Below are 144179 nucleotides of genomic sequence, written 5' to 3'. Positions count from 1 at the left end.
TGGGGGTGACTTTGAGGTTTCATGACTTCTATTTTCCACTGGAATGGACAAAGGCCAGATTGATACTCAGGCCTTGCAGGGAACTGCTCCCCTCCCTCCAGGTCCAGTGTTGGGGTAGGTGGCATGACACATGGATGGCTTCAGGTTTGAGACGGCCACTCCTACTCTTCATCTAAAGAAGGGAATCTGTACGGAGTTCAGAAACAGGCAGTCCTGGCAGCCTGGGCAGCTGATCTCCATGATCTGGAAGCAGACGCTGTGGAATGAGACACCAGGGCTTGGCTCCTCTTTCTCATCTGCCACTGACATCCAGTCACAGACACATGGCTTCCATCAGAACAGAGCTGGTGGTTTGTCATAAGCCTTGGCGTTAGGAGCTTAGTCACTTGGGCAGCTGGTAGCTCATTTGGCACAAGCACCTCTGAAGGAGCCAACACAAACCGCACGAGGGTGGCACTGGGCAGAAAGACAAGAGAAGAATCCAAGACTGAGGAAAATCTCCTTGCTTCTTGTGATTCCTGCCTTTATTTAGACTCTAAACAATGGTTCTCAGCCTTCCTAATGCTGCGACCCTTTAATACAGTTCCTCAAGCTATGATGACCCCAACCACAAAATTATTCTTCTGCGTCTTCATAACTGTAATTTTGCTACTGCTATGAACCATAATGTAAGTATCTGATATGCAGGGCATCTGCTATGTGACCCTTAAAGGGGTGGAGCCCACAGGTTTAGACCCCACTGATTTTGCGTCTTGTGAACTCATGGTTTGTATGTTTTCCCTCCAATTCAGGAGCTGATCTACTGGAAATGTGCTTGTAGACACCCAGGAAAAGGGGTGAAATCTGTTATATACCAGGCTAGACCAATATGGCCCCTGAGTCAGGAACGAGAAAGCCAAGTGTTAAGTTCCCATCTGAATTTCTGTACCCCCACCCCTTAGTTTCCCCAGAAACAAACATCAAACTCAGCTGTCTGCACACTTCTGCAGGAAACAGGAATCTGCTTCCCATGGCTGGTCTTACCTGCTCTGTTGTGATCTCATGCCACTGGGTGGTAGAAGATAAGATTTGTATACACTTCTATGTGCTCAGAAGCCTAAAATAATAATAAAGGACTCAATATGTGGTTGAGCATGTAGAGCTTACATTTCTCTGCATTCATTAGACCTTGTGCCTCGGGTTCTTGATACATGTCAAGGCAGGTCTGTGTGCACTCCCCCTTGAGCTTGTGTCTGAGTGTGTGCACTGAGGACAGGGTGCCTGGTCCTAGAGTGTGTTGGTTAGTCCTGGCACTAATTGAACTATCCTTGTTTCTAGCATCTCTTCAGTTCCCTGACCATTTTGCTCATTGCTTCAATTTTCTTGTCTCAGCCAAGAGGCCTCATCAAATATGGCTCCTTGTCCTCCTATACTGGGGGTTGGTGAGGGTATGGAGCAATGACTTAGCCATTTCCATGTGTAACTCTTAAACTCATGGATTCTGAGACCCAGGGACTTGAATGACAGTCATTTCCACTCTACCCTTGGCTCACTCTGCTTTTCATCAACAAACAGGCTTCCCTCTCCCGGCCATCGCTGTCCTTCTGCTGCAGCTCATCAGGGCCCATTACATCATCCCGCCTGAGAACCAGGGGCTAGGGAATGGGCAGGATGAATCTGTGGCTTCTCTCTCTTTTTCTGCAATCCCCCCTTTTCCTCTCAGACTATGGAATCCAGTATGTTGCAAGGTAACCCAGCTGTTCATCTTGTTCTTATTCCCATGTTTATAAAAGTATTTACTAAGCCTCATATGCCCCGAAAGCTATAAGGCTTAAAGTATACAAATCTTCTATTCCTACTAGCCTTGCTCAAATCAAGACTTCAAACCCATTTTTAAGGGTGGGCATAGCTATGGACATCTTAGTATAGCATTCTGGAAACCAAGGCAGAAAGCTTGCCATAATTTTGAGGTCAGCCTGGGCTTCACAATGAGTGCCAGGCCAGGCGGGACTGCATAGAAAAACTTTGCTTTAAAAAAAAAATAAAGGAAAATTCAATTTTGATGCAAAGCTGACACAATTATTCTTCTCTGAGCGTGGCTGTTAAAATGGTTTCCTGTCCTAAGCTATGAGAGTAGAATGTTCTGCCTGCTCGGGTCAAGGGAAGCATAAAAAGAGCAAAAAGAAAAGTGAGGGGGAAATCTTTGGCTTGTGTTTCAAAGTCCTTCCGAGGGTTATTCTGCTCACCTGGTGCATTCGGTCAGCTGCAGGCAACAAATTTCCCACATCTGCCGACTGTCCTGAGACTATACTCCAATAAGGTCTTGGGAACATCTGGGGAGGCATCTTGACTTGTATTAGTTGTTGTCAGATAGTAAAGAGGGCCTGAAATACCAGGATCTTGCCAAAGGCTTTGATTAGAAAACAGACAGGCTCTTCATTCCCCTGCTCCCCCACACAGAACATCCCAAGAGCACACTGTTTCCAGGAATGTCCACAAAAGCTCTCCTTGCTATGTGGCTTCTAGAAGCTGGATAGAAGCCAATCTACACCCTAGGGACATCTTCCAATGTCCCAGATGGCATGGGTTTCAAGATATCAGAGAGGGATTGGAAATGAGGCTACTGGTGCCAGACTTGCCTTTGTCTCAGAACTTGGGAGTGGGTAAGCAGAAAATCATACTATCTGCCCTTATTTCAAGCCCCTTGCGTACCCTGACTTAGTATGACTACTTTTTCTTATAAGGACTTCTATCAAGTGTATGATGGCCAGCCAAAGGATTTAGAGTCTAACCCAGTGCCTGGTTTTGTCTCAGGTGTGTCCTCCAGATACGAACTGTGTTCTAGAACAGCTAAGGTGAGAGATGTGTATATGTGTGTGGGGTGTATGCGGCAGGTTGATATCAGGAATGCCACTGTTTCTGACCCTCCCAGAGTGTCTCCAACTCTACTTGATGCTCATCATCAGAAAGTCTCAGTTAAAATTAAATAATTGATTAGCAAATGTCTTTAAAAAATACAGTTCAGAAAAAAACGTAGAGACCATAAACTCATCAATATCATTATAAGAATTGATTTTAGGAAAATACCTTCAATTATTATAAACTCATCAACATGAGAGATGATGCTGAAGTCACAGAACTACTTCCATGCAGTCTCCAACTAGTTAAGGCACCGTCTGACTTCCACGGAAATTGCTTTTCCATTATGAATTTAATCAATTTTCCAGCACAGGGCTATCAGGCCCAACGTAGGAGAGTGTTCCTGGTTCAGTAAATGCTTTCATCTTTAATTGCATGTGTGTGTGCGTGCACATATGTCCCCACAAGTGTGCATGCATGCCACCGCGCTGCTGTGGATATGGGAGGTCAACTTTGTGGCCTCTGTGCTCAGTTCTCTCTGGCTACCTTGAACTGGCTTCTGAGGATTGAACCCAGGTCCCCAGGCTTGCACAGCAAATGCCTTTACCTACCAAGCCACCTTGCTGGCCTGACACAAACGTTTTGACAGAGATTTTTACACGAGGAGTAAGAACAAGCTTGCATGTTGAGAACTTCCATTTATACATGCTTTGGTCAGCTTGAGGCCACAAGATCCTAGGTTCCTGGAGGAATACGCAAAGAGGGGGGATGGGCAGATAAAGTGTTCCCTGTGAGGACAGCACAGCAGTTCTGTGTGAGGTAATATGAGATGAGAAGGATGATCAGGTGAAAGCCAAAGACGGAGTCACAGGAAGTGACGCTTTCTCACAAACTCTACATTAGTGTTTGTTGTGTCCTTGAGAGGATTTCCCTGCCGGGTGAGGAGCCAGGCCCAGCCTCCTTAAAGATGAAGTACCAGCACCCACTCTGCAGCGTGGACCTAGGGCACAGTGGGAGCCTTAAGTCTGCCAATTGAATGGGATCTGTCTAGCCTTTTTCTAATCTGTCACCCAAAATGAAGAGGAGAAAACAAACAATGCTGCTGGGTGTGGGCAGGGGCAGACTAGGGTGGTGGGCAGGACCTAGTGTCAAGAATGGGAGACGGACAGGAGAAAAGCAGAGTGTACAGTCCGGGGTCTCCCGCAAGGGAACATTAGATGGGAAGTGGGAGAGCTTAGCTGAGGGGGATGGCTGCTTATCTTTTAATAAAGGGCAGATGGAACAAGAGAATGTGAGACTCCTTAGAACAGGGGGAAGGAAGATGTGGTGGAAAGAACCTCAGAATGCAGGGCAATTAGAGAAATCTGTCTCTCCAGAGGGAGGATGGCTGCTCCCAGAGCCTCACCTGGGCCAAAACAGCCTGGATTTCATCCCTCCCATTGTCTCAGTCATCAACAGGAAGCTGTCTGAAAGAGCATAGTCTTGGGGAAAAATGCCTTAACAGTTGCTTTCATGAGGTTCTCCCAGTGGCAAACTGGGCCATATACATGCTGGCCTTGCCAACATCAATGGAGGAGCCCAAGCAAGGTTGCTGGGTGGGGAATCAGAGTGCTTGTTCTTTGCTAGCTGATCGTCAAATCCCTCTAACTGTGCTGGGTTTGTGTTTCTTGCTGACAGCAGCCTTAAATAAGAGAGAATTTTGCATTCTCTTCAACAAGAAAGTCTTCAACACTCAGCTCTATGTGGGGGAAATTCCTGGTTCATAAGCAACTCTTCGTTTATTAGCAGTCTGAGCACTGTGGAAAAGGCCCACTGTGCCCATGCCAGCACCAAGGGCATTGCCATTGCAACTGCTTATGTTCTCCACATGGACCACAGAAACCACTACACCAATACCCGATCGCATGGTGATGATATATGAAGCCAGAGCTAGTAAGAATAAAAGTCAGAATTTACAGACTGTGATGGCCATTTGAGAAATGGTATCAATCCAGTTGCGCCCTCATTAGACGCAAGATGAGTCAGAGATGCCAGCGATATTTGCTCCTAAAATATAATAAATGAGCTAGTAATGTAATAATTCTATTCGTGGAAAAGGAATGAACAACGTCCTGTTATCCATCTGTCATGGTGCCCAGGCATTTATCTACAGGGCGACAGAGGGTTCAGATGAAAATGTTATAATACAGTCAAATCTTTTATCAAATGTGCAGGTTACTATAACCCTGCACGTTACAGGACCGGGCCTCCACCACATTCAAAAAGAAAATTACACGTTTTAAAGTAATAAGAACAGACATGCCCTCATGCACACAAAAAGCTTTGCTGCGAGCACAGAGTTCTGAATCAATAATGGATGATTCTCTCAGCAGAACAAGCAATGGATTTTTTTTTTGCATCATAAATAAATGAGCATCCTTTTATTTATCCAGTGAGCTGTCCCTTAACACAGCCGGGACACCATTCTTATATCTTTGTGTTCATTTAAGGGCTAAGCAGCTGTTTGCTCTGCAGACAGGGAGGATGGACCCTGATAGAGCAAAGTGCAGAGAGCTGTCGGTCACAGGCACAGCCAGGGCTTCGTTTATGATAGTTTCTGATAGTTCCCCCCAAATCTCACCTAAACAGAAACAAAGCATTGGTTTCCAGAAGATGGGTTTTATAGATTTGTATTGAGAGTGGCGACATTTTGTGGCAATGCAACGTTATTATAAAAATCTCTCTTCCTCTACGGTGCCAAGAGACTGGAACGCTTGCTGGACCTCACAGCTGGAGTTAATAACACACCTTGAGGTCACTTAAGACTGCTATTTTACTGTGTAACCAGCCTTTTTGTTCAACCTATCTTTAAGAGAACAAAGTAACCACCAATCTTACTTGCCTGGGATTTCCCATGTAATCAGCCTTTACAACTGAAGGTAATACATAGCTGTAATTTTAAGTTATGTACTCTTCCAGGCCCTGCACCCTGAATAATAAGGGTGTATCATTTGCTGAAAACATCCAATACGGAGGTGGAAAGCAATCTTCTAAAATGAATATCAACCATGTTGAACATGTTTGTGGATAGTGTTGAACACATTTGGTTATTGCTTGATAAACAGTGATGTTTATAATATTGTTTGTTATCTGGGTCCTTTGGGGTCCATTGGAGCCAGTGATATAATCTTTTGTAAAGAATTTTCTTTCTTCCCCAGATGATGTTTTCTGTGCTATTGAATAAAAGAAAGAGGGAGGGAGAGAAAACAAGATGCTTAGCCCTCAACAACACAAGCTCTCACTTCCAGCCATTGAGGTGATGGCTGGGCTTTCTAGGCTGCTGAACTACGGAGCTTTCAGAGATTATAATCTGATTGCTGTACATCCAAAGGTTTTGTGTACCTTGCCAGTCAGCATCAGATAGTAGGAATACAAATTAACTGCCATAGTACAAAGAGTTATAAACATAGGCCCACCTATCAATTTATTTAGCTTAATTGTGATTCTTTTGTTTTGTTTTGGTTTGGTTTTTGGTTTTTTTTCAATATAGGGTTTCTCTGCCCTAGAACTAGCTCTGTTGATGAGGCTGGCCTTGAACTCACAGAGATCTGCCTGCTTCTGCCTCTGGAGTTCTGGGATTAAAGACATGCACCACCACTGTCTGACTTGTGGTTCTTAGCACCAGCTTTTGTTCATGATCCCTAGATCTGGAGGAATGAACCAGGTCTTCAACTGGAGTCGCAGAGGGCCAGCACCTGCTGGGATTATAGTAACACCCTTTCTTTTTCAACAATTTAAGACTGTAGAATATATATATATATATATATATATATATATATATATATATATTCTTCAATCCAAGCAAGATAGCTCCTCCATTTGCCTTCCTGATTTCAGTCCTTCCTACTCCATGGGAGACAGAGCTGCAACCCTTCTCCACAGATTGTTGTCCTGTTTTCAGGAGTTTGGCTAGTAAGTGTATTATGTACTAGGTTGATTCAATTATTTAAATTAGACAGGATAGTCAACTGTATATCATGGCTAAGTGAGATATATATTGAAGCAATATATCTTCAATATAAGAAAGCCAACTGACATAAAATACCACATGGAGGGTAGAAAAGAACTCAATGACAGTCCCAATTGAGACATTTTTAAAAAGCAGTTGATAAAACCTATCTTCTGCTCAGGCTGAAAACAAAACAAAACAAAAAAGCACACTTAAAGGAACAGAAGAACATTTCTATCTAATAAAGAATGCTGAGAAGAAAAAAAACTACCACCCAATTAGCCATGAGGGGCTAGAAGCTTTGTGACAGGAACAAGAGAGGGACACCTACTCTCAACATTACTATTCAAGATTCTGAGAATTCACCGAGGGAAATTCGGCATGAAAATGAAGATAAAGGCATTCACCTTGGAAAGAAAACAGTACAACCATCTCTGTTCACAAAATGGCACGTTCTTGTAATCAGAAAACTCTGAGGCAATCTGTTTGAAATGCAGTTAGAATTAGTGAGAGCATCCGAACAGTGTTAAGATATTGTGAACACACAAAAGCCAGCTGTGTTTCCATACACAGACAGTGGGCATCCCAGAAGGACATGGGGAGCCTTGCAGCTGGGATAGTGGAACAATAAATCCGGTCTATATTAAAGTTAGGGTAAAGGTTACAGACTAATAAGAAAGATGGCATAAACTATTGGACACAACCTCCCCTTGTCTAGGCTGTGATGCTCATCATTGTTCAGATGCAAATACAGCTTGAAGAATTCTACAGACTCCATGGAATTCCTACAAAAATCCCATTGGCATTTTTTTTTCAGAAATTAAAAGCAGAATGATACCAAATTCATATGGACTTTCAAAGAATTCTGAAAATCCAAAAACAGTCCTGGAGAAAATAAAACAGGAATACTCATATTCTTTGTTTATAAGCTTACTCAATGCTACAGTCATTAAAACAACATGGCATGGAAGGAAGGAAGGGCTATGGTTGGGGAGCAGGGATGAAGTCTCTGCAGCTTGTTGTCAAAGCAGAGTGGAGTCTCATGGCAGAGAAGAGCAGTGTAGTGAACACACGGGTAACCAACCACACAAAGAGCGAAGCTGGAGCCCGACGGCACCGCACACAACAGGTAAGGGTACTTGACAGTGGCCCACAGCTCCAGATGCAAGAGCTGAAACCACAAAACCACCAGAAAACCCCAGTGTAAAATGTCATGACCTCGGATTTAGCAATGATTCTTATAGTAGCCACCACCTGCATAGCAACAAAACAAAAACAAATGAGGAGAATTTCATCAGAATTTGAGGCTTTGTGAATCAGCCGGCACTACTAAAATATTCCACAATACACCTCAGATAAGAGTCTATTATATAGAGCACATGGAGTTCCTGGAAGCCACACGAAACCAAAATCTATAAAAAGGGCCAATGACTTGGAAAGATACTTCCCCAATGACAGTACATGAACTAGCAATATGGGTACTAAAAGGTGTTCCATGTCATTTGTTTTTCCAAAAAACAATGACTCTTCAAGCCCACTAGGGCAGCTTTATGCCTTTTAAGAAATCAAGAAGACGTGACTATACTAAACATTGGTTTAAAAAGTGGGGAGATGAGAAAAGTATTTGCATGGCTGCTGGGAATGTGAATGCTTCTGCTGTGTGAAAGCTGGGGAATGCCTAAAAAAAAAAATAGCACTATATGATTTGCCAATTTCACCCATTTACCCTCCAAAGAATTGAAAGCAGATGTTTTTATAGATGCTGTGTATGAATGATTGCAATACTGCTCACGAGAGTCCAAAGGTGGCAATGAGCCAAAGGGCCAGTAAGAGATGGGTGACCTCATAACAGAATAAAATGTGTCCCTAAAATGGAATATTATGCAGGCCTGAAAATCTGTCAATATAGTCAATATGTACTGCCATGTTTAAGTGGCCCATACAGTATTAGGTGAAAGAAATGAGACACAAAGGCTTGAGCATCATATGGTTGCAATTATATAAAATGTTCTTGGATTGTATAGGACATGAGGATGACTGCTTACAGGATATTGAGTCTCCTTTGAGTGATGAAAGTTACTTGGCAGTAGGAAGAAGCAACAGCTGTACCAGATTGCAAACTCACCGAATACCCCTCCCTGGATTGCTTGCTTTAGAAGGGGTAATTGTGCTACGCGATTTTCACCTGAACTGAAAAGTTGAGTCTTAGCAATAAGAATGTCCGTATTAACAAGCTTCCACAGAGGTTAGAGTTAGAAACTCTCTTTACTGATGTTGATTGCTGCTGAGGAGTCAGTTTGCGTCTCAGAAACCAACAAATGGAGATGAAATGGCCCTCTAAGATCCACATATATGTACTCGCTCATAAGTGGCTTTTAGACATAAAGCAAAGAAAAACCAGCCTGCAATCCACAACCCCGAGAACCTAGGCAACAAAGAGGACCCTAACAAAGACATACAGGGATCTAAATAGGAAGGAGAAAAAGACAAGATCTCCTGAGGAAATTGGGAGTGTACGGGTCACAGGAAAGGGTATGAGAGGAGAGGGGAGGAAAAGAGAGGAGCAGAGAAAAAATGTATACCGCAATAAAAACAATTAAAAAAATCCACGTACTTACTATTTTCTAACGATCTGAATGTTTTCTTCCATTCCTCTGTTGTCACCAGAGTTTTAGGGGGGAAGCCTCAGCTCCAGGGTCCCAACAAGCTGGGCCCAGTCACTTATCCCAACACAGCAGTTAAGCGTGAAAAGCTAAGAAAGGACATTTAATCAGAATGTTGGAAAGAGAAATAACGCAGGGGATCCGGTGACCCCAGGATTACCTGCAGGCTACAGATACGGATTTGGGCTTGAACGTGAGGTGAACTGGGCAGAGGCAGTAAACATGCACACCCAAGCAGTGCTGTGCAAGGTGTGGTCAGCCTCATGTTTGTCTCAACTGGGGTTCTCCAAGGCAGTCTGATCAGCGTTATCAGTTCACCGCTTCCCTCACCCGGAGGGCATCAGTCGGGTTTCCAGAAGACAGTCTGTTTCCGGTGCAGTCACTCCAGCACAGACTCTCTCTTTATCCCTTGGCTGATCTGCCTGAAGATTTGCCGCTCCTGGAATCCAAGGGGACTGCATGTTTTGGAAAGGACTTACCATAGAGGAGTAGATGTGTTAAGCCAAGGAGACAGACACAGGGGCCGGAAGAACACAGCTTTGCCCCATGTCAGTTTCCTCGTGGGACTTCAAGGGATGGAAGAGAGAACAATGCTTCAAGCAAAAGCAGCTTCTACAAGGCTGTCACGCTGCAGCTAGATCAGTTTCGCTGTTTTGAAACAATAAACTGCTCTCTCACGTGGAGTTATACAGAACATCTTGAAACTGGAGCTAAGCGGAACACTGTGTGTTCGCCTGTGTGATCCGCGATTCATTCATTCCCCGTCATTCATACACTGGTGAGCTGGCTTGATCATCTCACCTGTGCGTTCATTTTCACAATGCAAAGGTTAGAGCTTCTCTTGCACATAGTTTGCAAGGCTCCTATGTGGCATCCTGAGGCCGGTTCTGCTGGTCTCACATTCCTTCCCTATCAATACCCTGTTCTGCTCTGGATTTTGCAGCCCACTCTGCCTTTCCAGCTGTAGACATTGGCGGGCAGAGGAAATAACTGTGCTCCTTCCATTCTTGGGGTGTGTCCCACTGCCCGAGTCATACATCACCACCCTGGGCCCCACTCAGGGCAGCCCGTCTCCATTGCCCCGGCTGCTCAATTGTTTCATCCCTGAAGGTTTTCACATCCATGATTCCAGCTCCTGCACCACAGCCTGGGTTTCTGAGTGTCAACAATCCCACCTCTCCTCTGTCCCAGCTACAGGGATGTGCTACTCTCCTCTCTCTGGGTCCCAAGCCACAGAGTGGCACTTCTTTGCCCTGCCCTTATGTCTCTATATACAAAGGTGGTGCTTGTCTTCTCTCTGCCTGTGTCCCCAGCCACAGAGTGAGGTATTTGTTTCCCCCTCCCCAGCCACGGTGATGTGACTCTGCCCAGCAATTGCTAAACCATAGGATTCCTTCGATACATTTCCTCCTGTCTCTTTCAACATTGCTCACATTTCTGTGGGATCCTGTAACCTCCCTGAGCTTCTCTGGGGCACTTAGACAACGTTTAACATCTTCTCGCAAATTCCTGGAGTCTAAACTATGTTTCCATTCATTTCTAGCTTTTACTACCTTACTACTGGACTTCCCGCAGTTACAAGTCTTGGAATATTTGAGGCTAAAATATTCTGGCTTTCCTATATTACACAATTGAGTCTGCTGTAATCACTCAGTGTTAATATCTGTTTTTAACTTTGCTTTTGGGGTAGACAGATTAAAAACACCTTCCTGGCTTTCTTTTTTTTCCCTGAAACAGATCTCCAGCATTTGCCTGGCTAGGAAGGCTGGAACTGTCAAACATGGTTTTCTGGTCCCTTGCCACACCCATTTACTGTCCTTGTCCTCTGGGTCTGTTTTTGGTTTCAGCCAAGTGCTACCATTCAGCCAGCATCTTGTGTTACTCTGTGCTCAAGTGAGCAAGCAGATTCTGGCCCTGTCCTTCACACTGGCAGCTCTCCATTAAGCAGATAAGTACACGTGTTCCCTGATATAACGATTTGGCTCCAAGGGAAATGACCTGCCTCCTTTGGCCAAATGCTTGAGATGGTGAGAATGAGAGCGATCTTAGCAAAAAATATTCCATGTGAACCTTGTCGGTAGGGTGGCCAACTTATCCAATAATCATGGAGCCTTCTTAAAACTCTTGTTCTCAGAGTTCTGGAATGGGAATATTTATGTAATCTATTATTTATACCTGGTGTAATATAACCCAGACTGACTTCAAAGGCCATATGCAGCAGAAGCTAGCCCCAAACTCACACTCTTGGTGCCTCTACCTCCCAAGTGCATCACCATGCCTGCCCTAAGGACTATACAGCCTGATTTAGGTTTCTGACTGGCTGTATTAAATCTTGACTGTTATGTATTCTTTAGTTTTGTGATTTCAACAAACCCAGCAACAAGGGCTGTAGCCCCTGCTCTGGTGTTTCCACAGAAGCCCTAGGCTCCTGCTTGGCATACAGCAGGGCCTCGTTCTTACCTGAATGAGCTAACGTGGGATATTTGATTGCACTGGGAAACTCTGAGACTGTGTTAATAAAATTAACCTTAGATCAGGAGATGGAGCCAGTGACTAGTTAGAATTAACCATAGAGTACAGAGGACCCAGGGAGACAGAGAGAGACAGCACACAGAAAGGAGATGGTCTTTTTGGTCTTGGATGTGTGGAGAGAGATGTACTTGCTGGGTCTTCTATAAGAAAAGGGAAGGTCAGCTGGTCACTTCTCTTCTGCCTCTTTGATATATTGGGTTCTCATGCCAATACCCGACTCCATGGGCAATGGAACAGCTAAGATAAAAACAACCAGTTACCGAGTGATCTGATCACAGAGCTCTGCTCCTCACTGCCCTATCTATGGACTTGAGAGCCAGCACAATTCTGGGCCCAGAGATTAAACTCCAGGAAATCAGGACAACTCAGAACATAAACCTTTCTCTCCAAGCTGAACGCTTTGCAGTACATTTTGGACATTGCTTTTATTCAAATGACTATTCTTTAAACAAATACTGTTTTAACTCTTAGTCTGAAGAATTTCATTTCTGAAATGCTTTTCCGGGTGAAGGTTTTTCAAGCCTTCTCACACCCACATTCTCGTTAGCTTCCTGCTCACCCCCACTAGGATGGCTCAGTCTGCACTTTATCTCTGGTGGCTTCTGGAAGGCTGAGGCCCTGGAGAGGATGGAGTGATGCCTATGAACCGGCAAACTGCAAGGAGAGAATGGACATCTGCCTGGTCCACTCTTGGCTCCTCCCCCAGGACCTCATGGGCCTGCTCAGGCACAGATCCATCCCAGCTAGCTTACACACTTGGAACTAGCGCCTTTGGTGAGATATCTATACTCCCTGGTCCTCCAACGGTCCCCTGGCCATTTACTTCCATTCCTGCCACACCCTTATCTTTACAATTTAGCTTGACCCTTTCCCCTTTCAGAATCCCACTTGGGTTTTGTCTTTAAAAGGCCTTGGGAGGCCTTTGCTGATGATCTCAAACTTTGCTACGGGTCTTTCAAATTCATTAACTGCATTTTAGGAGTGTAAATTACCATAGAATATACCTTCATAACCTTCATTTGCCTGGCTTTGTGAAATTCAGGACCTGTCTCTGTAAAGAATTGTTAGACGTTCATCGCATTTTTATTCTTCAACCAGAGAGTGGAGGTTGAGAATCTCGGAGTCCCCAAAAAGCCAGGGTGGCATCTGTTTGGAGCTGATAGCAGTATATATGCAGGCTTGGTTGGTCTTTTCACATGTTTTGGTTTTTGTTAGCCCACTGTATCTGCATTATTTTCTGAATTCTCCTCTTTGTAGCAAGAAGCCTTCAGTGTGCATAAATGCACTGGTCTTCATGGCCTGCCACACAGTTGGGTCTGGCAAGTGGGGTGAGAGGCAAGGAAGAGAGACTGTCATTTCCAATGTCCCCCAAACTTTCAGGACTTCCAATAGGCTACTAGGGTCATAAACGTCAATCTAGTATCCAACCACACACTAGTTCCCAAGCACCAACCATGTACCACTAAATACTGGATATGAGCAATAACTTTACTGCATTCAAGAGAGACTCGTGGCATATCCCAAATGAAAATCCAAGAATATTATTGGATACTTCTCATGAAGCCAGATCTCTTCCATTCATGTGATTTCAAGTCTCTGAAGAGGAAGGACTCAAAGTTGACTTAGAAGTACCAAGACCTACGATGAACTACTAAGACAGAAGAACAGGTCATAGACAAGAATACACTTTCTGATTTTGATACAGAAGTGCCAAGAAAGCAGTTATCAAGCTTTTCTTGCAAAAGAACCACTTGAGAAATTTGTTTAAAATATAGGTTTCATAGACATAATTGAGAGAAAAAAAGCAACCATAGGACAATATAATGTGATCATTTGTTATGTGTGTGAATATGTGTGTGGTATGTATGTGTGTACATATATATGTATGTGTATATGTGAACCAGTAAATTGTGTGTATATTTTTGCCAGTGCATATATGTGTGTACATGTGTATATGAATATATTGTATACACTTGCACATGTGTGTTTGCACATACACATATACACATGTATATGTTTGTACATGCCTGAATATGTGTCCATGTTTGTGATGTTACATGTGTCTGCATGTACATATGTGTATGGCTATGTATGCATCTGTGTGTATGTGTTTGTGTACATATGTCTAACGTTATGTGTGACTGTGTGAATACATGATTTGTATTCATATGTGAATATTTGTGTTTGTATATGGGTGAACTTTAAGGTTCCTTATAAAAGTATAAAATCTTTGAAAGATTATGTAAAAGCAAATAAAGCAATGCCTGTGTTCTGTGGCTGCATCATTGGGGAAAACCTGGGACACTGGTACAGTTGGTGGAAAGACTCATACATTCTTGAATGTCTAGCTATACATTCTGACTGTTATCCCCATGGGTGTATGCAGCATCTAGTGTATGAATTTGCAGTTTTTCAAGAAGGAAAATGCAGATAACCATGTGATATACGCTTCGGGGACCTTCCTTCATGTTTGGATCCTCCCGGTGCTTGTGTGGTGGCAGCAGGGGTGGTGAGGTCACACATTTGAGTACAGACAAATGTGATGCTGGCATGACACAAATGCTTTGAAGAACACATGTGGGAAGTGTGTTGGTGTACTCGCCATTTTCTCGCTGTGGGAGTGGGGAGGTCAAGTACCAAATACGGGGTCTTATTGGGGGCTGTTCTAGTTGACTTTCTGTGGCTGCAATGAACACATGACTGAAAGGAACATAGAGAGGAAAGAGCTTAGTTCAGCTTGCAGGTCACCAACCCCCATTGACAGAAGCTGGAGCAGGAGCTCAAGGCGGGAGCTCGAAGTAGAAACTATGGAGGAACGCTGGTTCTGCACCTGCTCCTGGGCTCATGTTCCGCTACCATTTTTATACAGCCCTGGCCCACCTGCCCAGGGATAGCACTGCCACACTGAGTTTGACCCTCCTGCTTCAACTGCTGATGAAGAAATCGCCCCACAGCCATTCCCACAGACCAATCTGATGGAAGAAAGTCTTTAACTGATGCTCTCTCTTGCCAGGTGTATCAAGTTGACAACCAAGATTAGCCGTGATATGGGAGAGGGAATTCCTTTGGCTCACAGTTCAGGGAGCTAGATTCTATCACTGGCAGAATCACGGAAAAGAGTTTAGTCTGTAGTGGCAGGAGCATGCCTTAGCCTGTAGCTTTCCAAACCACCATCCCTGGAGAAGAGATCTTGGGTAAGAAGTGCACCAAGGCCTGTATCTTAGTGACCATCTTCATTCAGCTAGTCCCCACTCCCTGAAGGTTCCACAACTTTCTAAGATAGTACCATAAGCTTGGGACCAATGACTCAAACACAGAGGCTGCCTGTGAGAACATTTCACACCCAAACCCTATCCAAGGCCCTATCATGCGTTTTACCTAATGTAAAATATATTCATCTAATGTGAAGAATGCCCATGGTCATCCCAGTCCCTTCATTGCTCAGCAGTCCAAAGTACAAAGGCTCTTTCCTGAGATGCAAGGCTGTTGTTTAACTGTGATTCCCTATAAGACAAAGAATTTAAAAGCAGGTTACTTACTTACTTTGCACAGCAGTACAAATGAGGCTTTAGCAAGTTAACAAAGAAGAGCTGAACCAAAGAATGGCCAAAATCCAGGAGCTCAAAACATCAGATTCTGCAGAGGGGTGCTCTTTACTGGTTTGCTCACCATGGCTTGCTCTGCATGCTTTCTTGTAGAACCACCCAGGAGTGACCCCCACCTCAATGGGTTTGGTCCTCTCCCATCAATCACTGATTAAGAAAATTTCCTTACAGGCTTGCCTACAGCCAGATATTATGGAGGTATTTTCTCAATCGAGGCTCCCTCCTCTCAGAAGGCAACAGCTTGTTTCAAGTTGACATAAAACTAGCCAGCACAACCACACAGTGTGGAGACTGGACACACCTAGGTACAACAAAGGCTATACGTAGTGAGCCACACCGAGGAAGACAATGGTGAGTGGGGAAAGCTGAAAGTGTCACCCTTAAGGTCTGGGATCATCCAGACGTGACTGCTATTAGTACTTTTAGTCAGTGCTGTAGTGGAAGACCTCGCCAGAGAAATTAGGGAAGAGAAAGAAAGCGCAAACTAAAAAGGCCAGCATCTGTAGCTGACGTGATCTGAATACAAAGAACTCCAGAGAACCAACCAAACCCTTCTGACTCTATGAAACAAATTCAGTGGCTGTGGTACACAAAATCAATATACAATTTTTTTTTTTTAAAAAAAAAACTCTGAATAGCCAAATTCATCTTGAACAAATGAACAAAACATGAGGCATTGGATTATCTGGCTTTGAAATATATTGAAAGTCATGATAGGTAAATCAGTATGGTTCTGGCATGACTACAGAGACACAGACCACTTACATGGAAGGTGAATCTTAGAAGTGAGCTCACACATCTGCAGCCAACTGAATCTTTTTTCCCATACTTCTTCTACTATAGTTTTTTAATTAATCAGTTTACATGCCAGTCCCTGTTCTCCCCCACCCTTTCCTTTCTATTCCCTCCTTCCTCCACATCATCCCCGGATCTGCTCCTCAGAGAGGGTAAGGCCTCCCCTGGGAACTCAAAGAATGAAGTCATTATAAAGAGGTTGAATCCCCAACAGGAAACTGATCACCAACGTGAAATAACAGGACAGAAGTCAGATAAATGAGAATTAGAAACGACGAGAAGCATACAATTCAGATGATGGAAGTGTTCATGGCATCATGAATCCACAGCTTGAAGGTGACCTCTGGACATCAAATATCCATCACCCGTCATGGGTTTTTAGGTTGGTCACTCCTTACCTAAATGACTTAGAAAACAGTCATCTTTCAAGTCAGTTGCAAGGTCCAGGAAAGATGGCTCAGTGGTTAAGAGCACTGGCTACTCTTTTAAAGGACCTGGGTTCAATTCCTGGATGACTCACAAATGTCTAATACTCCAGTATTAGACAGAAACTCCCATGTAGGCAAAATACCCATATATATATATATATATTTATATATATTTATATATATACATATATACATATAAAATATTGTGTTTTTAAAAATCAGTTTCAAAAATTTGAAGAAACACTGTGTTGGATAGTTTCACGGCAACTTGAGAAAGCTAAAGCCATCTGAGAAGAGGGAACCTCAATTAAGAAAATGCCTCCACTTCCAAATTTATTTTATGAGGCCACAGTCATCCTGATACCCCAAACACATAAAGACTCAACAAAGAAAGAGAATTACCAACCAATTTCCCTCATGAATATTGATAGAAAAAATGTTCAAGAAAATACCCACAAATCAAATCCAAGAACACATCAAAAAATACCCCCCCCACACAATCAAGTGGGCTTCATTCCAGAGATGCAGGGATGGTTCAACATATGAAAATCTGTCAATGTAATCCACCATATAAACAAACTAAAAGAAAAAAATCACATGATCACTTCATTAGATGCTGAAAAAGCTTTGACAAAATCCATCACCTCTTCATGATAAAAGTCTTGGAGAGATCAAAGACAAAGGACATACACAAACATAATAAAAGCAATATACAACAATACCAAATTAAATGGAGATAAACTCAAAGCAATTTCACTAAAATCAGGAACAAGGCAAAGCTGTCCTCTCTTCATATCTACCTAGAAGCAATAAGACTACTACCAAAGGAGAACAAGGTGATACAAATTAGAAAGGAAGAAGTCAAAGTACCTTCATTCACAGATAATATGATAGTATACATAAGCAGTCCCAAAATTCTACCAGGGAACTCCTGAAGCTGATAAATACCTTTAGTGAAGTGGCTGGATACAAGATTAACTAAAAACAAACAAACAAACAAACAAACAAACAAAGAACAGCAATGCTCCTCTGTACAAATGATAAATAGTTGAGAAAGAAATCAGGAAAACAATACTCTTCACAATAATATAAAATACCTTGGTGTAACTCTAACCAAGCAAGTGAGAGAGTGAAAGATCTCTATGACAAGAACTTCAAGTCATTGAAGAAAGAAACTGGAGAAGATATCAGAAGATAGAAAGATCTCCCACACTCATGGATTGGTAGGATTAACATAGTAAAAATGGCAATCATACCAAAAGCAATCTACAGATTACCAAAAATGCAATCCCCATTAAAATCCCAACACAATTTTTATAGACTTTGAAAGGACAATACTTAACTTCATATGATTAGAAAAAAACAGGATAGCTAAAACAATCCTGTACAATAAAAGAACTTCCAGAGGTATCTCCATCACTGATTTCAAATTCTACTACAGAGCTATAGTAGTAAAAACCACATGGTATTGGCATAAAAACAGACAGGTGAATCAATGGAATCACACCAAAGATGCAGATGCAAATCTATACAACCATGGATACCTGATTTGCAACAAAGAAGCTAAAATTATATAACGGAAAAAGGAAAGCATCTTCAACAAATGGTGCTGGTCTAACTAAATGTTGGTATGTAGAAGATTGCAAATAGATCCATATCTAACACCCTGCACAAAACTCAAGTCGAAGTGGATCAAAAATCTCAATATTCATCCAGACACATTGAACTTGATAGAAGATAAAGTGAAGAATAGTCTTGAATGAAATGTCATGGACAAGAGCTTCCTGAATAGAACACTGATAGCACAGACTTTAAGATGGACAGTTAACAAATGGGACCTCACAAAACTGAAAACCTTCTGTAAGGCAAAGGACACCATTAACAGGACAAAATGCTGCCTATAGAATGGAAAAAGAGCTTCACCATCCCCACATCTGACAGAGGGTTGATTTCCAAAATATATAAAGAACTCAATAAACTAGACATCAAAAAACCCCAAATAATCTAATTAAAAATGGGGTACAGATATAAAAAGAGAATTATCAATGGAAGAATCTCAAATGGCTAAGAAACACTTAAGGAAATGTTCAACATCCTTGATCATCAAGGAAATGCAAGTCAAAACTAATTTAGAGTCTACCTTAAACCTGTCATAATGACTAAGATTAAAAAAAAATACAAGTAACAGTTCATGCTGGAGAGGATGTGGAGCAAAGGAACCACTCCTCCATTGATGGTAGGGATGCTAAATTGTACAGCCACTTTGGAAATCAATATGGGGGGTTCTCAGATGATTGGAAATAGATTTACCTCAAAACCCAGTGATACCACTCTTGGGCATATACTCAAATGATGTTCAATTATTCTACAAGGATACTTGTTCAACTATGTTCATAGCAACTCTATTTTTAATAGCCAGAACCTGGAAACAACCTCAATATCTCTCAGCTGAGGAACAGATAAAGAAAAGTGGTGCATTTACACAATGGAGTATTACTCAGCTGTGGAAAAATAAAATCATGAGAACTGGAGGCAAATGGATGGACTAGAAAAAAAATCATCCTGAGTGAGGTAACCTAGACCCAGAAAGACAAACATGGCATGTACTCACTAATAAGTGGACATTAGCTATAAAGTAAAAGATAACTATGTTATAATTCACAGACCCAGAGAGACTGGGTAACAAGGACAGCTCAGAGCAAACACTCGGGTCTCTCTGGGAAGGGAAAATAGAAGACAATTCATGGGTGGACTGAGGGATGGTGGGGATGGGAACATGAGAGATCTGGTGTAGGTGGGGTGGGGGAAAGTCCTGAAAGAGCTGACTGTAAACAGGTCATTTCAGGGTCAGATAGAAACCTGGTGCGAGGGATACTCCCAGGAATTTGTAAGGATGAACCCAGCTAAGACTTCTAGCTAAAGGGGACACATAGCCTGAACTGGCTACCTCCTGTGACCAGGCATGACTACTAGAGGAGGGACTGGGACACAAACCCAACCACGTAGCCTTTGTTACACAGTTTGTCTGGCCTATGGGATGTGCTGGGGTGAGGGTGACACAGAGATTGTAGGAGTGATTTGTTGTGAGGAGGGGGCCTCTTGTTGGTTCCTGGCCACTTAGCCTTAAAATAATCATACAGAAACTGTATTAATTAATCACCCATTAGCTCCAGCTTCTTATTGGCTCTTACATCTTAATTTAACCCATTTCTATTGATTGTTGTATCGCCACGTGGTTGTGGCTGACTGGCTAAAGTTCCATCTGTCTCTGACATGACTGCATGGCTTCTCTCTGACTCCACCTCCTTTCTCACAGCATTCAGCTTAGTTTTCCCAGCCTAGCTCTGTTCCTGCATGGCTCTGCTATAGGCCCAAAGCAGTTCCTTTATTTATCAGTGGTAATTACAGCACACAGAGGGAAATCTCACATCAGTGATCAATCATTCACTAACTGGTCCAGCCTGAGACCTATGCCCTGAGAGGAAGCCCAACCCTGATACTTCCTGAAGCACCAGGATGCAGAGGTTGAGGTTGGATGGCCTGGAGACCTAGGATAGAGAGAGAGAAAAAAGTAAATGTCATGATGTCTTAATGAAATTCTGCTATATTCATAGATTGGTACCCAGATCAATAGTTATCAGAGAGACTTCATACAGTTAACTGGTGGAAACAGATACAGAGATTCACAGTCAAACATTAGGCTGAGCTCACAGAATCCTGCTGAAGAGAGGGAGAAAGGATTGTAGGAGCCAAAAGAGTTAAGGACACCACAAGAAAACCCACAGAATCAACTAACCTGGGCTCATAGGAACACTGAGAAATGAAACCCAAAACTAGGGATCTCTAATGGAACTGACATAGGCCCTCTCCATAAATGTTATAGTTGTGTAGCTTGGTCTTCATGTGGGACACCTAACAATGGGAGCATGGGCTATCTCTGGCCCTTGGGACTCTATTCCTCATACTAGGTTGCTTAAATACAAGGAAAGTGCTTAGTCTTTTTGTTTGTTTTGTTTTCTGAGACAGGGTTTCTCTGTAGCTTTGGAGCCTGTCCTGGAACTAGCTCTTATAAATCAGGCTGGCTTCCAACTCACAGAGATCCACCTGCCTCTGCCTCACGAGTGCTGGGATTAAAAGGCATCTGCCACCACCTCCTGGTAGTGATTAGTCTTACTACAACTTGATACACCGTGTTTTGTCAATATCCATGAGAAGCCTGCCCTTTTCTGAGTAGAGAGGGAGAAGGAATGGATGCAGGGGTTTGGGGGGTGGGGAGCCACAGGGGAGGTGAAGGGGAGGACCTGGAAGAGAGGAGGGAGGGGAAACTACTGTTGGGATGTAAAAATCAATAAACATAACACACACACATACACATACACACACACACATACACACACACATACAGACACATACACACACATACACACATATACATATACACACAGACATATACACATACACATACACACACACACACACACACACACACACACACACCACTTCCATAAAATTGAGGCTTGTAGGCAAACCTGTGATAGATGGGGAGGGCTCGGCGCATTGGGGGTGGTGTACCATTCTTGGCCTGTGGTCTTGGGTTCAAAAAGAAAGCTGGTTGAACAATCGTGAAGAAAATGTCAATCAGTGGCAGCCCTCCTTGGACTCTGCAGCAGCTCCTGCCGCCATAGTCCTGTCCTGTTGGAATTCCTGTCCTGAATTCCTTGGTTCATCAACTGTGATAGACAAGTGTAAACTAAACAAACCTTTTCCTCCCCAAGTTGTTTTGGTTGTAGGGCTTTGTCACTGCAGTAGTGACCTTTACTAAGACAAACACATAACCCTTAAAATGCCGTGAGTGTCTTAGTCTGTTTGGTTGTTGTAACAAAGTGTCAGAAAGCGATGACATAGAAGCAAAGGACCTAGGGTTCACTCTTCTGGAGCCTGGAAGTCCAGATCAAGGAACTGACAGATGTGGGTCCACAGCTGTGTCCACAGCTGGCTCACAGAAGCCCGTTTCCTCACTTTGTCCTCAGGAGGTGGAAAGGTGCTGAGAAAAGTCCCCTGGCCTTTTAAACCAGACACCAACCCCACAATGAGGTCCCTGCTGCTAAGAACTAGTCATTTTGCAGGTGAGGTTTTAAGCATGGGGATTTTGTGATTATAAACCTTCAGAGCAGAGTCCCCCTGCTTCTCTGCTGCTGTGGTCAGACACTGACCAACCGTGACTTGGGGTCAAGGAGGCTGTATTTGACTTTCAGGTTACAGTCCGTCACTGAAGGGAGTCGGGGTGGCATATCAAGGAAGGAATGGAAAAGGAGACCACAGAGGAATGCTGTTCACTGGCTTGGGCCCTCTGCCTTGTTCAGTCATTTATCTTACACAACCCAGGCCCACCTCACTAGGAAGGGTGCTGCCTACAGTGGACGTGGACCTCCTACATCATTAATAATTAAGAAAATGCCCCTCAGACATGGCCAGAAGCCAATCTGGTGGAGGTACTTCCTACTCTAATCAAGTTGGCTAAAAGTAACCAGCATGTGCAGGTTATGAATGAAAAAGTTTTAGGTTATTTGTGTTGAACAGAGATAGGTCTTATATTAAGGGTACTTGCTCCCCATAACATTTGTATCATAAAGTGAATTTCTCAAATTCCTGAGTCCTCATTAGAGTGAAGGTCAGAATAGAATGTCCTTCAGCTGTATTTATCAATGTTTGAACACACGTAACTGAAATTAGACACTCACATCAGACTTCCTATGTAAGTCTGATTTGGGATTTGAGTTCCTTTCTGGAACTCCAGGTGCCTGGTAGCAATGGTGTCTGCAAGCCCCGGGGGTGGCTGCAGACAGGAGTTGTGTGTGAGTTCTCCAGGGTCCTCGATTACCCAGCCCTTGCTCCAGGCTTGCCACTCTCCCACTTCCTCACGGTTGTTTAGTTGAGGTCCCTGTCACAGGTTCCTTTTTCTTCCTCTCTTTCTGATGTAACACACGCATGGGTTGTCTCAAATCTCTGCATCTCCTGGGTCTCCTGCCAACATTCCAGTCCCCGGGTATGGGGCTTGCCTGTATGTTTGTCTTTCCTTAGTGAAAACATGCCCCAGCTCCCTACTCATTCCCACAAAACTTGCATGCGCCAAATGTAAAGACTCTTTGTGTCGTGGTTCCTGATACCAGCTCATAAGGCTTGATTGAGACATTTCAACTGCTGATTTGGTAACAAGCGGTTTGAACACAGAGAGGATGGAAGTGCCCACGAACTGACTCGGAAAGTGAGTTAGTGCATCTCTGAGTTACGGTCCTCCTATGCTGGTTCCATATGTTGCCTTGAAATGAGAGCAGAGATAATCACAGTCGTGGGGGTTAATGTGCTGTTTGCCTGGAGAGATGGGGCCAGAGGAAGGAGTGATTTAAAGAGCAGCGCTTTTGTGGGATCGTTCTCGAATGTGTAGCATTTCTGAAGGCCATTATCACTAGTGCAGCTTTGTCGTCTTTTCGATGAGTCTCACATAAAACAATAACTTTTTCACTCCCAAATGCAATACCATAAAAATATATCTTGCAAACGTATCATGTTACATATTAAATTGATGACAAGAGCCAAGCAAAAATCATTCCACGATTGTGACACCTAATGCCTTTTAAATGTGGTTATGGAAGCAGATGGAAAACACCCAGCTTCTGCTCAGCACAGGCTTTCAAATCTCATCCAATAATCATAATTTTACATTCCCAGGCTCCCTTCCTGATTTATCAAAGGCCCCACAGAATTTAAATCTTAGAGTCAGTCATGTTGGTAAATCTGACTGAGAGGGTGCATTCTGCCTGCAACCCTCTGGTGATGTCAGCCCAGCAAACCCTCAGGGTCCAGATTCAACATCCAACTGATAATTTGTCCCCTAAACACCAGACATCTGGGCATGGCAAGTACCACCAAAGAATCCATAATTAAATATTGAAGGGATTCCAGAAACCAGGCTACCATGCCAGGCAGAAGCGGCCACACTTGAAACGGTCAATTCTCAGAAACAGAATGGCTGGCCAAGCACTCCAGGGTGTGTGCATCTAGCCTGGTCCATCAGTTCTGCAAGTGTTGTCAGAGTTTGGATGGGCAACCAGATGGGTGGGAAGAGATGTTCTGGTGCAATTCTACAAGTCGTGCATTGAACAAAGTCGCCATGGTATTATGATACCCGTAGTTACAGTGCCCTTTAAATGGTGGCTCCTACTACAGAATGCAACAGAAACCACGGGGCCTGAGTTGTAAGAGGGGATTTACTGTTCATTAATACATCTGTTCCTACACGTATGTCAGAGAGATGGTAGAGAAATAGGGCAGTTCCATGCTCAAAGAATGAGACTGCTCTTTGTCATGCCAAGGAGGTATGGGAGCACTGCTGGCAGGGGATGAAGATGGGGGCCCTTTGGGTACCAGTACCTTGGCCACATCAGTGACATCTCAGACTCAGGAAGATGTGTCAGTGTTCGCAGCTCAGGAAGAGATCCAGAATGTGCATTGCCTTGCAACCCTGGAGTCAGCTCATCTTATAGTAAGAGTCATTTCCCTTTACCTGCAGGGGCTGATCCAAGAAACCCCCTAGATAAGGGATGGTAGCCGCCATAGATGGTACGAAACTAGATGGATATCATGGATCTTCCTGGTAAGCACATGAAGAGAGCAACAACAGTAACAATGCCCAGTGATAAAATTCATACGACTGGTCTTCCTCAAAATATCTTCCTGTCCTTGAGCTTCAGGTAATGAGGTGAGACGACATAATGAGTTAAGGTGAGGTGGTTCCAGCATTGGGCAAAGCAGGAAGCTACCGAAAACCGTAGGACAAAGGGTCAGAAATGAAGTCACCACATCGTAACCTTGGGAACCGTTAAAAGTAAAAATATGACTGAAGAATGTCTGGTGAGTCCTCTGTGTACTTGTTCCCATGAGCCACGGTGGTAGATTTCTGCGGAGTCACCAGCCAGGGGTGCTTTTTCCGCCTTACGTCACTCTCCCTTAGGGAGATCTGTCTCATCTTTCTTGATCCTCACTGACTCTTCTGGACCAGGCTATGAGCTGGGTGACAGCACTCAGTCTTTGTCCCCATACTCCCACCCCGTCTCCCATTACAATGTGGATTTGCTCGGAAGTCTAGAACTAGTTAGGCCGATCAAGTGCTCCAACCTTCTCTCTGATGCTGTCACTCAGTTCACAGACTCTTTCTTCTTGGCTGTCCCTGAGTGTTTAACTGGGACTCGCCTCAAAGGTAAGCAAGACCAATTTGGTTGACCTGATCTAAACATTGTAATAAGTGATTCTTGAGGCAGCTCAATCCCCTGAGTTTCTATTCCTCAGAGCCATTCACACCTCTTCCCATTTATTCCTACGAGGCAGATACCACTCTTGGACCTAAAGAGTATGTGGAACATGGTTGTCTGCTGCATTTTTAGATTATGAGGAAAAATATTCTTACTGTAAAGGAAAAAAATGTAAAAACAGGAGCTTACATTTTTTTTTTCTGTTCCATGTTTCCTTTTAGTTGCTCAGTAGAAAGCATCTATCCTTGTTTAGCTCTGTGCCTCAGAGGACAAAAATCCCAGCTTGCCTTTCTTTCCCTTTGCAGTAAGAATACCAGCAATAGAAATCCACAGAAAGATTTGTTTGGCAAACTTTGGTGGGCCTTAATAAAGATACTGTCTTTGACTATGTGAAGATTTCTTTTCAATGAGGTGTTGACCTTGGGTTTTAGTAGTCACCCTTGCCCAGTTCAGTCTCAGCATGGATCTTAAGACATCCCCCCTCTCTCCCTCTCTCCTTCTCTCCCTCTCTCTTGCTCTGTCTGTCTCCTTTCTCACTGTCTGCCTGTCTGTTTCTCTCTCTCTCTCTCTCTCTCTCTCTCTCTCTCTCTCTCTCTCTTTCTCTCTCTCTCTCTCTCTCCCTCCCCCCTCTCTCTCACACACACAGTGATGAAATCACAATCCCTAGGCTACTGTCATCATTTTAACCAGAGTCCCCTTCCCCAGAGATTTTGATATCTAACCTGCAAACTTGCAGCCTGGCTATCAATTCTTATTTTTATTTTAATTTCTTACAGTTTCTGATTGTGCGTGCGTGTGTGTGTGTGTGTGTGTGTGTGTCTGTGTGTCTGTGTGTGTGTGTATGTGTGTAGGGAGATTCTAAAATTCAGGGATGGAGAAGCCTCAGCAGGCAAAAGTGGAGTTGTTTAATTAAGAGTCACTGCAGCCATTTTGCCTCAGAAAAATTAAAGAAAAATTAATCCCTGTCCCAAAAGAGCTCCAGCCGCTAAATGAATGGTCAGGTAAAGTCGAGATGGTGGCAAGCTAGGTCTTAGTTTAGGTTGCACTCGCGAGATTTAAGGACCTTACAGAACCTTCACACTTATACTTGTGGATACTTCTTACCAGGGTTGGGGGCGGTCCCCATCTTCTGTACCAAGATTAATTTTCCGGCTCAGGCTGGAGGGAAAGTGACTGGGGAGAGGCCCCATCTACCCAGAGTTTACTTTGGCAAATTACCCACAAAGGATGGAAAATGGCCAGGGGCCTTGGTGCTGGAGAGCATGCGTGACTGTTTCAGCCATGACCTTTGCACTCTGGAAGGCTCCCCAAGGAAATCAGGTTTCAGGTCAGCTCAATTGCTTTTTTGAGCCTTTCCAGTATAAGTGATTGCTCCTATTTGCTCGTCGCAAATAACAGATGAAACAGAAAGGTAAAGAAATCCTTCAACTGTTCCCTATAGATGGCTGTGTTTGTAATGTCTCTTTCTAGAATTTGAGAACAGGAATACATAGAGTTCCACGAAGCCATCCAGGGCAAGGCCCCTAAGGGGTCTGTTTTCTTTTCATTGTCTTTTACAAAGCTCACCTTGATGCCCTCACCAAACAGGCTGATGGATCACTAGTAACATACAACCCAGCAAAGCACGGAGGCACTGGGAAGATGGTAAAGTTTACCGTGAAAGCCACAGAGTCTGCATTTGGCTTTAGGATGCCAGTGGGAACGAGAAGCACATCAGTGCTCTGTCAGATGAGGCTGCCAGCAAGTCTTATGTCCCAGGCTTGGAAAAGCAGAGATATTCTTAACTTGGACCAAAGGAACATGTACTGCTGTGACCAGTGCCACAGAAAGAAATATAAGCTATGGATTTGACAGAATCTCTTTTCCAGAGGGCAAGGGATTATTTTTCACTAGATTAAGACAATGTTCGAGCTCTTACTCATCTATTTTGATTAACATGTTTTCCCCCTTAATTTTAATAGCATGATTTTTAGTGATATAAGTTTGTCCTCAACCTTATACATACACACACACTCATATATATATATATATATATATATATATATATATATATATATATATATATGTTCCTAGAAAATGTGACTATGTTCAGTAGACATATGCTGAATATTTGGGAGGGAACTGTTAAGTTGTTTGTTGCTTATTCTCCTATAAGCTCAGATAGAACTCTTAAACAAACGCACCTTGATTCACACTGGGGTTATGTCCTAATGCGCTCAGAAGAAGTTGTATTATAGATCAAAATGCATCAGCTACCTCTAATCTAAGATTAGAACATAAGACCATCTGCTCTACTTTAAGAATGCTCAGAACACTTAGGCAAACCAACAGTTGAGGAAATTCAACTAATGACAACCTTTTGAAAAAAATACAGTATTTAATATCTTGGAATTTACGGAATTCTGTCCTCAAAGTAAAATCCAGGAAAGTATTGCAGTCACCTATTGTAACTGAGCATGCTGGCCTTGAAGCACAGAGCTAAATTCATCCCTGGATGCTGTAGGTGCTATAGCAACAGATCCATCAACTAGTGAACAGGACCTGTGTCTCAGGATCACTCTCCAACACTGAGAGAATGTCATGCCAGATCTCAAAACCAGCCTTGCAAAGAGTCACATTTCCAGAGGAAGGCTGCTGCTGAACACAGACGGCGCTAGCACAGTTGTGAGGGGAATGCACATTCATACATAAAGAATTAATCCAGGAGAAGCCAGCAATTTCCTTTCTAGAATGAAAATATCTGTGGAAGATGAAGAGAAAGCTCAATAAAATAAGTAATAATATTAAAGTAACAAAAAGACAGAAGTGACTTCTTTGTTTATCTTATATTCAAATGAGCACAAAAGACAATTGGCTTGAGAAAGTGATTCTTAAGATTTTGTTTTCACTTTGTCTTTGTTCATATTGTTTTTCTCTTGGGCCAGTAGTAACAATCCTTAACAACAAAATTGCAATGGACCTGGGAGATCTCAGCTTCAGGCAAATGGACTCAAAAGGGAGTCTTGGGGGAAGTTCCTCTCTGCTGTGTAGTACAACAGAGGACTAGTCAGAGAGAGTTGATAGAGAGTGGGCAGAGCCTTCCTGAGGACGGATGGATAGACAGAGAGACAGACAGACAGGCAGGCAGGCAGGCAGGCAGGCAGGCAGACAGACAGACAGACAGACAGATAAATAGATAGATAGATAGATAGATAGATAGATAGATAGATAGATAGATAGATAGATAGATAGAGGTAGATATAGATAGATGTAGATAGAGATAGAGATAGATGGATAGATAGATAGATGATAGATAGATAGATAGATAGATAGATAGATAGATAGATAGACGATAGATAGATTTCCGTTGTTACCTTTCAAAAGCCTGTGCATTTGTCTATACTCAACCATCCAAAGAGATATGTTTTTGTACATGGGTTCAGTCGACCACAGGTAAGAAATATTCAGAAGACAATTGTTTATATTATATATATATATATGTCATTTGGCAGGTGCAAAGTGTGTGAAGGTCAGAAGTCAACTTCTAAGTCATTTCCAGGTGCCATCTGCTGTATCTCTCACTGACCTCAGACTATCTAGTTAGGCTGTCCAGCAATTTCAAGGGACTTGCCTGCCTCCCTGTCATAGCAATAGGATTACAAACATACACCATCATGATAAGCTTTAATGTGGCTTCCAGGGATCAAGGTCAGGTCTTTATGTCTGGGCCTTACTGACTGAACCATAATCTTGGTCCCCAAATTCCCTTTCTTATCATTCTTATTATTTCATAAACCACACAGTTAACAACTATTCACACAGCGTTTACATTGTCTGGGTGTCAGACGTTGTCTAGAGATGATCAGAACATGTGGATTGCAGACGCTGTGTAGACGCCGAGCCACTTTATATAGGGAATGTGAACACCTGCTACTCTTGGGATGTCTGGAAGACCGGGAACCAATTCAAAGGACACTGAGGGGGGCTGCATGTGTTGTAAGTTCAGGTGGAACCATGAGACAGCGAGTCACGTTTTTGCTGTGTGCTGAGCATGTTCTCATTTGCTTATTCTATCCTTCACATAACCATACCAGGTAGGTTGGTGCCTCCATCTGTGAGGGAGGAGTCTGCTTTGCTGTTTCTCTCTACCTCGCTCGCATCAGATTCTCTGTCCTTCTAGAGGAGACAGCACACTTATCTAGTAAGTGGCAGCATCATAAGGAAGAGATGACCATAGGCTTCTCTCTTCTTCCTTTAGGTCCTGAGATATTCCCAGCTGTTCTTTAAACTAGAGGTACCAGGGCTCTACAGTAACACTTGCTGGTTTCCCAGTACATATCCCTGTTTTCCTACCATAATGACCAAATATGGGAGTCACAGCAGACTACAAGGTCTATAGACTAAATACGTATTCTCTGGCCCCACGAAGAAAAGTTTATAGACATTATCAATATGCTTCAAAGTAAAGAAAGACTCTGGCAATTGTAGACTGAAAAAAAGAAAGAAAGAAAGAAAGAAAGAAAGAAAGAAAGAAAGAAAGAAAGAAAGAAAGAAAGAAAGGAAGGAAGGAGGAAAGGAAGAAAGAAAAAAGAAAGACCAACACATTTTAAATACATATAACTGATAACTTTAGTGACCATTTTTAGCATAGCTAAAAATCAAACTTAAATGAAGAATTATTATCTGTGAGCAGCAGAATAATAATAGATTGGCTGGTCAGAAGGAAATTTATATACTATTTAATGGTCGGGGCACAGTCTGAGGAATGTGTCATTAGGTGCTTTCATCACTGTACCAACATAATAGAGCATGCTTTAATAAATTAAAATGGGTGTGATATCATAGTTAACGTCCATATTCTGAGGAGATATGTAACAAATATATTGGAACAGACCAGGGCCTGCTGTTACACCAGTAGCTTAAGTTATTACCTTAAGCAGCAACCATTCTCTTCTCTCCAACTCCCATGAGTAGGATCCCACAGGCTGAGATCCAAATCTTCTGGGAGAAAACACAGAAAATTAAAGATCAGCATCATCTGCAAGCGTACATGAAAATTCTGAGCAAAACAAATCCAGCCATGTGGAAAATGCATAGGAGATCATGGTTAGTGAATTGAACCTCACACTAGAAGGTTGGTCTAATATTAAAATATCTACCAATTTAATTACTGCATCATTGCACTATAAGGCAAAATAAAAAGTCATCATCTTAATAGAAGAGACGACCTCTTGAGAACTGTGGGACTGACTGGTTGAAAGCTGTTAGGAAAAGGGGAACTGGTCAACATCCCTGGAAAAACTCCAGCAAACGCCAGGCTTATTGTGAGAATGGAATGTTCTCCTGTAAACTCAGGAGGGAGACAAGGATTACTACTCTCATCCTTTCTGTTCAGGATTTTCCAGGGGGCTCCAACAGGATCAAGAAGCAGAGACATCCAGAGAAAACTCTACTTTTAGGTCACATCACTTTACAAATTGAGGAAAAGCCTGCTAAACCCAGTAAGTAAGGCTTTGGCATACGAAAATTACTTGCAATTCTCCAGATTGCAATATTTGTAATATTTATTGACAAGCCTAAGAGAAGCTGTGAAGGACCGATATATTGAAAACTCCAGAATAAATTAAGTAGAGATGAAATAGATCTCCATAATTGAAAAGCATCCCTTGCTTATGGTCAAAGGATGCACTATTGTTTAGATGTCGATGTCGTGCACACAGGCAGGTAAGTCAGTGGGATTCAAAGAAAAATATCAACAGAACCCAAGTTATAAAATTGTTCTAATGTATACATAAAATAGCAAAGGGCCTAGAGTATCCAGAATGAACTGGAAGGACTAGCAGTGCTTATTTTCAAGACGTTAATGCCACTGATACAGTACTGTCATCAAGACAAACCAACAAGTCGGAGGTCCTAAGGGGCACTCCTCAGGACACAAAGAAACAAGAAGTCATTCCAAGTGTATATTAATAACGAAGTTTTTGATGTTGGTGTAAAGCAATTCGATGTAGAAATGATAGTACTTTAGAAACAATGCTCTATCAAGTGGACTCCCTATAAAAACAAAGGAACTCAAACTAAACCATGCCATGCATCAGAAAGAGAAGTTAGACAAAAGGAGGCTAGATGCCTAAATACTAATGCAAAATTACAAAATTCCTAAAATCAAATAAAAGACAAAACTTTTGTGATATTTGTTTATGAGACGATAGTCTAAAGTGATAGAGTAAAATCGTGGGCTGCGAAAGGAAGATGAGTTGAACCTGACAGAACCACAGCCTGTTCTCCTTTGGAAGACACCATAAGAAATGAATGAAAAACTAATCTAGAGACTTACCGAAAATATTTAATATTTGAGACTCCCACAACACTTACTAAAGACTTGTATTCAGGCTCTTAAACCTGATAGTGAGACAAAAGCCGCTTCAGGAGAAACTAGACACCAGACAAAGGGTAGCATCAGCACACTAAAAGAACGGCTAATCAGCAAAATGCACCTGCACACCTGATGAGATAAGCAAGTGGTAGAAGGGATGGAATTAAAGAGATGCACCCCGAGTGTTAGGACCAACATGCAGGAACTGATCAATCTCCACATCGCAGCTGGCAATGTGAGACTCTACACATGTTGGAAACCAGTTCGAAGTTTCTTTTGAGGCAAGCATGCGAGAGAAAAAGAAAACATGGAGCCAAGAATTTTAACAACATCTACAATAGGAAAAACAGCTTAAATACCCATTGAGAGTTTAATACGCCTTAACATAAGCATACGCCAAACAAGGCCCCAAATGAAGAGGCTTTGGAGAGGAAATACATTCTGAATGATTCCCTAAATATGAAATTCTGAAAATGCAGACTGACCTTTAGAAACTTTAGAAGTGGGTGGACTGTGGGGAGAGCGAGACGTATACAGATACGGTATGATCTTAATTGTAGAGATGGATGTGATGTCATAATTGTAGTGATGATTCATGGGACACACAAATATCGAAAGTTAAAGGTATCAATGTCTACACTTTAGAGATTTTCGGTCTAATACATGGCAATCGGGTTTGTTAAACATTACAAAGAAAGAAGCCAAACCCAGAAGATGAAAATAGGAGAAATTTCACAGTATATTATGATAGACTGGAGACTACATTTTGTTTCTGATTTTCAAAGGTCTTAGACATATATAATATTTCAAAGACGTTCTGTGATCATTAAAAGAAAGCAGAGGTCTCACACAAAATGTTGATGATATCCTTATTTGTAACTAAACACAAGTGACATACCATCTTTTCCCAATTAATCTGATAAAAGTTTGACATTTCAATGCAGTTCGGGGCTAGCTGGGCCCTAGGAGAAAGCACCTTCTTGCGTGCGGCGTGAGGGAGGTTATTGGTAAAGCACCACGGGAAGGAAAGAATGTTGTATCTATGAAAAGAAAAATGCAGCAGTCGCAAGCCCACACTGTCTGTTGGAACCCTCTCTGTGCATGCAACAACATACATGGAGTTCAGAATGCTTACTGTAGAAAGCAATCAGCTGGATCATTAAGTAAAACCAGCCCGTATGCTCACCAGTGGCGTGGTGGTCTGTGTATCACACAGCTTTCAAAGGAAAGATGCCGGTGCACGTATGTTGGTGTAAAAATACTCTGGAAAGTGTGTCGCTCATTAAAAAGGAGTGATGTGTAGAATACTGCATATGCCAGTAATCTAATTTGTGGACATTTCATTTTCACACACGTGTATAAAGCGCACACACACACACACACACACACACACACACACACACAGCCTTATGAATCAGAATCTTCTGGAGGACTTAGATTTGTTACTTTTCTGGCTGCTGTAATTAAATACTCACACAAAAACTGAAGGAAAGAGGTTGGTTTCCTTTGGCTTACCATTTCAGGACACCATCCACCATGGTGAAGGAGTCAAGATCACGTGGTATATACAGCAGGAGAGCTGAGAAGGCTGATGCTCAGCTCACTTTCTCCCTTTTATGCAGTCCAGGACACCATCCTAGGGAATGCTGCCACCAGCAGGGTCAGCCTTCCTATCTCTAGTAACCTGATCAAGGTAATCACCCATGGGCATGCCAGTTACCCACAGGCACGCCAATCACCCACAAGCACACCAATCACCCACAGGCACACCAATCACCCACAGGCACGCCAATCACCCACAGGCACGCCAATCACCCACAGGCAAGTCAATCACCCACAGGCACACCAATCACCCACAGGCACACCAATCACCCACAGGCACGCCAATCACCCACAGGCAAGTCAATCACCCACAGGCACACCAATCACCCACAGGCACGTCAATCACCCACAGGCATGCCAATCACCCACAGGCATGCCAATCACCCACAGGTATGCCAATCACCCACAGACACATCAATCACCCACAGGCACGCCAATCACCCACAGGCATGCCAGACCCCACCTCCCTGATAACCCTAGACCCCGTGGAATTTCATCACCACAGGAACTAAATGGCCAAAAGTTGCTTGGTTTTGGGCAAGGTTAGTTATAGGAGCCTCTCATGGTTTGATTTATTCTATTGAAAAAAATAACAGTTGCCACACTTGTAAAATGAACGAAAACAGTGCTGAATTGAGTTTTAAGACTGCCTGAAAGGTGAGCACTATATTTGATAAAGTCAACCACATAAGGAGAGCCAGTCTTTTACATCTTTGGACAAGTAGATGGACACTGAGAATGACTTGTTCAGTCTGACAGGGCCTGCTGCAATTTCCTGTATTAAAGCTGTTTAAAACTCCCCCCTTGTTGCCAATGAAGTTGTAAGTAAAGACCGGTCAATAAGATCCAAATACAAAAAGGAAGGAGAAGGGCAAGGGGAAGGAGGGATAGGGCGGGGAAGGAGGAGGAGGGGAGGTAGAGTAGGAGGGAGGATTATTAGGAGTCGTTAGTCTTAGTCGTCTCATCCTCCCCTAGCTACCCATCCGAAGAAGAAGAAAGAGAAGAAAAAAAGAAAAGAAGAAGAAAGAAGAGAAGAGAGAAGATTTTTCCAAGCAGTTGGTGGCAAAACCATCATTTCTTGGTCCCTGTGATATGGAACAAACATATGCGAGCACTACCAGAGTTGCTTCCTAGTTCTGGTGGCTTTGCCATGAGGTGCCAGCCTTCAATGATCAGCTTAGGCATGTGTGCTTCTGAGCTACTTCTCCAGAATGATAAAGAAATGTTTTACAAGTTTGTTGTTCTTTTCTTTAGCATAAACCCCAGCCTTACCCACAGAGGCCATTGTGACCTAAGGCAAATTATTTTCTCTGAGCCACAGTTATTTCTACTGTAAGATGAGACCAATACTCTTTTTTTCCACAGAAGTATGCTAAGATTAGAAGAAGGAAGGATAGGGCCAACATTCTGAAATTGTATGACCAGTTCTTCATCTTTTTTCCTCCAAAGACCCTAAAGTTGGGAATTGGTAGACTCTGGATACCGTATATGAAGTCTTCATTCACAGACAGGATACCCACTGCTGATTCAAAGGGCAGTGAGACTATCAATCAAAGTTGCTCATTCGGGACATCAGATGAGAGATATCCCTATTTGGGTGGGTCACTTGGGATGATGACCTCAGACAAACTTTACTTGTTTTAAGTTCTCTGAGCTGTCCTTTGGAAGAGTACATATTTGATGAGTGTTTGTGCTTTTGCCTTTTTCCAGGTAAATATTGTTTTTTTTTTTCTTCCTGAATCACCAATCTCGTCACTGCAAGGCATCCGTTCCACAAGTGACCACTTGTAAGGCTGTGGCTACTAACCACAGTCATAAATACCATATGAAAAACACCTTATGTGTGCTTGGGCTTGAGGGATGGAGTAGCTGGTGACCCTATGGTGCGGCAAAGGAATGGGGATAGAATTACAGAATCTGAAAGTAGGATTAGATGCTTTCTACCAAGTCTCCAAGAAAGGAATGCTGGTGACCCATTTTCAAGTGTGTCACTCATTTGTCACCCTTCAGCATGTCACCTAGTATTTGTACTTGGAGAGACCTGCATAAGCAGTGCCCCGCTACATGGAAAAAAAAACATTATTGCCATGCGTTTTTCTCCAGGCATCTAGTATTTGATTTTTTTCTTCTTCAAGCCACAATAGACTGGAGGCTGCCTTTGCCCAGGATCACTGGGAAAAAGGAGAGTCCGAGGAGGGGGCTTTTCTGCGTCCTGAACTTGGGGAGGATTTCATTCAAAACTTAGAAATTTTACACAGGCAGCTGACCTCTTGAATCTGCAAGGAGGAAATTCCCATATTTTGAGAACAAAGAAAACTAAGTGGAGGCTACAAATCCAGAACAAATCAAAAACTATATCCCAAGGAGAAATCCCTTGGGAGTGACTAGGATCAAGATATGTCACCCACCAGGCAGAAAATCTGAGCAGGCCCCTGATAAGAGACCCTGAGATCGCCACAGAGGTTAATCCATTCCTGCTGTGGCTCTGTGGAAAAGGAGCCGCTTATCCGATGTGTCATGCTCAAAGGCACAACTCCTGGGAGCCGGCCACTCACCTCACAGCCCTAGCAGGCAGGCAAGAGGCCCCTGTTGCAATCCCAGCTCTTTCTCATCAAGCGTACAATTTCCCCTGGGCTCACTGGACCTGTCCTAATTCTTGCTAACTGATGGTAATTTTGACCTGTGAGTTAACGGGAACGGCCCTTTGCGTTTCTTTTGGCCTTGGTGCAATCTATTAAGGCACTTGAGCTTCTGCTTTCTACATAAAACACTCCTATTCTTAAAAACAAACTTTTAAGTCAAAAATGACAGGGTTAATTATTCTGAAATATGCTGTTTATAGCCCAAACTCCATAAAACAGAATACATGATTTAATACGCATCCAAGACAGCGCTGGTTTTCATTTCTGCACAATCAGGGACTAAATCTATGTCACTCACTCCCCGATGTGCGCTGGAAATGGTTTCACGTTCCATCTTTACTCTAAATTACACCCATTGAGATCATAATGGGACGCAGTCTACATTGTTGCCAAAACCTGCTAGGTTAGATCATCTATTAAAGTCTATTTATTTTTTATGACAAACAAGAAAAATGACGAAGCAGCTACCGAATGCTCGCTAATGAACACCAAATGCCTCCCGAGGTCCCTTTCATATTGCGCTCATTTGTTCGGGAGTCCAGCTAACTTCCTCTTCGGGGCTCCGCTCCCCCACAACCCTCCCCAGAAGCTGGTTCGCATAAACTGCGGGGACCAAGCTGCTTGCCATCTGCCCTTGTGCTCTGGTTGCTAGAGTCAGGTCAAAGTTTGGTTCGGGGTTTGACAATACACCCGGAAAGAAAAATATCCTGCACACCGCTGAAGTCACTTGAGGGCCAAATTAAAAAACAAAACAAACAAAACAAACAAACCCGGCATAGCAGCAGTTAATTATGGATGGCACCATGTTTATACCAAGAAGGATTTCTAGAAAGGGTCACAGGGGAAAACTCCCGGGCCAAAGATGCTGCATCTGGAGTCAATTCAATCAACAGTTGTCATTTTGATGATGTTCCCGAGTTTCACACGGTGGCTGTTTTTGTCGGTTTATTTGAAAGTCTTCCCTGGTTTCATTGGCAACCACAGTTGACCTTTTGTGCTCTGGTGAAGATACCAGCTCACCTGCAAATCCCAGCATGCTCCAGCAGCACGCTCTCACCCGAGGTACTTTGTGCCCAGGGACCTTCTGGGACTGAGTTCCTGGATAGAGAAAAGAGCCCGTGGGCCCTGAGGTAAAAGAACAGAGAGCTCTGCCTTCTGGCACGGGGCAGAGGACTAGCTGCCCGAACCTGCCATCCCGCACCTAACCCAGCCGCAGTCTGCAGGTCACACCGATTTTATTCTATCAGGTTCTACGGCTGCCATGATGCACAGCCTGAGATGTTGTTAGTGGCACCTTTACCTATGGGCCGCGTCCCTACAAACCACTGTATTTGTTTCCTTGCTTTAGGTTTTAGGGCATGGTAAATGCTTTTGCCTTTGTTGTTTGTTTTCTCCCCTCCTATCTTCCACCCTCCCACCCCCATGTCTTCATTAATTCCTTAAATAACTGGTGTAAGCAGCAGCCATTCCAGTTTGAAGCAGAAGTTTGAGGTGATTCTTTAACAGTGCCACGTTGATGTCACTGGAAAAAAAAAAAACCCAACCTGTTATGCTGTTAATAAATAGGTCTGAGGATGCTATGTGAGGAGAAATTCGCCTTGTAAAGGGGCCAAGTGAAACAGGGACATAAACAAAAGGAAACAAAAACTCATAGTTCTAACAAAGATGGGTTGTATAGAAACTTTCTAATATTACCTGAAAACACAGAAATAAATCCTTTTCACACACTTTGTGTATGTAGCACGTATGCGTGCGCGTGCGCGTGTGCGCGTGTGCGTGCGTGCGTGTGCGTGTGTGCGTGTGCGTGTGTGTGTGTGTGTGTGTGTGTGTGTGGTGTTGCTTGTAGTGCAGGAGAGCATGGGGAAAATAAAGTGCTCCCATAGGCTCGGCATATTTCGGCTTTTAGTTAATACTCAGGAAACAGCCTTTTCCATCTGCTTTATGTATGGAGCCCGCGTCTGCTAAAGTCATTGCTGGGCTGAAATCGTTCATGCGTTGCTGACCATGGCCACCGTTCTTCCCAGCCACTTCTCAGGGAAGGTGTGTGAGGTGCTGACAGGCGAGCAAGCACAGAGGGAGCCTGTGGTCCTAGCTTGCTCTGCTGGGCTCCACATGGAAGACAGCTCCATCGAGCCGGACCCGGCCTCAATTTGAATTCGCTACAAGCAGGACCGTGAGGGACTTTGTTTCTATCCTAAGTCTTTGGCAGACAGGCAGGCTTGCTGGATAAATTACAGAATACCGAAGCAAATCTGAACTTAAAAAAAAAAACCCAATGAATATTCTTTTAGAATAAATATGTCCCAAATATAGCATGAGACATATTTATGGCCAAATAATTATCTACTGTTTATCTGAAATTAAAATTTAATTAGGTCGTCTGAGTTTTGTTCTTAATATTCTGCGTTTGATCATTCAGCCGGCAGGGTCCTCATTTGTAAGCCACTTGAAAACGACACTAAAAGAAACCAGAGAACTGGGCCTGTTTGCTCGAACTTCTCTGAACTTGGCCAAAAACTTTGCATATTATTTTGGGGGGGTAAGAAAAAAATAGCTAGGACAGAACAGTAAACACGAGCTTCTCTTTTGGGAGGTCAATGATGAATCCTCAATGAACTGATAACATGAGCTTTGGACAGTCCACATTCTCATCATAAACTACAGCGAAAGACTTTAGGTTACATTTTTTTTTTCTTAGCCACATATCAGTTTCCTAAAGTTGAGGACATATTGGAACTCAAATTTGTCTTTCTTTAACCTCATAAGCTTGGGCAAACCATACAAGCTCTAATAAAAGGCTAGCTGTTTGATAGTCTTCCAGAGAAGTTGCTGAGGTCATTCCCGTCAGTGGCCATCGCGGCCCATGAGAAGCCAGAATCTAGACAATCCTGAGACATCTGTACTGACAGGAAGACCGGTGCCCTTGCTCTTAACTGTTACAGTGCTCCTAAGCCAACACACTGAATTAGACCCTAGTTACAAGATGATTGTCCCTAATCTTAAAATCTCAAAGGCTCTAAAACCTGAAAAGGTTTGTACTCTGAGGTGAAAATTTCACATCTAGCTTCATGTGATAGGCAGCTCTCAGAACTTGTTAAACGATCTTGTGAAGATGAAGTTCTCTTCAAGCAATGGGTATGTGAAACAAATGCATTTCATGTTTAGATTTGAGTCACATCCCCAAAGTGTCCATTGCACAGATATTCCAAGCTTCCCCACATGGTAATAAAACCTCTAAGATTAAAAAAAAAATACTTTACATCTCAAGCATTTAACTTGTATTTGCAATCGTCTGCCTGATGGCAGGTACACAATGATACTTCAACATATTCCCCCTGGTTCTATTTTCACATTCGTGTTTCCATGTGATCCCAAACTGACCAGAGTTCAAGATGGTACTTGCGGATTTATCTACTTCCTTCAGGAGGGAAAAATAAGTGCATCCGAGTTATCTCTGTTCAAATATAAAACTAAAATGGCTATTTAGCCAAGAGAAATCCATTTCTTTCTGGGCAGTGGTCTCCCACTAGCTGGAAGCACTATGACAGGGCAGGCTAAGAGCCCACAGACTGAGCCATCCAGACAACTCTCCATTCTGGTCTTGTCTTCCCATGGCTAAGTGTATGCACATGTTTGGACAAGAACAGCTAGGCAAGAATGTAGAGCATGGACCAAACTGTCCTTAAATTTGGAGGAATCTGTGACATTTGCAGCCAGAGGCACCAAATCTCTTTCCAACAGAAATGTTTACTTAAGAGCCTAAAGCTCCTCTGGTAAGGCCTTGACCGTGTCTTCTCCTCTTCCATGACATTGAGCACATATGGTTCAGTGGTGTGGCTGTTTCCAGTCAAGAGTCAAGGAGAGCACAATAAAGGCATTCCATGGCAGGTCATGCTAAAATCAAAGTCACAGACGTAATAAATAATAATAATAATAATAATAATAATAATAATAATAATAATATAAAAGAGTAATCATCGGTTGCACTGAGTCGTCCCTCTTCAGCCTTCACTCTCGGTCCCTGTCCCCTATGTTTTGCTTTTCCAGCTCTCTAAACCGTGGTTACTGACTCTAAAGCCTTGAAAATATAAACCTTGACCCAGATGTAAGTGGTATAATGTTGCAGCAAAAGACAGGGCTGCTGGACTGCCAGCTCCAGCCCTTGGCTCTGCACTGTTCACGGCTGTTCTTCATCCCAAAGCTCACACATTTTGAATTAGGCAAGTTGGAGAATGCAGCACAAAATATGAAAATCTCACTTAATGCCAAGATAAAGCACATAAGTCTCATATTTTTTTAAAAAAATTGCTAAGAATTGCAAAATATTAAGCCTAACTGTCATGCTCAATAGTAAGATTTTATGATTTGCCATAACACAGTGTAACTTCAGCTGTAATAACATCCAATGCACACACAACAGGCACACACACACACATAGATACACTCAGAGCAACACACACCTACTGGCACTCATATGACACACACACAGAGGCATCTATACAGAGGTAAACACACACTTAGATACACAAAGTACCCATACAGACATACACACAGGATGACATGCACTAGAGCACAGAGAGACTCTCAGACATGCATAGAGACACTAAGACCACACACTCTATCTGTGGCAGAATCCTAAGAAGTGTTTTATAAGAAATGCCTATGGGCACTTCTGAAAAAATCCTGTCCATCTTTCTTAATCTGTACTACTATTATAAGTCGATCTTTATCAAACATGGTCATGAACCCAGCAAAACAGAAAACAGGACCACTTATTCTCTGTATTGCAGTGTCCGGCCACTGATGAGAAAAGCTCCTGGGAACCGTTTCTTATAGAAAGATCAGAAGAGGTGGCATACTCTAGGGGAAATCCCAGTTGTGAAGTGTATTGTGGCAACTTCGGAGAGATCACTTGGAGAAATATCGGAGACACTGCTGAGAAAATCGATGAATAAATAAATAAAACCGTCTTAAAACAAAAACGCCCAGGGACAGTTGTGAGAGTCTGCGAACCTCACTTTGGTATGCTCCTTACTCTACTCTCACACAAGCTCTTCCGTTCTCCAAATTCATCTTGAATGACACTAGGTTCTCTGGAAAGTGCTTCCTGCCTGAAAGACAACCTATTTCATTATCGGACAATATTTTACCATCTCGCCCAGCTGGTAGAAAGGTCCTGTGGTTTGTTGATTAGAATGGAATTTTCTGCGCGGATGAACCCTGGAGGGCCTTAGGAATTACTGCTGCACTTAAGGGGAACATAACAGAGTCTAGTAAATCTTAAGGGGGACATAAAAGAGTCTAGTAAATATTTGATGAATACATAGTCAGCCTTTGATACACATAGGAGACTGGCTGCCGCAACCTCCGTGGGTACACAGAGCAAAGAGGCTGCAGTCCCTAGTGTTAATTTGTGTAGTATATCTACACCCCTTTCTGTTCGCTAAATCATCTCCAGATTTCTTCTGACACCTAATACACTGTAAATTCTGAGTGAATTGTGGAACCATATTGTTCAATAATGGCAAGAAGAGCGGCTATATGTGTGGAGTGAGGCATGGATATTTCAGTGCACGGTAGTGGAGACCACAGAGAGAACCTGCTATGCATATGGAAGGCTGACTGGGTACTATATCAGACCACTTGGCACTGCCATCCCAAAGATGTCACTCTTGATCATTTCCAGATCTTTCAAAAATGGTGCCTTTTCCCGAGAACCATAGTATTGTAGCAATGCTTCTTCATTTAATAAGCTGACTGCTGACCCCTAATCTCCACAGAATTAAGCCATTTTATGAATATCCTTTAGTAAGTTGAACAGATAAGAGAGTGTCTTTGGCACACAATTATTTCAAAGGCACCAGAGTGTGCCCCCGAGAATGCATAGTCCTTGTCTTTCTTGGGATTAAATGTGAGAAGGAACTTTCCTGCACCCTTATGGTAGAGGGGATGTAATTGCTTAATTGTATCATGTGGTCCTGTATATAAGAACTCCTAGGATAAATTCCAAAGCTCCCCTGAACAAATGGGATGCTATCTTCTCTTCGAAACTCTAATGTGTGCCCTTGACAATGCTTCTTTCTCCCCATGTACTACAAAACACAGACGAAATTTGTAAACATTAAAACAAGTGTTTAGCCTAATTCCTGGCCTTTGTTCTTGTCCCTAATCTTTCCTTCCTTTTCTTGCTTATTATTTTGATTTACCTTGTTATTTCTTTAAGCTCTCTTGAAATGAGAAAGGGTCTCAAGCAATGTCAAAATAAATAATGTTAAGGTCATTGATTTTGCTTTGAAGTTAAAGCAGGAACTTTGTTTTAGTAGGTAAGGCAGACATGCATCAGCTATTCACACACTGAATAGCCTTTTCCAGGCTATGCGATATTTGTAAAATATCCAGGAGTGAACCGTGGCACAAAATTGTCTGGTATGAACTCAAAGCTTAGTGTGCTGAGGGTCCATCTGTGCTTATCTTGGGATGGGGGCCAGGGCCAAGTAAGGCCTAGGCTACTATGTTCATCTCTTCATCTCAGAGGCCACATGTCAGTTTTTTAATGCATCCTCATGCAGGTGCCCTGTGCCTGCCTTGTACAGCTTCATTACCTGACTCTGTAACCCCCATCAGTGTGATGGTTTGCTGGCTAGGGCCAAGTAGGAAGACAGGAAGTCAGATAGGTGTGTATGTCTGAAACCTGTTGCAGAACAACTACCTGATCTTGTCCTTTCATCTCTCTGTGCCTCGGTTTCCTCATCAGTAAAATGGATTCAAGACAAAAAGTGGTGGGGATTTGGTGAGGCCATGTAGGTAAAATATGAACTCAACGCTGGCAAACAGCCAGTAGTCATCAAAAGTATTCTATTGAGACCTTGGTGTTGTCTGTAGCTTATCAGAGTCCTGATTGCATGGCATCCATTGAACCGGCTCCCGAGTCGCTAGCTGACCTTGCACTTTCTGTGGTATAAAGGGGCTATTATTTTTTTAGGCTTGCAGTCCCTCAGCAATACTCTCTTAAATTCTTTTTTTTTTTTTTTTAGGCATGTCTAATTTCTAGTGTATGCCTTCCTGTTTTCTTCACTTGGCCAGTCTTTCCAGTTTTGAAAAATGGCAGGAGAAAACCCTATTTTATTTTGCCAGTTGACCATGAAGAGTTGTGTGTGCGCTTTTGTTGTTTGCCTTAGAGTGCTATGTCTTTTAGCTCCTTGGCATGAATTTATCCTGGCCTTCTAGGGAGCGATGCTAAAATAGTCACCAGGCTGTCTTAGCTTTTAAACTCTTCCTTTCAATTCCCCCCCTAACAAATGTTCCCGCTTGGCCATTAGGCTCTTTGCATGAATAGGAACATGAGGGATTTCTTTCAGTTTTCCTTCTCCCTCTGGAGAGTAAAAATGGCCCTGACAACGACTCACTGGGGTTTTAGTCCCCCCACCCCCGCCATCCCCAATGCCTTGCTGCAAGAATGCCAGTCAGGACTCAAACTGCACACATTTCCTTCCTTCTGGACTATTCTACAAAGCTGCCTTTTAAAATCCTGACCTCTACCTGTTTTGGAAGCCTTTTGCCAGCCTGGTTGGATTTCCCTATTACTTCCTGCCCCAACAAGTATCTGATGGGCCTCGATAGGGTGTCAAATTCTCTAAGCGAAAGGATTTATTTGGTACATAAAATAAGTGTTTAATGGAAGAAGTTTGCACATTGGCAAAGATCAATGCTGCTTTGGAGCTCAGTACTTATAGGTAGTATAGGTGCGTTAAGCAAGGTGCTCCCCCCACTGTGTTATTGGTATAGGGAGGGCTTCCGTCAGAGGGTGCTATATTAGCTTAGCTAAATGGAGGGAGAGAGAAATTATTATAATTATTATCATACCTCAGAGGCTACTGGGAACAGTTTCTTTAAATTGTTCAATAATAAAGTAGAGAAAGTATATTAGCCAACTCTTTCAAGAGAGGCAACCATGTAAAAGTGGAAGGAAAAGGGTCGGGGAGGGAAAGAGGTCAAGCATGAGATGGAACCAAGGGGAAGGAATTATCAAAGTGGACAAGGACCTGGAGATACGGACAGTATCTAAGCAACTGTGTCAGTGACTGAAGGAGAGGGTGGTGGGAAGAGGAAGGGCAGTGGCCATGGCATGAGGGGTAAGCAGAGATGGTGGTCGTGGTCACTAGAACTAGGATTACATAGCAGCCTGTGAGTCATGTAGATTGTCCAAGTGGAGGCAAAGCCGTCTGAACCCCCAGGGAACTTGGCTTAGGGGATGCCTGTGGATCTTACATTAAAGATATCAGCACTGGAGGAAGACCAGGAGTGTCAGTACATCCTAGGAGCAAGAGGGACTAGCATAGTAATGACCATGACCACAGGGAGGAGGATGGCTGGGTGCCCAGCTCAGCCTGTCCTGGAAACTCTGGACAGTTCACAGTACAGCACTCTTTTTGGATGAAGAATAATCATGATCCTCCTGTCTCCTAGAATACTGGGCCAATTATATGAGCCTGAGTGCATGGGCATGCAGCTGCCCAGACTGGAACCACATCCTTCAGGTGGGAGACACCAGATTCCAACAGGAAGCATAGAAACAAGGAACCTGTCTACAGCAGAACAAAAGGGGGAAAACCTGACGCTTGGCTGGTGGCTACTAGATCCCTGGTCTACATGGAAAGAATGTTAGAATAAAGTGAAGGATCGGCTGTAAAGATCAAAGGTTTAAACATTACCGGCTGTGAGGATACCTATCTATTCAAGGGCTTTACCTCCAGGAAGTGATGCCCAAAGTTGGCTTTTGACCCCTATTTGTAAAAGTGGTGACTTTTTACCAAAGTCCCCAGGGAGTTGTCTGTGTGAACAACATTTATTGTAGGGGGAGTAGGGATACAGGGCCCCATATTTTTCAGGGAAGCCTAAGGCCTAGCTACAGATGAACGTGCTGGAAGAGAGATTAGGCCCAGCCTGCCCCCCCTGGAGAAGGGCAGGTCAAAAGCTAGCTTGGTTCCACCTGTGGACCATATATAGCCAACATAAGGGCGCAGAACCATGTCTTGACCAATTGGACTGACCAGATAGGGCATAGCACCTAAGTGGTCCAGAGTTGGAGGAGGGATGTGGGACCTCTCTAATGTGTGCAGAAAGAGCAGCTTAGAGTCAGTCAAGGAAGGGCATCTCTAAGGAGCCTGTTCCCAGGCAGGCTGTCTTGGGAGCCATAGACGAGCACCCCACTGTGATTCTGAATCGAGCTGGAAACTCTGTGCCCTGGGTCGGAGGATCTAGGCAGTGCCTAGTGGTCACACATGATGAAGACTTTACTGATGCTGAGAGAGCAGAAAACACACATGGCAGGGACAAGGCAGGCTTACTTCAGAGAATGGGAAAGGACCTCCCACATAAACTCCATTTGGGAGTGAGATAAAATGAAGGCTCTCTAAAAACTGCCTAGGGACTCTCTGTTTAATGCCACATTGCTGCTGTTGCTGCTGCTGCTGGTGACAATGTAGGCGTGGAGGCGTACAGAAGTGGTTAGTATGAATGTGAAAGAGCTGCATTTGAAGTTTGAGCATTTATGAAAAGCTAGCAACAGTTCTGAGAAGTGAGAAAGGCCAGTGGGACATTGGTCCCCAAACTTTCCAGGATGGGTGCGAGCTGAAGTCCTCTCATAGAAGAAGCAGACAGACTTACGTCATATTGCTGATGGGGGGGGGGGTTACATATGTCTGTGTGCAACAGGTGACCCTAAGCACACAGAGTGGAGAGAGAATCTGGAGAGAAAACAGGGCATCCTGGGAGTGGTCAAAAGGAGAGAACAGATTACAATCCGACAGATGACTGAACCTCTAAACAGACAGGGCATGAGTCCTGGAGAACCAAGGAAAAGGGAGCCAAGGCTCTTTCCCAGATCCCTGAAAGGCACCAGCTTGAGCGTGCAGACATCTGCAGCTATCTGCCGGCACCGCCAACCTCAACGGGAATCCCACATGCACCTAGTCAGGTGCTTTCTGCAATGTCGCACAAGTATGCACGTAAATATTCAAGTGCATTGTACTAACATCCAAGTTAGCAATGGGATGTTCATGTTCACACGCATGTTCACGTGACAATTGCCTAGTAGTGAATTCCTAAGAGTGTGCCCCTGTCATTCGGATGCATAGTCATGTCTGTGTCTACGTGTCCCACTAGGCATTTATGCAGTGTTACATATGGCTGTGTAATGTTTTCTACTGTCACACTGCACATTTCAGTATCTGATATTTGTTATTCATAGGCGATGCAAAGGCCTAATCATATATAATAATGCCCAATAGAGACAGAGGTATTATCTGGCTAGCACATCTTGTGCCGGGTAAGGAGGCTGAAAAGTGTATATGTGGGCTCCTCCAGTGTCTTTTTCTAACTCACCAGGTCATGGACAAACATGTGTGGAATGTGGGAATAGACTTTCCTTTCTCCTTACCAGCTTCCTTGACCCTCCAGCTCTGTGAACCCCAGTGAGCTGCTCTTGCTCTTTTTTTTTTTCTATTGTTCTAGCCTCTACTTGGACTATGTCACACCCCACATTGGAGCTCTGAGTGGCAGAAAGCTTACCCCACTCCTGCCTGCATCTCTATCCAATGCAAAGATTTGCTTGCTGGCTTCCTGCCAGGAGGCCAGGGGTAGCAGGAGGGAAAGTCAGTATCTCTGTGGCTCCTAGGATAAGCTACTGCCCAGACCGCACACTTGCCTCAGCACTTCCTGGGGTCCCAGCCAGACTGGTGATGTAGGAATGAGTGCCTGGATTTAGCCGTCCCTGGAATTAGGCCAAGCCACAGGCAAGATGTGTTTATTGGTTGATTATGAATTGCATTTGATACATTTATACATTTTGTATTGTGTGCCTTTGAGTAGTGCGTGTTTGCTATTTCACTTGGCAGTTCCCCAGTTTCCTGGCCAGTGTCTGGGACACAGTGTGCTGTGGAGATGGCTGCCTGAGTGCGGATACAGCTGGAAGGGAGGCACCGGGACACTGGGGAACCTTCGCTGTGCCTCAGTGTCTCGGCTGAAAAGGATGGTCATGAAGCAGTAGCCCCCCCGCCCTGCACTAGATTGGAGTAGCAATAAAACCTGCTATTTTATATCAAGTGATTAAGCCAGTAGCATTATTTTTTGTGGTCACGTAATTATTGTGATGCTTTTCCTAACTCCACAAGGATGAATCATTTTGCATGTGACAGATGAAGAGGGGTTTGTCTCAAGAAATGAAGAAACCTGTTCTTGGTCATGTGCCAAAACCTTGTCCAGATCTTTTCTTTTTCTTTCTTTCTTTCTTTCTTTCTTTCTTTCTTTCTTTCTTTCTTTCTTCCTTCCTTCCTTCCTTCCTTCCTTCCTTGCTTGCTTGCTTTTTTCTTTTTCTTTCCTTTTTCTTCCCTCCCTCCTCCCTCCCTCCCTTCTTCCTTCCTTTCTTTCTTCCTTTCTTTCTTTCTTTCTTTCTTTCTTTCTTTCTTTCTTTCTTTCTTTCTATGTTGTACTGACTTTGCATTTTAATATCAAATACCAGGTAAAGCTAGTCTCTCTCTCTCTCTCTCTCTCTCTCTCTCTCTCTCTCTCTATCTCTCTCTCTCTCTTCCCCTCTCTTTCCCTTTACCCATCCATATACCCTTTTAGGTTTCAGGTATCTGTCCATATTTCAGGGGTGTGTGTGTGTGTGTGTGTGTGTGTGTGTGTGTGTATCTGTCATTTGCTATCTTTTATGCTTCTATCACCTATCATTACCTCCATACCCAACCACTTCCCTCCATCTATATACTTACCTAAATGCGGTTCTGTCCCATTTGACCCCGACCTTGTGGTTGTCCATGGGATGAAGTGTTTATGAACTGATCTGATTCTAGGTGGTTGTTGCTTCATGTTTCACTAAAATACCAAGTTTCATTCTTCTTAGGCTTATATTTTTTATTTCAGAATATCAGCGAAGTCTATTCTCCCTCAGAAATTAGACTAGAACAAATGACAGTTCAGTTTGCTACATGAATCTTCTTCAGAAGATGGAGTCCCTTCAGCTAGCCGAGTAGGGGCTCCTCAGACTTGGAAAGAGACCCGGTGGCGAGTCCCGGGTATAAGCCAAACATGGATGTCAGTTACAGTCCTGGTTTCTGAATTCTCTGAGTGTGAACTGAGTGACCAAGGCTGCACTGCCACCCACGAGTTTGGCAGGCGGGCAGGCTCATACCCGACCACCTCCTGCCAGCTCCTGTGGAGGAGCGTGTTGAAGGACTTTGGCAAGGGGCCAGAAATGACCTCGCCACTTCAGTTATCAGATGGAGTAAGATGGGGTCCGAGACCTGCTTGGGCTTCCTTGGACTGGAATGAGCAGGTGCGGGAATCTCATCAAGACTCCTGCATCAACAGCTGTGTGTTCACTTCACCCTAGTCAGCTGCTCAGCAAGCCTGTGAGGGCAGGACCCACCGGTCTGGGGAATCAGCTGAACTCCAGCAGGACCAGTGTCTTAGCAACCAATGAGCCTGGCTCCTCCTTACACCATCCCCCGCTCTTGAAAGGCCCCTCCTATTCATGAAGAATGAGAGTGTCTCCTAGACCAGACACACTTTGTCTGGCAAAGAGTCAGTCATGAGCCCTCAGCATCAGTAGATGCTATAAAGGATGCACTCGTGTGCACTCTTGTTTGCCCAGGCTCCGTCCGTGCTAAGGGTTCTCGGTCCTCTTTGAGATCAGTGTCAGTGCAGCCCTTTCATTCTGAGGATTCCCACTATAAAACTCGGTTTGTCGGTCTGCACATCCTCTGCGTGTGAATGTCATTCTCTCTATCGTGTGAACATCATTCTCCCTTTCCCTGTCTGTCCCCTCTATGATGAGGCCTTCAGAATCTTCATGGCTGGATTAAAAGGATGCTGTTCCTCATCCGTTTTATAAGAACTATCTTCACAAAACTTAGTACAGCCACATGTCATGTGTGTTTCAACTTACCTGTTATTTTCTTTAAATTTATAAACTATTATAGATGTTTTATGTTTATATTACAGATAAAAAAAAACAGTAATGTTGTTATCTATGGTCTGGATGTCCAAGACAACAGACGTCCTGACTAGCTTTATGTCAACTTGACCCACGCTAGAGTCATCAGAGATGAGGAAGCCTCAGCTGAGAAATTCTCTTTACGATCTGGCTGGAGGCAAACTTGTGGGTCATTTTCTTAATTAGTGATTGATGTGGGAGAGCCCAACCACCCCTGCGCTGGTGGTACTGAGTTTCAAAAGCAAGCAGGCTAAGCAAACCAAGAGAAGCAATTCAGTAAGCAGCATCTCTCTGTCGCCTCTGCACCAACTCCTGTCTCAAGATTCCTGCCCTGTTTGAGTTCCTGTCCTGACCCCTTTCATGATGAACAGTGCTATGGGAATGTAAGTCAAGTAAATGCTTTCATCATAGTATTTGAGTCACAACAAGAATGACTCTAACCAGGACACCAGGTGTTTCCAAGTTATGCTGATTTGAGCTGCAAAATACCAATCTGAATCTCTAATCTCCGTTCACCCGTGATCCAAGGCCTGGGTATTTGGACAGTGCCTTGATGCATTATCTCATTCCCTAAGCTTCCAGTCACACGCAACTCTGCGTGACATGGGTCACTATTCTCGGTGTTCACTCTTTCCCACTCTGCCATAACTGAGGTGAGGACAAATATTTCAGCTGAGTCTGGGGGTCATCCACCGGTGGTTTATCATGGTGCATACGAAGATGGAGTGACAAGTTCCAGCGTAGTACAGAGCATGAAGAGACCAGGGCTGATGTAATGATTACCTACTTTATAAAGACCTAGAGGAGAGTAGTTTAGAAGCTCCCAGTACACCTTTTAAATGTTTAAGTAGGTGGCAGCATTAATAACCCTGATTTGTTTGTCACACATGGTATATGTACCTCAAACCATCGCATTACCCCGCACAGATAGACGTACAGATATGTGCCAAATCAAAAAAATGAAGTATGAAAGGGGAGAATGCTCATCAGTTTTGTAGGAATTTTTCTAATCAAGACACTTTCTCAGTTTACCACATTCCCCTTATGTCTGAGGAGTACACTTGTAATACTGAGTGCATGGCTCTGTCATGATAGTTATGAATCTTACGCTAAATGCTTGACTGAGGGTTGGTCTTATTCAGCCAGCAGTGAGCCCTCTTCTCAGAACAGCAGACTCCACAGGGCATTGGGTCCACGTCTACGCAGATACCAAAATTCGCAATACTCAAGTCTTTTATGTAAAATAGGCATTTACTTAGGACAAATACGAATGCCCCTGTATATTTTAAACCATCCTATGCTGCCTAAGACTGTGAAAAACCTATGTAAGTAATTGCCACATTGTGCTGTTCAGGGACTAATGACAAGAAAAAAGTCTATAAATATCCAACATAGACACTTGGAAATATTTTATTTTCTTCCTTCTTTCCTTCCCTTCTTCCATCCTTTCTTCCTTCCTTCCTTCCTTCCTTCCTTCCTTCCTTCCTTCCTTCATTATTGTTTTTATTGAACTATATATTTTTCTCCACTCTCTTCCTCCTCTCTTCTTCTACCTTCTCCCATGATCCCCACTCTCCCAATTTACTCAGGAGATCCTGTCTTTTTCTATTTCCCATGTAGAGTAGATCCATGTATGTCTGTCTTAGTGTCCTCTTTGTTGTCTAGGTTCTCTGGGATTGCCAGTCACAGACTAGTTTTTCTTTGCTTTATGTCTAAAAGCCACTTATTAGTGAGTACATATGATATTTGTCTTTCCGGGTCTGGGTTACCTCACGCAATATGACATTTTCTAGACCTATCCATTTGCCCACAAATTTCAAGATGTCATTTTTTTCTGCTGTGTAGTACTCCATTGTGAAAATGTACCACATCTTCTTTATTCATTCTTCAGTTGAGGAGCATCTAGGTTGTTTCCAGTTTCTGGCTATGACAAATAATGCTGCTAGGAACATAGTTGAGCACATGTCCTTGTGGTATGATTTGGCATCATTTGGGTATACACCCAAAAGTGATATTGCTGGGTCTTACGGTAGGTTTTTTTCCTAATTTTCTGAGAAATTGCCATACTGATTTCCGAAGTGGCTGTACCAGTTTGCACTCCCACCAGCAATGTAGGAGTGTTTCCTTTACCCTACATCCTCTTTAGCATAAGTTATCATCAATATTTTTTTACCTTGGCCATTCTTACAGATATAAGATGGAACCTCAGAGTTGTTTTGGATTGTATTTCTCTGATGGCTAAGGATGTTGAGCATTTCCTTAAGTGTCTTTCAGCCATTTTAGATTTATCTGTTGAGAGTTCTCTGTTTAGGTCTGTACCCCCATATATTGAATTATTTGTTCTTTTGATGACCAATTTCTTGAGTTCTTTCTATATTTTGGAGATCAACCCTCTGTCCGATGTAGGGTTGGTGAAGATCTTTTCCCATTCTGTAGGCTGCCATTTTGTTTTGTTGACCATGTCCTTCTCAGTTTCAGGAGGTCCCATTTACTAATTGTTGCTCTCAGTGTCTATGCTACTGGGATTATATTTAGGAAGTGATCTCCTATGCCAATGTGTTCAAGTGTTCTTCCTACTTTCACTTCCATGCATTTCACTGTGGTTGGTTGTATGTTGAGGTTTTTTTATCCATTTGGAATTGAGTTTTGTGCATGACAATAGATATGGATCTATTTTCATTTTTCTATGTGTTGATATCCAGTTATGCCAGCACCATTTGTTGATTATGCTTTCTTTTTCCATTTGATAGTTTTGATTCTTTGTCTAAAATCAGGTGTTCATAGGTGTGTGGATTGATATCTGGGTCTTCAATTCGGTTCCATTAATCCTCTTTTCTGCTTTTATGCCAATACCAGGCTATTTTCAGTATCGTAGCTCTGTAGTAGAGCTTGAAGTCAGGGACTGTGATGCCTTCAGGGACTCATCTTCCACTTGTTGGGTTAGGGCTGCTCTGAGATATTTTATGCTATTTGTAGCTATTGTGAAGGGTGATGTTTCTCTGATTTCTTTCTCAGCCCATTTATCATCAGTATAAAGGAGGGCTACTTTTTTTGTTGTTGTTAATCTTGAATCCTGATACATTACTGAAGGTGTTTATGAATTGTAGAAGTTCCTTGGTAGAATTTTTGGGATCACTTATGTAAACTATCACATCATCACCAAATAGTGAGAGTTTGACTTCTTCTTTTCCAATTTGTATCCCCTTGGTCCCTCTTTGTTATCTTATTGCTCTACCTAAAACCTCAAGTACTATATTGAGTAGATATGGAGAGAGTGGACAAACTTGTCTTGTTCCTGACTTCAGTGGGATCTCTTTGAGTGCCTCTCCATTTAGTTTGATGTTGGCTGTTGGCTTGTTGATAATTGTCTTTATTATGTTTAGGTATGTTCCCTACCCTCTCCAAGATCTTGAACATATTTTTCAATCCACGACAAGTGTAAGAAGGAGACAAAGCTTCACAATCCCAGCATTTCAATGGGGAGTTGTGACTTGTTGGTACCCTTGCTTCCTTCAATAGGATGATCCTCTTAGGTAAGCATTTCACAGGGTTGAGGGAGAACTGTGTTAGGGCTATCCAGACCTTGTAACGCTGCCTGGTACACAACCACCAGCAAAGAAGCCATCAGTAGTAGTAATTCTTTAAAATGTTACCTCATGCCCACAAGTCTACCATCATTGCCAATACCAGAAAGAAAAAATTACAACTGTTCATCTACGAAAGCCAGACTTCTTAATTTCTGGCTAAAATGCTAGTCCGTCCCTGTAGCTGGTGTTCTTATTCAATGATGGAAATGGAAGGTGTCTTTTCTAAGGACAGCAGAGCATCGTTCTAACTTCCTACCAAAGTGCTTCATGATCAGAAAGAACAATGCCAGGTGCTGTTAAACCCTAGCTTTAATGTTAGCGCTGGTAGGGTATATAGAGTGATGATTGCCTAGCTGAACTCAGCACACATACATACACACATACACACACAGAGAGACTGTGCAAGCTTGCTCTGAGGGTCTCCAAAGTCACAGTGTGTGTACTCACAAATGTTTACATTATATGAACAAAGTTTCTTTCATCTAAGACTTAGATAAAAGGCAATAATATCACAGTGAACGAAGGAAAGCCAATTTGTCTGCAGCTGACGTCATCTGAAACCCTGTCTTTACCCCGTGTGTTCTCAAAAAAAAAAAAAAAAAAAAAAAGAAAGAAAAGAAAAGCTACATGGGGTTAATGAGAAAATCAAAAATAAAGCAGGCATTCTGTGTTGTTTTCTTGTGAAGACTGAGTCATGGGGTGAAACTTTTCTTCCATAGCAGCATTCATGAAACGTCAGAAACTCAAAAGTTAAAGAGGGACATGAAGTCATGCTTTTGGTGACGATGTTTTTGTTAACCACATATGTGATGGTGTTTCTTTGCGATCTTAATGGAGCCCAAACCCTCTGCTATCTAATGACAGAATGTCACACAACAGCACATGCTTATGTGTAGAGTGAAATGTTAAAGTATAGCATGTGTACTTATGCATAGTGAATAATACCAATCCTCGTACATGGTTCTTGCTATGATGTTATTTAGAATGCTATGTTCTCTATCATTTGGGATTTTATTAATCTTACTCACAAGGAAAAATAAACACTATTGCAGAACAGCGTGGCACATGGCACTAAGATCAGTTTCAGATAATCCTGTCTCTATCAAGTCTAGATTTCTCTTTCATAGGCCTGGATTAATCCCCTGCTGTTCTGTATATTGTGACCCTAGGATCAATAGGCTACAGTAGGCTGGTAATATACATATTTAAGCTTTTTCTACACGACTGCCATCTTGCCTGGTATGCAGTAGGCCATACTGTCTAGGTGTGTACAGATATACCCTGTGGTGTGCATGTAGCTGTATCACCTAAGGGTATATTTTTCACAACACACCTGTCATTGACCAATGAATGGCTGTGATTCCCAGCCCCAGGCACTAACTGCATATTTTGTCTGATTTTATTGATTGCTGATTGGAAAGGAAGAGAGGGAACAAAGACCAAGGAAACAGTTTCCACAATAACGTCCCCTTCCCATGCCTTCCTCGGGTGTGGCTGGTGCATTCATATTCTTTTTTATGCTGCATTTATTTAAACATGTGCTCCTTACCATGAGGACAGACAAATTCAAGCAAGAGGTTACACACAGCCTTCAAACTGGCCAGATCCTAGCTTATGTGCAGAACTAATTCAACAGTTGTGTTAAATCTCAGCCTCATAGCTCTTTGGCTTCATCTTTCAATATCCTTAACTTTGAGGACAACTTAGGCACCCAGCTATCAATAGGAGGGTAGAAGGGTGTTGACACGTAAGAGGCACTTAGCAGTCTCTGCTGCTGGCTTGAGTCTGTCTGTGTGGAGCTTTGCAAAGGCAGACCATGGGCACTACATTCAAGAGCCTTCTGTGCATGCCTTAGCTCTGCTGGCACCTAGGGAACTGAGGGACAGGTTGTGGGCTTGGGGTGGTCTTCTACTTAGAATTCACTATATTGGTTCCAGTAATAAAATATTAACCAGGGAAATATATGAAGTGTAGAGATACCCCAACTCATTGCTTCATTGTGGGAATGAAGCACATGATTTGAAGAATTTCAACACTGTAATAGCAAAGAGCAAAGCAAAACACAGCAACACCTGCCAAAACACCCCAACACCCCAGACCCATGATTCTCCATTTCCTACAAGTTGCTCCACTTCTAAACAGAAAACATCCCTCTAAGAATAAAGATTACAAACATGTATATACCAGTATCGCCTTGGTCTATTCTTAGTTACTATAACCAAATGCCATAGACTAGAAAATTGATAGAGAATGAACAATATTGTCCTGCCAACAACTCAACAGGCTATGTCTGTGGTGGAGGGCTGTATCAGTTGGGGACTTCTCTGATAGATCCTTCAAAGAGTCCCCAGTGAGCTCTAAATATCACATGATTAAAGAGGCATGTATGAGAAAGTCAATTTCATAACAGACTCAACCTCATGATAACCAACCATTTCTGTAATAACTCATCAACCCATCAATTTGGTGGATGGACCATTCATAAGGCCAGGGTCCCTATCACCCAAGACAATTGCTTCTTAAAGTTGCCACTCTCAATCCCTCTAACTTTCTATTTTAGGGACTATATTTCCAACAAATGAATTCTGGGAGACAAACATTAGACCATACAAATGTAATTTTGGTAATATGCTTTTAGTTTTGTTTTTTTGTTTTTTTGTTTGTTTTGTTTTGTTTTGTTTTTCAAGACCAGGCTTCTCTGTAGCTTTGGAGCCTGCCCTAGAACTAGCTCTTGTAGACCAGGCTGGACCTGAACTCACAGAGATCCACCTGCTTCTGCCTCCTGAGTGCTGGGATTAAAGGCATGTACCACCACTGCCCAGCTAATTTGGGTAATACGTACGACTTCATTTTTGGTGTCATAGTTAACTTCGTTTTCTTTTAAAGGTTGTCCATCCTGGATGCTGGACAGCCAGTTCTGTGTCACTTCCCATTATGACTTTGTCTGAGATCATCTTGAACCTGGTTCAGTTTTTGCTCTCAGGCCTTTTAAACCTTTCCCTGTTTTTCTCCACCCAGCACCAGCGCTGTTTCTGTCCTCTGAACTTTACATTCCGTTTTATTTACAAGAGACACTGGGAGCTTTGGGAAAGTCACCCTTCTCTTTCTTGCACTCGTGCCCAGCCCCCACTCCCCTGCTCACTGCAGTATGGCTGGCCAGAATCTCCTGCTGGCTCAGTTCCATCCTGCCTTCTGGTTGGTTGCTCTTCTCGGTTTTCTTTATGTTTAATATTTCACTTCTCAGTTCCCACATGCTTGATGCTTCTTTGCTTTCTAAACATTCCGTCCTAGTTATTTTGTTCCGCACCTCCTACTCCTGCTTTAGTGAGCAGGAGGGAGGACGGGGGAGGGGGACTGAAGAAGAGTCACAGAAAGGGAACGCTGTGTCTGCTCATAGGTGTCCATCACAGCTTAGCCCCTACCCTCCCACAGAAAAGAGCCTCTCTTGGTAATTTGCATTTTAAAGGGCAGCTTCTAGGACCTTGAATTGTAATTCTAAGGTATGGTGAACTGGGGAAACCCCAAGTGAATGTGTAAGGGGTAGCCGAAGTCCTGAGCCAATGCATATTATTTTGCACTGGGCACAGACTTGTCATGAACGCTGATACCTCAGACCTATGGGACCTGGCAAAGCCCTCATCCAGGTGAGGCTCAGCAGCAAAGGCAAAGTTTCCCTCTGGTCCAAGTTCCGGGGTTAATGGACAACTGAGGAGTGTGTGCAAAACCCAGCAACTGCAGCTTCCTCCTCCAGGATTATTCCAGGGACCGTTTCTCTCCAGAAACCTCCTAGGGAGGCTAGCTAACCCTCCTCCTCCTGTAGACAGGAAACATGCTGACACGCTAGGTTACTGTGTAGCTGCTGCTGCTCCATCGGAGTGAGCATGGCCTACCCCACCCCAGTTTTTCACGTGCATGTGCTGGTATTGTCTGACCTTTCTTTATTCCCTCGTCAGCCAGTCAGGTTTCCCGGACCAAGCCATGCAAGCAGGTTTCATTGCTAAGATTTTTTTTTCGTTCTTTTGTTTTGTTGGTTTTGTTTGTTTTAATTTTGGATTTCTTTCTTTTTTTTGTGGCTTTTCTTGTTTGTTTTTTAATGTAAATGCTCTAAGGAAAGTTACAATTACTTTTTTAGCTGAAACAAATTGTAACTTCCCCAGCATTTAAGAGGGTGGGGGCATCCTCATGAGCACAAGGCTGCACCGGTGTTTGTTCAAGTATCTTCCAGGGGCACAGTAGCCACAACTGTTTGTGCTGACAGGTATGGTTCTTATCAGCTCAGGTAGCAGCCTAGTGGGAAAATCGCAGAGGAGACAGAGCAGAGGCGTGTCGAGGAGTCTTTGTCAGTAACCTTAACACAAGAGCATCTGCGGTGGACAGTCTCACATACGGCTTCCAAAAGCTTGTCTTGTCCTCATAGCCACACCACTGATCTGAACAAGAGCCGGATTTGACTGTGTTTCTCTTATATCCCACCCTGTGTCTTGCCTTGACCAATGGGCTAGAAGAGAGTTCCTAGCTACTTAAGAACATTTTGATTCTCTGGGACCCTGAGCCACCATTTAAGTAGCCTGGTTATTTCATTCTCTTCCACAAGAGAAGACAGAGAGAGGAGGGAGCAAGGGAGTGAGGGAGGGAAAGAGAGGGAGAGAATCCTCTACCACCCAAGGCAGGCACTAGATGTGGGGGTAGACATGTCTTCCACAAGTAAACGTCTGCCAAGCTTCCAACTCAGTGGACCCTTGTTAGCCTCCTCTGTTAACACCTTGTCGTGAAGAGATGGGACACTGTCCAAATAGTAGACCACAGATCAATAAGTGGCTGTCATACCTGGCACCATTATCTGACCAAGGACCTATGGATTGGCAGGTCATGGGTTGTAGGGGAGAATCTACCATCATCACTCTGCTAAATGGACACAGTATGAAACCAACTCCTAATGATTTATCATGTGTTCATAGATCAAATGCATCTCTCATCCCTTATCAGAGAAGCTTCCATTTGCAGCAGACAGTGATGAACACAGAGACCCAGAACTGGCCAAGGTGCAGAGAGTAAGGAAATGCAGAATGCTCAATACCTATGGGAATATGTGTGTGTGTGTGTGTGTGTCTGTGTGTCTGTGTGTAATATATATTATACATATGTATGTATATTTGTGTGATATGTATATGTGTGTAATATATATACATATATATGTATGTATGTGTGTGTGTGTGTGTCCCTCCTCTCAAGGCTCAGGATGAGGAAGAAAAAAGAGGGTAGAACCAGAGGCAGTGCATGACCACAAGATAACAGTGCATCTGAACACAGCACGGCAGCTGCACACATGAATCCACAGCAGTTGCAACAACATGCATAAGGCCTGCGCAAGTCCACCCCAGACAAAATTCTAGCATGGAGAGGGGAGTTGAGCACAAAACTCTACCCCATACCATGGAACGGCTGTCCATTGTTAGCTGCTCTGAGTGGGAGAGACGGTTTTCTCCAAGAGTGCAGTTCCTGATAAGCTGTCCATGCCCCCATAGAAGATGGCACATCCATGAATATTTGGGCAACACAAATTGGGCTTGATGGGCGTAAAATAAGAAGGAGGAGGAGGACACAAAGTTTGATAGATCAGAAGTGGGGATGGATAAGAGAGGAGTTGGGGGGAGGGGTGAATATGACCAAAATACAGTATATAACATTCTGTACACACACAGACATATGTAAACCTGGGAGGGGCTCACTTCACCTTTGAAGACATTATCACTCCCTTGCCACACTGGCCTTCCCTTTTCCCATCCTTCTCACTTTGCTTGGAAGATTCGGGGCAATCATTAGACCACATCGCACTTTGACTTTGCATTAAAATGCTTAGTAACTCAAAGATTTTTAAGAAAAATTCTAACTTCAATAATTTAGTCCTATTATAGGAAAGTTGAGATTCTGGGGGCTTTTCTTAATCTACCACTCAGCTCCATTTCCTTTTCAGAGTCACAAACAACGTATCTGTCTTCCTTGTGGGCTGTTTCCCTCCCCTCTGACCGTCAGGTGGATGAGACATCTGAGTCCATAGCTACCGTTCCTCTCCCAGACAGCAGCTGTCATACTACACAATTGTGGTCAAACCCAGCGCAAGCACAGGCAGTTTGCCCAGTGGACCATGAGATATCTGTAGGTCTGAATTATAGATGAGGACATAGAAGGAAAGGTTTGGAGGTGGCATGCCAGTGTGGGCATCCAGGGAAAGGGAAGGCAGGCACTGATGGCACCGTTAGGAAACACACCGAGGGGCATATGAGAAGCCTTGGGGAGGGAGCTGGTACCAACATATGCCATGGAAGTGTGCATGACACGGAGAGCTATGGAGAAGGATGCAAATGGACACCGCAGTTAACGTGCACAGCAAGGGAAGTCCCCCATGGAGGTCACAATAGTGACTGAAAACGGAGGATGACCACACTGATGAGATGCAGGGAGGTGACTTCTAGAAAGAATAGCCGCTACGTAGCTCCCCAACACCTGCCAGAAGCCACTTTTACACAGATGACCAGAGAAGAGAAAGAACTCAATAGAGATGACATGTAGGGGAGGACTCTGCTTCTGCGAGCTTCCCAGAGGAAGCCGCAGCTCAGCTTCTGCTGTTCCACCTCACAAAGAAGCAGGAGGAGACCACGTCACTGGGTCAGGTCTGCAGGAGATCACGCCACTGGGTCAGGTCTGCAAGAGGAGACCACGTCACTGGGTCAGGTCTGCAGAACAAGACCATGTCACAAGGTCAGGTCTGCCAGAATTCCCGGTCTATGAAGCACAGTCTCAACTCCAGCAAAGATACAACCTCTGGGTGAGCTGGACACAAAGCTGGGCACCTTTACTGGCACTGACCTTTTTCTTCTTGGGGCTAAGATACAACTAGAGTTTCCCTCATCAGAAAACTGGACATCCCAACTGCTCTAAAATCTAAAATATCAGCTTTTGGGAGCTGACATCATACCTAATCTACACCACACCTACCCTCCTGTGGCAGATTCCAGCCAAAGCCATAGGATTTAAAAATCTTCTACACAATTATCTTCAGGAAGCATGTATACTTAAGTATAATGAAAGTGAAGGGCTATTTAGGGCCATGCTCACCTTACTTATCAGGAAAACACTCGTTAATGCAAAATAAACCAGAATCAGACCCTTGAAATCTGTAACACTTCTGGTCCCTAGCTCAAAGGGAGGTGACACCATGAGCACGGAACAGTTTGTATCCTGCTGGTGACATTTTTCCCAGCTTCCCACACTGCAGTCACGACAAAGGCGAGATCTAGACCTCATCATTACCAGAGCGTTCAGACCACATCCCTCCCTTGCTTTCCAGGGAATGAAAACAGCTGTTTGCATTGTGGCCCAACTTTCCACAGCCCCATCATTTGGTTTGTAGGAACATCATCCTCTCCCTTTTCTGTCTCAATCCACCAGGAAAGCAGGTCCAGGGTGGGCTCTGCACACAGGAAGTCTGGATTATTTCCCAGGGGCTGCAGACTGGCGGTTTCTTTGAGGATTGGCACACACTGATTGATAGGCAATTCAAATACCTCTTCCTTTTTTAGAGTCAATATCTTTCTGAGCTTTTTCAGACTCTTTGTAGACACTTATACAATCTAAAGTTTAATTTCTGGACACCCTCATTCTCTGGAGCTGCATCTAGACTAGCAGCATAGTTGTGGAACAGCCCCTTAGAAGCTGCTTTTGCTGAGAAACACGGGGTACCTAACTGGGCCCACAACCAAAGAATGGATGAAAGCCTGGGGTCCCTGCCTTCGTTTTGTGTTTGCACTTTGGTTGAAGGCACAGGCACAAATTATCGGCCTTTGCCTTTCCAGCTACCTTGAATTCCAGGAAGAATAGAACCTTAAGGGTGTACTCTCAGTGACTGACAGATTAGCACCTCTACCAACTTATCAGACCTCCTTAGAGCACGTACTGGACCAGAAGACACTGATGTGTTAAGGATGGGCAGGACCACACCTCGGTCAGGCTTGCTTATTGACACATACCTTCCGTCTAAACCTACATCAGCATCTAAAGATAGACTGGGAGGGGTCACTGAAGCCTTCAAATTGTTCTTCTTCCCAATGAGGTCACACTTAACATATCTGATTTTCACCATGATTGGCTCTTTATTTGTCCTCAGTAGGTCATTGGGGATTGCAGCTGAGCCTAGCCTGTTACTGCTGCTTAATTAACAGCAGCCATAGAATCTAGATTGTGTGAGTCAGAAGTAAGGATCTCCCCTGGGATGGGGGTTCAGTTCTAGGCAGGGCCCCTGTCTAGTGTGTACAAGACTCTGGGTTCTATCCTGAGCATGGAACAGAGGAATAGGCTCCCTCCAGGACTGTGTTGATTAGGAAGCGATAACCATCTGATCCAAGAGTTTTCACTTCTTATTCCCTGGAAACTTGGTACATGTGTTTTCAAGACTACAGTCTAAACAGCTACCTTCTTTTGATTCTTTTCCTGACCATAGCACTAGGCTGTGGGCTGGCGGTAGCCTGACTCTCCCTCTGCGTTGGCCTCTGCTTTTGTGCACCCAAGAGAATCTTGAATGCAGAGCAGAACATGTTTACTTTCTGCTCAGTGGTATTGGTCACCCACAGGATAGAGTTTAATAAACTCTAAGCACAAGACACAGATTCTTCACCAGCAATTGGCGAGCCTTTCCTGGGGTGGGCCAGCCAGCAAATACTTCAGACTTTATGAACCAAATAGCAAAGTGGAGCGGAGGTTCTTTCAGCAAGGCTGAAGGCCATTTTTTCCCATTTAAAGACACGCAATTTGTTTTTATAGAGAAGGTTGAGGCAAAGCAGGCAGTGGTATTTGCTTGGTTCTGGGGCAGAGGGGCATGCCATGCTGACTCAGCTCTTCTTTGCCTTGGACATGTGGCTACTCTGCATCCCTGTGCTCCGTCTCCCCTTTCCTCTCTTCTTGGCTACATCCCTCAAGATTTCTGCTAGGGAGTCAGGCTGTGGCTTATTTGGTAGAGCACCTGCCCAACGTGCAAGTGCCGAAGATGTCTGCCAGCCTGCTATCTCTGCTCTCTCTGCTCTCTCTGCAGGCTGATTCGTGCCACCTTCCAGCTGTTGCTCAGACAACTGCACTCACTTAACAACACAGGGAGCCAGTGTCTTGGTCTCTGTTGGTCAAACCCCATTTGCACCATTCCTTGAGCACACCTTGTGTGACTCCTCTGTGCCCCATGCCATTAGCCAGTTCCACCCAATTCAACCTAAACCCACATTGTTACCTTGGTCCACTAGCACACGATATTCTGAAACCCTTGATTTTAGAGATCCTTTAAGCCAATTTTAGTTACATCTGTTTATTTATCTCTTTTTGTGTGTGTACATATATGCATGTACTCATCTGTACATATGTACATCTGGTCATGCAGATGTCACAGCACACATGTAGAAGTCAAAGAACCATCTGTCAAGCCCACAGAGATCTCTCTGAAGTCGCCCAGGGCTCTCCGGGCACAGCAAAAGGCCTGGGATACTCAAAGTACTCAGCAAACACTAAGCAAATTTGGTTTTTTTCTGCAGGGAAACAGAACTCAGGTCAAGAAGATTAATAGGAACAAGTAAAATGCAAGAAACTAACATTTGTTTTGGTTTTTATTTCCAGTGTTACTCCCCTATCTCAAACACTCATATGGAGGTCCCATAGCAGAAACAGATCATTCACTGACTAAACTACATTAACCAAACAAATAATAAGAGGAAATTGTAGATGGATCTTTCTTTGGGTCACCAGATCACAGAAAACAACACAGAGACTTATTATTAATTACAAAATCTCAGTCTACAGCTTAGGTTTGTCCCACTACCTCTTATAACTTAATTCACCCATTTCGATTCATCTATGAATTGCCATGTGACTTGTGGCTTTTATCTCTCCTCCTGCAAGTCTTGCTCCCTCTGCTCCCAGCTGTCAACTCTGCCTTTCTTTTTCCTGGGACTCTCTCTGTCCAGAAGTCCTGCCTAACCTCTTCCTGCCCTGCTATTGGTCATTCAGCTCTTTATTAAACCAATCACAGTGACACATTTTCACACGGTGTAAAGGAATAATCTGCAAGAGGGCATGGTGGTGCACACTTGCATCTCAGGTCTTGGGAGGCAGAGGCAGAAGGATGGTAAGTCTCGCTCGAGCCAGCTAGGTCTACATGAGACCCTATGTTAAAAAGTAAGCAAAACCCAAGCTGGGTCCAGAAGTGTGAGTGTTCTGTTGCTCGAGCATTGCTGAAGGATCTACTGCCTTTCTCACTGTCAGCTCCAAGATAAAGTAGCATTTATTTTACAACTCTATCAGATGTAAGAAAATGGCAAGGAATGGAGCTTGTCTCCTGTGTTGGTTACTTTCCTGTTGCCATGATAAGAGAGCGTGGACAAAAGCAGACTAAGGAAGAAGGGGTTGATATTTACTTACGGCGCCAGAGGATTACAGTCCACCATGGCTGAGAAGGCATAGCGTGCTGGTAGGAGCAGATAGGTGCTGCGAGAGCTTCTTCCGCTCCTTCAGCCAATAGCCTTTAAGATACCAGCCCACTTGGGCGTGGCCTCTTTGGCTTGAAAAAGCAGCAGCGGTAGCCTTACCTTTTGCTTCGGACTCTGCTTCCGGCTACCAGACTCTTTTTCTGAAATTTTTCTCTCTTCCCATATGATCTTAGTTTGTGTCACGTTGACAAAAATAAAAAAAAAAAATGACAACAAAAAAAAAACAGCATAGCAATTTACATACGCTTGGCTTTCTGGTACTGATTCCTTTCAGCACTTTCTTCGTATCTGGTCTATCTTGGGTTTTGGAAAAGTTTTTAGCCCTCAGATGGAACTCCACACATGGAAGTCTCTCCTTGGGAAGGCAGTGCCTTGCAGACTCCCATGTTTACCCAGCGTGAGTTTGGGTGACCAGGAGCAAATAAAGGCACTACATGAGAAAGGGCACTCAATGCAATGGCCTTGACTATTTGCAAGGCTTCTGGGACATTTCCTAAGACAGGGCATAGAGCAATATTCCTGACTATGATCCTAATAGCAGGAAAGCGAAGAGGCTGACAATAGGGGGTCATGACTTGTGTAGCAATGACAAGGTGTCACATTGGCAGGGAGAAAGACCTGGGTAAGTTATTAAGAATACTTAGACAGCAGAGTTCTTAATCTCCAGAATCTTCTTCTCTAAGGAGGCAGAATGGATCTAGAGATGCAGAGTGGAATCTCAGTTTTATAGATCAGAAAACAGTCTGCCAGTGGCCACACAGTCAGTACCTACTGGGAATGCTACTTCCTTACTTCTGCAAATTTGTACCCATCTCCTTGACATTCTCTGTCTCTTTTGGAAGAGTCAGGTTTTGGAAAAAGAAGAGTGACTTTCATTGTTGGCTGAATTATGTATTTAAATTCAGAGGAGGTAACTCTGCCACAAACTGGAGACTTGCCGTCTCTTTCTGCTCCTAGCTCGTTCTGAGGCTTCTATATCTCCTGAGGAGGAGGCATTTCACCCGAAAGCCCCCGTGCACCTGTTTATGTAGAACAGGCAGACTTGACAGAGTTGTACTGATGTGTTGATAAACTCATCAGTAGAGCCAGAGTGATTCACGACCTATGGAGCTGCCTGTATTTACTAATATGACTGTCAGGTGGGACAAGGGCCACATGACGTTCCTTGACACATTAGTGTTGAGTAGTCCTTCGGGAGAGGGTAATATACAGTTCATTCAAGTGCTGAGCAAAGCACAATACAGACTTGAGCTTGGGTATATGTTATCCATTTCCTCAGTTCCCACCCACCATCAAACTAAAATCCCTTTCACTCTCTGTTTACAAGAATACTCAAGCAAGGAAAGTGCATTGTTCCACAGTGTTCTTTGCGTCAAATCATTTCAAGCAAATGGAGCTTCAAAGTGAAATGTTTGGAATGAAGATGGTTCTAATCATTACGTCTTCACGTAGAGCTCCTGGCTTAGAAATGTATTCGTATACTATGCTTAATATGCCATAATTTAACAATTAGTTGGCATGAAAATATCAGTGCTGCTGTTATCTATCTCTTGCTTTTCTGGAAGAGGTTGTCACCATCCCACCCACAGGGAAGAAAATAGACAACTTTGGAGACAGACAACATCCTCTTCTCCAGATCTAAGGCACGGCATTTAAAGTGTTCCAAAGTCACGCCTGCTGAAGAGCAGAGACAAGATGGTCACCCTGGCAATCACGTTCTGTTGTTGCAACTAAATACTGCAGTCTGGGAAATTCCTAAAGAACAGAAAGTCATTCGGCACATGGTTCTGGAGGCTGAGAAATGCTGTCTTCAGATTAGCGTCTGCTGATGGCTTCCTGCTGGTTCCTGGCATGGCAGAGCGTATGATGTGGAAAGACAGAGTCAATGTCCTAGTTCAGTTCATCATCTTTTGAAGCCACTGTGACATCGTGGAATCCCCAACTGTAGGGTCTCAGCCAATCCTACATACAGACTAAAGGCCCAATTTCCAAATACCATTAACATGTGATTCTGCAGATGAAATTTCCAACCCACAGACTGTCTTTCCAGAGAGCCATTCAAAGAAAGGGATAACTGATGAGAAGCCAGACAGTCCTCAGTGGTCTGTGGAACATCTGCCACACCACTCCTCTCCAAGCTCAGACCCCTCTTCCTGACATCCTGGGTTCCATGCATTGCTCAAGGCATCCATCAGTGTAACTAACAGTTGATGTCCTGAAGCAGCACTGCTGGGACGCAGAGACTCGGGACTGGCATGGACCCAGAATCTATGTACAAGTTCCCACTTCCACACAGAGCCAGCGCTGGCCAGTCCCCAGATTCCCCTGTCGCCACAGCGTCTGGCTGTGAGTAGAAGTCGCATACCTTCCGACGGGTTTCTAACAGAGGTTGTATTGATGTTGAATCAGCTGCTGTAGTGAATCCAAAATGCCAGGCAGCTTTCCACAAAGTCCTCAGCTCAAGAACCACTTAAATGACTGACGTAAGCCATGTCTCAGTCGCCAACACCCTAATTTTAGCTGTGCTTATCACCTTCAGTTTGCGGTGTTACAGTGTTGTGGATGTCAGCAGTGGCTTCCTGGCCTTAATCTGGATTTTTCGAGGGTACTGGAGCAGCGATGGGACCCCTAGAAAGTCCACTGGGTTTAAAGACTAAACACACTTCTCTCCTAAGCTTTGCCCTGATCTCTGTGCTGTCAGAGTTCTATCATGGAGCTTGTGGTCTTTATGAAGAGGTTATTTTGCTCACAGTTGTGAAAGTCTAAGTCCATGATTGATTGACCCTGTCACTTTCAGTCTATGTCATAGTTGCAATCATAGTATCAGAGTGTGGCAGAGGAAAGACACATACTTCATGGTTAGGGAGGAAAAGAGTTAAGAGAAGCTGTGGATCAATGACATGATCTAATGACCCAAAGACCTCCTACTAGACCAGCCTTGGGGCCTTCATCACCTCTTAACGGTGCTTGGGAGAACAAGGACCAAAAATACAAGCTATGAGGGATGGCTATGATCTGCATTACGCCCCCCCCCCAAAAAAAATACACCTTCTTCTCACTAGGATCTACCCAGACATTTTAGATTTCTCTGCTTTCAGAACTCCAGGAAATACCACATTATATGAACAATTTGAACAATGTTCTTCAGAAGTATCAGGCATCAAATGGCAGGGGGTGGTGGGGAGATGGGGCACTGAAGATTAAGAAACTGTAACAGCTTGAAAGAGACCAAGGAGACAGGACAAGAAACACAATGTACTGTCATGATCTGGACCCAGAAACCACAGAATGAAATGGGTGGGAATAGTAGTGATCATGTGATTGTAGGGGAAGTTGGGTGGAAAGCACATAGGAACTTGCTGCTGTTTCTTTGAAACCTTCTACAAATCTAAAATTTATTCAAAACATTTTTAAAAGAACAAACTTCATAAATTATGAATTTCGGCTATGTGACAATAAATGAAAGCAATATACCCCAAAGTAGTGTCATACAAGCAACATATGTGTGTATCTATGTAGTCATACACATATCCATATAGTACATATGGAGGTTGTAGTACAAAGTGGTGCTTGCTATACATATATGGACCTAAAACACTAAGCCCATATATGTGTATATTATATGCGTAGTAGTGGTTTGTACTATACTTTATCATCATATATATATATATATATATATAGTAATATATTACGTATATGCATATGTATGTGTATACATATATATATAATGTTATTGTCTAGGTTAATGTGAGTACCAATAAGAACAAAATGATGACATTTCATTAAACAGTATTAAACCCACAATCCAGAGGGAAATACATCAAAGGGGAAATAAATCATTTCAGTTCAGTAATAATCATCAACCACAATACAGATATGTCTGGTATGAAACACTATCCATCCTACGAAATGTCTTCATGGAGTCTAAGTCTGATCTGGAGAGTATGTAGACAGACAGCATTAGCAAAGTAGGAGAGCTGATGGTTTCAACATACCACATGCAGTCAAGCAGACATAACACATATAATTGGGTAATAAGAGAAATAAGGTTGATTAACTAGATATGTCAAACTTTTTGGCCAACAGGGGAGGGGTATTCTTTACAAGGCCTAAGGGGAAATTTTCCAAATTGATCATAATCTACACTTCCATTCGTTTCTGAAAGGGAAAGAATGCACAGATGCTCTTATGTGGTTGCACTGTAAAACAGCTACAGATTAACAACTGGAAGCAGCACAAAGTCCAAACACTTAGAAATGATGGGAAGAACATTGTCCCATAAATACTATGAAAGAAAATCTAAAATTGTCAATTACAGAATGCTTCAATGAAAAAAAAATCAAACCAGTATTAGATTCAAAACAACAGAATTTAGTCCAAATCATGTTTGAGGCAAATCAAAAGAGCTTTCCTTTCATAAAAATGAATGAGAAAGCCCAACCAAGTGGTCACATCAGCAACAAGAAGTGAAAGCAACAGAACTGCCAAATGCTGGAGGAGGGACTGAGATGGTCGGAAGAACAGAGAAAGAAAATGGAAGAATAGACAGTTCTTTCAAAAACAAGACACACACAGTTTTATTCTAACTAAAGCAAGCACGTGAAAGAAAACATGCCAATATTTAAGACGGAGAAGGGGTATTGATCAAGATAAATTATATCATGCATGAAATTCTCAAGGAATAAGTTAAAAATATGCCGTAAAAGGAAGAAATAAAAAGCAATAAAAGTAAAGAGATACTTTAAACATTGAAGTCTAGCAAAGTGGAAAATATTCAGGAAAAACAAACAACAAAACAAAATCCTAAGATGCCTAAATGAGCCAAATCAGGAAGCATGACTCCTCTACTAAGTAAGTACCAAGAAAGTCAAGTTGAGTCTCAATGAAAGGGATTTTATGAGAACTCACTCAAGCTGACAGCTTTGCTCCCCTGAGTAATGATGGCATTCTTTTACAGTTTCTACAGGAAACTTAGCTTCAAGCCTCATGGTTTAAAAAGATACACCATTTTTAATTTTGTGCATAGCAGAAGGGGGGTGTGCAAGTCATTTCTTTCATCATAAGCTTAAAGAGACTTAATCCCTTATCATCAACAGTTGTAAGGAGGCCACTTGTTGGTTCCTGGCTGCTCAGCCCCAAAATAAACACACGGAAATTATATTATTCAAATCACTGCTTGGCTCATTAGCTCTAGCTTCTTATATAGCTAACTCTTACATCTTAATTTAACCCATCTCTATTAATCTGTGTATCGCCACATGGCTGTGGCTTACTGGGTAAAGTTCCATGCCTGTCTCTGGTGGGACTACGTGGCCTCTCTAAACTCCACCTCCTTTCTCCCAGCATTCAGTTTAGTTTTCCCCACCTACTTCTATTCTGCCCTGCTCTGCTATAGGCTCAAAGCAGTTCTTTATTAACCAGTGGTATTCACAGCATGCAGAGAGGAACTCCACATCAAACAGTCCATCCTTTTCTGGTTTCTCATCTATTGCAAGGATCTAGTGAACTCGCTGATAAGTCCCCCTTTGACTTAGCATCTGAAGTCTCACAAGTGGATCTCAAGGTGAGTTCCATAAAATTCTCCCAGCTTTCTTCCTGTTGTAAAAATGCTTTGTTTTTTTTACAGGTCTTTTGCATTTTACATGAAATTTTAGAGTTACCTATCAGAATTGTAAAAATAAGCCTTTTTTGTGATTGTGATACCAATGAGCCTACAGATGATTTGTAAGGAAATAAACACTTAAATAATATTAATTTTTCAAAAGCATGGACATGAATATTTACTCATTTATTTGGATATTTGAGTTCTCTTGGTTGCTAAAAAATTTCTTATTTTGTTTCAAGTCTTATAAATTTTTGTTTGACTTTTCCTTAACTGTCTTAATTTTGAAATAATAATATATGGTAGATCTTTATTTTCCAAATTACTCATTCATGGTAAGAAGAAAAGCAATTAATTCTGTTTATTTGTTTCCTCATCCCTCCCCATATTGTTTGGCTGAATTTTCATTGAATTCCCTATACACACAGTGATTTTATTTGAGTATAAGCACCTACTTTATTCTTTTATATTCAGTATATTTGTTATAAATATATTTTCTTGCTTCTATCTCATTGGCTGAAATCTCTAGGATGTTGTAGAATAAGAGTGGTGTGTATAGACATCTTTATCTTCTGATCTTGAATGCTAAGCAGATTGCTGCTGCTGAATATGATTGGTACTGGTAGGTGATTTATGTTTTCCTCTAACATCTATCTAGTTTTAGTGTCTGCCTTACATTGGATGTAGCATTCCTGTGGTTTGTAGTTTTAATGAGTGCTGTAAGGTCAGCATTAGCTTTCCCTTAAGTGTTTGATGCAACTAGAATTTCTTTTTGGAGAGAAGATATTTTACTATGAATCAAAAAAATTTCAGTACAATTGTACTTACTTATATTTTCTAATTTTTTACAGAGTCACTTTGGTTATATATTTCTATATTTGGTGCTGTATTTCTAAAGAGACTTCTCTATCTTATGTCAACATACTTGCTAATGTGAGCTGTCCATAATCCTCTTTCATGTCAGTGGGATCTGGGTTTTATGGATCATGTGTTGGGTATCTCTGGTCTTGGTCTCTAATAGCTGGCAACAAAAGGGCTTCAGATCTTGAATTTGAAAAATTTCAGCATTTGTCTATGTACATCCATAATGAGGTATCTTGGTGAGTGATCCAAATCTAGACATAAAATCACATGTCTGTTATATAGAGATCCTAAAGACAATTGCAAACAAATTCAAAATATGTTTGTGTGTGAAGATGTTTCTTAGTGGTATAAGGTCACCTTGAAGTATTTTCACTTGGGAAACATTTTGGATTTTGGGTTTATGGATATTGTGTTTGCCCTTTTGGATGCCAGATTTGTCTTCTTATCGGTGACATTAATTCTGTTTAATCTCTTCAAAGTGCCAAATATTGTTTTTTACTAATTTATTTTCATTTTATTGGTGTCTGTCACATACCCTTACAGGAATTTGCTGAGGATTACAATACCCTTTTTTAATTTAATTTTAAATATTTTTAAATTTTTCATATATGGAGTATTATATTTATATCATTTCCACCCCTTCCTCTCCTTCCTTCAAGTCCTCCCATGCCCCCATACAGTCTCTCAAATTCACAACTTTTTCTATAGTTATTACACACACACACACACACACACACACACACACACACACACACACATTTACTAGATAATTTTTCTGGAGGCCTGTCCTGTCCATGGAGAGAACTAATTCTTCATCTCTTAGCAGCCATCTGTCTAGTGGTATGGTCTTAGGAGATGTTCTTCATCCATGCAGGTAATGTCACCTGGTGTTGGCATTATGCCAGTCTTGTTCAGGCAGATGTGTTGTTAAAGTTTGTTGGGGCAACTTCCCTGTCGTGTCTGGTAGAAACAATCCCACAACAGTCACCATCATTCTCTGGCTCTCACAATCTTTCTACCCTCTGTTTTTTGATGTTCTCAGAGGTATAAGGATTTCATCACATATGTATCAGTTGGAGTTTGGTACCTCACAGCCACTTGCCCTCTGCATAGTGACCAGTTGTGGATCTCTGTAACAATGACCATTGGTTGCAAAATGGAGCTTCTTGGATGAGGGGTGAGACTTCACTTATCAGCAAGTACTGGGATAAGTATTTAGAACACAATGAGAAATCATATTGTTTGCAAAATTAACAGAAGAAAGTTCTCTTCTAGGCTCTATGACCTCTCCAGCCGTGAGTAAGTTGGTTAGGTTTGCAGTACCAGGCATGAGTTCCCTTCTGTTGAGTTGGCTTCAGGTTCAATTACATAACTGTTGGTTAACATCAAGATGAAAGTGCTACTATTATGCTGTCAGTGGTATCTTGCCATGCTGGACATTGCTGTGGTTCATAGATATCACAGCTGGGTATGACTATTGATTGCTCTCCTCCCTTGCAGCTTGCATGGCGCCTTCAGGTACTACAAGAGCAAGTCCTCAGACAGGAGGCTTCCAGGTGACATCCAGCTCAATTAATCAAACTCTATGTTCAAAGTGCACAGCCTCTTTGGCAATAGGATTATGGCGAAAGCCTGGATGGCCTGAGGAATGTCTTGGACTCCTCTGATCAATTAATCAATTGAAAGTTTCTCTTGCCTGTCACTGGGGGCTGGGTTGCTAAATGTCTATGACTCTCAGGGGGAATATTATCACTCCAAGTGGCATAACTCCATTTAAATTATTTATATATGAATACACAAACTCATATATTGTGCATTTCACTCAAACATAAATAACTTTCCCTTCTGGGTTTTTCAAACACCCTTACTGTTATTTATCTCTCTGTCTGTATTACCCTTCCCTACTATTTTTTTTTCCAGGACCATAGGTTTACTCTCCAGTATAGATGGGAACATTTTGTCAAAATGTCCTATATCAATTTGAAACATCTGTGTTTCACCCTCAGTTTTGAAGGATATAGTTCAAATATATAATTACTTTTTGTTTTGTTATTTATTTATGTACTTAGTTATTTGTGTTTCAGAAGTGTGCAGGTGTCTACAGAGCCCAGAAGAGGCCTGACCTACGTGAGACTATCAGTGCCACGGAGTGCCTGGCCTCTTTAATGTTATATGTAAGGATCGCTGTTCCCAGGAGGGACTAGAGTCAGCTCTCTAGGTCTGTCAAGTATCTGATAGAGCTGGAGTTACAGGTGGGAGTAAGCCACCCAACACAGCTGCCGGGAACAGAACCTAGGTGTTCTGGAAGAGCATCAGGAGCTCATAACCACTTAGTCAGCTCTCCGGCTCTTTTATTTTGCTTTCACTAAAAGATGTCCTACTGTTGCCTTCTGACTTTAGCAAAGCAATCCTTTCTGGTTGTCATCATAGGCAGCACTGCCTTTTGACCCCACCCTGCCCTGGGCTGTCCAGAACTGAGTACCGGCTTGTGCTGTAGTAAGTTGTCTTTGTCTCTCTTTCATCTTGTCTCCAACTCACCTGCCTCTCTCCACCCCACTCTGACATTTTCCCACCATTTGCTGTGTGTTCTCAGGGTTGGGTAAGTGGCATCCGATAAGTTCAGTTGGTAAGTGGCATCCTTCTGTAAGTTTTGGTGGAAATAATTTTCTTTGAAACACTGGTTTTGCCATTCTATGGAATACTAATTTCGTGTGTGTGTTTGTGTGTGTGTGTGTGTGTGTGTGTATGTATGTGTGTGTGTGTGTGTGAATGGTTTAGTTAAGATTTCTATTGTTGTGATCAACTCCATGAGCAAAAGCATCTTGGGGAGGTAAAGTCACTTCATTTTATAGCTTACAGTTCATCATCCAGGAAAGTCAAGACAGAAATCTGGAAGCTGAACATGAAGCAGAGGCCATGGAGGAACACTGGTTACTAGCTTGCTACCCATAGATTTTTTTCAGTTTGCTTTCTCACACAGTCCAGAACCAATGGCCCAGAGGTGGCACTGCCCACAGCAATTCAGGTCCCCCTACATTACTCCTTGAACAAGAAAATGTCCCACAGACTTACCTGCAGACTAATCTGATGGAACCCTTTTCTCAACTGAGGTTTCCTCTTCCTGAATGACCCTAGCTTGTGTCAAAGTGAAAATAAAACTGACTGAGACACCTGGGATATGTTCCATGTGTTTTAGTAATTAATGCTGCTCTGGATTTTGTTCTCTGGCATTAATAACATGAGTCTGAGCTGAGGGTAGCTCAGTGACAAGCACCGGTCTAGCATACACAAGAACCTGGCTTCCATCCCCAACACCAAACCAATAATGATGATGGTGGTGATGATGATGATGATGATTAATAAGGTACTCCATCTTTTTGCATGCATTTATTTGCATATCCCTTGAATGTAAACCTTCTGAGGTGCCTCTGTTTTCCCTGAGTTCTTGTACACAGAACGTGTCCAACCAGTTTTAAGATGCAAGCTGTTGCCTTCTTTCTGTTTAAACAACCTCTGGTTCACGTTCCTGGTCCACATTCCACCTTTTCTACTCTTTCTTTTGAGATTAAATGTTTTATTTTCCTCTGTTTTGCTATATGCACAGGGCATAATTATTTTCTCTACGAACTAGCAAGTTTCAAAACATGCATTCATAGTTTAATTTCAACCCTTTCCAATGTTTAATTATCCATCTCCAGCAGAAAATAGTCTCCACGGATTCTCTTCCTTTCAAGAAATAAATGAGAGAATCTCTCTCCTTCCTCATTTCCCGTTGTATCAAGAATATGACTTTTGGCAGGCCTCTTTTTACTTTTTCCTGACTTTAAAACCTAATCTTTCCTTTAAAGAATGAATGCTGGCGTTTTCCCAGTGCTTTGTGATTGTGTTTTGTTTATTTAGGCTTAGATGGGTGTTCAACAATTTCAGATTCCCCCCAACCTTTTTCCCTGTTCCACATTTCAGAACCGCTTTCAAATCCAGTTACAGCTTCTTATGACATCTGAGTTCATCTCTAGGTAACATTTTTGGGGGTAAGTTTGTGGCTGTTATACTTAACGGACACCCGTGTATCTGCGAATTCTTTCTATTATCTTCACACATGAATAATGTTCCATCTAGGAAGGCATGCTATTAACATTCCTAGTGAGGCTTGTGGAGCTCCGATGTCTCTAAGCAGCCATCTTGAAGAACATGAGTCTCAGCCCTGTCTGCGCCTGCGTGTCTTTGCAAGGCAGCTGCCCGGTCAGCTTACTTTATGCAAGGAGCTTCCTGCCTTCCTCAGGAACTTCTCGACATGATTTTAGTTGTGATAGCTTGACATGGATATGAATGGATCCCTGATATGAACCATAGAGTCACTGGGAGCCTACTAAACAAGCATCTTTACAAAACTTAGAGAATCACAATGATGACAGCGGCAGAAACTTTAGGGAGAAGTTTGACTTTGTGATGAATGAGAACTATGTGGCCCTCAGTAGGAACAAGGCTTCAAGTCTAAGGTTTAGATCTGCAGAGTCAACTGGGTTGAAAATACAAACACTGTGTTGCCCTGAGCGTGTGCAGTCACTGTAGTGACTCAGTGTTGCAGCTGGGCTTGCATCCTCTGAGGCACTGTCGCTCCTCCAAAGATGACTGGAGTGTGCAGGAGGATGTGACATACGTGGGTTCTGTAAAAGTTTGGAGCAAAAGCCTTGGTTGTTTGTGGGTTTGGGTATCTATGGATGCCTTAGAATCAAATCTCCATGGCTTTATCCTCAATTCTCAGCCAACAGTCCCTAGAACTCTTGTAATTTCCTAAGTGACAAGGGTACTAGAGACATCTTTTGCGTCACTAGCTCAGTGGTTCTCAACCTTCTTAATGCTGCTACCCTTTTATATAGTTTCTTATGTTGTGATGATTCCCAACCATAAAATTATCTTTGTTGCTACAGTTATAAGTCAGAATGTAAATATCTGTGGCTTCCAATAGACTTAGCGGACCCCTGTGAAAAGGTCATTACCCCCCAAAAGTGAGTAACCCACAAGTTGAGAACTGCTGCATTAGTTGATCTCTGAGTACCATTTCTGACTAAAGTTCCTTGGGATTTTCTGGGTGAAGACCTAATAATATTTTTACCAATTCTTTGAGAAATACATATAATTTGTGTTGGTTATACTCATTCCCTTCTCTAACTCTAAGATATCCCCTTCCTACCCATCCAACCCTGAGCCCCATCACTGACCCCATCAAATTGAGCTTGTGTTGCCCAACTAGTACTGAAAGCCCAGTTGACCTACTGGAGGCCATAAAAGAAACCCGACTCTCCCACTCCTGGCAGTTTGCAATGCCGGTAACTCCTCAAGTAGTGGTGGGCTTTCATACCTGCCTTCATTCCTTCCTGAAGGGAGTTTGGTCTGGCTTGAGCTTCCATGGGTCTCATGCTTGCTGTCACAGTTGCAATGAGTTCAGATTTGCAACAGGTCTGTTGTATCCAGAAAACACTTCTCAGAGCTATCCACCATCTCTGGCTCTTACAATCTTTCTGCCTCTTGATCCTTAGGGGAATGGGTGGGATATACTTGTCCCATTTAGAGTGGAGCACACTCCACAGTCTATTCTTTGCACCTCTATCAGCTGAGGGTTTCTGCTAATTGCCAACCGCTGCAACGAGAAACTTCTGATGGAGGCTGATAGATACACAGATCTGGGTATAGCAACAAGTCATTAGAGGTTTAAACTATGTGCATCTGGCAGGATAATACTATTAGGTTCTCCCTCAGAACCTATTATCTGTCTAGCCACAGGTTCTTGGCTCCTTTAACAGTGCCAGGTTCCAGGCAGAAGGCCTTAGGTCCAATCAGAAAGTAGATGGTGACTCCCGTCACTTGATTGTCACGATTGCACTAGAGCAAGTATCTTGCCAGTCACCCAGTCACAACTGTAGCTTGCAGAACTGACAGGTAGCTAGGAAGATTCAGGACAAGGTTCTGGTGACCAGAAAACAAAAAAGACTCAAGACTTGAAAAGATGCCTGGAATTATAAGACTTACCTTCCATCCTTTGGGGAAAGATGAGAGATTGGAGACCGAGGCATTGGGTCATGCACATATAACCAAACTTCCACCCAAAGACTCCACATGAAGTGGCTCTAAGAGCTTCTGAGCTGCTGAACAAGGAACAGCAGAGAGTAGGTGTCCCACACTTGTCCCTGTGTCTGGGTCATGTACACGTCTCCATCCAGAGGATCCAGAGTCACTTTCTGTATTGATATGTAATGTAGCAAATGGATGGTTTTCAGGTGTTCTGAGGATGAAGTTATGGTGACATCTGATGTAAGTCTGGATGGTCACAACCATAGGCAGGTGACAGCATGCGCTTGTGGCTGTCCTATGCACAGCAGGATGTCTTGTGGGAGAATGAGCCTCTAGCCTGTAGGAACTGATGCTACCTTAAGCAGCACCAGCATTAAATTGGATTCTGGGATACACAGATAGGGTGCATTGGGAATCGGAGGACTGGTTAGTGTCTGGTTATAAAGCTTACCACACACTTGGTGTCAAGAGTGCTGTATGGGTTGTAGGAGGAAAGCAGCATGTTTTGTGTGCTTTAAGGAAGCTAGAGAAGGGAAGGTGATCCAATGGGGACACCTGGCTGCAGTCAGTTGGCCCCATTCCCTCTGTTTTGTATTTCAGCTGCAGCTAAAGTGGAGAAAATAAAATCACAATAGAATTTCAGGAAACATCTTTTCTGTGGAAAAAGAATTGCATCTGAACACAACGCATGTGCACTTTACTATTTTTTGAAGGTTGTCCTTCATATTATGTTCCATCTATACACTTCACATCTTCAGAAAAATATTTGCATATTACTTGAGAATGTTTGTTGCAGTAAATTTTAACTATTGAATACATCTCTATGCCAATAAAACAGTGCCAATATCATGCGGTTTAATCTGTTCTTTTATGTACTCAACTATCTCCTCTATTCTATATATAGAAAGAGATAGTATTATGATAATGTTTCTGGAACTTTACAAATTCCATTGAATCTAATGCTGAGATATTTCTCCTGGGTTGACACCGGTTTCAGAAAGACAGGGAGTGGGACCAGTTCTTGATCAACCTGATTCTCTGGGTGCTGTGTGTCTCCAAGATGCCCTCTCTAAGACCTCTGAGGGGAAAAATGTCCTGGAGTGGGAGAGCAGTGTCACAGTCCCTACCCAGCTGGTCTGGATTATCAACCCTCTGAGGTGTATCTGCCGGCTGCCCCTGTGTCCCATTATAAATCATCTTCCTGATGAACATCAGCCCAGACTGGGGACTGATTCATTGGCTGGGTGTTGCTACCTGGCCGCAGGAGAAGCCTGTATCTCAGTCCTGTAATAGTCATCATGCTCGAAGAAGCCTTACATTTTTGAACAGTTACATAGTGTCCTCCGCTGAAGAAGGAGGAAGTCTGGAGTTGGTTTCCGGCAGCTAGCAGCGAGCTGTTCCCTCTCTTTGACATTAGCAAGGTTTGTCAGCTTGTTAATCTTTAAGGGGATTTGGGCCTGAAACTTTTGGAGGGTGGAGTTTGAGGTGAGCTGGGTAGTTAAAAGTCTCCAATATGGTTTGGGGGAATAAAATAGATGCCCATGTTTTTTATGGCCATGATTCCCACTTGTCCTTGGGTTTCAACTCCTAAGTTTATGGGAAAGGAAAACCACAAGTTATTGGCTAGTGTATGCACTATAATAATAATAGCCTCTACCCTTTCCTTGATGACATTCAAATCTGTTTCCATAGTTCTGAAGGAGCAGAAGCAATCAATAACTGGAATATAAATCACACGTGGATGAACATTCAAACATTGCAGTTTCTGCCTCCTCCAGCCAGTGGTAACAGACAAGTTGCCTAGGACATTTTTCTCCTTAGTCATTTCTCCGCCAGCTGCCCGTTACCAATCACGATCCGATGAACAAGTAGAATTAGGTGGCAAGTAGGTGAGCTGCCCCTCATGGGAAAGCTTTCTTCCGACAAATTTGTTTAACTTCCAAAACTCACCCTTGGGAGGAGAGACTAGGCCGAAAGGAGGGACGAGCTCTCCCACAGAGACATGCCTTTCCTCTCTGTCTCATCAAGTTGACAAAACAAACATGTTTGAGATGCCATGCATCTGGTGACCAGCCGCGCCTTCTGTAGTGCTGGGACAGTGAGCCCAGGTGGCAGAGTTGAGGAAAGAAGGACAACTGCCTCCACAGATGCCAGGCTCCCCGGGATGAGCAGAACCTACTCAGAAATCAACCCTAGATTTTTCTTTCTTTTGTTTCTTTTTAATTGAAAAAGGTTTCCATGCAATACATTTTAATCATGTGTACCCCCACTCCACCCCAATTCTCTCCCGATCCTCCCTATCTCTCTATTCATCCAATTTTATGTTCTTTTTCTCTTTCAGAAAACAAACACCAATAAAAAAAAAACCAAGAAGAAACTCACCAAAACCCCCCAAACCAAAAATCAAATGAAGTAAAAGACCAGTAAGAAAAAAACCAAAATGAAACAGAGTCCATAAATATACCATTGAGTTTGTTCATTTTGGGCAGCTACTACAACAGTCCCTTAACACACTGTAAGCCCCAAAGTGTGATTAATATCCCCAGGAAGACTCCACTGTAGAAAACTGAGAATCCCTTTGCCAGCAGATATCAACTGCAGATAGCTTCTTGGTTAGACAAGGGACCCGTGTCCATTTACCCTTCTCAGTGCTGAGATCCCACCTGGCTTAAACCTGCATGGGTCTTCTGCCTGTTGCCACAGTCTCTGCCACAGTCTCTGTTCTTGTTTGCATCAAACCTGCATGTCTGGAAGACACTGTTTCCCTGAAGTCATCCATCATCCCTGGCTCATACAATGATTCTACCTCCTCTTCCACATAGATACCTGAGTGCTGAGGGGAGAAGTTTGGGGAAAACATCCCAGTTAGACTGAGAGTTCTAAAGTCTCTCACCCTCTGCACATAGTCCAGTGTGGGTTTCTATGTTAGTCCCCATTGACTGCGAGCAAAACATCCCTGTTGTGGGTTGAGTAAGGGTGTGGGTATAGCAGAATGTCACTGAGAGTCATTTTATTGCTATGTCCTTTTAGTAGAATAACAATCATGTTTTCCCAAGACTTGTCTCAGGTTCTTGGCCATGTTAGCAGTGTCAGATATTGGTCCTATCTCATGGAGTGGGCCTTAAATCCTACCAAAAAGTTGGCTACTCCCATATTTATGCCACTGTTGCACCAGTAAATCTCGTGAGCAACTCACGGCTGTCGGTTACAGGTTTATAGCCGGGAGACAGTGATGAATGCCTTTTTTCCTCTGGTAGCATGCGGAGTACTTCCCATCTCCATGAACACTAATTCATGAGGGTGAAGCTGCTGGTTAGGTATCACCTTGACTTCTCTGTGTTCCATTACACAACCAAGTGTTGTCTTCAGCAATCGAGACTTCCCATCAGATTGTGGACAGCAACTAATAGCCTTGGCAATAGCCTATAGTGTTTGGGCATTCAATGGGAGCCACCTTGGCCAATGACTTAACAAGAGGTAATCCATGCTTTGCACTGGAGGGTTTTGGATGGCATAAGATATCTAGTTAGTACATTGTCTCCCCCACCCACTTGATGACTCTATTTAGAATCCTTTCGTATCTATATTTTATGATGCTTCTAAAGCTCTGTGAATGGCCTTCATTGTGAGCTGTCCTCCCTACATTCTCTTCTAGGTTCTTCTCTCCCATCTTCTTCTCTTTTAATCCTCCTAGTCTACTTCCATCTTTGCCACTTCACAGAAGTGCTTTCTATTTTCCCTTCCCTAACAGACTGTCTTCTCCTCCCTTGTACCTTAGGAGGTACCTAACCTCTGCGGTTATTCAGATTGTAGCAAACATTGAAAGTTTAAAAGCTAACATCCCCATAACAGAGAAAACATGCAATATTTGTCTTTTGGGGTCTGGGTTACTTTACTCAGGATGATCATTTTTTTCTCGATCCATCCATTTACCATTTGAATTCCTTGATTTCACTTTTTGATGGCTCAGTAATATTCTCTTATGTAGATGTATCAGATTTTTTTTTATCCATTCTTCCATTGACAGACATCTAAACTGTTTTCAAATTCTGTCTATTAGGAATAGAGCAGCCATGACCATGGCTGAGCAAGTGTCACCTAGTAGGATGTAGAGTCCGTTGGGTTTATGCTTAAAGTAGCGTAGCTGAGTCCTGAGGTAAATGGATTCCCACACTTCTGAGGAACACCACATTGATCTCCATAGTGGTTGTGGTGGTTGGAATAAGAATGACCCTGATGCCGGGCGGTGGTGGCGCACGCCTTTAATCCCAGCACTCGGGAGGCAGAGGCAGGCGGATCTCTGAGTTCGAGGCCAGCCTGGTCTACAAGAGCTAGTTCCAGGACAGGCTCTAGAAACTACAGGGAAACCCTGTCTCGAAAAACCAAAAAAAAAAAAAAAAAAAGAATGACCCTGATATGTTCATTATTTGAATGCTTAGTCAGCATTGAAAGGCATATTTGAAAATAATTAGAAGGTGAGGGCTTGTTAGAGGAAGTGTCAATAGAGTGAGCTTTGATGTTTCAAAAGCACATGCCAGGCTCGTGGTCTCTCTCTCTCTCTCTCTCTCTCTCTCTCTCTCTCTCTCTCTCTTCCTCTCCTCCCCCTCCTCCCTCTCTCTGCCTATGAATCAGGTGATTAGGATATAACTCTCAGCTACTGCTCCAACATGCATACCACCATGATAATAAACTAAATCTCTAAAACTGTAAGCAAGACCCTAGCTATTATGCTTTCTCCTAATAGTTGCCTTGGTCTTAGTGTCTCCTCACAGCAGTAGAGCAATGACTAAGACGGCGGCTGTACAAATTGCAGTCTCATCAGCAATGGATTAACCATCTGCCCTTTGTTCTGTTGATCTTAACCATCCTGACTGATACAAGATGCAGTCTCAAAGAATTTTGATTTGCATTTCCCCAGCGGCTAAGAGTGTCTCATCTTTTGGGAACTCTGCTTAGTTTAGCACACCATTTTTAACTGAGCTATTTTGTTGCTGTTGATGAACACTTTTAAAGTTCTTTATATATTTTAGATCTTTTCCAATTCTGTAGCCTGCCACTTTGCCAGAATGATGGTGCCCTTTATCATAAGGTCCCGTTTAATAATTGTTGTTTTTTGGTGACTGTGTTGTCTGTGTCTTTTTAGAAGTCCTTTCCTATGACAATGAGCACAAACCTATTCCCCACCTTCTCATGGGTCAGATTCAGAGTATCTGGCCTTATGCTGAGGGTGTGCTTCCTAAGACAGTGCTGATGGAGCCCCATGTCATGAATCACTGCTTGGACATGCACTAAGTGGACAAGGATCTCCTGTGAGTGGCTGGAGGGGAAAATGAATAGCATTTGTAATTTACATTTAAGCTAGAGCCACTGTGTATAGCACTTTCTAGACATTAGCTTTCCACATAGGAGCTGTGAAAAAAATGGAGTCACTTCTTTAAAACCAAGAGTTTGAGAATCAGCTATGAATTGACACTTTGTAGGGTTTTGCCCCTTCCTGCCTAGGACAATGACAGTCAGCATCAGACATGGCATGCTATGGATTTCTAGCAGAGGCCAACTGAACCTGTATACGGATGTCACTACAAGGTTAAAAATATGTTATTCTATTATTGTATAGAACATTATAACATACAAGCAGAAATTAGAAGCATAAGGAAGAACTGGCCTTTCATTTTGTAGCTGTAACTAATACTAATTTTAGAAAACAGTCTTCTGAATGCTGCCTTACACGTACAAAAGCTGACCACACATTAATTTTAAATTTTAAATCTCAGGCATGTATCAACATCTATGGAATGATCAATGTGTGATGAAGCCTACTCTAGAGGAATAAACAAAAACACTGGTAATAGATGCCCCTCTCCTGAACACTTCTGAAGAGCTAAAGTTTATCCAGTTTTTATGAAACTGTCCCACAGTTTTAATGAAGTGCAAGCTGACTAAAACTCATCCAGGATTTATTCTTTCTGTGTCCTTTAAATCACTCTCATGGAGAGGCATGGAAACACACTTATAATCAGGTCTGTTTGGGTATCTTAATTCTGTGACATGTTTTGGAGAAAGATACCTTGCTTCTTCACATACAGTATGCATCCATTTGTAAATCAGAAAAATAATGTTTGTCCAGCCTAATTTGTATTACTACTAGATGGGAAAAAACACAAAACTGATTACAATGCATTTCTCAAACTGAGTCTTTTCCCTTAGTTATCATTGCATAAATCATTAAGAAAATGAGAAAGTAACTTACAAGGTTTTAAAACACAACTGGTTTACATTTTGATGTCTGTAAGAGTTGGGTGGCCCAGGATAATGAGAGAATTCAGGCTTTCATCAAGTTTGAGGTATTTGAAAGTAGACAGAAAATCTTCTTTCATCGCTTACGATCCAGAGAGATGGGAAACACAACAAGGCAATCAACCTGGGTTCGAGTTACATGTGCCTCTGAGTAGAAAAAAAAAAAGAAATAGGTAATGTGGGAGACGTGGATTGCAAGGTCTTAGACCACATGAGACTCTTCTTCGAGTTACAGACTCTGACATCACGATTATCAAGAAGCTTGAGTGAATCATATCAAAGTCACAAGAATCCCATCAACATCCTAACTGAAATGGTTAGTATTACAGCCCCACTCATTCTGGGAAAGCAACCCCACGTCACGACATAATGTAATAAATAGTGTCCTTAATTGGCAGAAAGAATTGTCTAGACTCTAATGGAATTCTCTGTCTCATATTCATCAGCATGTCTTGTTGGAAGTCACATAAGTTACTCAGCTGTGTGTCTTCCTTAGAGAGAAGCACACATAGCATGGGAAAACAAAACTTAGCACTCATATCTAGAGATAATACTTTCAGCATCTGATATTTATAGACTTACTATATTGAAGAAAAATTGACATTCTAGAGTGACCACACAATAACTTTAAATATTTAATCTTGATTTGTGTTTTTTTATTTAAACCATCTATTAAACCATACTGGAAATTTTAAGAATTTTCAAAATTCATTATAGTCATAATTGTGTTTACCAGATTTACAAAGATGGGTTTATTTGTAAACAGAGCATCTAGCATACCTGATTTAGTCAGTTAGAATTAGTTAGGGAATTATACTATTTAAGTTTATAGTTTGGGGACCCAAATCAAAAGATTTGTAAGAAGGAATGATGAGAGTTGCTAAGGACAAAAAGAATAATTAGCTCATTGATAAAACTGAACACCTAAGAAGTGGGGGTCCTTGTCTCGGCACAGAGATGTTACTTTAGAGACATGCCTATGCATGCAACGCTGCCTCCAGTTAACATTGGAAATTTTAGCAGCTGTACTCAAGAAAATGATTCTGCTGACTCAGCGAGCGGGCACAGATGCTAGAGTGAAGTCTACCCTCGTGCCTGTCTCACCACTTTCCCCTTGTGCTTCTTCTGTGGAAGAGTTCCTAACCCACTCAGTTCTAACTACAAATGTGCTATAGCTTTACTTGACTCCCTCAAATGAAGACGTTATGTGTTCGCCATTTAAGTCTCCATGTATTAAACAGCTCTGTGAGGTCTGCAGCCTTCATGCAGGAGGCAGTAGCACTGGGGGAGTTTGATGGAGGAGAGAGGGGTCTGCTCCCTCTCCAGCTACTCTATCATCCCTTCTATGTGAGGTTGCAGAACTCTATCCTCTGGAAAAAATGGTGTTCCGGGTACCATCTTGGAAGTAGACAGTGCTTTATCTCTGTTTTCTCCTGACTGTCTAAGGCACATATTAAGCTCTGTCTCCAGTCCAGGGAGCAAAGACCCGAGTCTTAAAGTCCCTTTACTTGGCTCACAGTTCAGGGATAGAAACTTTTTATCCACAAACAGGAGAAAAAGGAGAAGCAGGAACAGTAACCATGCCCCTTCCACATGCTTCTCCTAAGCAGTTTTCCCTGCCACTCTCCTTTGTGACAACATCCTTCTGCGCCTAATAGGTGATGGGCAAATGGTGTCAGAGTTCAGTTTTGAATTTTCCTTTTTCCTTCCTTCCTTCCTTCCTTCCTTCCTTCCTTCCTTCTTTCCTTTCCTTCCTCTCTTCCTTCCTCCCTTTCCCTTCCTTTCTTTTTTCCTTCCTTTCTTCCTTCCCTAACTTTCCTTTCTTCTTTTCTTCCTTCCTTCTTTCTTTCCTTCATTTCCTTTCTATCTTTCTTTTTTATTCCTTTCTTCCTTCCTTTTCTTCCTTCCTTCCTCCTTACTTTCTTCTTTCCTTTCTTTCATCTTCCTTTCTCCCTTCTTTTCTTTTTTCTCTTTCTTTCTTTCTTTCTTCTTTTTTTAAAAGGTAGTACCTTGTTGTGAATCTTTGACTGGCTATGGACTCACTATGTAGCCCAAGTTGTCCTCAAACCCATGATGATCTTCCTGCCTCAGCCTCCCAAGTGATATGCTTGCAAGAGCGCACCGCAACACCTGACTCATTTATAATCTTTGGGCGGCTTCTTCGCCTTGATTTAGAAGTAAGAGTATTTGATGTACATCATGCCTGTGCCTTTGTTTGGGGAATCTAAGCTTAGGCATCCCACATAATATTTTTCTGTGCAGTCATTATGGGATGTTTGTGCCAGGGTATTTTCTGAGTGACTTCAGCATCATCAGGAATCATGTCTCAAGTGAACAAAGGTGCCTGCTTACGGGTCCATGTCTGAGATGGGGACTGACTCTTCCTTTTCCCTTTAAAGTGGAGGAAGTGAAGGATCTTGCCTCCTTCCATACACAGACACACAGGAGAAATCCCGAAGACAGAAAGAAAAGACCACGGAAAACATCAGTCTGAGCAGGACCGTGAGATGATGACCCTTGGGAAGCTCCGATGTGTGATTGTGGAAAACGTATTTCCTGTAAAATAGACATGGTGTTGTTTGTTACAGTTTATTTACTATTTACAAACTGGTTCTCATGGTTCTTTTACAAATTTGTGCCCATGTATTATTTGATACTTGCAAATTTTATTTATGAATATTATAAAATAAATTATACATAGAGATTATACTAAAAAAAATGAAGACAGGCACTTAAATCTTTCAAGTCTGCGTCCTGCTGTCGAATGTGACTGCTCCCAGCAGTGTGTGGCTTCAGTAGGTCTCTTAGTAAGACCCCAGCCTTGCCTCTTGGTAACTTCGGGAACCTCAGCTACGTCACTTACTGTCCTTTGGCTTCAGTTTGTCATCTTTAGGAAAGTCTCTATCTCTTGGGCTTGCTCTGCTGACATAGTTAACCTTCAGAATGCAGTGGTATTCCCAGTCCCAGCTTATGAATGCAGTGTGATTCTCCCATTACCATCACCCGAGATGGCTTCAGCAACACCCAGGGTAGATTAGTTCTTAAATTAAGGTTAGATAGCTTTCCCTTTTCCTACATTCTGACAATTGCCTTTATTAAGAAACAAAATGTCATCTTAAAGTTTGTCTCACATGCCAAATATTCCAACCTCAGATTCCCCCTCTAGTTTTCCCGCTGGCTTGCCAGGAGTCTTTTGGGGATTTCATTTCTGCTCATTTTTAGGAACAGCGTGCTGCTACTGGATCCTGGAAGTCTTCCAGGCATCCCCTTGTGCTGTGTGTTCCTGCATGGAGTCGCCCCCACCCAGGGACATCCACCGGTTCTTCTGACCGCTCGCTACAATTGGGACCAGATGCTTCCCAGGCCCTGCAGTCTGTCACAGGTCTCTGCCGTCTACACTCTCCCCTTTGATCTTGCTTTACTCTTGCTGGTGCAAATCCTCAAATAACTTCCTCAGAATGGGTACGTGAAGGACCAATTTTCTTAATCTTTGAATGCCTGCAAAACCTTATTATTTGCCATCATGGAACAGTTTTTGGATTCCTAGCAGCGTTGGTTAGATGAGCTAGTACAATCCAAAGACTACAGGAAACAGAGTGGCTGGACAATAACCAAAACCATTTTGAGAAGGAAAAAGCCAAAGAGCTAATTCCTACCCAAGTGAAGCCTGGATTTAAAGCTAGCTGGTGGGCAAGAAGAGATAAACTGATGTAAGATAATTAGCTGAATATCTGTAACATTTTTTAGCCTCTGTTTCCATTTGGAACTCATGCATCAGCCCCTGACAAGAATTTCCAGTGATACAGATACTGTGAGATTCACCTTGGGGTTAAACCTAAGCCAGGCACTGCACCTGATCACCTGAGGACCATGGCTTAGCGCCACAGTGAGCTGCAGATTGCTAGCCATCCACCCCTGACTTCATAGCTCTCATGGGAGTTTTAGATTTCTCCACAGTCAACCATCAGGGGAGAGTCATTAATACTTCCTGTCTGCCTAGCCCCTCGGATGATCCACGTGCAAATCCTGAAGTTCAGTTTCTATTGAATGAGGGTTCCTTTGGAGCCACTGTGAAGTGTAAAACACCGTCGGTCGGGACCATCTGTACATGTGTCCTATAGTCATCGACTCAATGATGGTATATGTTCCAACCCCCAAGGAGTGCCTTTCTTACAGTCAAGATATCCTTAATACTCAACATTGTCATTGGGAGTCACAGACCATGCCTCTGTCTGCTTATCACCACTGAAGCTGCCTAGTCAGACCGTATCATGCCCCATAGATGTTGGCACCTGCCTCCTCCTGTCATGTTCCTCCTTCTCAGCAGTTGACAAGACTTTAGTGATTGCTGACTGCACACTAGAAACCAGCAATCAGGATGACAGAGCGCCTCCATTGATCAGGATGACCAAAGCACCTACCTTCAAGCAAGATGGCCAAGCACGTGCCCTCAAAGCAAGAAGACAACCGCAACCACACTCAGCAAGATCATATCCTATCCTCCAACAAGGTAGACTACAACACAAGATTGACATACAACATGTATGACGGCTGCAGCATTATGCTCAAGCGTGATAGCCATAGCATGTACTCTCAAAGAGTTGGTGCCATAGTGAGATGTCAGCTTTCTGAAGTTCTAGCAAATGACCAGTAAGAAAGTGTGTGAACAGACACCGATTGACTGGCTAGAACCATAGTGATGCAGAGAGGTTGGAATGTTGCAAGTCCAGAAGCTGATTACCTAGTGTCAGCCCCCTAAGGAGCCATTCCCTGCCCACCTTTCTGGTGGAACTAGCATCCAGTGACTCAAGATCAAAAACCTTTGGAATCTGTTTACTGAGCAGGCCCACTGGCTTCCAACAACCCCGAAGCTAAGAATGTGATCCAGGAACCTCTGAGGCTTAGAGAAAAGCTTCCTGCATCTTCCTGTGGCTGTCTCTCTGATGGACTCAACCAGTGTGTTTTAAACTTGCTTTGACTGATGACTGCCTCTGTTCTGTAAAACTCTCAAACTTCGCGCTGCAGCTTCCACATTGGAACGCGGAGCTTAAGGTGACCTGAATCTCTATTCCATGGTCACTCCAAATGTTTCCAGAATAAACTATCCCACATTCTCTTCTGAATGAGAGCTCTGCTTTTTATGTCAACACCTGCCATGCGCAACTTCGGAACAGGCCCAATGCTATTGAAGCTTCCAAAACAATGACCCAAACTAAAACTAAAACCCTCTCTGTGAGTTCACAACCTCCAGCATTTGCTAGTAATGACACGCTGACCAGCACACCTTCCTGATGTGAGATCCATGAAGGTAAGTGCTGTGAACATCTTTGCTTGGTGGTTTTTGATGCTACTACTCACTGAAGACTAATCAAATGGCTGAGCAGGAGAAAAACGCATAGGCGGGTAGATAGCCCCTTATATCAGCACTTCGCCTTCCAGGGCTCTTATTGGGGAGTATCTGGCATTATTTTAGAGCTGGTCCCTGGCCGAGTGACTGGTTTCCATTAGTCTTTCATGAAGGCTAAAAAAGGAAAGCAGGCTGTTGGCTGACTTTTCTAAATATGTCATTAGCAATGATCTCTTTTTAATGATTGCCACCTCCTTGCCATTTGGAACTTAGAGTGGGCACGTCTCACATCTCCAGCCTCACGGCCCTCGTTCAAGCCAGTTGCTCCCAAACCTGGAGAATAACAGGAAGCCAGCAGATGGAATGGGGGCTACACAAATCTCCCTGTGATCATGTTGGGTGTCTGTGCTAGGGGAAGATGGTAAAAGCGGAAAGCTGTTTGGTGTGTTTGTAACTGATATCCACAGAGCAGACAGGATTTGAGAGTCCAATAACACATTGGCCCTTTCCTGGGAAAATTCTAAGAGCCCCTTTCCTTCCCAGGCACATTTGCGTTCCAGCTGAATGGACTGTTTAGGATTTCCCTGTGAGCAGGCCTGGACTCCTTAGCCAAAGAAAATGTGTTTTGGAAATGGCTGTATACCAGGATAAATACGGGTTGATTTTATTCAAAGATAATAAGGTTGCCCTGTGGATTTTTTTTTCTGCCCAATTTATTTAAGTAAGGCTGTGATTTTTATTTTTAATCAGACGGAGCAGACTTTAGAAGCATGATTAAATTCAGGTCCTAGAAGCCGTGCACTCATGAAGGCCACGTTTCCCCCTCTCGTGTCCTCCCACAGCCCTTGGTGGCAGAGTCCTGAGTCTAGAGAGGTCCAGGAAGCAGTGGGCGCTGCAGCGGTAAAGAGAGTATGTAAGTATAGTGTCTTTCTCCCCAGCCAGAAATAGATTGAGAAATCTCACAGGAGTGCCGACTAGAAACCCAAGGGACAGTTTAGCATCTGAGGCATCTCCTGTAGAGTGCACTTTTTTTTTCAGCTTAAAGTGAACAGTAGAAAAGCATTCAGCACCTCATAGAATCCCCTATGCCACGGCATACTCCAAACTTCCCTTCAGAGGACCTAAAGGAAAAGATGGTACTGAATTCTTAATATGCAGTTCCAACACTCCCCCAAACGCCACAGGCACCTCTCTGCTCCCCTCTCTTGCTGGGATCATAAAAGGGAACTCCAGCATACACAGCCACACCTGTGAAGATGCAGAAGCAGGTCGAGGCTCCTCTACCACCAGCACACAGGACAGCCAATCATGAAGCAGGAACCCAGACCCACCCCTACCTTAGACAAAGTGAGCTACACACACACCACATATACCACAGTCCCCTCTTGACCATAGAGAATATGTTCCAAGACGCCGCAAACACTGAAAGCCAGAGGTGAAATATATTGTGTCCCCTACACACACATCCTTTCCCACCCCCATTAGCACTTGCCCTGCATGGTGGCCATGGCTTTCATTGTTTCAGATGTAACAGAGAAAGCCACACATAGGTCTTCCCCTTCTTCACAGTCATGGCAGGTTTATTTCTGCTGCGGACCTCAGCAGCATCAGCCTGCTATTTTTTCCCCTTTGATCTAGAAATTCCACTTAATGTTTTCTTCTTTGGCACATCCCGGTTGCCTACTGGGGTCATAATTAACTATAAGAAGGGCCACCTAACGTTCGTACCATTCTCTCATGGCAGCGCCTCTGATTTCCAAGATGGCTGGTGCGGGACTCACAGGCAGCCTGCACCTTCGCTAGGAGCCCACTGGACAAAGGGACAGGCCACGTCCTAAGCAGGACAGAAGGTCCTGAATGAGATTTTATGCACAGTTGAAAGCGTAAGCTATTATTTCTGTGATTTTACATTGAGTATTTTTGCTTGACAGCAGGTGACTGAGCCGCCAAAGGCAAAACCACAGATGGCAGAGGCTACTGTGTGTCTTCCCAGAGACAGCAGTGCTGTGCTGTCCTTTGGCTCCAGGCATTCTTCCAAGCACTTAGACAGAACATCTCATTTACTCCACAGCACAACCCCAGGCTCTGACTAACATGAGCTTCTCCTATTTTACTGCTGAGCCTCCCCACCACCCCCGGGCACAGACCATGCTCAGGCAGATGACATAATTGGGAGTCTTTCTGAGGACTGGGTTCTGTCTACTCCAAACACCATCTGAATGTTTGTGCCTTTTCCTCCCCACAGTTTCCTGTGTGGGGTTGGCAACTATCATCTACATTTCGTAGCTAAGGAACCCGTTGTCAACAAAAAGTAAATACACAGGCAAATAAATTGCAGGCCAAGCCTTAATAAGCTGATGTCTAATTGAATGTGGGATATGAAGGACTGTCAAGAGTTAAGGATGACCTTTGGGGTTCATCTAGCCCTATTTGTTTGAAATAGACTGAAGAAGATGTTAAAAGAAGTTGCCGGCTCTGTTTTAAACACATAGAGCTTGAAGAGGCATGGAAGGCCCAAGTTGGAAAGGCCTGATGGCTCCATTATACAAAGTTACATTTCTGCATCATCTACGAGGAAACCGAAGACAGCGTTTGGACAATGCACAGGTCAGGGATTAGGAGAAAAGAAACGGTGAAGGGAGGGGCTGGAGATGAGTTCACGTAGGTCCGGTGTTCACGCATCCAGCCATCCAGCCAGCACTACCCTCATTCATGTTTTAGGAAGAGAAACCACACAAGAAAATTTATGTTGCTTTTCCAAAATCATGATCAATAGTACCTACAGATACAGAAAGATGAAAAGGAAAAGAAAAAAAAAAAACAGTGAGAAACACGCAGACATTTACAGAGAGAGCGCTAGATAGAAGGCCTAAAAGGAAGGTTTCCATGAGTAGTGACTTCAGAATCCAAAGCACGCAGCCCTTTGCCCTAGCCACAGCTGCATCCATCTCCAAGAGCGGATGACGACTCAGAACTTACCTCGAGAAAGCACTGTGCATCATTGTTATCATTGCCTTTCAGTCTGCGTACCGCCCACCTGAGCATCTCAGCTCACATGGTTTGCCTAACTTTGGGATTTTCCATCAGTCTTCTCTTATCACTAGGATTAAAAATAACGTGGGATCGAAATTTATGTCTTGCATTCTTTCCATACAATTCCTGCAGTGGTAAAATGATCATAGAAATACAATCGCTCCTTAAAATGACTTTTTGTTAGACTTTGGCACAAACATACGTAATAAATAGAACAACATTGTAGCAGCAAACCACATATCGCTTGGTTCTGTTTAGATGGAGAAATTGAGAGTTTCAAAATCTATGGAGGCGGTAGGTATACCCGTCAATTGCCTAGCAATTAAGGGGGAGGGATGATTTGGGTTTGAGTGACAATCTAGTTACAGAGTGTGTGTGTGGGGGGGGGGGAATTGTTCAAAAGATGAATTGCTGTATGGGAAGTCAAGGAAGCCTTCAGTCTATGTGTAAAGGGCAAATGAAGTTGTTATTGAATGTGCACCATTGACATGGGCAGAGCCATGTCAAACACCAATGCCTCAGACCCATGAAAAAATGGCAAAGCTTTCCTATGTTCCAATTACCAGTGTTGACACATGATTGACCAGTGTGTACAAAGTCTAGCAACTGCAGTTTCCTCCTCCTAGAGGTCAGCCTAGGAATTCCAGCCTCAGATGCCTCCTGTCAAGACCAGCTTTAATCCTCTCCCTGTGCTGTACACAATAAACACGCTGAGGGTCTGGATTTTTACTGTAGTTGGGAGCTGGTGCCACTCCATTAGAGTTAGCACAGCCCACCTGACTCTAGATTTTCTGTCGTTGTGTCTGAGTGTTTGTCCTTTCTTCGGTCTCTCGCCACTGAAGTCAGGTTTCCAGACCCGAGCCTCATGGGATGCGGTAGCGTTGACAGTTACATCATTCTGGATATGCTAAAGAGACACTGAATTGTATGCCTTGCTGACTGAAATGCATGCATGAGCATTAGAACTCAACAAAGCTGTCACCAAAAAATGCAGCTACATGGTTTGTTCCCTGGAGAAAAGGATATTTCAATCCAGAGTTTGAAGAGTATCAAGTTGGAAGGATCCATGAAGAACTCTGACTACAAAGAGGGACAGTATTTCTCAACACTATCAAGCAGGCTCAGTAGGCACTGAATTGCTTGAGCGCTGAGTAGCAGTACTTGTTGCTCTTGGTACCACATTGCCTGCAGCCACAGTAGCTCTTGGATGCCTCTGTGTTGATTATTAGTTCTTGCATTCAAGACTAGTCACATGGGCGGAAAGCACAGGCTGGGCCGTTCAGAGCTTCCTGAGACATTTGCTTTGATATCCAGACAGAAGCCAAGAAGAACAGGCATTCGGACTCTGGCATATGGGTCTCCAGCCCAGTGGCCAGAGCTTGCTTGCTTTCAAAGATTAATGTAGTGTGGAGATGGCAGCTCTGTATGTGCAATTGGCCACAGAATCAACCGGCAGCAGCCTCCCATTTAATGTAACTCCACCTCTACTCAAGAACAATCCCAACTGGAAAGAGTCCGGATACTGGGTCCAAGAGGTATTTTTTTTTTCTTTATGAAGAACAGCTTAACAGTCCCTCTAGAACATTCCATACGCAATATTACAAGCTTTCTTTTTATTTTTTAAGCATGGCAAAGACAGGGGGGGGTGCACATTATAATTATGAATCAAATTTCAAAGTCAATAAGTTGAACCTCTGCTAGGCCCTGGATATTTTCTAAATTAATTGACCATCAAATTCTTACCCTCTACATCTGTATTACATTAGAGATCATGAAACTATTTGGGGATTTTTTGCTACTTAAAGCTAAGATTGCATGGGCATAATTCCTTCAGAGGGCCTGTTCCTTTTCAAAAAATTATTTTGAATTCCTGGAAAGAAACAGGATTATCTGGTGTGTTTATGCAGGGCTATTCCATTCTAAAGAGCTCAAAGGACTTAGTACCATCCTGTCTCTCTCCATGAGGGGAAAAGGAGGCCTGCTGCTCAGAAGCCAATGCACGTGAGGGCTTGGATTTTATGGAATGTCTATTGGTGTGGGCTATCAAAGTCATTTGTTAGGTTTCTTTTAAGGAGTCGTACATTCTTTCAGTTCATTTTTATTCAAGCAACCACCCATTCAAAAAATCCCTATAAATACTGGAGATGCAGGAAGAGAGGTGGATGTACAAGGCTAATGAGAGAGTCTGGCTATTAAATCAGGAAATAAATCAGATAGCTTCTGGAGAAGTGAATCCTCTGCTGTGGCCACAGTAAGTCAAGTGTGTGCTTCACATAGTAGAGGCCAAACAGCCTTCTAAAGGAGGTGATAACTGAACTCAGAATGGAAGAAAGATAGAAGTAGCTATAGAGGAAGAGTTGGAGAAAAGTATTCTTTGCATGGAAAGGAGCAAGTGCCAAGGCCCTGGGCCAGGGAAGAGTTCATTTTAGACAGAAGGGCAGCATGGTCAAAGTCATGGAAGACTGGCGAATCAGGCCTAGAACATGGCAGGCACTGTACTGTGAGCTAGCTAGAAGGCTAGCTAGAAGCTCCTGCTCTCTGACCGGCCTGAGGGGTCCATACTTCAAGGGCTACATTGTCCACAGGTTTTACCACACTCTGACTTTATAAGACCAACAACACTGTTCCCACCTATTAGAGGTGACAGAAAAGATGGGCAGAGGGTGTGTTCACAGCTAACAATGTAACCCAGGCAGAGGGACTCGACACACAATTACCTGACACTAGATTCAAGGCACCAAAACAAGGGGACAAGAGGAGTCAAGGTGCCTCAGAAAACAGCATATATATTCCTGGCTCCAGAAGGTTCAGAGATCTGTGCAGAGTCACAGGTCAGGGCTAAGGGCTCAGGCATGGCTTGGTGGAGAATGGGTGGATACGGAGAGGGGAGGGGCAGCCAGTGTTCCTGGAGGGTCACCATCCTGCAGAGGAGTCAAGCAATCAATTGAAATGGCTAAAGCCGGAGGATAGGAAATAGCTGAAGTGCCTTATGAGCTGAAGTTGAACCAGGATAGTAAAGGTCAAAGCCACAAGAACCAACCTTTCAGGCTGAATCTGACCCCTGCTCCCATCACCACAAGTATCGAGATGGTTATCAATGTTAAAGGCAGAATCAATGTCTTCTCTACTTTAGAGTTTAGATGCAGGTCAGAGAAAATCAATGGCATAGGGCTATGGAATGCTGTGATTACGGCTGTTATTACTCACATCATCACAGTTTTGAACAGGCAGAAGACCCCATAATACCCAAGGTTCTCGCCGTCAACTCTGGGAAGCTGCCGACTGCTTGCTTAGTTGGGTAGGAACCATTCTAAGGACAAACCCTGTATGGAATGAGCCAGATGTGACTTCTTTTATAGTCTGTCTTCTTGAGTTTAGGGATCTACGGTTTGAGTTCTTGGCTTCCTCCTCTTTCTAAAGATAATGCTCAATTTATCTCTGGGCCAGTGTGTGAAAGAAAGCACAAAGCTGAAAGGTCAAGGAAGGAAATGTCAAGTGGGAAACACCCTGGAAAGTTCTTGGGTCAGTTTCTCTCTGGGTTGGGATGTGAGCCTGTGGCAATTTTCCCTTCTTTCTTCATTATGCTCTAGTTTGGTCCCCAAACCACGTCTTTTAGAAGTAGACTCACCCAGCAAGCCAGTTCCCACAATGGCTTCCTCTGTGAGAGCCACGCTAACCTCACGGCCAAGGCTGAAGACATGCAGGGGCTCCAAGGGAACATGAGGAATCTTGCAACCTGCTATCTCCACCCAGAATCAAAAACTCCTGGGAAAACATAACAGAACCCACAGAGAGTCTTCTTATTGCTCATATTTCTTCAATTTTTGAAGAAAAACTATTTTTGTTCTAATTCTAAAAGTAAAATCTCTTTATTGAAACCTTGGAAAATACAGAAAAAATTTTAAAAAGATATGATTGAAAATCATCCACTTGCCAGTGGTGGCATATGCCTTTAATCCAAGCACTTGGGATGCAGAGGAAGGCAGATTTCTGTGAGTTCGAGGCCAGCCTGGCATACAGAGCAAGTTCCAGGACAGGTTCCAAAGTTACACAGAGAAACCCTGTCTCGAAAAACAAAACAAAACAAAAAACAAACAAACAAAACAAAACAAAGAAAATAAACCACTGCTACTATTAGAATCTGAAATGCCCCCCCCCCCCCAAGTTGGTCACACTTTTTGGAGGGCCATGGAAGCTTAGGTGATAGCAACACCCTGGGGCAAGCAATTCCATAGAGCTGAGACTTCGAAAGTCACAGCCCAGATCCTAGCTCTGGTTCATTCCTCCTGCTTTATTCCACAGACATGTAAGAACTCTGTCTTCTTCTGTCTCAGCCACAGGCCCCATCAGATGGGGCTGACCCTGTCACATCTTCCCTGCCATTGTGGACCAAACTCTTCTTCAAATCATAAGTGAAAATAAGGCATTCCTCCCTTGTATTTCTGTTAAGTATTCCGGTCACAGTGCCACGACCGTGATCCTATTACATTGTTTACAATCTGGTGTACATCTCTCTGGTTGTTTGTATCTAACTATAAATCATTCATTATCTCTTTAATAGAAATTTTATAAAAAGCCTTCAAGGCCAGCCTGGTCTACAGAGAGAGTTCCAGGGCAGGCTCCAAAGCTACAGAAAAACCCTGACTTGAAAAAACTACAGCAAAAAGCAAGAAGTATGCATTAAATTTGTCTTTACAGAGGAATGGAGAGATGGCTTATCAATGAGGAGCATGGACTATTCTTTTTGAGAATCCAAGTTCAATTCCCAGCACCAAGGTGGTGGCTCATAACCATCAGTAACTCCAGTCTTGGGAGATCTGACACCCTCTTCTGGCCTTCTCCAGTACTGCACTCACATGGTGCACAAACATGCACAGGTTAAACACCCACATCCATAAAATAAAAATAAACAAATCTTTACAAAAATACATGTCATTAGAAAAGTAGTTAACTCTTTGATCATATTCTCACTCCTCCCACTCTTCAACTGGACTTTGGGAGCTGAGGCCAGTGGTTTGCTGTAGCTTTCTGCCTCTGCTTCCATCAGTTACTGAATGAAGGTTCTATGGTGACATTTAAGATAGTAATCAACCTGACTACAGGGCAAGGCCAGTTCAGGCATCATCTCCACTATTGCTTAGCAACTTAGCTGGGGTCATCCTTGTGGATTCCTGAGAATTTCTCTAGTGCCAGGTTTCTTGCTAGCTTCCCTCAATCAAGCATATCTCTTTCCTTAATCTTTGTCTCTGACTTCCCCCATCTCGACTATCCTGTTCCCTCAAGTTCTTTTCCCTTCTCCCCTTCTTCCCTCCTCCTCCCCTTCCAGCCATCTTCCCTTCTCTCCCCACCCACATGCTTCCAATTTTCTCAGGAGATCTTGTCTATTTCCTCTTCCTGGGGGGAATCTATGTTTATTTCCCTTAGGGTTCACCTAGTTACTTAGCTTCTCTAGGGTCATGAACTATAGGCTCATTGGGGACACCCACTGAAACAGCTTACCTGAGATAATGGGAGCTCACCAATTCCAGACAGACAGAGAAGGAACCAGCATAGGACCAAACTAGACCCTCTGAATGTGGGTGACAGTTGTATAGCTGGAGCAGACTGCAGAGCCACTGGCACTGGCTCCAGGGTTTATTTCTACTGCTTGTACTGGCTTTTTGGAACCCATTCTCTTTGGATGGATACCTTTCTCAGCCTAGATATAGTAGGGAGGGCCTTGATCCTTCCTCAAAGCAATGTCCCTTACCATCTCTAAGGAGTGGATGGGGGTGGAGTTAGAGGGAAGGGAAGGTGGAAGGAATGGGAGGAGGGAAGGGAGTGGGAACTGGGATTGGTATGTAAAATGAAAAAAGATAGCTTGTTTTATTTTTTTAAAATTAAAATTAAGAAAGAAAAGAAAACCAGTTACAACAGAATGTAACCATTTTCCATATATAGTATCCATTCCACACTGTCATAATATAGGTTTATGTTTTCTTGGTTATTTATAAGGATCTTTCTGAAAATTATAATTCTTCTCTAGTCTTAAACCAGATGGCAGTTTCTCTGATAACTACAGACATCTATGTATAAAATGGCTAACAGTTTTTATATGGAAATTGTAATCTTAGGACTTTGAGAACAGATCTTTTGTTTTCTGATAAAAATCTAGCAGAGTCAAGTGGAGCCTTTTCTGGAATGTTCTCACTGGTCTACTGATCCAGGTATGGCTTGAACGCTCATGACTACTCTGTACTCTGAAAATGTTGCTGTTTTTCAGAGGGCGTTTCCATCAAGGACCAGCATCGGAATCCTTTGTTCAAAGTGCAGGAAGCCTCACCTCACCTCCTCTCTGTGGGGCCTGAATCCCAGGAGATGAGTTGCAGAAGGCATAATAAAAATACCTTATTCCTTCGGTGAGCCTTGTACAATGCGAGTTCTCCACACATCTCTGAATCTAGCCAGCTATCTGTCCTCAAGAGAATTCCTGCTGTTAGTTCATCATTTCAATTCTCTTTTGAGCTAAAAACCTTCTAGGATGTCTTTTGAAAAGACTGCCTTAACTACCCATGAGTCATTGGGTGACATGGGAGTAACAGGTACTTCATGGAGAAAATGGGACTCAGAACCTAAAAGAAAACACAGAATTTATTTTAATATAGCAGCCAATAGAGAACATAGCTACCTGGAGGAACAATGAGATGACTTCCACATCCTGGTTATCGTTTCTTCTTAGGCAGCAGACAATGGCAAATTTGGGGAAAGTCTACAAGAGTCTCAAAGATCAGACTGATAAAGAATCTGAACTTTCATCAGCTGGGATGGCCACAGACAGCTGAAAAGCACAGAATGGAGCAATAGAAGTGGTATCTTTCTAATGCAAAAGGCGTGGAGCAGGAAGATAGGCTCTGAGACGGTATAGAAGTTTGGAAGAAAAGAGATAAGCCACAAATTAAGGCAGAAATAGATTCCAAAAAGACTTAAGAAAAAAAAAGGTAAAAACTTCATGTTTCCACTCTGACAGAAAAAGTACTTAAAAGATGTCCATCTTACTTTTACAATAATATAAAGCTATAAACTGGAGACTTTTCAACAACTTTCATGGGTTTTTCCAGTGGGGTGAGGTCATGAAGAAATTCCCCAAATCTAGAAAGATGGGCACAATGCCAATCGCAGAAGACCTGCTGACTGTAGCAGAAGATGCCAAAGCACAAAATATCAGAAAATGTACCACATAATGTAAATCTGAGGAAATGTTGGAGGCCAAAGATGCAAGTCCCCGGGAGCCACAGCTCAAATATGTAGACATGAGACACACTTCCAGGGGTTTCGCATGCAGGAAAACCACCAGATTCTCAAGAGGACTGAGGCTGAGCTCACAGTGCAGCTGGCCAGCATGTTCTTTCCTGCAAGAGCTCACAATGCAGGGAAGGACGTCGCCTCAGCCACAGACATGGGAAGCCTGTGGAGATGGTTTTTCTCCCACCATTGTAAGTTCTAGATTTCCTCTTCCATCTAGGGAGTGGGTAGCGAAGGAGCTAACTCAGGAGTGAAGGCCGCAGACCCACTAAAAGCAGTGTGATGGGTAAGATTGTAACATGCTTCCCCTTCCCATGCCATGCCTCAGCCTTGGTAGGCTGACGTCGCTACTGTATCACAGCTGAAAGAGAAGAGAAACATAGGCAGAACTCAATCTTAAAAACTGATATTTACTGGAGTTCCCATGGCCTTGTGTATCCTTCTTGCTTTCAAACACAAATCACAATGAATTAAAGTAATCAAGAAAAATAATAGTTCAAAGTCCCAGATATTAGGATCAGACTAAGGCATAAAACAGATGAAAACTTACCAGACTTTAGATAGCAATGATTAATATGTAAAGGGCTCTAACTGAAGAAAACAGCATGAAAGAACCCTTGGAGAAGTGGAAATGAGAATCTAAAAACACAACACAGAAATTAAAATTATCATTTTTTAAATTATAAGTTGATACAAAATATTATTATTTGAAGCAGTAATAAGGATGTTTTTGGGACTTCAACCAATGCATGCTGTGGTTAGACTGTCATAAGGACAGGAGGGAGGACTTGAAAATGTTCCATGGCAAAATGCCTATGTTATGTGAAGTGCTGTAATTTTGTAGCGTGACTTGGGTTAATTTTAAGAGTGTATTGACGGACAAAAAATGGGAACTTGGGGGTGGGGTGGGATGGGGGGTTAGGGGGATGGGGAGAGAAAAGTGTGAAGTGGAGGATGGGAAGAGCTTGGGGGAATAAGATGGTTGGGATATAGGAAGGGTGGATATGGGAACAAGGAATTATATATCTTAATTAAGGGAGCCATTCTAGGGTTGGCAGAGACTTGACTCTAGAGGGGTTCCCAGGTGTCCAGGAAGACGCCCCCAGCTAGTTCCTTGGGCAGCTGAGGAGAAGGTGCCAGAAATGTCCAGATCCTATTGCCATGCTCATGAATATCTTGCATATCACCATAGAACCTTCACCTGGCATTGGATGGAGAAAATGACAGAGCCCCACATAGAAGCACCGGATTGAGCTCCCAAGGTCCTGATGAGGAGCAAAAGGAGGGAGATCATGAGCAAGGAAGTCAGGACCATGAGGAGTGCATGTACCCATTGAGACGGTGGGACAGATCTAACGGGAGACCACCAAGTCCAGTTGGAATGGGACTGATGGAACAGGGGACCAAACCGGACTCTCTGAATGTGGCTAACGGTGGAGGAAGACTGAGAAACCAAGGACAACAGCAATGAGCATGAACTCTACAGCATGGACGGGTTCACTGTGAGCCTTGTCAGTTTGGTTGCTCACCTTCCTGGACTTAGGGGGAGCTGGGAGGACCTTGGACTTAACATAGTGAAGGGAACCCTGATGGCTCTTTGGCTTGGAGAGGGGCGGAGTGGGGATATGGATGGAAGGGAGGGGAGGGAAGGGGGAGGAGGAGGGGAGGAGATGGAAATTTTTAATAAAAAAAATGAGAAAAAAATAAAAAAGAAAAAAAGAAAAAAGAATACTTCAAGATTTTTGTAATAAAATATTTTCTAACACACAATGAAAACAAAAAAAGAGTGTATTGAAAACTCTAGATGTGCCATTTTTTTACAGCAGTATGGTGTATTTTCTAAGGAAATAGATAAATGTTTAAATAAAACTATAGAATGCAGGAGGGTAAGAAAAAAGCAAGAAACAGCAAATAGATTTTTTTAAGTGTGCTATATACTCATCTGATGTCAATAGTCACACTGAATATGGATGGCTTAAGAATTTAAAAGGTGGAGTTTGTCAAAAGATTAAAAGTGGTACCCAATTATAAACTGTTTATATGAAGACCACTGTGTTATTTGGTATTCTCTAGAGGAGAAGAACTTATAGAATGAATCTCTCTCCCTCTTTCCCTCATGTATATGATTTATAGGCCATGGTCCAGCTAATCCAATGATGGCTGACTGTGAATAGAAACTTCAAGTTGTTCAGTTTGTGAGACTATATATCTCAGCTAGTCTTCAGTAGATGCTGGTATCCCAAAGAAGTGGGCTCAAATCCAGTGAAGAAATGAACTTGCTAGCAAGGGGAGAGCAAACAAGCAAAGAGCAAAGGTTCGCTTTTTCCAAGTTCTTATCTAGGCTTCCAGTAGAAGGTGTAGTCCAGATTAAAGGTGTGTGTCTTACTAGCCTAAAATGCTGATTAGAAGTGGATCTCTCTGCTTCGAATTACGCAAAAAAAAATCTCCCACTGGTGTGCCCTCTATTTTTGAATTTTAGTGAATTCCATATGTCATCATGCTGACAACCAAGACTAACATCACACCCTCTTTAAAAGCAAAAACGCAATGTAAAAGAAGAGAAATCCATGCTAGGGAATGCACTTCAGTGTTAGAGTCTTTAACTAGCATGTGCAAAAGCCCGTATCATAGAATTATTAGTCAGTTAGTTGGTGGTTAGTTACTTAGTTGAAGAAATAAAAATCTATGTGCCATAAAAAAGAAAGCTGAAGTATCTGTATTAACCTAAATCAAGTAGATTTCAGAGCAAGAAAAATTAAAAGAATAGAAAAGTAATTGCATGGTGATAAAGGAGCCAGTTCTCCAGGACCACGGGCAAACCTTAAATAAGGGTGCACCTAGCAACAATACCAAATATCTAGACAAAAATCTATATTGAAAAATAAAAAATCGCTATTATCATTAGAGACATCAGCATTCAGAAAGACAGAAAACCAGCAAGGGAAGACTTAATATAAAAGCAGTATAAGTAAACCTGTTGCAACTGAAAATTATTGAGTATACTCTTCACATCAGACTACACATCCTGCCTCTAGTGCACATGAAACATCCACAAAAACAGATGAAATTCTGGGCCCAAAATGTATTTCAACAAATTTAAAATAATAATAAAATCACATAAAGTATGCTTTCAATCCACAATGGACAGAACAAGTGAAAATCCTTAATGCACATACATGCATATATGTACACATATGAACCCCAACAAATGCACACACAGACTTATATAAAAATAAAGAAAAGAAAAATAATTACAAGGAGTAACTCTACTGGATTTAAGGAATGCCCTGACCTATGGAGTAAAGGAGGAGGAACCAAATGATGGTAATTTGGTTTTTTGATGCATGAGTTTTGGTGTTGAGAGGGTTTTAGAAGAGTGTTGAATCTCAAGAGAATGACAATGAGCACTGTGGCACCATTCTCATTCAGCCAATGGGCAAATGAGAAAGGAAGAAAATGAGCCAACCAGGATTAGGATCCAAGAGACCCAACCACAGGCCTGTGTCACTCCTCTGAAAGGGAAATGAAGTTGAAGGTGAATGTAGCTTAACACCAGCTGAAGGTAAGAGGCTTGCACAGAGACAAAGCTGCACTGTGCTGGGGAAGGAGCTGGAGCACAGATGGTTGCTCTTAGTGGATGCACCTTTGTCAGGCTTTTATGTGTGCTGCCCATCCTGCCAAGTTCTCAGGAGCAAGCCATAAACAGGGGTTCTAAACTCAGATACCTTCCAGTGCCATGAAGATCGCAGCATGTGTGAGCCAGTGTGATAAGCAGTTACCCAAGAACCCAGAGTTCCACAGAGTGGTGTGCTCACCCGTATTTTGTTGAAACATGTGCTGCTCTGTTTATCCTTCACATTCCCCTTTTGATAAAGATGTGGCCAGTGAGAAGGGTTTCTGCACTTGCAAATGCTTATAGGTCGGCTCAGAGTCGAGGCTGTACCACTGAGTCCCAGTAGAGCAAGCATCTGCCCTGAAGATAGTGATCAGTACCATTTGTTACCATTTATCATGCATGTAAATGGATCAAGGACTGTGAGAATTTTCAGAAAATCCAGGACTCCTATTGTGTGTGTGAGACATCCTGACTGTCGTATGTTGGCTCAGTTGAGAAACAAAACAAGCCTGGGGAAGCCATCTGGGTACCAGACTTTCTCATGCATCAGTTTGCATCTTCTGTTGTACACATTCAATTCAACCTGTCATGGACCTGGACGACAGCTTTTGATACCTGAGAGTCAACATTGCTTGTGGTTTCCTTTGGTTGTACTGATTAAAGGGAAAGAGGGAAAGAAATTCTTTAAAGCCGAGTGGGCAATTTGGGATTAACGGTTTATGGAGACAATTGCTGTTGGGAAAACAAAGCAGGAGGCTTAGGCTAAACAGATCCTGTAAACCTGAGCGTTTGTTTGTTGGGTTTTGATAGCACGAGTTTGCTCTTGTATTGGGGCCCGCATTTGCTTTGCATGCAGAAGGGCATACATGTAGACACTCCGCAATGGAGGTCTTGACAACGTGAGTTGGGATGCGATGATGAGGGAGCTTTATACTATAGCAATTGAAGAAGAGGATTAGGGGAAATTTCTCGCCTTCTATTAGGATTGTACTGAACAGTAGTGCCTAAAATTTCAATTTTGCTACAGATTGAACTATCACCTATAGCAGGATCCCAAGGCTTCACAGAGTATTTGTTTTTGTTTTTGTTTCTTTATTTCCTAGGAAAAGACACCTACTTTCTAACATTATGTTGTTCAGACTCTGGGGCAATGCGAAGTCAGGCTAGAAGAAGTTGTGCCCCTGGGTAGAAGGACTAGGGGAAATTTAGAAGAGCATATTTGTATCTCAACCATGCCAAAGGAGCCAGGGGATGCCTTCATTTCTGCCTGTTTCAGGGAAGATGTCACAAATAAGTAGGGTTTGGACCCTACACTTCATTTCATTCTTCACTTCCCTCCCTCCGGTCCTAGGTCTCTTCTTTGGTGTTTGAGACTATTGACTGAGTCCTAAGATCACCATTGTCTTTTGTTGCAGTAGAGTATTAATTGTGTTGTTTGATTGTCTATTGTGGTACTGGGGGTTGAACACAGGGTATTGGATATTACAGGCAAATGTTGTTCCATTGAGTCATATCACAGCCAAAAATATTAACTGTGCATTAGGATGCTCAATAAAATATAAGATTTGTAGTCTTCCTTGGCATCTGTGTGTAATGATACTTAATTTTTAACCAACATGATAGATAGTAAACACAGCTTTATGAACCTTCTAGTAGGGCTGTTAGTTCATGGTCTATACCTACATCTCCTCTGAGTCTCTACTTGACCCCTGATTCCTGCCCCTTGGATTTTTAGGATGAGGAGGTAACCACTTGGAGCAGAGACTTCTTCCTTTTGGAGCTGAAATCTGTCTGAATCAATATCCTTCCCTGCATGAGCAGACACAGCTAACGTGTGTCCTGGGACCAGGCAGCTAGGAAACCCCAGTCTTCTCCATCCTTTTCTCATTCTTTACAATCTCAGATAACTGATGACTAGAGTCCTTGATGTGTCTGTTTAAATCTCTAAAAAGGAAGCATCTTAGTGGTGTCCTATTGCTGTGATAGATGCAGGGCTTGCTTATTTTACCTTTCAGCTTACAATCCATCCCAAAGGGAAGTCAGAGAAGGAACTCAAGGCAGTGACTGAAGCAAAGGTCATGGGGCGGGGGGCGCTTACTGGATTGCTCTTCGTGGCTTACTCATGGCTTTCTTAAACACCCAGGACCACCTGCTCGGGGATGGCACCACCCGTAGTGGGCTGGATCCTCACACGTCAACCGTTAATCAAGAAAATGCCTTACATACTTTTGTACAGGCTAGGTTGATGGAGGCATTTTCTTAGCTGAGGTTCCCTCTTCCCCGCCTACCTAGCCTGTGTCAGGTTAAGAAAAACTAGCCAACACAGGAAGTAGAAACATCTACTTTATTTCTCATTAGATTTTGCTTACAGTTTTATGAACCAGAATGAATCATACCACACCATATCATCAAATGAGCCTTTCTCATGGCACCATTTCCCTCTTTTAAGCAAATTAGGGGAGGTGTGTTCTCTCTCTTTGCTATTTAGTCCATCAATGAATGTTAAGATAATCATACTAACTTTTCCCCAAAACCGGGGAGGGGCTTTTATAGCCATTTCATTTTGTTTATTTTAATTTAATTGGAATCTATTACCTTTTCGGTGTAAGTTATTTCTTCCCGGAAAATGTTTCCATGTGCCTATCAAAATGTTCTCTTCTGTCCATATATAACCTATTCTTGTCTCATTAATACCTGATTATTTCTAAGAATTAAGAATCTAAATGTCTGCATGCCTGCCAATTCAGTGTTCTTAATTTTAAGCATAGTGAGAAAGAAAAGCATTTTGAGGAAAAGCAGAACTGATTGGTTTATAAGCTTGAAGGTTTTTTTTTTAAAGATGTATCTATTTTTGTTTTACCAGTCCATGAGTGTTCCCCTTCATCTCTGTGCTCCACGCTCATGCAGAATCCACAGAGCCCCTAAGAGAGCACTGGATCCCTGGAACTGGAGTTGCATATTGTTGTAAACTGCTTGGAACCGAACCTGGATCCTTTGCAAGAGCATCCAGTGCTCTTAACAGAGGAGTCATCTCTCCAGCTACCTGAAGAATTAAGAAAAAAAGTAATTCTGTTGCCCAAAGTGAAAAAGTGCACTGTTAACACCCTAGAAATTTTGTATATGACAAAAATCTACTTACAAGAAAGTTTTACTTAATATGACTTGGATTCTGTTCCTACAAGTTTGGTTCTGAAGGTTTTGTTTCTTTCTGATAGTAGTTTGCCCACTTCTGTCAAATTCTCAATCTAGAAATTTTGTTATTTCCATTCCTCATTCAAATAATCGGGCAGCCTATGAAACAAACCAATGAGAAAGGGATTTCTTATGGCCATCTAATTTTTCCCTCTTGCTTCTCTTTGAAGTATGCTAGAGTTTGGTCAGGATCACTCAATTTTTTCGCTTTTTTAGCAGGGCCATCAAACAGGTAGAAATCAATATGGAAAAATAAAAACAAGAGGGTCCATCAAACACGGATGTGACCCTTCCACCGCCCCCCTCAAGCTGAATGGGATCCTTACCATCCTGTTGACTGATGGCTACAGACTGTAGATCTGAACATCCAGTCCACAGAGCTATCGTGAGGGACTAAATGAAAGCCTGCACTAAAAACGCAGGCTGTGGGTGAGCACAAGGCACTCCGAGACTCTAAAGTACCGTGTTCTCTCTCCATGGGCGGGTTCTGTGGCCTCCCAAATCAGACACGAAAAGAAATCCATTCTGCACAAAGCAAATATAATTACATTATTCCAACAGCTTTAGGGAAAATTGAGAAAATAATCTTCATTCACTAAGATCAGGAGGTGGCCGACACAGAGCAGAAGGCCTCTGAACTCACAGCCAGTAGCAGATGGATACCGGATCCTCCGGGAAGACTGTAAAGGATCCTGCCACAGTGAGAGCCCGTTTTCGATGGGGGAGTCTGGGAGCGCTTCTAATTCTTTGTCTTTTGCTGCCTGGGTTTGGAGACCTCTTAACCGGCAGTAATTGTGGATGAAAATTTTTGTCTCCTGCTGTCTTCAGGCTGGTCACTGGGGAGTGACCTTTTGTGCCAAGCTTTTATCTCTGGGGGCCCAGTAGCGAAGTATGATTTTTCTCCGTAATAGGCATGCGCCTTGCAAACCTCTTCCATGAATCTTGGGTTTCCTTCCCGGTGTCCTGACCTAAGAGAGTGCAGAATGCTAGCACCTGGCGAATGAATGATAGTATCCAGGAAGCCAGAGACTCAGACAGGTCCAGAAAGTACAGCATCCGGCCCACTCTTAAATAATCAATTCTGACAATAACAGATGGGGCGGAATCTACACACAGGAAATGTCAATCAGAGGGTGTCTCTGTGTAATGCCAACAAGGCTCCCTGTATTAACCCAGGGACTTTATGTGCCGCTGACTGAAAGAGTCTGAGGGCATATTTGTTTATGTTTGTTCTCGTGTTAATTGTACCGCTCCTGGGTCAGGCTATTCTGGGAATGACCTTAATTTGCTGGCCATCAATTCACTAAACGGAATAGGCTTTCCAAACCCACAGTATCACAAGCTACTTCGTGAAGAGCTATTTTCTTGTTTTAATGTGACATGCAGAAATAATCACTGCAATAAAGATTGTTTGGGAGTTCATCAAACTGGCAATATTCTAGAATCAAAAAGCTTGAACTAGGGGAGTTACCCCAACAAGAAAATTCACCTATGCTTCAAAAATATTTTCCCAGCCAGAAAAATCATCTATGCTTTAAAAACCTCCTAACTGCTATTTATTTCCCCCACATTTTAAACTTTATTATAGAATTGTGGTTTTTTTTATTCTATTGAGGGATATTAAGGTCATAAAGGATGGAGTTTTTCATAATAGCCCATCTTCACCTGAAAGCAGCTTGTCATTTCTATCTGCTTCCATCCCTGACTTCTATGGATAGGCACAGCAATCTTATAGTCCTACAGACTAACATCGCCCAGTGTCCAAAACCCAACAGAAAACTTAGTGTCTGATGTGGGACATGACCAAGGCTGTCTGCTCAGTAAAAATGGATCGAACAACTACACATAAAAACGAACGCCCTCACAGGAAAGAAAGGAAAGAACACTCCGGGGAAACAGGGAAACGAAGAGGTACAAGCGTCTCTGTTCATCACAAGCAGCAGTAAGTGAATAGCAAGCAGTGGGGCAGGAAATCAATTAAAATGCAGTTTTGTATCTTGTGGGAAGAGAGACTGCAGGTATACACTTAACAGACTTAATGGAGTCAAGAGCGTTGGGGAAGTGCAGGGCTCCAGGAAGCACCAGAGGTTGATCAGAGTCCCTCCTCCATCACAGGGAAGGCATTTAAAAGGTTAACACCCGTCCCTTCACTATGTTCCAAGTGTTTTATGGGCTGACCAGGTGAGAGAATATGATTGGCTGAAGCTACTGCTAATTAACTTTCCATTCCTTAAATTGTATTTTGTTGCTTTGAGTTTGCAGGTACAGAGACACCTTGAGGCCCAATTTAGTTGAACTAAATCATCTCAGCTGTCAGATTAATCAAAGTGAGGCCATGCAGCCAGTGAGGGGATGTGGAGAAATCAGGGGGATCACGCCTGGCAGGTAGGAGTGGGACACGAAACACCCTACAGAGCATTTTGTCAGGAACTCGTACAGTGAAAACGCACAGGTTTCATGGCTCAGAAGTTCAACTTTAAGTAAATATTCTCAAGGGATAATAAAATAAAAATAGGAGATGATATGAGAAGGGTGTTGGCTGTGACCAGTTATGACATGCAACCCTCAGAAGCTTGGGAGCAGTTCACAGCGGTTCCCAAGGTTTCTCAGACCATATATAAAATGTGAATTATTATACAGCAATAAAAGAAACAGAAAAAAAACAATGAAGGGAGCAAATACGATCAAAGTATATGGCATGCATATAAAAAGGCACAATGAAACCCACTACTTTATACAATTATATAAAAAGAGTTTTGAAAAATGTATTAATTGCTACAGATAGAATAGAAAAGATTATATATTAAAGAATATGCAAACAGTATTTTAGCATTAACATAAATTTAAAATGCACATTAGTATACTTAGAGTTTATAAGTACAATGGTTATGAAACTTACGAACATTTTAGTTGCAGTATTTCCTAAATTAAAACTAGAGGAAAAGGCAAAGATATTGAGGTAGTAAATAGATAAGTGGTACCCAGCAGCAAGGGTAGAGCTGGCCTGGAAGAACTCAGAGGATGCTTAGAGCAGTTTATATGATGCAGTGATGGTACATGCAAGTCATAAGACATTAGTTCAGGCACAAGATACACACCTCCAATCGTGTTAGAAACTCCAATTTGGGGCGCTACTGATGTTCAACATAGGGTCAGTTTTGGGGTTGGTGATGGCTGATGGTAATAAGAAGACGATGCACATGAAGGGCAAGAGGAATAAGAGAAATCTCTAACACTTCCACTTCATTTTGCTGGAAACCTAAATCTACAGAAAGAGAAAGAAAAAAGAACTGTGTGGACATGTGTGTATGCACATTCCTGTGTATGGAAGTGTTTATGTAAATAAGTAAGCATATGTCAAGCTCCAGGGTTGATCTTTAGGATCTACCCACCAGGGTCTCTCAGTGACTCATTAGACTTCCCAGTAAGACCTGGTGATCCTCCTGCCTCTCCCTTCCCAACACTGAGTTGAAAGGTCCACGCCATGCCTGGCTTTATTACACAGTTTCTGGAACCCAACTTGGGTCCTCATGATTGCATGCAAGCACTTGACCAACTGAGTTATCTCCCAGTGCTTGGCAAGGAAACTTGGAAGTGTAGGATGTTTGTATTGGAGGAATCTTGGATCAGATGTAACAAAGACCTTTCCCATTTTCCCATAGTTCTCAACTCTCCTGCTGGAGGAATGAGAAGCTGCAGACTGAGAAGAGAAAGGGGAATAGATGACAAGGGAAAATGGAAGGTGAGAACACATCCTTGCCCTCCCTTAGGGCCATGCAATGTCTGATATCAGGGACCAGAAGGGTTTGAATTGCATATGAGGCTGCCACCTTGACTCGAGGACTTTTCTACACCTGAAATTATGACTTAATAACCTTAATAAGAATATCCTTGTGACTGCTTGTGACAGATGCAGGATGATGTCATAGGCCTGGGATAAGGATTTGATGCTTTAGAGTCGAAAGCAACACTAGAAAAATGAAACAAAACACTCTCTACTGACAGCCAAGATAAAGGCAAAGATTAGACATGTAAGAAGTTAGTGACGTTTTGACAGAGTAGCGATCTGTCTGGCTTGCCCAGCCAGTCCTTGACTAAGTTTATTGCTCCTGAATTCTGAACAACGCCCTCTTTCATTCTCAGAAATGTCTCACTCCAAGGATGATGACACTCAGGAGGATTAAGTCATTTGTTCAAGGGCAATCAGTTCATAGGTGGTAAGTGCTGGAATCAAACCCGGCCAGCCTGGCTCCAATCCCTGCATTTCCCCCATGCTGTTGGATAATATAAATTTGGACTAATACTCTAAATCAGTTAAGTTTTGCCAATAATGTATTAGTGAATTACCCTTATTAATCTCAAGACTATAACATACTTAGAAGTTAGGCTAATAATCGTTGGTTCACAGAAACCCTGAGAGATTTCTCTTAATTAAACAAATTCATGAAATCATACCATATTAGGCTTGTCCTAAAAAAACTGAAACCTAGAGTTTGAAGTCAGGGATGGTAATGCCTCCAGAAGAACCTTTATTGTATAAGATTTTTTTTTGGCTATCCTGGGTTTCTTGTTTTTCCATATAAAGTTGATTATTGTCCTCTCAATCTCTGTGAAGAATTTTAATGGGACCTTGATTGGGATTGCATTGAATCTATAGATTGCTTTTGGTAGAATTGCCATTTTTACTATGTTGATCCTCCCAATCCACGAGCAGGGGAGATCCTTCCATTTTCTGGTATCCTCTTCAATTTCTTTCTTCAAAGACTTAAAGTTCTTGTCAAATAAATCCTTCACTTCCTTGGTTAGAGATACTCCCAGATATCTTATGCTATTTGTGGCTATTGTGAAAGGTGATACTTCTCTGATTTCCCTCTCTGCTTCCTTATCCTTTGTGTATAGGAGGGCGACTGATTTTTTGGAGTTGATCTTGTAACCTGCCACGTTACTGAAGGAGTTTATCAGCTGTAGGAGTTCTTTGGTGGAGTTTTTGGGGTCACTTATGTATACTATCATATCATCTGCAAATAATGAAAGTTTAACTTCTTCCTTTCCAAATTGAATCCCCTTGATTCCCTTATGTTGTCTTATTGCTATTGCTAGAACTTCAAGCACTATATTGAAGAGATAAGGAGAGAGTGGACAGCCTTGTCGTGTTCCTGAATTTAGTGGGATAGCCTTGAGTTTCTCTCCGTTTAATTTGATGTTAGCTGTCGGCTTGCTGTAAATAGCTTTTATTATATTTAGGAATGACCCTTGTATCCCTAATCTCTCCAAGACCTTTATCATAAAAGGGTGCTGAATTTTGTCAAATGCTTTTTCAGCATCTAATGAGATGACCATATGGTTTTTTTCCTTCAGTTTATTTATATGATGGATTACATTGATAGATTTTCGTATGTTGAACCAGCCCTGCATCTCTGGGATGAAGCCTACTTGATCGTAATGGATAATTTTTCTAATGTGTTCTTGGATTCGGTTTGCCAGTATTTTATTGAGAATTTTTGTGTCAATGTTCATGAGTGAGATTGGCCTGTAATTCTCTTTCTTGGTTGAGTCTTTGTGTGGTTTAGGTATCAGGGTAACTGTAGCTTCATAGAAGGAATTTGGCAGTGACTCTTGTGTTTCTATATTATGAAATACCTTAAGGAGTATAGGTATTAGGTCTTCTTGGAAGTTCTGGTAGAATTCCGCATTGAAACCATCTGGTCCTGGGCTCTTTTTGGTAGGGAGGTTTCTGATAACAGTTTCTAATTCTTCGCGACTAACAGGACGATTTAGAGCATTTACCTGGTCCTGGTTTAACTTTGGTATATGGTATTTATCTAAAAAACTGTCCATTTCTTTTACATTTTCCAATTTTGTGGCATACAGGCTTTTGTAGTAAGATCTAATGATTCTCTGAATTTCCTCTGTGTCTGTGGTTATGTCCCCCTTTTCATTAAGGAGCTACGTGAGGGTTGTCAAGAGACTTGACCCTAGAGGGGTTCCCAGGTTTCCAGGGAGACGCCCCCAGTTAGTTCCTTGGGCAGCTGAGGAGAGGGAGCCTGAAAAGGCCAGTTCCTATAGCCATACTGATGAATTTCTTGCATATCACCTTAGAACCTCCACCTGACGATAGATGAAGAAAATGACAGAGCCCCACATTGGAGCACCGGACTGAGCTCCCAAGGTCCTGATGAGGAGCAGAAGGAGAGAGAACATGAGAAAGAAAGTCAGGACCGTGAGCGAACCTCCAGCTGGCGACAGATGGGGAAGGTGACTGAGCCCCACATTGGAGCACTGGACTGAGCTCCCAAGGTCCTGATGAGGAGCAGAAGGAGCGAGAACATGAGGGAGAAAGTCAAGAACGAGAGGGGTGTGTTCACTCATGGAAACGGTGGGACAGAACTAATGGGAGATCACCAACTTCAGTTGGAATGGGACTGATGGATCATGCGACCAAACCCGTCTCTCTGAATGTGGCCAACAGCGGGGGCTGACTGAGAAGCAAAGGACAATGGCTCTGGGCTCTGATTCTTCTGCATGGACGGGCTCTGTGGGAGCCTTCTCAGCTTGGTCGATCACCTTCCTGGACCTGGGGGGAGTTGGGAGGACCTTGGTCTTAGCATAGAGTGGGGAACCCTGATGGCTCCTTGGCCTTGAGAGGGAGGGAGGGGAGGTATGGGTGGAGGGGAGGGGAGGGAAGGGGGAGAAGGAGGGGAGGGAAGGGGGAGGAGGAGGGGAGGGAGGGGGGAGGAGGAGGGAAGGAGATGGAAATTTTTAAATATAAAAAAAATAAACCATGAGAAAAAAAAAAAACTGAAACCTATATTTTCCTCAGTACATCAAACAGTTTGTATTTCCCAGTTGCTTGTTATCCATATTAACCAAACAAGAGAGAAATATCTATGCTTGAATAGTCATGAATTTTAAGTTAGTGCAGTTTAGATTAAGATAGTGTAGTTTAGATTAAGATAGTGTAGTTTAGATTGAGTTATTTTATGTGCAATTGTAAATCTAATAGACTAGGATTGCTATTCATAAAACCTTAAAACATCGAACAATAAATTTTAATATAAAGCAGGAACACTATAAAATTAGATACTATATCAAATTTAAAAACTATGGTTCCTTAAAAGCAGCAAGAATCTTGGTGGGTATATGTAGAGTCCATCATTGGGGATGTCTCTGAGGTGACGTGTACAGCCTTTCTGGAAGCCGTGTTCAGTACGCTGTGAAGACTCACTGGCCTATCATTTTCTGATCCTCCCCTTTGTCTGTGACTCTGCTATAATTTTAGAATTTTTTTTAAAAGAGTATTTCCCAAGTCATGGTATGACTCGTCCATTTCTATCTAGACCATTCCTCAGACATTACCATGATCTCCACTGTGAGATGGAGTGGCAGAGATGAGAAATCTGTGGGTGTGGCCAGCTGTGTGATCCTGGGCAACAGTTTGTCCTCTCCAAATCTGTTTCTTTTAATGTGATAAGCTACTTGCATGATACTGTATAATCTCATGATTTTTAATAGGCCTGAAGCTCCGGCATTTAACACATATATTCAAGAAAACACAGAAGCACAAATTCTATTTCTTCAAAGGTGTGCGGGAGTTGAAGGTCATCACCATCATTGCTAATCAAAGCAACTGCTTCCAACAAAGACCTTTAAAGCCATCAAGACCACTATCGTGAGGCCATGGGAACTGCACAGAAGAGGGGAGGGCACCATGGCAGGCCGTTCAATCAGCAATCTCAATGGAAGACTGAACCACCTTTCAACAGATCTCGACTTTTCAAAGCATCCACGTGTTGCCTGAATTGATTCAAGCTCACAGCCTGACAAGTTCAACCGCAGTTGAAGAACTGCTAACCAAGTCCTGGTGAGCCTGGGGGTGTGGGGAGCACCCCACACACTGGCTTGGCCCAGACTAGCCCTGCTCTGCAACTGATCTGCCTCCCACCCCATAATGAAGCTTGACACTTGGCGGAGGCAGGGAGTTAGGCGCATGCTCATAATGAGCGCTCTTTCTTAAGAGGCTTTGGCACAGCAACAGCGCTTCAGGCTGCCTCGGGATTCCTCACACTATCTGCCCTGCTGTAAGACTGGAGAGGCTGTAGTTAGCTGCATGCCAAATGCCACTTTGGGCCTCGTGGTTGAGAATGCTGGGAGTCATTGTTAAGGGTCCATTTAAATCAGGAGGCTCTTTTCTAAACCGAGCGTACTGTGTCCTCTGAGGTGCTCTGGACACTCCCCCTTGCTCTTGTGAGGTACTAAGACATCTGTGAGGACAACACTGTCATTTGATGGAAGCTTTTCTCACCATTATGAAGGGCTCTCTTCATAGGGTGAGACAGATAGGAACCATTACATCCACAGGGTCAATCCAGAGAGCCCATGGTGTTTGAGGGACGCAGAAGCCATGGGGAGTAAGTAAGGGGGTGTGGGCATCGCCTGGGAAACGGCATAAACATGAATGAGAATGGCGGATATGCAACTCCCCTGCATGGGAGCTGAGATACACTAAATAAGAAGGACATAGCCGTGGAGAAGGGAAAGAATAATGCTTCGGTGGAAAGACTGAGGACGGGAGAGATGAGGTGGAGTCCTGTGAGTGCCCAGATGTGCAAAAGAAGAGTGTCATCAGTGCGATTACACCCAGGAACGGCCCTGACCCTGCAACCTTGTGGTGGAGCTTTCCATAGACCCCAAGGCTGGCTCTGTGTTGGGTACCAGCTTCCTGCAGACTCCTTGCATGGTGTTCTTCACCTGCCATTATGATTGGACTGCCCCTCCTTCCCTTCTGACCTACGGTTCCTAGGAAACATCGACCCAAGATTTGAGCTTTTTATTTTTATGGCATGAGCACAAAGTGGGCATTTTGTAAGGATGGGGGAAATGCACGTGTGGGAGAGGTAGCAAAACGTGCTTGGGGCATCTCGGGAGAGAGGCTGCTTTTAAGGTGCTTCAGGAACAAGCAGCTGAAATTATCACTGCAAAGCAATAGGAAGCACTGGCTCCAAAGAAATCCCCACCATTTCTCCCACTGACTTCCCCAGACAGGGAGTAAAAGAGCTAAGGATACTTTTAATTTTTTTTAGGTTGAGGGGAGAATTCAATCCAAAGAGATATTACAAAAGGAGTAATGAAGTAACTGCTAGTCAGGGGAAAGGGGAAAAGGAGAATGGAAAGCTAAAATCCAAGAATACCCAAGAGGAAAGAATCAAAAGTCTCAGCCTTTTGATGATAATATTCTTTTTCACAATGTCCACTCGCCGATGTCTCAGCCTCGTGAATGAACTCTCAAGAACAATTTAAAGTGTGGGCTGTACCCCGGCTCAAATTCCACATGGCAGTTATCTTATATATTTGAAATGCCAATTGGTTATTAAAAACACATTTCCTTAGCTTTGACTACCATCTAATAGACAGGTAACCATTACAACATTGTTAAACCCCAGCAAATACCGCTTATTGGAAACACATTGCTTCCAAGCCAACAATCTGATTGTATATGTATCTGTTACAGAAATCTTGAAACTCTATCAATCCGTGCCAAAAATCCATCTCTTCTCTTTTGAAACCATAAGGCCGGGGCTACTGTCTCCGAGCAGAGAATTATGGAATCTCCAGCGAGCCTCTCAGTAATGAATGCTGACTGCTGCAGTCAGGACCTGGCAGTTAGTCTGATCTCTCAGAACAGCAACTGGAGGCAAGGGCATTCTGTATGTTTGCAGCAGATCTGCTCAGCGCAGGATGACCACTCTGCGTCTAGACTCAACTGTTGCTGGCTCAGATGCTTAGACAGAGATTCCTACCGGAAACGCCTTTTGCAGGGGCAGATGGATCGCCGTGTGACTTGGGTACATTTTTCTACCCAGTGGATTTATGGTAGGGTGCCTGCCTTCTTGGATTTAGGCTGTGCCCTGGAGCCTTGGGCCATGACTGGGGCTGGAGCAGTGTAACTGAGGGAGAAGGAACTTATTGGAATGTGGAAAGATGAGGAGATCTAAGTTGATTCTCATCCTAACCCAGATGAAAGTCAAGGCAGCTGTCACTCAAGACTATTTGGCTATTACACTTTGACGGTAGTGGGGCACTGGGAGGGATCTAAACAAAGTATTGCATGCTCTTTTGTTTTGTTTCCACTAACGGACAAGGTTTGCCATAGGGAACAATCTGAACCCACCCTTACAGGTTGGTTCATATTTCCAGGGGGACTGGGAACCCCAGCAGGCAACAGGCCCCTCTTCCCTGGCCTCTGTACAGTCCATCGTCTAAGAGGTTAGTGCCAGGGTGTGTTTTACAAGAGGGCTGTGAGGTCTGCCCCTAGGGACCACACTGTGGTATAGTTTGTGGTTTTTCTGGATGTGACAGCACTCTTTGCTGAGCACCAACAAGAGTTTTGAACATGCAAAGGATAGGTTCCAACAGAACTGCGGAATAGGAGTTAGGAGACCAGACACAATCACAAAGCAACACGAGCCCCGGCATCCAGGCTTTCTGTCCTAAGGATGTCAGCTTGAGTGAGAGCTGTAGGGTGAGCCCTCTCCAGCCTCCTCCAATTTCCTAAAACTGTCCTAAGGATGGTCTGATATAAGGAAATGAGTATTTCATGGATGATGAGCTTGAGGCTAGCCTGGGCTACCTGGCTAGAATCTATATCGAAACAATAAAAATTGTACAGTGTGTAACATGTACGGGCTGCTTGTTAGGATTTCTGTCCTGTCCAGTTCCCAAAGCAAGCCCCCAAAGAATCACACAGAGAGTCTTCATTAGATATAAGTTGATTGGCCCATTAGCTCAGGCTTCTTGCTAACTCTTATAACTTATATCAACCCATTATTCTTATCTTTGTTAGCCACATGGCTCGGTACCTTTCTCAGTGGGGCAGCTCATGTCTTGTTTCTTTGGTGATCTGGGCAGAACTGGCGGAGGGAGCTTCCTACTTCCCAGAATACTCCTGTTCTCTTTGCTCCACCTCTACTTCCTGTCTGTTTTTCCCACCTATACTTCCTGCCTGGCCAATCATCATTTATTTAAAACATGATTGACAGAATACAGACAATTATCCCGTACCAACAGTGTTGTGGAACTTGGACTTCAACCCGTGAGGAGCAATGTCATTTCCCCAGGTACACAGCCAGCATCCCCAGAGGACACTGTTTGCTTGCCGACTGCTCCCACATACCTGAAGTCAAATGTGTAGTGAAAGGGACAGAAAAACAAGAGACACTAAGTGTGTTATTCTTTCATCTACATCATGTCAAATGGAAATTATTAATTTGGAAAGGAAGTGTATTAATAGGTCTCAAATAAAACATCTAGGGTACAAGAAGATGATATTTGAACAAAGTCTTCACTTTAGGTCAAAATACAGCTGTACAACTGGGGCTGTGGTGTAGGGGTGGTGAACCAGCTGTTACTGTGACTTAGTTTCATACAGAAATATTGAAATGGGGATCCCTGCTTAGGTGGTTTTAATCTTTTTAAAGGTAAAAGGAACTGGTTTTGCTGTTATTGCTCCCTGATGGTGATTATAAGATGAATTAGTCAATTATTTAGGTTAGTGATCACAAGTACTTCAAGATCAAAATGATCCCACTTACAGGATAGATTCCTAGAGTAGGGAGTGAATTGTGGTTTCCAAGGATAGAGAAAGAGGAATCGGGGAGATGCCTGTTCAAGGCTGTGATATTTCTCCTTGATGTTTAATAATGTTTTGGAATTAGAATGTCATAATATTTATAAACCTGTTGAGACAAAATTACAGATGCTAAACTTTGCACTTCAAAAATGTGAATTTCATATTTTATAAATTCTATCCACAATTTTTAAAAGAATTATAAAAAGGAAGAGAAAGGATTGAAGGGCATCTCTTTCAGAAACTGAATATAAAGTTTACCCAAAGAGAAACAGAGAACTCACACCGCAAGGACTTTGCTGGGTCATCTTGATGCACTGGATGGAAAGATGCATCAAGGGAACATTTAACTCTAGGAACTACAGTAAGTGATTACTGAGTTGGTGCTGTGTGAAAGGCAGAGTGTTGCCCAGTGAAGACAGGCAGTTCTGATAGATGCTCTGGAGCAAAAATAGAAGCCAAAAAAAGACCCGGCTTGGGATAAGGTTGGGGAATTGGTGTTATGGCTGGACCCATAGTGCTTTCTTGGTACTGCCAAGTCAATGACCAAGGTGATTCCATCACTAGGTATAGATACAGATATCTACAAAAGGTCTTTATCAGCCGGGCGGTGGTGGCGCACGCCTTTAATCCCAGCACTCGGGAGGCAGAGGCAGGCGGATCTCTGAGTTCGAGGCCAGCCTGGTCTACAAGAGCTAGCTCCAGGACAGGCTCTAGAAACTACAGGGAAACCCTGTCTCGAAAAACCAAAAAAAAAAAAAAAAAAAAAAAAAAGGTCTTTATCTTATTGTATCCTATTGATGTTCACGGAAATCACATGATGCTGAGGAGCTATTCATAAATATGCAATAGCATAAAACAATAACAAATCTAGTGAGAATGCTGGCCCAAGTTGTAGGAGAACCATCGTGCATTATGCATAACTGGTGATCACAAAGGGCTTGTGGAACAAAGACTAGAAAGAAAGGGAGCAGGTGACCTGGATGAAGAGATCACTAACACAAGCTGTAGTGACTTTGACATTCTACTTTCTGCCCACACCAGAGGGAGCCTCTCGGGCATAGAAACTCAAAATAGGTTTAATGCCATGGGGACTCTTTGAACAGATTCCTCAGCCACAGTGAAGCAGGCAAGTGTAGAAAGAACTTAGCAACCAAGGACCCTACTGGATTAGGTCTACACATATTCCTTTCACAGGACCCCACCTGCACTGATATGTCCTAACAACCCTTTCCAAACAATGCAACCTTTCACCCCTATCTGTAGTACTCTAGCAACAGTCACTGGCCAAACACATCCTGGCTCTAGATGCACGGGACCAATCCAGGGGAGACCGGATTTGGGTCTATACGATAAGGCAAGCTTTCTTTGAGTAACCAGGGAATTTTCCCTATTTACCATATTATGGTTATGCATGATTGGGCATACATATGGTTAAAATCAGATGCAACGTGGGAAAGAAAATATGGATTGAATAAAGGCTTACATAAGGCAAGGCAGTCAATCAAAACAGAAAACCACCTATGTCCCCACCCCTGGAACCAACTCCTCCTCCTGAACTTGCAGAAGGCAGCCTTGGGTGGTAAGCGGAGCTTCTCCAGCTGCGTGCTGGCTCAGGGCCTAGTGCTCCTTGCAGTGTATCTATTTTGCATTCCTACGTTGTTTCTGGATAAAAATCCTTTGTATCTCTGTCTTTCGGAAGCATGTCTTCAATTCTTTGAGCACAATGTCAAGGGGCAGGTGCTGTTTTCAAGTTATCACAACTCAACCTGCCAATGTAAGGGAAACTAGGAATTTATTATATTTGTATACTCAGGGGTGTAGAGCCCACAGGAGGCACACACAACATACACGCACATGACCCACCTTTAAGAAGAATGAACTGTAACTGAATTCCTCAGTCTGGGTAACTTACAAGGAACACAAATCAATTTCTTACAATTTGGAGAAGTTCTGGGCCCGTTCCTGAGGAAGGGTCTTTGTATTGCATCCTGACTGAATGAAATCTTCCAACAACAGGAGCAGGAAAGAGGCAGTATGGATTTCTGTAGCCCTTTCTCACAGCAGCTTCAATCCACCCGATTTAGGTGTCCATCTGCCTGCTGGACATTAGCTCTCCCGTTAGGCCTTCCTGCATTATTGCATGAATCAGGATGCGAATGGCAGGCAAAGTGGTTTGGGGTTGTCTAGTTGGAATTTCATAAGGCCCTGAGTCATAATACCTCTACTTATCTGGGACTTGATGTAGGCATGAATATATAAATTCCATCTATAAATATTGATCAAAACATGACAGCACACTTTACTAAACAAAGATGCATGGTTTAGAATAAATACTTTGACTCTTTGGTAGCTACAGTGTGACTGAGATGGGTCTTTTTCAGATTAACCAAAGGCATTAAAATTTCCCCTCCTTCTGTTCTTAGTGCAGAAGGCATTTCCTCATGCATCTGACAGTACAGACTGCTGCAACGTGCCTTCCTTATTTAAAGGTGAAAATTATGTTTGATTTTTAATTATCTTCCATATTCAATTGATAAAGCTTGAGCAATCTTTCTAATGCTTATCGACTTTCTGTCTCTTGTGAATTTCTACTCATTTTTGCTCATTTTTCTTCCAAGAAGCTTGCCATTTTTTTATTTTCTATATAATCAACAGATTGTGAGAATGGGCGTCCAATTTTTCTTTCAGCCCTCATTTTGTTCTATAATCCTAGGGAATCTTTTCACTATACATTAATATTTTATTTTTATGCAAATATGCTTGTATTTTATTGGGTTTGACCAATGCTTCCATGCCTATCATACATGTATGATGTATCCATGAAGTAAATGATGCTACAAAGAAACTTTGAGGTAAAGAGTAAGTTTGAGAGAGCTTATACCATACATGTTTGCTATTCCTTGCATAGATAGCAAGATTTCTATTTATGTTGAATAATATTCCATTTAGACTGAAGAAATACTTTTAATTTAAAAAGTGTTTCTGAATATCTGTACATGAAGATGCTCAGATACATGGACTTCAAATCATGGAACTACTTTACTATTACTTGGGGTAAGTCTGACTTACAGGAAGACAACTACTTACCGATAATAGTATTAGAATGTGTGTTTAACTCAGGACTTTATGTCAAAGAACAAAGCAGAGGGCTGTTTAGAAATAGTTCCACTAAGTCTGGACTGGACTGGAGGAGCATAGATCTTGTCCTATCCCCAACTTTGTTCTTCTGTGACGGTACTGAGAGGTGAGACCTCTGAGGGATAACTGGGTCTCAGTGAGGTCATAAAGGAGAAGCCTTAGTGACAGAATTAGTGACCCGATGATCAGAGGAGGAGACACAAGATCTCTCTCTTCATACATGTAGCAATAAAAGGCCACATGGGGACGGAGCTAGGAAGAGTCTCACATACACCATGGCACTGGCCGTTCTGACTCTTGATCTCAGGTTTAGACTCAGAGGTGAGGTGTAAACACCATTTTCAATCCCCCAGCCTCTGGCATTTGCTACAGCAGCTCACAGATGGTAAGAGACCATCTAAGCGGCGGAATAAGCTTCAGATACTGTGCAGGGGACTTCAGGAATGATTTCTCAATTAGTCCCCACTGTGGCAGTTTTGAAAAGTTGTTAGCCGGGTATAACTTTTTGCGGTGGCCTGCATTTTCTGCATTTGGTGTTTGACATACTCCTTCAGCTGGGTAGTTGGGGTCAGTTGTGTTCTGAGGCCTGCAGCACTCAGAATTACGTATGATCAAGCTCTAAGCTAAAGCAAAGCCCCACAGAAAACAATAACGTCTATATGCACAGCCCTGTTCATATAAAAATTCATTCCTTCATACAAGGACACATGTGCTGCATGCATGCACACATAAACACCCACAAATGCACGCGGAGTGAATCCTTACATGTGCCAAGCAGCATTCTAAGCACTGCGATGGACTGACTTACTCAGTCCTCATAATGTCATATTAGAGACACCCAAGTCAGTGTCACAACCTAGTAAATTGATTGTAAATAACTTTCCAAGCTCCTGAAAATAATATGGGGTGTGTTAACATTTGGGCTTTCTCTCCCCATCCTCGTTTTTAGCCCCTTTGTTGATGCAGCCGTTGCATTCTTATTGACCATTCAAGAAACCTTCCAGAGAAAAATACTTAGGGGTTTCATTAATTTAAAATTTCACTAGAAATGGCAAGTATCACACAGTCAATTTAGTACATGATTTGCAATCAGACAGATAGGAGAACAACTTTGAATCCAAACTAGTAAAAAAAAAAATGCCATTCACAGCAGGGCTTATATTTCCACTATTATGAGGATGCACTGGGAAGGCAAGGGCACACAAGATTTGTACTGAGCCTGGCATACAGTCGGCCTGTGACTCCAGAGCCTCAACCTGTGTGATGAAAAGCAAACGAGTCACACAGTGTCTAAGGATGAACTGAGGACTGCGTTCCCCTTTCTGCCCCTTGTCCTGTGTGTGACCATAGCCTGGGCCCTTAGATATTTCGTGACTCGTCTTTCCAATGCAGATAAAAGAAAATCTAAAAACTAGCGCATCCGGTGGAAATCGACTAAGTTGTTATTGTCGGTGTTTTAGATAGTGCCTCCCCCATACAGATCATTAAAGTGGCATCTCATACAAGCTATGTTAAAGATAAAATTCTGTATCCATGGGTTCATTTTTCATTAATGTCTGAATGCTGGAAGCTAGGTACTGGATAAGAAAATGGTCTGATTAGTAGGCTGCAAGTCCCAATCCAGCAGTCCTGCTTACCCTGGACGCTGATGATGGCTCCTGGCTGCATCTCACCATGGCGGGAACGTGTGCAAGTGGAAGAGATTAAATAGAAACATAGAAAGCTACAGGGGTTGGGGCAGCAATGGGGGGATTCAGGGACCAGCCTGACTCCTTTATAATAGCTCAACTCTGTGAGTAACCAGAGTGTTAGCAAGTTACTGGCTGGAGAACCACCCTGTCTTCATGCCTTCCAAGGGCAGTGTTCCTAAGGAGCATCTTCCCACTGGTACCTACTTCTTAATGTTGCAGGACCTTAAATTTGCAACATAAGGAGCAAACTTCCAAACATAAACTCTTGGGGACAAACTATACTCAATTTATAGCAAGAAATCACAACTGGCTAAAATATTTTTGTTATTTCACAGATTCAATTAGCTTCGGCTTACAGCTTTAATTTAGCCTGATAATTAGTTTGCAATTGAGGCATCTAGAATTGCTCTCTTCCGTGGAAGATGCATTTCTCAGTGAGACCTACTGTTGAGCTCTGCCCAGTGAGAAAACAAATGGGTTTCTGCGGCCCATTTCCCTAACGATTGATCATTTGGTCCCAGGAAAGAATCCAGCTTTATAATTGCCTACTTTGATTGGAAGGAATAATAGTCTTCCCCAAGTCTACCAGGGCTTCCTGGCAGGTCTGAACAAGAGGAGCCACCAGAGAGCCAGAGAGAAGCAAGAGACTCAGTAGTCTGACACCAACGGGTTCTGTCTGCTTAAGCACATAGCAAAACCTCAGAAACTATGCAAACAGAAATTATTAATGAGTCTGTAGGAAGAGTAATAAAAACCCAGAGACAGAAATTGGCGTTTGACCCAAAAACCAGAAAAGCAAGGCAGTCAAGCCACTAGAGAAGTCTTACCTGGGCGACCTCAAACTAAGCAGACTATGCCTCTCTCTCCTCTCATTTTATATTCCATTTAGTGCTAGGATTAAAGGAGTGACTCCCTACTACTGGGATTAAAGGTGTAGGCCACCACTACCTGTATTTGTTTCTGCATTGATCCTGTGGAGCCCAGGGTGTTGGGACCAATTGGAGTCCTGGCCTTCAGCTGCTCTTCCCAGCTAGAGCCTTCTGATTGGCGTTACTAAAAGCTGTGCCTTGAGGATCAGGAGATGGGGTTTTCACCTGTTGGCCCACTTGACTGCTGAGTATTTAAGCCTCCATGGTGGTATGAAAATAGAGGGCTTTGTATCAGTGATTAGATGTCCGTGTGTCTGTCTGTGTCTGTGTGTGTTTTCTCAATCTCCAGCCCCTTGCCCGAAGCTCGCGAAAAGTATTGTAGTGCATAGAGCGCAGACCAGGACGTGGTGCGGTGCACCAGGGTAACCTTGAACTCGCAAAGATCCATCTACCTGTCTCCCAAATCCTGGGGTTAAAGGTGTGTGTCACCTTACCTGACCTCTAGTGGCTTTAGCTTTGCCTCTGGTCTTCAGGAAAGATTTATTTATTTATTAAAGTACACATAATATACCACTACATGGGTCCATAGAATAGGGCTATTAATGAGAACGTCTGTCTGAATAGGGAACAGAAGAGATCTCTGTGATTATCCTTCTGTCTTAGTTTGGAGGGCTCTATTGCTGTGATGAAACACCATGACAAAAAGCAAATTGTGGAGGAGTTTGCTTATATTTTCACAGCACTGTTCATCGTTGAAGGAAGTCAAGACAGAAACTCAAACAGGACAGGGACCTGGAGGCAGGAGCAGATGCAGAGGCCATGGAGGGGTGCTGCTTACTGGATTGCTCTTCATGGCTAGCTCAGCCTTTTTCTCATAGAATCCAGGACCACCATTCCAGGGATGGTATCACCTACACTGGTCTGGGCTCTCCCCAATCAATCATTATATAAGAAAATATACTACAGCCGGAGTTTATGAAGCTATTTTCTCAAATGAGGTTCCCTTCTTTTAGATAACTCTAGCTCATGTCAAGTTAGAATAAAACCAGCCTGCGACCCCCCCCCTCCTAATCTGTGTAACAGAACAGTGGGCATCATGTGTGTTAGCTCTGTTGTGGATTGTCTACGTGGTACAAAGCACTTTCTCACAGCTAGCTCACTGTAGGCTGTAGGCATTCCTTGATGACTTTGCGTCCCACATGTTCAATGATAACTATAATAATTTCTGTGCCAACTTTACCGGGTTATTGAAAATCAACTAATAGATGCAAAAGAGGATAACTGATGTAGGAAGCAATTCATTATTCAGATGTAAATGATGTTAAGACCCACTTAATTCCATTTGTAAATAAGCAATAAAAGTGTAAAAAGATTGAAGTCGAGTAAATGGCTGTAACGTCTCTCCTTTATAAAAAAAGCATATTGCTGGAAGCTTACTGACAAGCCAAAACAAAACAAAACGAACCTGCCCATTGCTTTCTCTATCACATAGAGCTGGTTGCTGTTTGGTTATTTAGTACAGAAATGGGGAGGGTTTATAGTTTTCAGACCTCAAGAGACTGACTGTTAGTATTCTTCTGACCTAGAAATGAGGGTATGGATCATTTGTGGAGAAATTAAAGAGATTGGAGAATCTGGGATACAATTCAAAGATAGTAAACTGATCTAAAAACAAAAGAAAATAGTAAGAATTTAGAGTGTAAAGTACAGGGGTTAAAAAGAGAAAGAATGAAGTCTGGCATATAAGGGACCATTCTGTCTCAGCTAGGCTACTGTTATCCAGTTGTCTAGTCAAAGTCAGTATGGATGGTGTGTTAAAGGTGGGCACAGGTAGATACTTGATAGGTAGCTAGAAGATAAGTGATACATAGATAGATACAGATAGAGAGATAGATAGATAGATAGATAGATAGACAGACAGACAGACAAATAGATAGATAGATGATAGATAGATGATAGATAGACAGACAGACAGACAGACAGACAGACAGATAGATAGATGATAGATAGATAGACAGACAGACAGACAGACAGAGATAGATAGATAGATAGATAGATAGATAGACAGACAGACAGATAGATGATAGATAGATGATAGATAGATAGATAGATAGATAGATAGACAGACAGAGATAGATAGATAGATAGAGAGATAGAGAGAGAGAGAGAGATACAGAGAGAGAAAGAGAGAGATAACAGATAGAAAATAGTAAATGATAGATGACAGATGGATAATTGATGGTAGATGGGTCAGGACTAGAGTAGAGCAGAGTTCCCTTTGTAATAGGAATGGGCCTCTCTAATCACAGGAAGCTACTAAGAGCAAAGAATGAGGAACGGGAAGATAGCACAATGGTTAAGAGTATATGCTTCTCTTGCAGAGAATAAGAGTTTGATTCTCAAAACCCATGTTGGATGCCTCACAGCCACCTGTAACCCAGCTCCAGGGGATTGGAGGTTCCCTACTGGCTTTAATTGGCAGTTTACCATTATGTACTTGTCCCATATGCTAACGCACACCCATATGCTGATGCACACCCATATGCTGACGCACACCCATATGCTAACGAATACCCATATGCTGACGCACACCCATATGCTGAGGCACACCCATATGCTGAGGCACACCCATATACTGACACACACCCATACGCTGATGCACACACACATATGCTGACGCACACCCATATGCTGACACACACACACACACATATGCTGATGCACACACATATGCTGACGCACACCCATATGCTGACCCACACACATGCTGACCCACACCCATATGCTGATGCATACCCATATGCTGACACACACTCATATGCTGACACACAAACACACACATAAATAAAAACTAAAAAATACGATAAGATAAAATAAAATAATAAAAACAACACCTTTTAAATAAAACAAGCAGAGAGCAATGTGTCTGTAGCTCCTTCTGTGACTACTACCTAGAAACTCCATCTGAGTTCTAGCATGCAGCCCTGCCCTGCAGACTTCATGTCCCAGCATGCCAATCTGCCCTGCAGACTGCATGTCCCAGCATGCCATCCTGCCCTGCAGACTGCATGTCCCAGCATGCCATCCTGCCCTGAAGCCTTCAGGACCCAGCATGCTGTCCTGCTCTGCAGATTTCAGGTTCCAGGTTGCTAACCTTCTCTGCACACTTCAGGTTCCAACATGCTGTCATGCCCTGCAGACTTCAGGTTCCAGGATGCTGTCCTGCCCTGCAGACTTCAGATGTCTCCCAGGCTCCATAATTGTGAGCCAACTCTTTAAATTAACCTCCCTGACAAATAGATCCCATCCTTTCTCTCTCTTGTCTATGTACAGCTAACAGACTGCATACAAACATGTTATAGTGAGGGGGTCAGGGCAAACTAGGTAATCTCTCAGTCCATTTGGGTTACTATAACAAAACAATCCAAAGTTACTTAACTTACAGAGAGTGAAAATACATCTTTGAGTTCTGGAGACTGGGGAATCCCAGAGCAAAGAGAGCTTGTTTCTCTCTTTGTCTTCAGAGAGTAGAAGGGGTCTGTTTTACAAAGGTATTGATTCTTTTTGTGAGAGTTTCCCTTTCATGACCCAATCACTCCCCAAAAGATGATAGCTTTTGGTACCCCTGGCTACTGATCAGGTTCCACCGTCTGAGAATGGGGGAAATTTGCAAGTATGTAGCTCACCACAGCAGTGTTTGCTTGCTTGTTTGTTTGTTCAGTGGAGGTTATTGTTCCTCATTTGTTTGTTTTTTTAAGCAGGGTCTCTGACAGCCTAGGCTGGTCTTGAACTCACTATGTAGCTAAGGCTGGCCTTGAGCTCCCAATCCTTCTGTCTCTATCTCTAAAGTGCTGAATACCAGGAATGAACTACTGACCACTGACCCTGGGGAGGGGCACTGATTTAAACATTAGAGGGAGTATACTGTTTCACCTATAAGGGTGGCTCTGGGTGAAGACATTTAGAGAGTTTAGAGTTCCTTAGGAAGGAAGGAACACTAAAGATTCCCTGCAAAGTTTTAAGCCCCCCGGGATGCTGGGAAGGTTTTGAACGTCCTGCTCGGTACAGGGGAGTGTGTCTTAGCCAACTTCAAGTCAGTCTGAGGAACGTAACTGAAGGGAACTTTGGGAGGAGATTCATACCCCTGCCTTTTGTTCTTGGATTTTCTTTTTTTTTTTCTTGGATTTTCTAGGGACAGCAGGGGTCACCTTACTGGTTACTGTTTAGTGCCCTCTGTCCTGAAGTTGAACACAAGATCTCCGTGGTTACCAGACTTCATTACTACTTAGCTTGACTTCCTGAACATTCCCTTAGCTCATAATCTTTTAACTCTCTGATGGTCTTCATTGTCTTTCACCTAAATAAATATTTGTTGAATTGAAGGGGTGTGTGTACATAGCAGGGTTTATTTGCTCTTTCTTGTACTTCCGAAGGCTTCAATTTGGCTCAGATCTTCACAGTAAGAGAAAGGAGATAGTGACCACCCTGGCACAGCTATCTTTATAGACATCTCATCAACCCTAAATGTGACATTCCTTGGTGAAAAGATATGCACATTCTAATGTGCTTGCCACACACTGTCAAATCCCCCCCCAGAAATCTTCCAGTTTATATACAGGCACCCGTGAAATACAAGAAGGTCCATTTTCTGTGCTTTGCCCAGCACTGGTATTTTTTTTTTTTTTAAGAACTAGCGTGTCTAACGACCCTGCTGGTTTGGGACAAAAACAACATTGAATTGTTGCGATTTTTATTTCTTTGGCCACTAGCACAACTGAGAATATGTTGAACGTGTTTGTGTGCATTCCTCTGCCTTCGTTAGTGATTTGCTGACATGGTTTATGTCTGTGTCCATAAATTCCTCTATAATTCTATATTTCTATTTTTAAAAAAAATTATTTATTTTTATTTTATGTGCATTTGGTGTGTTGCCTGCAAATATGTTGTGTGAGTGTGCCCAATCCCCTGGAACTGGAGTTACAGACAGTTCTGAGCTGCCATGTACCCACATGGGAATTGAACTCAGGTCTCTGAAAGAGCAGTCAGTGCTCTTAACTGCTGAGCTATCTCTGCAGTCCTTTTATAGATTAATAAGAGCTCAATTATTGAGGTCAGGGACATGTTTTCATTCATCTCTTAAAAATCTTGTCTTATAGGCAAGTTAACCTTCTATCCATTCTATGATCCAGTTAGATGCTATTTTGCACAGGACTTCATATTGAGGAATTAACTCCTTTCTTGGGTTAAACAAACACAAATCATTGGAAAAATCTTTTATTCATATAATTTGAGGTGACTACTCATTCATTTTAATTTTATGGTGCTAGAGAGATGGCTCAGTTGTTAAGAGCACTTGCTGCCCTTGCAGAGGACCCAGGTCGGGTTCCCAGCACTTGCATAGTGGCTCACAACTGTTTGTAACTCCACTTCCCAGGGATTTGGTGCCCTCTTCTGGCCTCCATGTGCACTGCATGCAAATGGTGCACATACTTTCAGGTAAGCCATCATGTAAATAAATAGAAATACTATTTCATGAATGTGAAACCTATTTCCCGGGAATGGTTGATGCTGTACTTCTGTGGGTACCATAGGTATGTGACAAGCACACTCAGAGTACACACTGGTGGGAGGGCTCTTGCTCTTATTTTCTTAGTTCCTTTCTTTTGGACTTTAAAATATTGTGTGAAATTTTCAAAACTAATTCCAAAGAAGCATTTATTAAACTATGGCTAATTTTTTTGACTAACCAAGATGGGCACTGAGATGTTTACATCAATTTTGTCACACCTGGGATCCAGGTGACCTTTTGATTTAAGAGTACTTTTGTGGGCCATTGAGATGGCTCAGTAAGTAAAGATATTGCTGCCTGTCAACCTGAATCCCATCCCTGGAAACTACAGAATAGAAGAAGAGAATGAAAACTCAAATTGATCTCTGACCTACAAACATGCACAGGCACACACGCATGCCCACACACACACATGCACGCACCATGGCACTCACACACCCACATACACAATAAGTATATGCAGCAAACTTTCTTTTTAAAGTATTCTATCTATGCTACTCAACAGAATTCTGTAGCACTTGCCTTGTGGTCACGTGTACTTCTTTTCAGCAGACCTGTATGTTATAATGTCTGTAAGTCTATTTTGCTCTGTTTTAGTTGATAATTCCTAAACACATGAAGGTCACTTTTTGCAGAATTTCATTTTAAATTCTATTTTGTATATTCTTTTGGTAAGTAACTTATTTCCCTATTATAACATCTATTTTCAGGAAGAAAGTATTCCAACATAGTCAGGATTTACCCTCCTCTTCCAATAATGCCCATTTTATTGTTCTTGACTTAATAAATTATCATGAATGTCCAGAAGAAATTAGGTTATGACAGCCAGTGCATGCTCCTTGCTCTGCATCTCAGTAAGCATGCCTACACTGTCCCACCACTAAATGGATTTGGATGTGAGTTTCCAAAGCATATTGAGGTAGTCATGCTGCGTAAGTGCCTTCAAATCTTAGACTATATACTCTTGGTTCTTAAACTCAATCCAAGAGAAAGGAAACAGCTTTAGGGAAGGAAAGCTGAGTTCAGTGCTCAGTGTCATGAAACTTGACTTGTTAGACATTCTGTTCAGAAACAACTGCACGAGGGTGCACAATTATTCAACCTTTGATCTAGATCCAATACTCCAATGACGTGTTGGTCCCCAACCTTCTCCTCACAGTGAGAGCATACACAGTGCTTACTGAACACAGAATATGGCAAGTTTAAGAAAAGCAAACATGCAGGCAAGGCCTACCCCACTCCACCCCACCCTACCCCATCCCACTACATATATCCATTGCCTTCTGGAGCTCATTCCAATCAAATTCCAGATTTCTTGAAGCTCTCATTTTAAGGTTCTCGGTCAGGAAATCTAGATGAGTCCTACAGATCACTATGAGACGTGGATAGCAGTTGTGTAGCTGGTTTTGAAGTCATGACTGGAGAGTCATCAGAGTGTGTCCACCGAGTCATCTAGTGGCTGTAGAATGCACCCACAGGAGGAGCAAACACCTGTGGGGTCTCCCATGCAAAAAAAAAAACCTAATGAGGACAACATTGCTGGAACCCCCATCCAACACTCCCTCAAAATGAGCAGGCAACTGCTTTCTGTAAAGGATTTGACTGATCAATGGAAGAACACTCAAGTTTGTGCTGAGGTCTACACAAGAGCGTGTTGACCCTTTAACAAGACTGGCTAAGGAAGAGAGAGCAGGCCCAGAGTTAGGGCTCGGATGGAGGAGAGGAAAAATAACTACAAGAAAGTTACAAAACAGAAACTGTTTTAGTCGGAAAAAAAAAATCCCTCTTTTTAAAAGTGTAATTCATAGCCCTTAGAGTAACCAACTGGATCCTGACTGGGACAAAATTACCAATGCTATCCTTCTATTTCCCCCTCAATTTCCCTTTCCGTATACATAAAAATAGAGAAGAGAGAGGGAGAAGGAAGGAGGGAGGAAAGGAGGGAGGAAAGAAAGGATGGAAGGACAGGGAGAGAGAGAGAGAGAGAGAGAGAGAGAGAGAGAGAGAGAGAGAGAGAGAGAGAGAGCACTGAGAAAATACCAAACGGGCAACAAACAAAAAAGCAAGAGTCAGCTTGGCTCATAACTCGGAGACTGGGAACAAAGATAAACTAAATTGATAGCTTTCAAATGTTAATGGGGTTTGTCACCTCCTAGAGTGTGCAAATTGAAGACATCTGTCAGGTCTAAAATAAATTCCAAAAATCCCAAACTAATTGCCTCATATACACAATGCACAACCTCGGAATTCCATGAAAAAACAAACCTTCATTGGGAAAATAACCCTTCGACAATTATGATAAAAGCGGACCTGTCAATGAGCCAACGCTTAATACAGGAGGATTATTTTGAAATAAACTTCTTCAGGGCTCATTAGAATTGGAAAGAACTGTGGAAAGACATCCCTCTACCCAGATCCTGAAGTATGTGAAGGGGCTTAGCTGAAACAAACGCAAGTTTACAGCTCAAGTCTCCGCTGAATTTTTAAATATTACATTCATTTGTAACACAGAGAAAATAATGTGAGACTGTGTGGAGTCTAGCCTCGGGCGGGGGGAGAAAAACAGTAAAATTATTCCCATCGGAAGTCCTGGTGGATCATATACATAGCATCTCGTGTCTCTGAAGAGCAATTTCTTTTCTTTGCTTATCCTAAAAGGGAGTCTCAGCCCTCCATGATGGCTCAGTGGGTAAGATGCCTGCTTCCAAGCCTGATACCCCAAGTTCAATCCTTCACAAAGGACAGTTAGAAAGAAGTCTCTTTACAATTGGTCAGGGCATCAGATTTAAGCCAAGCAGGAAAGTCTCTGCTGTAGGCTCCAGACGCTATTTGATGACGTCTGAAGTTTATGCATTGGTGGGAGCGGTGGAAGCTCTGTTAATGCAGAGGAACTTTCCTCACAAAAGGGGTGAAGATGGCAGGTTAGACACAGAGTCGGATGGTCATTGGTTGTCCAGGGAACTGAAGCTAGCTCAAGATAATTTTGGCTTTCAAGCTGTAATGTTTTAAATCTTCACAATAGTAGAAGTTCTCACCAGTCAATAAATAACTAAGCCGTAGACTCTTCAAAACAATTAGGGCGTGTGTGTGTGTGTGTGTGTGTGTGTGTGTGTGTGTGTGTGTAACTTCAGTTCATATGTACAAGAATTAACAAAATCTTTTCTGGAAAGGGTGCTGATTTCTCAGGGATACTTTACTGCGGCATGCACATGAGAGAGAGAGAGAGAGAATTTATAAGAACTTTGCATGATAGACTTCATCATCACCAGCAAGTAAGACTATGATAAGCTTAGGAGGGAAAAACTTAAGGGAACAAGAAAACAAAATGACTCTACTACTAAGGTGGGGAGTGGGGTCCCAGTTTGCTTTCTGTTGCTGATAAAATATAAACTGAAAACCACCTTGGCAAGGCTTACAGGTTGCGGTCCATCATCCAGGGATACCAAGGCAAAACCTGAAGGAGAAACCACCCAGGAAGGCTACTTGCTAGCTGGCTCCTCCTGGCATTCTCAGCTTCCTTTCTCACACACTCCAGGCCCACCCACCTAGGGAGGGCTCCGCCCACAGTGTGCTGGACCCTCCCACATAAACTAGGAATTAAGGAAGTGCCTTATAGGCATGGTCACCGGCCAGTCTCATCTGGGCAGTTCTTCAGTTGAGGTTTCTTTGCCCCAGGTGACTATAGTTTGGGTCCAGTTGACAAGCACGAGCCAGCACAGGTGTGGGGTCCTGGTGTCCTCGGGATGACTGAGTAAAGGACAAAGGTTCTACAAAAGGCTGAGCATCATCAGATTCTGCTTTGGGCTGACCTGTGGCTTTCTTTACTCCTTCCTGTTCTGACTTCTACAACAGCAGAGCTAACTTGCCAACAACTGCTAGTCTCATGTCTTCTAAAAGCCTCCATCAGAGAAGGAAATACTGTCCTTCTGTGCAGTTAGAGGCCTCAGGGAAACACTCTGGGAGCCCTAACTGTGTTTTTCCTACCCCTTTTCACCAACCACCATTCGCTATAAAAGAAATGCATGTCCACATAACAGGGTCAAGTGTATGTGGACCCTGCAAAAGGAGAGGGTAGGGACTCCTGGGAGATGGGAGGACTGCTGGGCATTTAACCGTTTATTAATATTAACTAGATAATTAATATTAATAAAAATCTGCCATTTATTACACGCACCAACTATCAGAAGCAAAATAGAATGGAGGCTGGAAAAGAAAACATTGGTATCAGCTTCTTCCCTTCTTCACTTTCCTTTTCTCCATTGGGAGGGGTCAAGAGCAATGGGACTGGCCAGCTATAGCCCTGATAGAAATGGGACCCTAGCTTCACTCAGGGGAAATGATCCAGCTGGGTGGAAAAGCCTCCAAGGAGATCTGGACCTCTGACTCGTTGTTGTAGTTCTAAGCCTTGATCTGCGTCTCCTACAAGTTGAACGCCATCATTCTGTGCATTCTTTCAGAAATCATCACTGCACTTGTCCCTGACCCCACCCCCAAGACAAATGGCTGCATTAGAAGTGGCCAAGGTGAAGAAGCTGCACCCAGTAGTATAGAGAGTCCCAATGGCTTTTAAAAGCCATGGTGTCTCTGTCTCTTTATCCTCTCCGGTCGCAGCTCTAAGGCATCTAATCTTGCAGAAAAGCAATCTCCCCTTCCCTGATGGAACTTCATCTCCCTGCAGCTAGAATCTGTTTGTTGTCTTATCTGCCCATCTGGGCATATTTGGGTTAAGGGGCTACTTCAGGGAGTTCTCATGTACCTCCCATAACAAAAACTATTTCTCATCGTCCCAGTCCATGGCTCTTAATTAGTGCCAACACCATGAGCTCACTGTGTGCTCAGCCATATGTGCAGACTAAACATTTCCTGTTCTGGATAATCTGGAGTAAGCATTCATCCCTGCTGAAGACGACTGAAGGCTGCCTCCAGTGTGTACTCCACGACACCCCGTCCCATTATCCCTGTCTGTCTACAGTTTGATGTCTAGCAGATGCTGCCAAATTCTGTCTTGGGTTATCAACTAGACCCCTTAGCATTTCAAACCCTTTCAAGATACCTCAGACACAGTCTTAGTCAGAACCTTCCCCCTGGACTGGTCACAGAATCAAATACTTATATATAGGGTAGATCACAGACTGTGTAATTATGTCTGGCGGTAGCTATGAAATTATACCCTCAAGCAGCTAATATTAGAATCAGACCTTTTACTTTTATTCTTTTAAGCATGATGAGCCTGGTGAGGTTTGAATGGTCACTTTCCTGGTCATCTGGCTCCTTCTCTGATGTCTCTGCTGTACTGAGCTCTGTCGATCCCGTCTCCTGGATCTCACACTGGTCTCAACCAGATGTTTGTGTTTGGTTCAGTATTTTCAGTTTATAATCAGTTTGTGGTACTACATACATATATCTACGTACATATGACATCCATCTTCCAGTTCTGGTATGAGACCTCAGAATCACTCATGTTATCATTCAGAAGGCAAAGAAAATGTAGCTATTTATTCTTTCAGAAGATGAAAAACCTTTCCAAAAAAGATCCATCTCCTGGTTAGCAGAGTAATTTGGTAGCTTTAAAATGTGAATTGCTGCTGTTTTGAAGGCAATGAGGGCAATGATGATGGGGTAAAAATGTTGGTGATGGTGAGGAGGATGCTACTGATGATGGTGATGGTAATGGTGATGATGATAATGGTGGTGGTGATGATGATGATGATGATGATGATGATGATAATGGTGGTGGTGATGATGATGATGATGGTGATGATGGTGATGATGATGGTGGTGGTGGTGATGATGATGGTGATGATGATGATGATGATGATGATAGTGATGGTGATGATGATGGTGATGATGATGATGGTGATGATGATAATGGTGATGATGATGATGATAGTGATGGTGATGATGATGGTGATGGTGATGATGATGGTGATGGTGATGATGATGGTGATGGTAATGGTGATGATGGTGATGATGATGATGGTGATGATGACTGGGATGAGGAACATGGTGATGATAATAGTGGTGATGGTGGTAGTGATAATGATGACAATGACGACGATGGTGGTGGTGGTGCTGGTGGTAGTGGGTGATTATAATTATAATGATGATGAAGGTAGGTGGCCTCAATTTATCACTAAAAAGATACATACTAATAGACTGCATTACAAAACAATAACCAACTATATATGGTCTCCAAGAAACAAACATAACCACTAACGGTACCCAAAAACTTAATATCAACGAAGGGAAAACGAACTACCAAGCAAATGGAAAATATAAGCAAGCTTGGAGAGCTACTCTTAGACAAAATAAACGCAGTCCATGACTAATTAGAAGAGAAAAGGGGGGTACTACATATTTATAAATGGAACAATTCATTAAGAAAATATAACACTTGCAAATTTTTGTGAACCAAATACTGTAGCCTCTAATTTCATAAAACAAACACTAAAAGATATGAAAAAAAGACCATATAGGTCCAGACACAGTAATAGTCAATGAATTCAATATCCAACTCTTAAATTTAGAGAGGCCTTCCAAACTAAGGGCAAGAAATTTTAGAACTAAAATATAGTGTGAATGATCTAGCTTAACAGATATATACAGAATATCCCACACAACAGATAGGCAATGCTTATTTTTCCAGAAGCACTTGGAACATTCTCCAAAGTCAGTCACACTATAGGACATAAGTCAAGTTTCAACAAATACAAAGAGAGAGGGAGGATGTAAGGGACAAAGGGAGGGAGGGAGTAAGGGAGGGAGAGGCTTGTTGTTCAGTAGCAAAGCGTTTTTGAAGTTTCTCTTATAGTTGATTTTTAGATGTTTCATTACATGTCTAATACTAGCAAATTAAATTCAGAAACACATTAAGAACATTATACAGTATGACCAAGTGGACTTCACCCATGAGAGACAAGGTTGGTTCAATATGAAGTCAATAATGCAGTGCAGTTCATAAACAAACTCCATGGCAGAAACCTCAAAATTATTTCAATTATACTGAAAAGGCATTTGACAAAGTTCATCATTTTTTCATAATATTAGTTTTGGAGATTTCGTGAATAGATATAACATGCCTCAAAATATTTAAGGCTACATACAATAAACCTACAGCCAACATTATATTAAATGGCAAATGAGATCATTTCCTTTACAACCAAGAATGAGACGAGGATGTCCACTCTCACCTCTTTTACTCAATATAGTGTTCAAAGTCTTATCCACAGCAGTTAGACAAGAGGAAGACATACAAGGGATAACAATAGGAAGAGAAGAAGTCAAGCCATCCTATTTCTAAATGGCATGATTTTACTTCAAAGACTTTATTGAGCCTATTAGAATTCTCTCAGACCTCATAAACGCAGCAAAGTGACAGAATACAAGACCAATAATGATGATGATGATGATGATGATAATGATGATAATAAATATCTTTCACTTATACAGTTTACTCTCCAAGAAAGAAATTAGAGAAAGTATTCCATTCAAAATGACTCCCGCAAACATTAAGTACTTAGGACTCTATTTAACCAAAAAAGTGAAAATCTCTACAACAGAAACTGCAAGATATTGAAAAGGAATCATAGCACATATAGGATAATAAAAAAAATTCCATGTTCCTGAATAGACAAAATTAATATTGTGGAAATGTATACACTACCGAAGTTAATATTTAGAATTGGTGCATCAAAATTAAATTCTCTATTAAAATTCCCATGTGATGATTTCACAGCTTTAGAAAAAATATAGCAATTCATGTGGAACCACAAGAGATCATGAGTAGCCAAAGAAGTGCTACAGAGTAAGAACAAAGATGGAGATAGTAGAACACCGGACTCAAATCATGTTATATAACTGTAGTGATAAAGACAACGTGGTGCTGGTTTAAAAACAGACAGACTGATGAACTAGAAGAGAGGACCCTGTCTCCAGACAAGGGGTTAGGGTCTTGCTGTCCTGTCTGAAGTCTTTCCAGGCCTTCTACGGTCTGTCCCCCACACTAAACTCATAGCAACATTGTGTGTCTTCTGATTAAGGCCATCTACCAGACTGCCATCCTGCTAAGTAAGAGTCCTTAGAGTGGTTTCAGGGGATTCTCAAAACATGCTCTGCCTTCCTAGACTTTTCTCAAATGCTGCTTCCCAAGGAGCCTAACACCACCCTCTGGGTTGCCATGTTATCTCTCACTATTAATTGTCAGTTTTTTTGTTATCCTATATTCTCTACTTTGCTTGTCTATCCTTCTCCAGGAAGACAGATATCCCATAGGGTCTGGATACTCTTTTCCATCTTTTGAGAAATCTATTTTGCTTTTACCTAATATAGCCCAGGCAGCCACAGGTGCATGCTTGGTTCTAAATAATATTTACCAATGGCCACTGAGATGGTTCAGTGAGGGAAGTCACTCCCTGACAAGCCAGATGACCTGAGTTCCATCCTAAAGCCTACATATGAGAGCAAAAATACTAACTCCTGCAAGCTGTCCTTTGATGTACACATAGGATCATGCACACATGTGTTCATACACACGCACACACACATGCAAAATAATTAAATGTAAAAACATTAAAACTGAGCTTTTGAATAAATGAATGGTTCTTCAAATTCATGGAACCAGAAATAGTTCTCCAAACTAAGGTCCAACACTAAATAGCGTATTCCTTTCTCCGCCAACAGCCTATTGAGTGAAAACTCAAAGGGCGCAAGTCCTTGTGAGGGAGTTATATCAGCTAATACTGCTGCCACTTAGCAAGAGGAGGGGCCGGGGCATGTATTTCCATGAAACCCAATGGTGCCTTCCTGCTGGGGGAAGGGACTTTGAGGAGGAGTGGGCTTTTTTATTTATTTTTTCCACTGCCAGTACTTGAACTCAGGAGATAGAATCTACGATCCGATAAGCAGACACCTGCCCTCCACACGGTGGGACAGAGAACCAGATGTGGTCTCTTTCCTGTCACTCTGAAAGTCCTTCTGTTTTCCTGACATAATTCAAACCTCCTTCTGGCGGGCCATAAACATCAACAGGAGATCATTAGGCGATCCCTCTCCACCAGGAAAAGGTATCAAGTCAAGAAAACAAATAGCCAAATGTGTAGGAATGCCTTTGATTCCCATCAGGTTCAAGTCACTTAACCGGCTGTTCGTCACGACGCCCGCCCTGCATGGAGTTTCGGGGGAGAGAGTCTTGCTTTTGTCTGAAGGCTCCTGACCTCGAAATCACGTGACCCTTCATTTCCAGGGTCACCTTTCTTCCTTCTCGAGGGAAGGTAGACAGGGCACAATCTCCATGGACTCTGCAGAGCCAGGAGCACACTTAGCATCCCCAATGGTCTTTGGGTCCGCCCTGCAAGAGGAAACCTGGGGGCTGACTTTGTTGCCCCGTGGAACATTCTCCAGGTCCGTCGATCCTCACGCTCTGCCATCAGCCATTGCGGTTCACGTTCCTTCATGCTTTTTATTCATCAAACTGTGACAACGGCAAGCGGAGACTTTCCAGGAAAAATAAGTTTATCTGCAAAGAGAGCCCAGTGGTCCCCTGTGGCAATTCATTATTTTTCAATTAAATTTACTGCAGGCTGGCAGTTGCCCTAGTTCAATTTTCTGCTGTTTGTTTACCGAACAGGGAAACACATAATACAAGGCGTAATAAAAGTCAGATTGAGTTAATTAAATGTGGAACAGGAAACTCGAACTCTGCCTTTCAAATAGCCTTCTCATTAGATCTCCTTGGAAAAATATCAGTTTTTAATTGAAATACATGTTGACATTTGTAATATTTTATTCGTTTGAGTCCCATTTTCTTTCCTGGGGCACCAGGAAGGGAACAGACATTAGTTCTCACCAGCTTGTCTTTGGTGGTGGTGGTGGTGGTGGTGGGCGGGGAGGATGAGTAGTATTGAGAACCTCAAGCTTTGGAATCGCTATGAATAGGGTGTCTTCCCTCAGCAGGTCCTCTTGATCATAATGGCCACGACACTACCGAAGGAGCCTAGCAGAGCTCTTGCAACCAGACTGCTCTTTGTCCAGCCATCTTGAAAAACTCTTAGATACCTAGCCTGTGGTCCCGATGATTTTTACACACAGAACATCAGCTTCTCAAGAGAAAGAACAAAACACGAATGTATGAACCATTGCTTCGGGAGGCGATCCAGCATGGAACTGAGAAATATACAAAAAAAATCCAATGGCGTGTCTTAGGTCACATCTGTCCAGTGTATACAAGCTACACTTCTGTCTATAATTTCAAAGGGCTGAGGAGCGTCTGATGAAAAAGCAAACCTCTGCTCTTCTTACGGGACTTAACCACACATATTCAATGAAAGTGTGCTTTATTCTCCAGGTTCAAAGTGGAATTTTGATACTTGTTAGGGTTACTGGAAGGGACAATTTCCAAAGAGAACCTCCTGGGACTCCCAAGGCGTTCTTAGTCACAGTGTGTGGAAGTCTTACTCCAAGACGAGAGGCAAAGCTTTGGTGCATCATTTTGTCAATAAAATGAATAGCTCTTGTTTGGTTTTTTTTTTCAGTTTGATTTTCACTCAGAATAAGTTCTCCAACCACTCAAAGCTGTGAGAGAATTCCTGGACAGAGGCTAGGTCTGTGGAGACTGACCAGAAGTGCAGTGAGAGACTGGGATATTGCAGGTCTGTTGGCTAATTACCTGACCTCAGGCTAGCAGAAAAGCCATTCCTCACCCACTTCGATGTCAGAACTGACATCCTGTGACGAATAGAGAAAAACGTCCTTTGGAATATATTAAATTATACACCACTAGCTGCTACAACCCAAGAGTTAAGACTCCACTGATAGCATCTTGAGCCTATAGGAAAGCGTCCCACGTCTTGCTGAAATCACCCATCTTAAACCCACCGATGTATTTTAAACTTGCCTTGGCTCGTGGCTTTCTTTGTTCTGTAAAAACTATGAAACTGCTTCTATGTCGGAACATGGAATTTGGGGAAATCTAAATCTGTGTTCCTGGGCCATGACCACTCGAAATGGCTCCAGAATGAGCTATCTCTTTATTTCCTTTGAAATGAGGGCTGTGGTTTCTGTGCCAACAATATTGTTGTTCAGCAAAATGCAGAGCATTCTGATTCAAAATTATAATATTTTCCCCAACTATTAATCAATGCTTAAAATAATATTTGGAAATTCCTTGCTTTTGTTATCAATATGTTTGCTTGCAGCAATTTTTATTTTTTTTCTCATTCCAAAGTAATGCATGACTTAAAACTATTAAAACTGAGAAAAACAAGAAGACTAAATTCTCCTGAATTATAACCAGGCATGGATTCATTATTGTGTCTCTTGATGTAAATTTACAGACCACTGAATTTTTTATTTTCCTTATACATATGATAGATTTAATTCCTGTTAGCTTATATATAGTCACAATAAAATAAACCTTTGAAAAATCTCAAAAGAAGGCTAATAATCTGGAAATGCATCCATATCCTTGAACTCTCTCTTCCTTCCCACATCCCAACCCCAAATCTAATCCTGCCCTGGATGCCATGATTATCCCCAATAGGCTATGATGTAAATGCCTAGAAAACATTTCTACATGGTTTTACAGATAAATTCGGATGTATATGCATAGATAGAAATGGAAATCTTTTGTATTGGATATTAAACATGATTAGCATCAAATAGCACAGATGCAATTCTCCATGCTTTCATTGTTTACTGAAAACTGTGCCATGAACATCAGCAGGTGAAGTTTGAGAAGGCTTTTCTTAGCTACACAATAGTCTATGGCACTGATTCACAGGCAACTTAACTAGTCCTCATATGGATAGAAATTTCAGTTTTACCTTTATTATTTTTGAGGCTGTAAACCCTTGAACCCAGCTCTAGAAAATACATATATTTCTTCTTGGCAAATACATTATTATGGGTCATAATCACGAAAGCAAAAGCACCTGTCTCTATGTCATCGTGGAAATCACGCAGGGAAAGAAGCCTAGGAAGGATGAGTCCTTCTCGCAAGGAGAGTTTGCATGGATTACTTTGAAAGCAGCATTTTACATTGCTGAGAAGAGTCAATTGCTGTGTCCTGTGTATCTATTAGTACCTTCAGCACTATGGCCACTGTTCACATCTGGCATAGCTTTTAATTGACTTTAATGCTCTTAACATCTTCAAAGCTTAAAACCAATGTAGAGCCAGGAGCTGCTTCGGTGGTAGTGCCCTTGCCTAGTGTATCAACATCACTTTGAAACCAAAACCTGAAACCAGGTAGAGTGACAGCAGTTGAAATAGCAGACCACGGACCTCTGAAAATTGTCCCTCTGGGAAAGCAAGAGCTTGTTAGAATCAGCTGTTCGGCAGACTGAAAATCAAATCCGTCCACCAGTCAGGAGCGTGTTCCTCGAGACATCATGCAAGGAACAAGGTTGTGGCATCACAGTCGTGCGTAGCCTCATCCCCTCCTCCACTTGCAGTGGCCTTGAAAGCAACAGACTGAGCCATCCTAATGAATGCCAGGCCTGCCAGCCACTGGAAAGGGCAGATCAGGTAAAAACTCCTTCCCACAGCCACCTCCCATTTGCTGTGTTCCTGAAACCCACACTTGAAAGCCTATCTTTATTTGACCTGACATGGAGCTGTCTATGTGGTGTGATGAGGGCTTAGCCCAAAGGCATTCCCGAAAATAGCCAGAGATCCTGTTCTGAACAGAGGAGTTAAGGAAGGCACACAACAGGCTGAGGATGAAGCTGAGAAAAAGAAATCTGGGCACTAAATGTCCCTGGTTGGGGTGGGAGGCTTGGAGGTGTGGTTTTGCAAAGCTTAGATTAATTTCATGAAGTTTTGCAACCTCATTGTATAGAATTGTGTGCATGCTCCAGACGGTGAGCATGCTGGTGGAGAACCTTAAGCCTTCACCTTTGGCTGACCTTAACGTCAACAGAAGTAGGAAGTGTAAACTAAGACAGAGTTGTAAACCACAGCCCTGATATGCACACAAGAACCAACACAAAACACAAGGGTATTTTTTGATCACAAGTATCGCAGTCGATCTCTCTGTATCCACAGCTAACCACTGGGTATGGCAAGCAAGAAGTCAATGGTGCATACATGGCAAGAGTACAAGCTACAGGGGTTTCTTCAGAAAGCTTATTAAAATAAGGGAAACCTGAAATAGCTGAAATAGTCATAACAAACACAGAAGGAGGGAGAACGGGATTCTCAATATGGATGAGTGAAGGCCCCCGGGGAAAGAAGAGCGATAAGGCAAACACTCATACACTCATCAGTGACAGGAATGATTTTCAGAAGTGCACCATGGGCAGCCTCATGGGAACAGGGGCATCACGGAGCATTTGATGTTAACAAAGTACATGTTGAGGCCCTATGATACACATACACATGCTTGTGCACGTGTACACACACACACACACACATATATACATGTGTCTATGTACAGATAGTCATATGTACATATACATGATGTATAATGATCAGTTGCTCTTAGAGTCTGATAAAAAGCAAAAGATGAAATCTAGCACAAGAGAAAGTGATGTCCTCAAAACCACAGTAAATGAGAGATGTGGAAAAGCTCCCTCTGGTTTAACGTGCTATTTCACAGTAAAGTTTCTCACAAGTCAAAAGTGTCCTTACAGAAACACATTCCTCACTCCAAAGGGAATAAGTGATGATAGTTTATTCTGGAGCCAAATTTCCGTGACCATGGCCTGGTAACCCCAAATCCCATATTGTAACGTGGAAGCACTGTCATGAAGTAACAGAACAAAGAGACTCGTAAATTGTGGCATTTTTAATAAGCATTGGTAGTAACATCAAAGAGGTGGGTTATGGTCAGGCAGAGAAATCTCAGCTACAGATATGAGATGCTATCAGTCTTTCTCATCTGTGGAGCCTGCATGATATTCTGTCCACATGACAGGGAAAATATACTTACTGGAGCAATAGTGGCATGCTAATTTTAGGTGCAACCCATGCCTTTCAGGCTGCATTCAAGTCTTCATAAACATTAGTGGAGCAACTGCTGCTCTTGATTTTAATAAACATATTATATATGCCTATTAAATGTTCTAAACATTTGCATTAATTTGTCAGCCTTAGTCACTTGGGTGAAACTTACCTTTTACAGAGGATAATAACTACTACAGAAACCTATAACCATAAAACTGCTGAGGTAAAGGCTTATTCCTGCAGCACAGTAGCCAAATGCTCAACCATAAATGGCAGAAAATAATCAAACCCTAATCACCCCCTTCAAGGTTCACAGAGCATTATGGAAAAGGAGCCAACAGTGAGAGCCCAAGAGAGGGGTGGAGTGGAGTGTGCATATCTTTTCTAAATTGAAGCAGTTCTGGCTCAAGGGAAAGTAGGAGGCTCATGAACTCACAAGAAAGATGAAAGAACTCAACAAAAATGTCATAAAGCTCTCAAGGGCTCTCCCTGAGATTGTATAGGCAGTAAACTCTCCCTGGAGGAAAAGAGGCTCTCGGGAGAGCTGGCTATAGGGAGCTCCATTGATGCTTCCTTTGTGAGCACTCACCCATTCTGGGCTGGGATTCCTGCAGATGCATCTCCTTTGGAGTCACCTGTTCCGCTGCGGATAACCATCAAGCCGCTATTGACTCACCAGCTGAACTGGGTGGGGCCATTTCTTGGTCTGTCGTTAGTGCTCTCCTGGGTGCACATAGCCACTTGCTCATTTCTCTCCAAGAAAAGTCCCAGAAAATCTACAGGTCATGAAAATTAGTAAGTTGTATTATTCGGGTTTCCAGATACAAATTCAATACAAAATAGAGACTGAATTTCTATATGCAAATAGTAAACAATTAAAAACTGTACTTAAAAAACTATCATCATAAATAATCAGGCCTCTAATCATTAATCTAGTCAAAAATGCACTGCAAGACTTCTGAGCTAGAAAAATTACATAATAGTAAGAAAAGTTAAATGAGACTCAAATACAGAAAAGATCTATCATGCTCACTAATTGGAAAACTCATTATTTGCAAAGAAAATAATTTTTTCCAGGATTAATTTATAGACCCTGTATAGTCCCAGTGAGGATTGCAACTTGGGAGAAGGAATCTAGAATGTTCCAGTCCTTCGTCCTGACAATTGCAGCTGCCTGGTTATTCCTGCCAGCATCTTGGTCTCCTCGGTTCAGTTTTGTTCCCATCTCTGTGCCTCATGCTGAACCCCAAATCTTCAAGCTGAGGGATCAGGGAAAAGTAGTGTGGGTTACGTCCTTGTCTCTTTCTCCCCAGACGCCCACCTGGGCTACATGATTTTTGTAACCTTGAAATCGGGTATGCCATAAATTTTTTTTTCTGCATTTTATTTTTGTTTCCCCACAACAGGATAAACACAGTTTCTGCAATTCTGTTTTCTTGGAAGTGACAGTGTCTCTGGATTTCTTGCTAGAAAACAGTAGGATCTTGAGATGCTGCAAACCTACAGACTAACAGAAATGATCCCACTTCTTCAGCACTCGCAGAGAGCACATGCGCTGCTGGAACACTGCAAAGGTTGCCCAAGAAGGTGCTTTACAAGACAACGTTTGTCCTCTTTAACACCAGAAGTCTTGCTTCCAGCAGGATCTACCCCAGGGTCAGGGCTCAGGTTACTGCATAGGTGTTTAGCAATCCCACTTCCAATGGTAAAGCAATTATAGCGGGTGTTTAATTCTGGAAGGCAGAAACTAGAGGAACCCACGAAAGTGGCTCTTTAAGGTGTTAGCCTGAGGAAGGGGTCAGGAAAAGGCTACTCTCACCCATGGTTGCAGCTTCAGCAATCCTGCAACTCCGCCTAAAGTGACCCTTAACACTGCCTGGCTGACTCTTAAAGATGTGTATAAATGGCAGGCACAAAGCGAAGTCCAGGTACTAGAACTGCCTTCACACAGTGCTGGGGAAGGTACCCAAAAGTGCCGAGATGTGAGAAATGTCAGACAAACTCATTCTCCAAGCCCTGAAAATATACCAACTTACTGAATACTCCAGATATCTTCATGGTGCTCTCCTTTCTAGGCAATGAGAAAGAAATTTGTTCTTTGTGACGGCTGACCACAGTAGATTGAACCCTGGTATGTCACAGAGGGAATCACAGGATCCCAGAACAACAACTCTCAGAGACAAAGCAAATGTCACAATTAGGATGGACCGCCAGGAGCAGGGCAATGACTGTTCATTTCTGGTACCTGCCAGCAAACCTCAATGTCCTCAGGGAGAAGATATAAAGAATACCAGCTAAGATGTCATTATTGGAAGAGAAAATGAAATGATAGGTGTCAAAAGGAAATCTTGGCATTAGTTGCAATGGAAAAGATCTCAGTCCCTAACCTGCCTGCAGACCTGTTGGTACAGAACCACTCATCCACACTGGTGCCAAGCCCTCTGCAACACCGCTCTGACTGTATTCCGTGACCTCTCTGGAAGATGTTTTCCCACAACATGTGACTCATTAGCCAAGCCATGTTCTTCTACAGCCCTGTCAGAAGAGGTATTTAGTTCCTATTGGCCAGTTACCAACTAATGCTCTTAGCAAGGCAAAGTATAGTGTAGTATCATTTTTAATAATTGCTATAAAGTGATAGCTTCCCCTTACTTATCCTAAAATATCAGATGTTGCCCTCATTTCCCCTGGTCCAGCTCTTCTACACGTTCATCTCTTAGCTGGAAAACACACAACCTGATCACCATTGTGGCTGCATTTCAGAACCTGAAGCCTCTGCAAGTCCAAGCATAAAGTCTTGCACATTGATGGAGACACTGGCAGTGCCGATGGAGACACTGGAAGTGCCAATGGAGACATTGGAAGTACCAATGGGGACATTGCAAGGACCAATGAGGAATAGGGCAACACCTAGAGGAAGGGACTCAGGTCTGAGAAGGATGCACTAATGTAAAAGGCACTTCAGGAGCGTTAAGGTCCTGAAGGTCAGAGGGTGTTAAAAGCCCCTGAAAGTCTTGCCAACTCACTGTATGGCAATGACCCAGCTCCTCCCAGGTTGCCACAACAAACAAAGCAAAGGAACTATTTGTCATTAAGGTGATGCCGCACAGCTGGCCGCAGCTGCGACTGCACCCTCACTCCACACACAGATGAAATCCTGGTTTGGCAAGGCAGAGCTTC

Source organism: Arvicola amphibius, chromosome 4 (genome assembly GCF_903992535.2).
Source record: "Arvicola amphibius chromosome 4, mArvAmp1.2, whole genome shotgun sequence".
In the NCBI taxonomy this organism is placed as follows: Eukaryota; Metazoa; Chordata; class Mammalia; order Rodentia; family Cricetidae; genus Arvicola; species Arvicola amphibius.
Note: the sequence above shows the minus strand (reverse complement) of the source record.